Source organism: Apteryx rowi, unplaced genomic scaffold, assembly GCF_003343035.1.
Source record: "Apteryx rowi isolate R43461 unplaced genomic scaffold, aptRow1 scaffold_55, whole genome shotgun sequence".
Classification (NCBI taxonomy): domain Eukaryota; kingdom Metazoa; phylum Chordata; class Aves; order Apterygiformes; family Apterygidae; genus Apteryx; species Apteryx rowi.
The window spans coordinates 1129096-1273274 of NW_020450816.1; the positions used below are offsets into that span (position 1 = coordinate 1129096).

The 144179-nt window shown below is 37.9% G+C and overlaps 2 protein-coding genes across 3 annotated transcripts; both read right to left on the bottom strand.

Moving 5' to 3' along the window:
* Window positions 1-1572: 1572 nt before the first annotated feature.
* Window positions 1573-98150, bottom strand: PRDM5 (PR/SET domain 5). Of its 2 annotated transcripts, XM_026081435.1 has the most exons (16): window positions 98006-98150; window positions 92530-92613; window positions 80792-80914; window positions 68081-68258; window positions 65805-65979; window positions 64476-64568; window positions 64093-64214; window positions 60153-60232; window positions 53320-53404; window positions 51849-52006; window positions 45339-45432; window positions 40039-40199; window positions 35954-36047; window positions 21264-21349; window positions 7357-7461; window positions 1573-1801 (listed from the first exon to the last, which is right to left on the bottom strand). In XM_026081435.1, the coding sequence occupies exons 1-16, from the start codon at window positions 98096-98098 to the stop codon at window positions 1637-1639; spliced, it is 1896 nt and encodes a 631-aa protein (XP_025937220.1). In that variant the 5' UTR covers window positions 98099-98150; the 3' UTR covers window positions 1573-1636. The 2 variants fall into 2 exon arrangements, with proteins under 2 accessions (XP_025937220.1, XP_025937221.1); XM_026081436.1 differs by lacking the exon at window positions 64476-64568.
* A 30195-nt stretch (window positions 98151-128345) lies between these two features.
* NDNF (neuron derived neurotrophic factor) lies at window positions 128346-132113 on the bottom strand. The gene is made up of 3 exons (XM_026081443.1): window positions 131926-132113; window positions 130789-130913; window positions 128346-129739 (listed from the first exon to the last, which is right to left on the bottom strand). Exons 1-3 carry the CDS (start codon window positions 132111-132113, stop codon window positions 128346-128348), a joined length of 1707 nt encoding a protein of 568 aa, XP_025937228.1.
* Between the last annotated feature and the right edge of the window lie 12066 nt (window positions 132114-144179).

Below are 144179 nucleotides of genomic sequence, written 5' to 3' on the forward strand. Positions count from 1 at the left end.
GGAAAAATCCTCATGTAGACCCTCTGAAATAGACCCTGTATTTACAATTACCCTCATTAGTGATAGGCTTTCTTTGGGTTCTGAGAGAAGTATAAAACATCATCTGCTTATTTTCTGGAAAAGTAATGGGTTTGGAATGAATTACTGCTGGGATCCAGTGTTGGGTCTCAAAATTGAACACATAACGTGTAGATGCCCATGCAGTAGAATGGGATCCAAACTACTGGTAGTGAAAGAAGTATAGGTTAAACACCAAATGTATCAATTGCTAGCCTCAGTTCCTCTAGGACTGAAAGTCTACCATGTGATAAACACATCAGTAGAAAGTCTACCAAGAAATAAACAGTAAGAATTATGCTGCTCACTTCAATGCAACTGGGCCCCTGTAGCAGTGCAGAAAGAAGCTGAATTTTTTTCACGTGAAAACTAGCAGAAGCAAGATGTGCTGTTACAAGTTCATTTTAAAAAACACTGAATGGTCCAAAATGAATGTAACATTGCAGTAATGACAAAGCCTTAATACAAACTGCAGATAACTCAGGAATTTCACATGCAATCACCCTTTTAAGTTACACTTTTAGTGTCCTTTTAGATAAAAATCTCTTAGTCATCTAATTGTGATACAAAGAGGACCTGTGGGAACTCTTTTTAAGAACTGTAGTAAATAACTCTTAATATGATATCTGAAAGAATTTGACTGTTCCTTAGTTGTAAAGCAGTATTTTTCCCAGTGCTCATTAACAGGAATAAGAAAACAAGGCTAATTAATCAGGATGAAAAAAACTAGGACATCTGATTTGGCAGGAGGAAACACTCTGGAAACCAGCTGTTTACCAGGAAATCAAATACATGTTAACTAGACAACTGTAACTGCTCTGTAAGCCACTCTTAAAATTCCACTTGCCTTTCCAGTCACAATGACGAGTATGAATACAGTAGCTAAACTAAACTGCTCAAATTTTTCACTTCTGGCTTGTTTCATGTTACCAGAAGAAATTACATCCTTCTCAATGCTCATAGAGAAATTAAGGCAAAAGATTTCTGCAGCTTCTGTACCCATACCTTTTGGCATGCTGAGAACCAATTCAAGTCAAAAAGCTGTAAATAAAATGAGACAAAATTATGTTACAATAAAACATAGCATTAAGATCTGAATAAATACGCCTAGATGCAATCAGTAGTCAATCATAATGACAATAAATTCCGCACGGTTTCCAATTAAAGAATTTTTAATGGAGTCCTGAAGCTTAGATACAGAAATAGAGAGTTGCAGACAGCCAAGGGTTCAGTTGCAAAATGTCCAAACTTTCCAGGTAATGCCACCAATACCTATGTTTCTAAGGCTGCAAGTGAAGAGGTGAATTTTATTTAAACTTTTTTTTAATTAGGATAAAAGTGTCCCAAAGTTCTGTTATCTTCACCTTTTTATTTTCAAATTGATTTTTACTTCAGGTGATTTTTTTTTTTAATCCTCTAGTAGGATAAAAACAAAACAAAGCAGGAAAAATGATATGTGAATGCATTACAGTTGTTTCTCTTGACTGTGTTCACTAGTCAGGTGAGAAATCTGGAGTCTGTACATGTACAAATGGAGCACTTTGGAACACGAGAAATATTCTTCTTGCCCAAGCTGTAGTTAGCTGTCAGTTTCACCATGGACATTTTCCATGTGCACTTTGAGGTAATCGTTCCTTGTAAACTTCTTGTGGCAAAGCTGGCATTCTGCCATCGGGCGATTGGGGTTGTGAGTCAGCTTGTGTCGGATCAGCATTTTCTTCAGGCTGAAGGACAGATCACAAACCTAAGGCAGTTAAGACAAAAGAGCTTTTAAAACCTCAGTTGCATACAGTGCTAGTTATTTTACCTCACTGAGGCCACAGACACACATATTTGCAACACTTAATAAATGTATTAAGTCATTGGAAGAATAACTCCTTTACAGAATACTATGGATTATTAGTCTGTCTAGTATCTTTCAATGTCTTATGTTAAAAGTGGTACCACAGTCACAGGAAAAAAGAAAAAAAAAGAAAAAAAAGCTTCTTTCCTCAAAATATCAACACACTGAGGTGCCCTACTTGCATCAGCTTTTAAAAACACAGTATTCTATCTGGGATGCTGCAAAAATTATGACAAAACCACAAAACCTCTGCCAATTTGACCTCAAATGGAACGTTTCCTTCCTGACCTCCAGAAAGAGATCTGTGGGTGCCTAAAAAATCAGTTCACATTGCTCAGTTACGGGAGGGGAGGCGGGAGGGGAAGAGCAGCCATTTCTTCGGGGAAAAGAAGAGGAGTCACTTCTGAAGAGCAGACATTTCTTACACAAGTCCCTGTACCAAAGCCAAAGTGAAAAGTTAAGAATAGGTTCAGTCAAGAAACGTTAGAATGAAAAGTAAGAATGCAAATCTGTAGCCAAGATATCAAGTCATCTGAAATAGTGCAGTTACTGTCGCATTCAGCTTCCAGGTACATACTGTGTGCATGAATTTTCCTTTTATTTTCTTTTTCTTTTTTTTTTTTTTAAGAAAGCATGCTCTTGATTTGACAAATGAAATAAGCAGTGCTCAAATAATTAGATAAAGAGGAACATCAACAGGCTTTGGATCTTAGAAGTCCAAGTTAATTTTAGACAAAAACATCTTCCATACAGAGGAAACTCAGAATTCAGCAGAATTGTTCATTGTTCATTCAGGACAATGAAGTTTTAAATTCATATTAGTATCAAACTTGCAATGAAAATGCTTGGTGATTACTCTCTGACTCCTTTTAAGAGAAAGACGGATCAATAGAGCAGACTATCCAAATAGATAATCTTGACCTGTAGTATGTATACTTTATGCCAATTAAGGCAAAACTGTACAATGTCCATAAAGAAAGAGGAAACAGCCAGAGGCAAGTTTTGTCCCCCAAATAATTTTCCCCCGGACATGAACACTGTATGTGCTGTTGCAATGGAACACTTCTGAATTTATGAGATGATGCAACACTGAGGACTTCCATACAGCAACTATAACTCACTTTTCTCCGTAAACTTACACCTAATTACCTCTCTCAGCCCCAAGCAACATATAGGCACCCTTTTACTATGCTACAGTGAAAGTTACTTACAGCATCCACTAGCCTCATCTTAACACTGCTTTTGTAAAGCACCATTTTCTATTCCTCTTTCACAGGACTCGCACAGTAAACTCATAACCTTTATTCAATCACAAGCACCACACTTGCTCACAAATCTCAGCATTTAAAAGTATCATCTATTTGTAAACACAGCATGTTTCCAGGAAGCCCATCATGGATATATACATATATAAAACGTGTGTTCTGTACATCTTACATACACCTCATAATTGCAATAACCAACATGAATACTGTCACAAATAGTATTCAAGATGTCAAATTGAACTTCCACTAAGCTGATTTCCAATAAATACCAATTGTACAGCAATAACTGCATATTATCATTGCAAAAGAGAAGGATAAATTGCTTACAGAAATACTCAAGGGACAGAAAATAAAAAGAGTCCATAGCACACACATTAAAATGTAGAATAGGATGGAAATGTCACAACTTAAGTCCATGAAACAAAAAGAACCACTCTAAGAGCCACTCAGAGCAAGCAGTGGGGAACAAAAAAGGGATTAAGAAACAGGGCAAATACAGCCTGAACCTTTTTCTGATAAATCCCCCCAGCCTTGGCAAATCAGTACTTTAGAAATTTCCTCAGTTAGAAGTTAAAATTGGATAGCTTTGTTTAAGCAGTTTTGGTGAAACTATAGCCTATGAATGTGTCTGATCTCTTTTCCAACCCATTTATACTTTTGGCTTCCATATTATCCTGATTAATTGTATGTTGTATGAAAAAAGTACTCTCTCTTCCTTGTTTTGAATGTGATGCTTCACGATTCCATATTTGTATCTTGTTCAAACACAAGAGCAAATGAACAGCAACTGTTCTCATGCAGAAGCCATTTTGCATCTCCGATTGTCCTTGTCATCCTGGAAGTTTCATATCATTTTTTAAAGATGGGATGAATATCTGCACATAGTATTCAAAATGCAGAAGCATTACTGTCTTGCACAGCAACACAAGGATGATCTACCTTTGATCTCGATTCTTTTCCTAATAAAACCTAATATTCTGCATTTTCTGATCAAAACCGAACACTGAGCTGACTTTTTCAGACAGTAAGTTCACAGTAGTTCCATCATCTCTTTCTTTAATAGTAATAACCTTTTTGTAGCTCATTGCATTTAAGTCTGTTTAAGGCATATAAGGCACCTAGCAGTAAATATCATCTCACATTTTATCATCCCTATTAGTCAGCGTCACATGGTGCTATTGCTATCATTCATCATCAGTTTCAGGTAACCATACTGACTAACCAAACTTTGTCACCTTGCGATTCATTGCCCTTTCCACATCATTTACAAATGTTGAACAGCAAAGGCTCCAGCCAAAATCCCTGCACAATCCCCCTGTAACATCTTCTATTACAATATTCTTATCTTTTAACAGCTATTAACCCATAAGAAAATATTCCCATTTATCCCAAGACACTTTAGTTTCTTCAAGAGTTTTCAAAGACACTGTCAAAAACTTTCTGAAAAATCTAAACACACTATATCAATGAGATTACTTTTCCCCACATTTTCACTGACTCCTTCAAAGGGCACTAACAAGTTTGGTGAAGCATGACTTTTCTCTGCATAGGCCAGACTGATTCCCTTCTATTTCAAAATGTTTGCATATTTACTAAGTGTTTTACTAATTTTTTCTACCAATTTACTCAAAACAGAAGCCAAATGTATTGCTCCTCAGTACCATGCACTCCTCCTAGATCCCTTTTTAAAAATTCTTACCACATTTGCCAACTTGTTTTTGTAATAAGACCATCTCAGGCAAGTAGCCAGCCAGACACTTCCCAGGTGTTTCTAAATCAGGGCATGCAATTCCAAAGCAATTCCTCTATTTTTAAAGTAAATGGCTTATAACAGTCATAAGAAACTTTTCTTTCATTTATAATGTTCATATAACAACTGGATTTAGTACAATGTGTCCTGCTTTTGCTTCAAGGCTCTAAAACATTCTACTACCTACCTTCTTCAAAAAGAACAGGGAAAGCATAGGATCATTATTTAAATATATGATACATCTTGTGCTGTGCTCATGCATAACAGTACTTTTTTTTTTTTTTTTTTTTTAGGAGTTCACTTTGCATTTCAATTTTACAAGGCAGACTGACGTTTTATGGATTTACAACCATCCTTGCTTATGTGCACTTGAACTCTAATCACTCTCTTCAAAATGATCAAAGTTTTGATGAAGGAGAGAGGATGAAGATAACCAACATTTAAAGGTAAGTGTAGGGTCAACTAAAGGCACCATGCAGGGAACATACTGCATTGGAAATAAACCAGGATAGGCAGTACCTGACCTTTCTGCCCCCAAAGAATAATCTGTTGTCTCTGAATTGACGTAAACAGCCTGGTCTTCAAAGAACAGAACACTAATATACTAACAAAAACAGTTGCGTTTCTGTTGAATTCACTTTCCTACACAGGTGATATATACTAGAAGATTCATCTTCTGATGAATCATCTTCTGCTGAAACATCATCTGGTAACATGCAATGTGAGAGACAGCTCTGAAGGAATGGTTTGCTCTGCCTAACATTTCCTATGCCTCTGGCATCCTCCAGACTGGAATTCAGTTGAGATAAAGAGTAATTACTGAAGAGAAACTTTCTGTGCTGTCCAACTATGTGTTACACAGGAGACCATTATAGGCACTTGGGCAACTGAGTAGTGTATGAATGAACAGTAAAGGCCAACTGCTGTGTGTCCAAACCCTGAAAAGTAGCAATCTCTGCAGTGTGCAGCTGGCAAAAGACAAGTGCTGAAGAGTAATTTTGGTGAAACAGGACATTAATCTAAAGTATAAAAAAATCTCCAGTAAGAGAAGGTACCTAGGAATTCTTAGAGAAAATACAGTTCCGAATAATGAGGAAAAGATAAATAGTCAAGCAGGAAAGTGAATTTACATGCCTCTCCTATTTTAAATTAAAGGAGGAAAAAAAGACCAAATATAACAAAACCCCCAAATTGGTCTCACAAAGCATATAGCAAATCTAAGACCAGACTAGTGACGTTACCTAAAACAGTGTGAGAAAAATTGTACTTAACTGCAAGCTAGCCAACAGCTGATAAACAGTACAGCAATCTTAAAGCTAGAAAGTTACTGACTATGATTTGGAATCAGAAGAATCCTCAGGTACTACCTACAGCCAGGCTGAGATTATTGCAAAAGAATATTGCAAATCTCCTGACTTGTACTTTAATAAAATTGCTACTATTGTATCTGAAATTATTCCTGAAATGAATATATTTTATTTTCAAAGAAATGTCACCAGAGTACTTTGTAAAAGTCAGATCAATTAATAGAACCTTGCAACTTTCATGCCAAATGGTTATTCTACTTTTGCATCTAATTTTGGAAATTTATGAACAAATTTACAACTGTTCAGACTGAGCCATCTAGGATATAACTGAAAACTGGAGGTCTTCTCAGGACTAATTTATGAAGAGCTAGACTCACAAAACAAAGAACTATACCAATTCTTACAACTGATGCCCTTCACTAAACCCTTGACCAGCACCTTAAATTCTGGCAATTGATAATTCTGAATGACATTCTTTCCCAATAGTTTCTGCATATTTAGCCTTCCCACATACCCTTTAAAAGCTGTGAGATATACTGTATACAGGATGGGGCTTGCTAACTGCAAGGTACTTGGCAGTGATCTGTGAACTGTAATATGACATGCTGCATCTCACACTGCAAGCATATAAAGCATTAATGATTTCTTCACTGAACAATAAAAAACATATGAACAGATGCTGAAAAAAAACAGACCAGATTTCATTAAACAGAAACTGGAAATTCTGAATTCATATTTGAGTTACTCAACAGTAACAGAAGCATTCAGATTCCATGTAATGAATTAAATAACTTTTCCTGTATAGGCTAATCTCCAACCATTAACCTGTCATACAACTACAAGGGATCCCAATTGCCATGAATTCATACATTGCAACATCCAAATTGTATTAAGAATGGTGAAAATAACTCTTAAGGGATCTAAAACCATAAAATAAAAGTGTGTGCAATGCTCTTGGCAACTAAAAACGGTACATAAAATTCCCTGAATGGTCTTTCATTAGTTAGGCAATCAAAGACCGTAAGAGGTGCAACTTTATGCCACAGCCAAAAAGTGCAAGGACAATATTCTCATTGAAAATTAAGTCTTAATCCTGCACTGAAGTCAAGAAGACAAAGGGATAGATCAACTCACATCACACTGAAACGGCTTCTCTCCGGTGTGGGTTCGCATGTGCTCATCTAGGCCTCGCTTTTGACTGAAAGCCTTGTTGCACTCAGAACATTGGTACGGCTTTTCCTGTACGAAATGACAACAGTGAATGAAAGTGAGTGAAAGTGAGTCAACACAGAGCCCAAGTCATTAAGGGAGCGGAATTCCATGCTGGATGGTGCAAGTTTTATATTCTCTCTAAGGAATTACAGTCAGTGAAAACAACAGAAAATGAGTTTCAAATGATTAAGTGAAAGCTGGGAAAGCTGTGGCCTGACAGTTTCCACTTCAACACCACTTATGAATTAATTGTCTGTTCCAGTCTTTCAAACCCACCCATTTTGGGAGCCTGTTTCTCCATAACGTGAAAGGTACAAAAACATAACATTCCAATGCACTTTCCTTCATCCTCCATAAAAGCTTAAAGAAAAGTTAGATGTCTAAAAACCTCAGGCTTGTAAGCAGGTTTCCAAGCAGAGGGAGACGTGAGGGGAGGAAGTGGAGGGACAAGGAAAGCTTGTAGAAGAGAAAAACCTTACTTTGAAAAGTGGTGACAGAAGGTTAATCACATATTCATTGCAGAATCTCAAAAGTGGTGCAGATGGCAACCAAGCCATCTGTATTTTTATTAGAACTATTGGTTAGCAGCTACTGTAACACATGATGTTATAAGAGTTGCAAGCTCACTGACCTCAAATAAATAATTAGAGGTATGTATGGGGTAACCACTTATATAATGATTTTCTTCTTTTAAAGTTCTTCCTTAATATAGAAAGTTATACATAAGGTGTAATTCCTCCTTCATTCCACTAAAGTTATAAAAAACAACAGGGAAAAACACATTTAAACAGATTAATTAAATGTAAAATTTAATCTTACGGCATTGCACACTGTCTCCCTAAAGATTTTGATGCTCTAGAGGTACTGTTAAATTTTCAAAGTCAAATAACTATACTTCTTTCACACTACTTTTTTTCTGTGGTCTCTAATTCCATATTGCTTGAGTTCAAGAGATGTGTATTTTAGACAACAAAGTAAATAAGGTGGATTTTTTTTTACAAGATTAAATTAAAAGAAAGACTAAAAATCAATAGGCAATGAAAACGCTGCTTCCCTGAATTAACAAATAATAGGCATTATTCTTTATGATCTTTTGGGAGATACTGTGGGATCCAAGGATAAGTGGAAGTAAGAACTCGGGTTAGGTGTTGAAGCTATGAAGAAATTCTCTGGTTATCGTATGTCCCTATGGAGGGGACAACCAGGGCTCCATATATTGCTGAATCATGCCAGATACTCAGCATAAACCATACAAGTAATACAACGGACTCTTAATCAGTGCTGCACTGGGCTAAGTCCCAAGCTCTGTCTTTAGGGCAGCTCTTTGTAGTGTCCAGGGGTCTCAGCAGGAGTGAAGACTGGGCTCTGCATTTTGCAAGTCATTGTGGAGTGCCCTCGCAGGAGGTTTCCTAGAAAAGGCAGCATCATGGACACAAATGTCTCAACTTGTAGTGACAGGAATACTCTAGCCTGCCAGAACAAGGTCATAAGCTGTGCACATAGGGAAAAATATTTTTTCAGCAGTTTCAATTTTAGATGAGAGTAAGTTATGAGATAAAGTACATTTCAGTATGATGCAAGACAAATCTTTTTACTGACACAGGCTGAGTACACAGTGACCAGCTGTATATAATTAAAATGGTCTAAAGAGAAGCCAATAATGAGCTGTTCTGTGCAAGACTCTCCTTACTGAGCGTTTGTCTGCTTTGTGGCTTTTAATCATTATCTTAATTTTGTAATTTCCATGATCCTTCAATATAGAGGATAACAAAAATTTATTGTCAAACAATGATCTTTAAAAAATGATCACCTAAACTAAAAACTTTATGTCTAAGTGATTTTTGCTGGACTAAAAACTTCATAGAGCAGACCTGTAACTTTTAAGGAAATGTACGGACAACCCATATGAAAAGCAGGTTTCTGCAACACACCCTTAATTGGTTTTGCATTGTGGTTAACATAAGCCACATTTTCTATGAGTTCTCTGAAAACAATCTTTACTCTCTGTATAGGTTGTTCCACAGAAAGTGCAAAGTAAAGTGTGTGATCTGTACATCTTAAACACCTATGAAAACATTCAGTATTGCAAACTGCACCAGCTGTACTTGCTTCCTTTTTACTGTCTTGTTCTACAAGGAACCGAAGAGTTAACTCTATTATAATTATCTTATCCATTTCAGAGTTAAATGAATGCCTCAGAGAGTTAAATGAATTCAGAGTTCAGTAATGCCTCAATTCCACTTTAGAGAAAGAGCTATAATAATCTCCGGGAAGCTAAAGTCACAAACCTGGGCTGGAATACCTTTCCCGAGGTTATATTCGGGTATTTGGTTGCTGTTATTTGTATTATTCTCTGTTGCAAAAAGGGCATCTAACCATCCTCTTGGCATTTATATTCGAATTCACATATGTAGTGCATGAAACATATCCAAAGCTGTCTTTGATCTAATTTTAGATCTCTTTACATCTGTATATTCCACTGACTTCAGCAGACGCAATTTTGATTCACATCAGACCCTTCTCCTCTCTCTCCACTAAGTTGCCTTCGTTCACATTCATGTCCATTACAGTAAAATCAGCAGAGTTGTCGGGGAAAAAACTTGGTCCTGAGTTTCTCTCAAGAGCTACAGGCTTTTGTTGGTTTCAAAGAAGACATCAACCTCAAAGACCAATTTCTTCAAAACAGAACATTCTGTGCTTTTTCTTTCCTCTTTCCATCCCCTGTCCCCTTTCCCCTCAAACTTAGTTTCCATTGCATTATACTAGTACTTGGAGAAGGCTACATTTGAAACACGGAAAAGAAGATGCCGGCTTGGCATAAACACCACTCCTGTACAGAAAATACAAATAAAAAGCCATAGCAACAAGTCTGAAAGACTATTAATGCCACTATAAAAAGACAATAGGTACAKTGATGAGATTACAAGAAAGCTGGACAGATTTAAAACATGAAGCTAAGGAAAAAAACCTGCTAAATATCAACAAAACAGAAGGTCATTGGGAAGATCATGTATGTCTAACTTCAGAGGAGACTGCAACTGCTGGTACTATAAATCCATCCTCTGTTCAAAAAGCATCTGCCAGGCCATGGCTATGGTGACAGGAAAGCCAAAGGATTACATGTGTTTTCTTTTATTGATGATATAAGTGAGGAAGGGAGCAGGGAGAGTGAGAGAGACAGGATGTAGCTGATACTGAAGTGATTTAATATTATATTTTTAAGTAAATCAGTTATAAATAGAAATATGCAGATCGTGTTTTATAACCTTCTGGCCTCTAAGCTAAGAGCAGCCAACCCAGCTGGGACTCAGCACTCAGGAAGATGCTTGGCAATGGAACTGGCAGGCTAACTCCTAAGTTCCGGTCCTTGAAAAATTTTCGCTTCACTGTGTTAAAACATGAGAGGAATTCAACATTTTAACTGGTGTGACAAATAAAACGGTGCCTGCTCTCTAATACACACTTTCTCCTTGCCTTTGGATAGCTGAATCACAAACAACTACCTTGGATCCTACGCAAATAGTGCCTTGCATTAGAAAGCATCCAGAACAAGACCGATTCTCATGGACACTTAACGCCACCTTTAACAGATTGATAGACCATGTGTACAGGGTATGCTAACTATGGCAGATGGAAATACTTAAATGCAGAATATCTGAACTGCTAACTGCTGCTGCAGCTGCCTACATCTCCCCTAAGAAATATAAATACATTCCATGTATTAACTTAGGACTGGCATGCAGGGTTATTTGTGATAAACACGGTACAATTGATTACACAGGTCAAAACATGACTGATGTTGGTACAAGTATCTACAAATAGCCTTTTAAATATGAATTTGGAACTATTACACAGGCTCATCAGCAAAAGCAAAAAGAAAAACACCAGCTTGACACTACTGTCTCCAACAAACATAGTTCAAAATTCAAATAAATAAGAAAGAGTTAAGTTCTGGTAACTCATTCCAAGTTGGCAGGATCGAGTCAGCACTGGGTGAACCCATACTCAGGGGACCTTACTCTTTACTTTTTTGATTAAATTAATTTACTAAGTTGACTGCAGATTTACACTACTCAGAAAATAAGCTTGTTGACTACAGAAGCGTTATTCAATGATCCCTTTTGGCTTTAAGATTTTCATTGGCATACAGAGTAATTTAAAACCCCACAACTATCTAGGATCTAATCTTCTCTCTTATTATATTCATTTTTTAATTCCTACTGAATTCAGCAGATTTACTTCTGACTTATATCAGAGTTTCACATGGAATTGAGGGACAGTGGGGTAAGAAAGACAGCACAATACCTTCTAGAGTAAGGGCTGCTTATATAGATGATGTTTAAATTTACATTTCAGCCTTATAAAGACCATTAAGCTGATTAATATCAAGAAAACAATATCAGCAATATTTTCTGCTAGATAGCAACACACCCGCTGTTGAGAAGAGAGACCAATTTACTTAAGATCACAGATGGTGACAGTTAATGGAGTCCAGTTTTGTATTTAAGTGTGAAAAATATGAAAGAAGTAACAAGATGCTCTCTTAGTAATTGGAGGTTTTTTTGGAAGCTATGACAAGTGGCTCTCTCACAGACATAGGCCTACTTAAACGATCAGATTTGAATTAAATTATTGAAGTAATGTTGACGCAGAAAAACAAAAGTTGATGAAAATTTATAAGTCTACAGAAGTAGCAGGGTATTGAATCTTACAACAATTAAAATTCAATAAACAAGAGAAAGGCTGTTAATAAATCACTTTAGAAGTAAAAACTTTCAGACTTAAGAAGTAAAATATTTTTTAAAATATTTCCAGTGACTACAACAGGCACAAAAAGTTTCCTGCTGAAACAATTGTGAAAGGATTTTGGCAATTTTAAATAAAAATGACACTTTTGTTAAAAGTGTAAAAGTGTTTTTGTTAGAAAAGTTCACCATTATTTCAATTTGGGCTTTTCACTAGAAACCTGAAATTCTTATAAGAACATTTATAATGAATAAAGCATGAATCTTCACTGAAATGCCTGTCAGAAGAACTGCATTTCTTGAAAACTTCTAGGAAGTGCAGTAAATTGGACTTACTATACCAGTAACTTCCCATTTTCCACAGCAGTTCTGCCTATTTGCCACCAATAATTAATTGCAAAATTTTCTTTTTAACCATTGAAGTCATTTTTACCCCTAAGATTTAGTGAAGGAGGGTTATTTAATCAGCCATGATAAGAACTGAACACATGCTGATCTGTTCGTGAAAGAAGAACAATATCAATACAAAAAATGTTTTCCCTCTATCAGGGAAAGATGATCATCAGTCCACATTACATAAAAAAGAATGTGAAAAATATAGGTGCAGTGGGATTCAAACCTTCTATATTCTGTATACAAACAGAGATTTCACAAGCAAAGAAACCATACCACTGGCAAAATCATCATCTTCAGGTGGACAGATGTTTGGGAACTCACTTATGTCTCACCAATGGGGAAATATAGGGAGAATCTAATATTGAAAAAAAATTCAAAATTCAATCAACACCGCATATATTATTTCATAACAAACTGTCTTGTGCATAGAAGACCATATATTTTTATGGAGGGGGCAGGGAATGGCATGGTATGCTCTTTCTAGAACACATGATTTTTTTAAAGCTTTCTTAAACTCAAATAATCCCTAGGAAATACAGAACGAGGGAAATTATGACACAGTCTTCAATATTTTTCTTGCATTAAAGTTTTTTTTGTTCTTCTGGATTAAAAAATCCAGTTCCAAATGAGTGCTCTGAAGAGAGCTTTTCACTCAGGTCCAGGATGAGGACAGTTTGCTTCCCATACTATCCTGGCAAGCTAAAACACTGACTTGGAAGAAAAACCTTCGTAAAGGCTGTCTAGCTCCATGCTCATTCATTACTTATACTATTTCCAATGAATTCATTAATAAAAGTCCAAATTAACTCAGTCAGTTAACTCTTGCACATACTGCAGTCAGGCCTTGAGTCCTCAACTTCTAAGGATATCTTTACACCGAAGCCGCTCACGTGACTGTAGCCTGTGCAGACACTCAGTTGCTACTAAGAAACTAACTGTGGGATTAAGGAATTGAAGAGTAAGCTTCAAAATACACCCAATACTCAGGCCACTAGACCAGGCCAATCCTTGCATTATGGAGGCTGCACTGCTAAAGGTATCCAAGCTGCCTAGTTTAAAAGGAACTAGCAAGAATAAGAAGAAAAGCTTCTGAGACAGTATTGTGGGTATTGACAGCTTAAGTGTCCAGAAGCTACATAACATCAACAATCTATTAACCAGTTCCATGCAATATACATATATATAGGTAGCTATATAGGTAGATAGATATATCAATACTGGCCAAGCATTTCAAGTGTGGACAAATAAAGTTAGTTGCATAATTACAAAAATAGGTTTGGGGTTTGGGGAGAGGAAGGGGAGAGGGGAGTTGTTGTGGTGGGGTTTTTTTGTTTGTTTGTTTGTTTTTTTTAAATCAATGTATATCACTTGACCTGCTCTATTTCTTACAGAGTAGTCTCTGCACATTAGGCGTTTTTTAAGCATGCTTAAACAGTTGCCTTTCAACCAGCAGAACTCAGATTTTTTAAACAAGCTACAAAAATGACATCTATTACACCTTCTAAGTATGAATATGAAAAATTTAATTCAAGTGATAAAAAAGCACTTGTAATGGCTTCTACTCTTACTGTTTTCCATCACTGCTATGTATAATCTGAAACTTAATGTAATAAAACTACATTTTCAGATGTAATGAAAACATTGATTTAACATCACAATAATTCTGGGCACATATATATATATGATTACTTTTAAAAACATTAACAATTATATTACAGTAAAATACAATAATTTTTTCTCCATGTTTAAGCTCAGAATATATAATATGGCAGGTGCTGAATAAAGCCTTAGGAAAAGCTGAAGTTTACTTCACTGTGAAGGTTGGAAATGTACATATATCTCTTCAAAGTTTTCATGGTTTGTAAATACATTTCATCAATAACTTCCATAAGTTTCTCATTTATGTTTCATTGAGCTGTTATATTTCTTCCTCTTCAGGGAAAAAAAAAAATCAAGCCATCACATCTACTTTTATAGAAGCAAATCAGCACTCAGGTGACATTTTAATACTAGGTAGTTGGTATTTTCTTACATTGTAAGTAGGGGTTTTGGCTTACCTTCTCTGTTTACGCCAGTGTTAGAGCTGACACCTGTGGCCACCCAGGTTGCACTCAGTTTAGCAGCTGCCAGACCTAAATCAACTTTCTACAATGGTTTTTCGAGCAGTCTTCCCTGATCCACAGGATCAGGTTTGGCACTTAATCCCACTGGTAAAATATATGTAGATTTCATCTCTGCAATGACATTTTCCTTGTTGAATGTCATATTATTACGTTTAAGCTACTTCACAATTTTCTGACCAAAAGACTGGAATGTTTTTTCGAGATATCTACAAGAATGGCCCATGAGAAAGGGTGCTATGGAAATGTTTTTTTCCACATTGATAGGCTTAATTGATTCAAAAATACTTTCTGGATTTATACTCTATTCTTTGAATAATTATGTTGCAGCAGGCATGCAAGAATAAACTTCAAAATAAAATGTAAGCGCAGGAAAGAATAAAGAAAGGAAAAAAATACAACACATTGTATTTTCCCATTACATAGTAATACATAGTGCTAAATCTTAAAATATTCAACTCTTAGAGATGATGCAGCAGAATATAGGTCCTTTGATATTTTATAATGAATTCTGTGTGCTATCTTAAATGTGTATTAAACTAAATTCTGAACCTCCTGTGAGCCAGGTATTCCAAATTCGAGATTCTCAATGACCCAATCCTTGATTGCAGGAACTGGTATAGTCACAGAGTGCTGGATTCATTGAACGAAAGCATTGCAAATGCTTCGCATTATCATTACATTACACAGATTTCTTATGTGGGGAAAAATGGGATATTATTTCAGTTTTCTAAGCAGCTATCCACAAGCATATGAAATGAAAAAGAAGTTACATTTCTTGTGCTAGGGAAGCCAGGAAATGCTGTTAATTAAGGACACCTGTCAGCTTTTGAGGTTCTATTTTTCTACCAAACCTTAAACACAAGTGAAAACTAACCCTATTTAGCATTATTTTTCAGCACAGCATGTATTAGAATACTGTCTTTTTCCTGATTTTACCTGACAGCTATAAACTGCCCTTTTAAGGAGAGCTGTGCACAGTCTGTCCTTTTCAGATGCTTGAAAGGGAAGAAAATCCTACTTAGGGATCTTGGATTCCAGGTGCTTCTTAAGTAAACTCTGAAAGGATATCAATAAAGGCAAGAGATAACAACATGGCGAARCAACAAATCAGTCAGAATACCAAATATTACAGTTCATCATAATTTCAAGACTGAAAATTGCACAGTTTTCAAGAAGCTTCCATGCTTGTCTTACATTTGGCTAGTTTTGACCGGGAAGGAACCTGGATGGGCTGCGTTAGAACCAAAGGCAAGCTGAAACAGCACTAGAAACGGAAGGCCATCAAACCTTGATCCCTATCACAAACATCTTCAAGACCAGGAGCTTTCCTAAAAGCATCATTTCCACCTCTTTACATGTCACAATAGCCACAAACTGCCTCAGTACACATAGCAGACTCAAGATCTTGTGATCAAAGACCAGAAGCTCCCAAATGGCAATATATCTCCCAGCAAGAGAGTGGGAGTAATCAGGGCTTAGCCAAACTCTTGATCCCCTGCAAGCAGAAAGATGTCTTGATGATCCTTGGAAGTGGACAACTGGACAATATCCTACCATGACTCCCTTCTACAGAAGATGGAAGAGTCATTAACAATCTGGCATTTGGGGATTCTTCTTCTTGACTACAATGCTGGCAAACAGTTTAACCCTGGACATGTGGAATAAGACACAGTCAGGTCCAAAGAAGTCCACCTAATTTCCAGGACTGCTGGAAATAACAGTGGTAGCACACTCTAACAAACACCCTATTTCTAGTAGTGATTAGTATCAGAGGAATTTGACAAAAAAAGGAAAAAACAATACCCAATTTCCAGGAGATTCTGCTTGGCTCCTAAAAGTTGTTAGTACCTTCTCTGAATCATGAGATTAACTAATTCAGTAAAAAGTAAGGCTGGTGTAGCAATCACATGATAGGCAATACCCTTTCAATATTTTGTCCTGAAAAAACAGCAAATCAAACACCTGAAGAGAGAAATTGCTAGTCTGACTTTCTAGCTTTTCTTGTTCTTAGAACCAAGAGAAATATACACTGGCAAATGCACTACACTTTTATTACCCAGTCTTTATTTTAGTCTTTGTTTAAATGGCCTAGGATCACAAAACAAGCTATAGTGAATTAGTATCACACTTAAGAGTTTCAAGTTATTCCTGCACAGGTATAATCTTTCTTCACTGGAAAAGTTCTTGCATAGTACAGTTAGCATACATTTACATTAGTCTTTTCATTCAGATTAGGAGCGCACTTTTGAAGCAAATCTCCCAAAATGTCCCCTTTTACTGTGCTTCAGCACACCTTTCAAAAACATTTTGGACTGCACAATGTGGATTCCTTTCCGACAAAATTAAACCAGAAGGTGTGTTCCAGGGAGCACTATTGTGCATTCAGTCTATAGGACCAGGCTACAGGTAATCTGCAGTAAAATCCTTGAAACACATACAGTATGAACATCGGATCCTCAGCACCAACTGTTTCACTCTACATATACTCCTACATAATGTATTGCATTACTTGTTAACATAGACATAGCCACAGGTTTCCAGAATGAAGCATCAGACCATGACTACCCTGAGCACCAGAGAGGTACTACAATGTGACTGGGTGCACTCTCTGCAAAATAAGACTTACACATGAATAGATCAGAATTTTCGCCTCAGCTGCTATTTCTCTTGGTTGAAGATCTAACTGCTCAAAGTGAGCAATACAGGTAATCAGAATTACCTACATGTATGTGAGGCTACCAACCTTTTAAGGTAAACCACTTTAATCTCCTTAAGCCTTGATGACCTCTACAAAACTAGAGTAAGGGGAGAACCTGAACAAATGAGCAAGACTCCTGCTGAATCCTCCCCCTCCCCTGTAACAGCGTCCTCCAGTCGGTAGCATACGCCTGCTTGAGAAGAATGAAACAGAAGTTAGGAGGAAAAAGAGTGAATACTTCAGACAATGACTACAGACCTGCCTGTTCCTAAACTACATGGCAGTAATTGTCAAAAGTTCTGCATCTCAGACAGTGGCAGAATTTGAACATTGTTACTGTCCCTGTGTTCAGAGAACCCTCAAGGCAAGTGGTCTTGATATTACAAAGCTATTTTATAACCGACATTAAGCAGTTTATTGTACTTAAGTCTTTCTTGTTTCCTGTATAATGATTTTCTGGATTTTCTTTACTTTTTTCTCTCTCTACATGCTAAGTTCAAAAATCTCACATAAACAACACCACACATACAAGGATCAATTATTTAAGTTTTTCAGTGTCTCTTAGTGAGATCTTGAATGACGACAGCTACATTCCCGACAAGCATCAAGCTACTATAAATATTAAATGAATATTCATACTTTTGCCAAACACTCAAGTGCTCTTGTAAATAATTTTTTCAATTTTCAGTAGTTTCTTCCCCACTTCTTTTCCTTCTTATTTCCTCCAAATACATCCAAACTCCTTTCACCACTCTGTTCTCTTTTATTTATGTATGAAATACACCACCTTAAATACATATTTATTTCCCTGTATTTGCACTAATATTTAGTCATTAGAACAATTAAACTAGAACTTATTATCCTATGATACTGTATGGACAATTCTCTGCAGAAGAACAGACTCATCATAACCATTCCCTCTGTCTTTAGTATCTGTCGAAGTTCACATTAAGCCTTGCAGATGTTAATAACATTTGTTAATACTGGTTATTTTTTTCTCTTTTTCTCCTATTAAGATACTAATTTTTAGCTATCCAGTTCTAAATACGGTGTTGAAGTGTGCAGAAGAGGGAAATTTGGAAGAAGCAAAATTATTAGCAACAGGCTTAGGTTCTCAAAACACACTAATAATGTTTTGATTCTTATTACTGCAAAGTAAAAAATATTTATTTGGGGATAAATGAATATAAAATGCCACTGACATGTAAATGAGCTTCACTGCGAAGCTTTGGAATGAAGAGTAGCACATAAACAGCATGAGAGCAAAAAGAATCAAAACCCCAAGCCAAGATCTCAAAATCATGTTGTACCTGCGTATTTTATTCATCTACCACAACTGTAAAGATTTCCAGTGACCTGCTTAACATACTCTCACACAGGAGAGAAAAAAAAAAAAGTGAAATATGACCTGCTCATATCTAGATGATCACAGCACCTCAAGTACATGGAAAGCCTCATAATCACCTCTGGTGTGAACTAAGTTGTGTAGAAAATACCTCTTTTTTTTTTTTGTAAGGATGATATTTTGACTAAAGACTACAATAGCACATTATCTGAGACAATTTATATCAAATTTTATCATGTTCTTATCACTACAGAATGTCTCTCTAATTATAATGCTTAAATATATTAACAAGAAATCGTCATTCTGTAAAATGCAGTTTCCTAACTCTTCCCTTTGCTATTGGCTGAATAACAAATCTGTTTGATTGAAGTGTTGTCCTGTCATTCATAACAAGTGTTTGAATGATTTTCTTTTTCATCCCATTCTCACACCAGTATAAGTCTTCAGTTTTTCCTTCTTTCAGCTCAACTTTATAAAAGCATTTTAGAGCCAGCTGGCAAATTTCAAAGATACTGTTTTCTGTGTTTACATATAACAGTGACAAAATGGAATAACATATGGGAATACATGTAAGCAGCAAGTTACATAAAAGAGATAGTAGCAAGCTGCCCGACAACAACAGTAAAAGAGCAAATTCTCTGCTAAGGTGTGCAGTTATGTTTCAGTGCATAGCTGAGAGCAAGAAACATAGCAAGACACTCCACTAAAGAGCAACTCTTAAGTACTCTCTATTCATTGCAATTAAAATCTCTACTTTGAAATGACTTTAAGCACTCATAGATATGTTTGCCATCTAAAAAATAATTATCTGCACTATGTGGGTAATCAAGACTGACATATACACCTTCATTCTCAAGAAAAAAAACGTACAACCTTCTTCCACTGAAGTGTTGCATTTTGTAAGACTGTAGGATTTGCAGTCCTCCACTAAGTAAAGGCTATCAGTTAATTTGCTGCTGTTAAGCAATGAAGATAATGTTTGTAAAGTTCTCTAACCTCACTTACGAACATGCATTTTGGAACAAATTGTCACCTGGTGAAAAGCACTATAGTCAACAGAGATACATAAGCACAGGCACTGAAGGCCTGTTCTTACTGTTTTTCTCTCATTTTATCTACAGAGGATTTTTTGTACACTTATATTTTATGACAAATCCAGAAAAAATTAAACTTTACATTATTACAGACAGAGCTGATCCTCACTGATCACTCCTCCCACTCACAGCCATGTAGAACATATATGGTCATGAAATTTTTCCTGATGCAGCAACAGTAATGTGGGGCTACAGTAATAAAACAAAAGATTTTTTAGCACTTCTCGAAGTGATTTAACAGCTGGAAAGAGGGAGAAATAGCTAACATCATGGAACTAGCCATCTCCCAGTGAACCACCAGGAAGCATTACACAAACTACCAATTACTTCCAAACTAAAGTTTGGGGTATGATAGGTAACACTTTATCTATGACCCCCATAATACCCTGAAGACCTGGGTAGAATGGAAGAAACTTAAAGAACAGCTTTGAACTAAGTTTTTAATCTTTACTCAGTCAGCAGTAAGCTATTTCATGTGCATATTAGCATATGGAGACCACTAACTTCAATTCCACTTTCCCTATATCCTAACGGATAGGGAACATGATGGTGTGGCCTAAAGGCTGCCTTAACTTCTTCAAGCAGTTAAGAGCCCCCAAGGGATTACTGGTAGAGGCTATAATTTGCTTCTAACTTTTTCTTTTTTCCCCGATGGGGTGAATGGGGAAGCCAGAGGCAGGTAGGATAAAGAATGCTAGACTGGCTTTACTTTAGCTGGAGATTTCCCTTTACTAAGGGAATTCACAGCTGGCTGTTTAAAGGCAGCTTTCTGTCTCCTTGCTAGAAAGGAACAAGCAATAGTGGAGTAAGGCTGAGATCTCGCCTTTGTCCTCTAGTAAATGTACATACATGACAAGCCTTTTATTCTAAAATAAAGAACCTCTGTGATAACTGAGACTTGAAGTTCAAGAATCATCTTGGAGACATCTAAAACTTGCCTTTTATTTTGCCGTCACTTAATTCACCAAGTTGTTTTACAGCTTAATATTTGTCATCAGTTAATAAAGTACAGCCTCTACAAAAGCTCATGGTGACTGGATTTTAAGGAAACAGTAAAAAGCAAATCACTGGATATTCAGGTTTCAACAGTGAAGCCTTTATAGAATTGTTTTCTCACTGGAAGTTGCACACATTACTTATATCTATAGATAAACTTAGATTACAGGAAGAAATTAGTACTATTATTATTATTTTAACCTATAAGAAACTGAATAAATTAAAAATAGAAGGTCAGTAAGGGAGTCACAATTAGAATTTAACAGTTAATACCTAAAGTCTTTGCCTCTTGTTTTGAGGAGTATAACATATCTTGGTTGATGTAGCCTAATCTCTATATAAACAGCAGTTGTTTATTTTTCCCCACACACAATTCATAGACAAGTAACCATAAAAGCAAATAAACTACACTTACCCTTATGTAGGACTTACCCTTGTGTGAGTGCGAATATGCATCTTTAATCCATCATTCTTGCTGAAAGCTTTGTCACAGTAAGGACATTGGTAAGGACGCTCACCTGAAAGCAAGAAAAGTATCAGAATCTACTAATGCAGCCTTAGTACACAAAGGCCTCGCAGCATGTTATCTGTCAAACTGAGGTATATCTTTCTGACCTTGTCTTTATGCTCAGTTCAAATAAAAAGAAAGATCTGAGCACTAGTAAAATTACACAAAAATTCATGGCTGGATCAAAATATTACTCTTAGCTACTTGATTTTGTCCTAGCAAGGTATGAATACACACAGAGAGACATTAAAAAATACACTAACCTTTCCCTCCCACCCACAAACCACATTCTGTAGTGGCTTGCACATAGTCACTTTTATGGTTAGGCATTAACTGCTCCCAAATATTTCTCTTAATTCAAATCTGGTCATTATTAGAGCCCTCTGGGTATCCAGAATCCAATTTAAACATAAAATACACTCTTTTTTAACGTTGTGTCTGACCTAAGTGTGTTAAAAGCTAGTTAATATCTTTCTATGAAAGTTTCAGCAACTTTTGTGTCATAATTTATGATTGAAATGAAAGCAGAAGGCTCCCAGCATCTCCCTTGCAGCATCTCATATCTTAAAGTTAGTTTAATGCTCCATTAAACTGGTGTCATTTAGCATTGATTTTGCTGATCTAACCAAACCCACATTAGTGTAATGGGAATACTGAGCCACACACAACCATACAATGAAGAGTTTCTGAGCTAGTTCCATAATTTGTTAAAAGTTTTAAAGCTTTATAATTCCCCAAGGGCATTTTACTTTTGAACTTTTTAGGCAGTGTACCGGAATCTGACTCTAGTATCTACTCTTCCTGTATACAGAGCTTCAAGAACAAATATCAGATTGTTTCTATTTCAAAAACACAGTTCAACAAGTTAACATACAATAACTATTTTCCATGAACAAAATGGAATCTGTTCTACACAATCATACTGCTGAAGGGGTAACAAACCTTTATTTGAAAGTACAAGTTAAACAAAGCCCCTTCTACCAGTCAATGCTCAGAGTTCTGCCCATGAAAGAATCCTTGCATATATAGAGATATTTAGCATACTCTAAATGTCAGACAAACACTAATTAACACTGAAATTCAATCCTGGAAAATAGGTAAGCCAGTAAGATAATCTACATTTTACAGCTACGAAAACTTAAGACCTCTTTCACTGATAAGCCAAAGATCAGAGTGCAAGAGCGTCGCACTAACAGAGATCAGCATTTAAAGCTTCATGGTCCCTAATAACATGGACATTCATCTTGACTTGGAGAAAGGAAGCCTCATCCCTCTTCTCAGCTTTTCTTCAAATGAGGTGTTCCCTCCATGATTGTTCAGCGAACAGATACTGGATGTTTTGTTTCTTGGGAACAAAATGTCAAAGAATTGCAAAAAGTGGAGACTGCCTACAGAAACACTTCTTCAGAAGGACCCAATGTGAATTAAGTACAGCTGATACACTGGTAGTCACTGTCATACATAAAACTTCCATACAGTCACAGAGCATGCAGAGATTTGAGGGCAGTTGTCATTAGAGGATTACTCAAGCAGGGGATAAAAAACATTTTTTTTAGCAGAAGATTCTGCTCTTTTATTATTTAGATAAATCTGTTAATGACAGCAGCAAAAAAACTGCATAGTGAAGTACTTGTGAAATATGAATTTTTCCCTCTTGTACCCTGCCATCTCTCAGTAAGCAAAATTGTGTGAATTTGGCTTTTTTTGGACAATGACAATGATTACTGTGTCATAGTTGTGTTTTCAATGAGCCGCTTCACATCTGTTTGAAATGTGACATTATCTCTCATAACACTTGCTGTCTTTAAACCATGCCTGCATCCTTCAAATACTCCAACAGTTGTCAGTGCTCAAACATTTAATTAATTCAGCTGACATTTTTATGTTTTAGGGCTTTTGAATGCAGAAAGCAAAGTTTTCAGTAGCTTGTAAGCAGATGAATGTTGACAAGTAGAGGTTGTACCCCCTTCTCCTCTTCTCTCTCCCCCCATCCCCAAATCTCTTTAAAGACAAAGTCTTCTGCGTTCAAGTGAAGGTTTTGAGTCTGTCTGAAATCTATTAACAATGTCCTTCAGAAATTAATCATGGAGATTATGATACTTGATGAATAAGGCCTCAACAGGTTTTGGCAGGTGCCAGTAGAGGGCAACACTATGACTTCAGATCAATATGTTATACCTGACCAAGACTGGCTTTGAGTAGCTATTTTGTACCACAGATTTGCAAAATTTTCCATTGTTCCAGAATTCTGGTTTACAATGTAACATAGGCTGTGAGCTCTGAGCTGACATTGATACCTGGTAACTTTGTATTTTTCTAAATTATACAACCAACTTCTCATGCCCTTGTGTTATTAGTAATTGTCAGTAAAACAACTTAAGGATGATCCCAAATAATTTCACTCTTGCTCTTATTTTTGGTTATTCTCTTTCAGCTAAACTTGTAGCCTGTAGTTTCCATGCCCAAAATATATGTAAGTGCCCTTGCACTTACATAAGCAAGTGCTTCTTTTGTGCTGTGAATCTTTTTTAAACGTATAACTTATCTTTCACCTCAAAGAGTTTTAGGGTTTTGCAAGATTAACTGTGGGCCATATAAGACAAATGTGTGCTTGCAACAGCCAAGTTCCTAGGATAAATTTCTTAGCCTCTTTGTAACCAGTCCAAAGATGAATTTGCGTCACTGTGTATGAAATATATGGATATTTATACACTTTCTTTGAATAAAAAATTATTTGTATTTTAAGATGAGCAAGAGTGAGACTCTCCTCATTTGACCTCAGCCATTTAAAAATAAGATGTCTGGTCTAAACTAGTTGTTCTGAATCTCACTGAAATCAAGGATGAAAGAAAGTTAGGATGAATTGCTCTCTGGAAAGGGCCTAACTTATTTGCCTGTCATAGAATGGAATGAACTGTCTTCCGTCAATGTCTCTTTTTCTCTATTTATTGTAGAAGGAGACTAGGCATCTAGTTCAGATTAGATGCCTAAACTTTTGGACAGCAAATTTTGACAAGATTAATACTATCCTACATGCTAACTTCTGTATCGCTGGTCAAAATTAATTTCCATTCTTGCTTTGGGCTAAACTAAGCAAACATTATTCATGCTACTAGTCAGCTGCTCATAAGAAGGACCCCAATTATAGATTGTTCAGTGAGACTGCTTGGGAAGTAGGTGTTCCCCAATGGGAGTCTAACACAGTCTATCTCACTCTTAGTCCTACAAGATAAACATGAGCAGCAGTCCCTTTCTCTAATACTGCAATACGTAAACGGCATAAAACGACAAGAGAGAAAAACACAGACAGATTTGAAATAATGAATGTGAAATATATTCTTCCCACACATTTTCCATGGTTTGCTAAAGAGCAAAGTTTCATACAGGACTACTGCAATAGTCTAAAAATGAGAGGCTTTTGTACTATAAAGAAGAAGTGTCACTAAGAAAAACGGGAGAGCAAGTGCAATGTGATAAAAATTCTTAGGAAGGTAACATCACCCATCAGTGGTTTCACGTTTGTCTGCAATCAAGCAAAGACCATCAAAAATCAATTGTAAGCACTGGAATTCTAAACCAAGCTTCAGCTCAATTCACGCACAATATATACTCAGAGATTTCCAGATCTTCTCTGATCAGGAAAAGAATTGATCTGCTATGTTTGTGGAGAAGATTAAAAATAAGAATGACTAAGATGAGGAAATGACAGGGTGTTGCATTCTCTGATGACTGCTCAGGTCATGTATTTCTACCTATTTCTCTTGTCCCCACAAAAAGGAATTACTAAGCATCAAAAAAGAAAGCAAGCTATTTGCCCTATGACAAACTCAAATTTCTTCTAGATTTACTGATGGTCTCTATGCCTGATAACGTCATACTAAAGGAGGGAAGGCCTTGGGTAGACTCATTGATGCAAACAGGTACTGATTAACAGTTATGCTATTTGTACTCTGCACTTTCTGTTTGTTTGTTTGAAAGCAATAATAAATCCTTACCTGGGATATCATATTAAAGGGAATCAACTTATGGTCTTCTGAATATAATACCTTTTCTACTTCAGTCAATGGTAGGCTAAGTTTTCAAAAATGGTGTTATTTCACAAAGCAGTATTTTTTTAAATTTTGATTTATAACAAAGAAATATGGATACAGAGTGGGGGGTGAGGGGGAGAATCTTTTAACCTCCAAATACACTCCCAAGCCTTAATCCTGACACTTCACATTTGAAAAATATCTGAAAAAAGGTCTGACCTTCTTTGTTATTGCTTGCAACTCTGCCAGTAAACCACAGCTGAACAACAGGAACTGCACTCCTCGCTATGAACATTTCACCAGGCTTCCTACTTTAGTACAGTATCAACATCCAGTAGGCACATTAAGCACATCTTAATTTGACAGTCTGTCCAGTCAACACACCCAGAAGTAGTGTTGTGAATGCACCAAAAATAAGAACAATTTCTATCGTTAAAAATAGCAAAACATTCAAGTAACACAGTAGTAATAAATGCTATGATTATCCCCCAGTTACATCTGACTGTCACATCCCTGCTGTCCAAGAACAAATTGCTCAACACATTAATGGTCTTTCTGCACAAATATCTGCAAATAAGTAATCCTTAAATAAATTGCAGTGGATTTAATATAATTCAAAGTCTAGACATTCTACTTACAGATTTGATATGAATAAAAACAAAGCTTTTAACATAATAAAAATAAATTTAACCCTAATACAAGGATTAAAGCAATTCCATGATTGAAAACTATATGGGAACTTGATCTGAAAAGTAAGATGTCATGATAGAACTGATATTTCTTTTTTCAAGTGTTTACATATCTAGCTTGAGATTGTTCACAATACTTACTGGACCTTAATATAGCATAAAAAGTTAAATTTAAACACCAGATTCTTCCATTCCAGTTCAACTCAAAAAAACCCAACTTCCTCCAAGACACTTGCAATCAAAGGTGCAATAAGGCAATATTTACAGGGAGTTTGACATCTAGATTTCCCAAACTCCGATATCTCTGGGAGCAAAACAATTAAGAAACAAAATCAAATACTCATTATTAATTGCTCAAGATCTCCACTGCTATAGTCAGACATCTAAGAAAGAGGTGGAGACACAATAGTTCAAATTACTCATATGCGTTGCTATTTCCAAGATGTATTTTGCATTTCCTGTAGTCAATGACAGTTCTCAGTAGCTATTTAGCCACACACACACACAAAAAAAAAAAAAAAAAAAAATCACAAAATCAGGTGGAAACCTGATATAAACACCAATCACCAATGTGATTACTTTTTTACCAATTTACCAATGTCATTACTTTGGAACAATGACCTCAAGTAAGATCAATGAAATACATACTTTACAGGTCATTAATACATTCCCATCAAATGAGACTAGGTGATTGCATTTTATGAACATGTAACAGAAAAGTCCTAACCTGAAGAGACTGCAAGAAGAGTCTGAAGAGAGCAACAGAAAGGGAAGCGGGCACAGAGAGGAGAGTCAAAAGCATGCAAAAGTATGAATCTGACGAACTATTACATTCAGCATAGGAAGCAGTCTCACAGAACTCTTTCAAACTATATATTGGCATTACTTCTACTTCATTCTGTTAAATTTGGAGTTAAATTTACCATCTCCATTTCCATGTGTCTTCCATTGTCACAGGTATGAAATTCTCAGTTGTGTATGTTAGCATTCATTTATGAATTATACAGCTTTCTGCATCTTTGTTGGAACTAAACTGATGTATTAAAGAATAAAGAATTTGAACTATACAGTGAAACTATCTTTTTTTTTTAATTTGTCTGTCTCAAGTGCTGGGTCATTTGGGGATTTAGCACAACAGGTCTAGGTCAACACTCACTGATATCAAAAAGACTTATCACAAACTGCACTGAACATCAGATCATGAAAAGGAATTATTTTCTTTCGTTTTAAGAAATTAATGGATAATTATGGCATTGTGGTCCCTGAAAATCTTCTACAGACCATTTGGCATCTTAGAAGATGATTTATAAATAAAAAAACCTGAATACATTTTTTTTAAGTCAATTTTCAGAAGGTTATGCTAAAGTACAACCCTGTTTAAACATCTAACCTGAGAGCATCCCAATATTGGTTCGAGGGGGAGAGTTGAAGAAGGGGAAATCCACCACCACAAACTCTGGTGAAAGGAAGACAGTTCTCCTGGGGAGGAATTTGGAAGCAAAAGGGCCATCTGGATCACACATGCAACACTCCATACCAGGTGATCAACAAGGCAGGGAAAGGGAACTGCAAGAGCCCTTTTTAGTCAGAGATAATCTGGGGTGATGACAGCACTCAACAGCAAGTAAGGATGGGCAAAAGGTTAACGGATAGGACAAAATTATAATCTGTGACATATGCTTTAGAACGTTATCTGTTCATATAGAGCATTTGACAACTTTACACATTTATCTTCTGCTGCTGTTGCTCCATATATGGAGCTCCCATCAAAGTAAAAAGAAAGTTTGTGCCCTTTACCATATAGAGATTCAGTTAGTGTGTTATACAAATATTTGCACAGCATCAAAGAAACACAAGTAAAATAAGATAGGCAGAACTGAATTTCTTCCAAATGAAATGAACTTCATAAGGAATTGAAATGAAGTTAAATAGGAATTTAAGGAGTCAGATGACTTCAACAGAACGTAAATTGGAAAATGCTAAAAAATGGATTATTGAGTAAAGATTAAATATTTACATTAAAAAAAAAATTTGGTAAATTACACCACCTGTGTGCTGTACAGCATGTCAAATAGACTTAGAGGAGACAGACATTTCTCTTCTTCAGAATTAGAAATTTTCTCCCTTGTGGAAGTGTCAGGTTTTTAGATACAGAGTAACATTTTCAAAAGTGTTTAGTATCGTAGGTCTCTTAAGCACTTTTATAATTTTAACGAGGGATTCTAGTAAGGGTAAATCATGGGACAGTGATCAAGAAGTCTGGCCAACTGCAGCAGCAAAATGCTCTCTGTCCAAGCCCCACCATTAATCTGGACTAGACAATAAACAGAGCGTTCTGCCCTGCACACAGCTCCAGCCTGCGTGCCTCATTTTCAACCATTAAAGTTACCACTCCAAATTTAGCAGTTTAGAAGGCACAGAAGTACCCACACAGGAATAGCTCCCTCAAGGCAAGAACTAAATAATGTCATGACTTGAAAGATAAAATACTTCTGGACTTCAGCTAAGACAAGATCCAGAAACACCAAATACACACGTAATTATATACTCCTAGTCAGCCAAATAAAGAAGTGAGATTCCTTGACTGGTCTGAGGAGAGTGGTCCTGCACAGGCTGTAACTGTTGCATGAGAGAAACGGAGGAACAGTACTCAGGTATGGGCCAGTTAGAGACATTTCTTACGCATTCTTCATTTTAACTGACATTCAAACTGGCAGACTTAAGGCAAGACATTATTTCTGCATTTGTTTTTCTTCACTGATGATTAATAACAGTAAGCCTGTGTATTGTGAATGCTTTCTAACTGAGATACAACACTTGTGTATTTTCCAGACACACGGGAGAACTAGGATTGCTTTTATGTGATTCAACCAAATGCATTTCCCATCCACTCCCAAGGGTCACATTTACCAAGAAAAAAAACTGAGTGCTATTCTTTTCAAAAGAAAAGAAATACAGATTGCTTTCACAAATTTTTTTAACCTCCTTTCTTGTAAGTACTTAGACATGCCTTATTCTTTGAGGCATGGAAGTGAAACTTTCATAGTTCAGAAGGTCTGTTTACCAGGAAGTACCTATCTGGTTTGACCTATAATCAAAATGTTTGTCCCATCTAGCCCATCACAAGCTTCATGATACAATGGTTTTACTTGTCTCTTACTGAAGGAACCATAAAGACTAGCAAGAGTCCTGCAAAATATAAAAGGTTATCTGAATTCTTATAGTGAAGTATGCACTACCATAATTAATTAGTTAGCCTCCCATCAGTTCTATAGTAGTATTAAAAATTTTAGTCACAAATAAAAACCCCACATGCTAACTTTAAAGAACAAAAAGGTTGATTCTTTGCATCTATCGGTGGAATGAAATGATTTTGTTTCCCCATGAAAGGAGCATTAAAACCTGCTACTTCAGTGAACCCAATGCTGAAACAAATCTTTTAAGCTATATACATTAATCAGTCAGTTAAGTGGTATAATTAATTTGATCTAAAGACGTCACCAGCATTCAAATAATCTATCCCTTATAAGAACATTTCTTCGTCATTCATGGAAGCAGACAACAAGAAGCTGACAGCTGCATGAAACTTCACAGGTACTTTTAAAGATTTAACTGTTGTCTCAAGATAAATAGGACAATGATATATAAACTGAAAGGTTTAGAAACGCAGAATCCTTACCTTTGAGGCCTTCTGCAAGCTTTTTTTTTTTTTTAGTTCAGTAGATAAAAGAGAGAGATTGTCTATAAGTTATTGAATAGAAAGAACTTATCTGTAGACATTAGCAAGCTGTTCATTGACTAGATACAGACACACTTTTGCACATACTTCATTGTGCTATGAGAGGAAGCTCCTTCAAGATTCCCTTTTATCTTTTTTTTTTTTTAAGTAGGAGAATATAAATAACTTGCAATGCAATTTGCCAGAAGATTTGCTAGACTGAGGAGCCCTGGATGTACATCTTTTCTTATGTGTACCAATGCACAGCTGCCTGTTAAGCTATTAAAATTTTGGAGACATATTTTTATACAGCAATAAACAGGAGTTACACTGTATATCAAGTCATGACTTTCTTCAACTATTTTAGTCTTTTATATTTATAGAGATGACAGAACTACTGTTAATACTCAAAGATTTTGATTATAACTCCACAATTAATATGTGGTTATTCAGAAGTTTTGACATGAGAATGATAAATTTGGATCTTAATTTTTACACAGCTGGGCTTTAAATATACATAAATTCCAAGTTCATCAAATCTTAGAAATGTAACCAAAATGGCAAAGTTCAGGCTATAATATTAGGTAGGAAGAGAAACATCTCAAGAAGGCAATCATCACCTAAAGCTATGTGGGATGAATATGGCAAAATGTTTTCACAAGCATATCAAAAAATATTTAATTGTGGAAGTGGAAACTGTGGGAAAAAGTAAGCTTAACTATATTGACATAAAGGATATAGAAGTCAAAGGTTTGAAGGCTTTTTACTATTTTAATGCAATTTCTTAGTATTTCCTTTTATTCATGTATATGGAAGTGAATTTAAAAAGAACTTTCTCAACTTTTTCTTAAAAAATAAGGATTTTTTTTCCACATAGCAGAGAGTATAATATGAAAGAACACCACATTAGGTCATAGCTTAACTAAAAAGGACATTAAATAAAAACATCAATATTTTTGGAAAATATTTAAGACAGATGTAAAGTCATAGTCATCTTATTGGCTTTGTATCAGGACCTTAACTAAGTGTGGTGGAAAAAGCAAAATAAGGTTATGCTTTCTTGTGTTTTAACCTATTTTTGTATGTATAAGCATTTTCTGAAAGACTTCTGTGATCATCAGTTGTCCCTCACTGGTTCCTAAACTATGTAATAGAGTGGGTAAAAGATGGCACGGAAAGGACAGAATTAGTCAAAACAGACTCAATTCTCTTACTCAAAAAAATGAACCTACAAATACAAACTACCTCACATCAACTTCCATTGTTCTACAACTTGATGTGCTCTATGCCAAAGACAGAAGGCATTTAGATATAACTAATTAGGAAAGTAACAATACAAGTATCAGACAGATAAAATGCACTGTTAATATATATTACATAGACACACACAAATACATATACAAACACACACAAGACAGCAATTAACAGATTTAAATACCTATGTATAAGGCAACTGCTAGGAAAGCACAAACCACAGCCAGCAACTGTTAACACTGAAAGTTGCTTGAAACTTTAGGCAAGTAATTAACCTTTTGGCCCACAGTTTTCAAGCCCCCAAAGCAGTCCACAGAATTTCTTTTACAATTTATGAACAAGCCATGGAATTTATATCACCGTCAGAGGATTCTTTTGCTGAATTAACCCCAGCTCCCTCTGACCCTAAGAAGCCATAAACCAACAGGGTACAGCAGAGGGAGAATGTGCTATAGTGTTTCAGCTGACCTACAGAGTGCTGTCTCTGTCATTGCAAGGCTGGAAACCCAGATGATGAATTACAGAACAATATGCTAGGTTCAGATACAAACATCAACGCCTCCCTCTACACATGCACATGCAGACATGTTCGCTCACCCCAAACCAGCTCAGTTTCTGCAAAAGGCCAAGTACTGTTAGGGCTCATTTACAGAGTCTTACTCTGAGATAAAGGAGGGAGGAAAATTGCTTATTGAGGAAGCATGCATACATCTGTGAGTAACAACATTTAAGACCTGGTGCTGTGTATTAAATAACAGCCAGAAGAGCCCATTTACATTGAGTTTCTCTTTTTGTATATGGATTATTAAGCATATCAAAAATACGATTCTAAAGCAGAACAAGAAGGATTCCCAAGAACCTTGGTGACCAGCTTTGTAAATGAAATCAATATATAAAATGATAAAAATTGATACACAAGTCTTATAAAAGAACTCGCTCTGGCTTTATTTTATGAATACAGAACAAAGCCTCTTTTAAGTCCCAAAAGTCTAGCTGAACATGCACACAGAAAATGGGACAACTCAAAAGTCTGAACCAGGACTCAAACCCAATCAGCTGTAACCACTAAGACATGAAGGTCTTTCCAATATTTACACTTATGTGTACCGTTTAGTTGCTCCTAAAGCAGAAGGCTTATTCACAAAGATGAATCACCTCATGAAAACAGGCAGTGGTTGGTTGCTTCACTTCTAGCTCATAAAGAAAAGTGATACTCAGAGGTCTGACCAAAAATAAAGGAGGGCATAGTTTTGAATTGATTAATTCAAAACCACAGCATTTAATGGATACCAAGAGCATGAAGTATTCAACATAGAATCATTTAGAAACCAAACCTCCATCACTGAATAAAATAAGCTTGTCACTCCATTGTTTGATGAGTTGAAGATTTCTTACTGTTCAGAAAATCCCTGAAAAGTTGTCAAGGATTTTCATGATGCAGTGAACTTTATTACTAAAAGCCATCAAATGAACATTCAACTTTTTTTGCAGATGACACAGATTCCCTTCAACAGCTATCCTTATTTTCTGAAATGAAGCAAGCTATCTCTCAGAAAGGGTTGCCTCACTCTGACCCATTGAATACATTAGCAAGGCACAACTTTTCCACATTGAGCAGTAATTTCCTCCGGTGGATTTGTCTGTGTTTATTACGACCGTGAACAACTTGGCTTAGGTCTTTAGTTACAACACAAGTCAAAAACACCTCCTCAGAGTGCAATATAATAATATTTTTCCCCTCCATATTTCATCAGGATAACCAAAAAACGGTGAGGAATCATAAGAGAATGACATCGCAACCAACTGTGAAAATGTATTTAAGGTGATTCCCACAGTGAAGGATGTGAATTACAAAACTCTTCATTGAAAATGTGATCAACATCACAATAGTAACTGGACTGGAAGATGAAAGATTTGGACTTTATTTATCACAGGTCATTATAAATGAATTTAGCAAGCCATTATTCCTGAATGATAACTCTCTTTAAAAGGAGCATTTCTAGCTTTTAGATAAAGAGCTTTGAAAGTTTCCTTCCTTTTCTTCTCCAGTGCAACTCTTTCATAAACTGTTTTACAATATATATTCCATTAATTCCAACCTGTATCGTCCCTTTATCTTCTTCATCAGCTTCTCTCACCACATTTAATTCACAAGTGTACTTAAAATCCTGGTTGCCTTTCTACCTCAAATAAGTTCAAAATGCTTAGTTTACTGTTTCTGTTGTAATAATGGCTACAGACTTTGCAAGCCTTTATAGTCAATGCTAGAGGTCTTTAGCGTGCGATTTCATGAAACCCATCTTAGCCTAACTCCTAAATTTCAGAAAATCTGCCTAAGAACACTGAAACAGTAAATGTCACTGGTAGTGGCACATGTGTGAAAAGCATTTTCACTCAGACAGCTGTAACAACTTTTCCCCAAGAGCTATCTGCTCTATCAGCTTGAAAAACGAAGGCCTCTCTACTCTGTACAATGTAATGCCTAAAATCCATAACACACAGAAAGCATACCTCAAGTTTAAGAAAAAGATCTGTGAAATAAGAAAAAACAAAACCACTCCACTAGGAAAGGTAAAGAAGCAGACTCACATGCAACACACACTGCAATGTGAATCCAGAGATTCTAATGAAGAATTAGAGTAACATTCCGATATTCCTTTAGGCATTGGAAAATCTACAAGAAGTCCTAATTTTCATGAAAATCCAGTCTAGTATGTGAAAATACAGGAGAATTTAATGGCAACGTATTTCCTCATTGGATGGCAAAGTGAAGGTAAAGAAATATCCTTAATTAAAATAATAATATAACTTCAAAACCAAAGCTAATACAGTTTAGAAATTGAGATGGTCACATTCATAGAAGTGGACTGATGTGCTGAATGACCAACTAATAATGCTATCTAACTGCTTCCCTTTACTCCTGTCTACCTGATTCTTTGAAGCCAAGCCAAGGTGGGTAAGTGTCTGGTCCTTCTAAAGGACATAGCCCCCAAAGATTCTCCTAATCCTCATTCTACATGCTCTTCTATTTGTGCTCTTCTACACATCTTGTAGAAGTGATAGAAAAGACGACAGGGCAGAAGACTGAAGAGAAAGACACAGCAGGTGAGACTGTGCATGAAGGACTTGGAAAAGAGATGAGAAGGTGAAGTTGTAGAAGAAAGAGCAAGCAGAAAGAAGAGGAATGGACAGAAGAGAACTGCTGCATCGAGATTCTGTATCTTGCCAGCTTTGAACTTCAGTGCCTCTTGTGCCTATGATTATTGTATATAGTAACCATCTGAACAGAATCTCTATATACAGGCTTTTATGTATATATTTTTATACAGCTGCTCTGAGGGAAATATGCTCCAAACATGGAATTTAGCAAAGAACAAGAGCTGAAGACATAAATCAATTTTAGCCTTTTATCCTGACTGCAGGACCACTAAAATTGCTAGTGTCTGTGGCAGTCACATTCAAAATTGTCAAATATATAAAGCTAAAACAACTTTTAATCTTTACAGACTTTTGCTAAACAACGTAGAAAGCCAAATGATTAAAAACACCAATTCTGTCATCTCCCTGCAAACCAAATTTGTTTATGCAAAACTGAATGGAATATCATAGGAAGGCTATTTGTTAACTGATGCTTTGTCTGTCAAAACCAAATCTATACCCTTTTGCATCAGAGGCAAATTATCACAAAGCAGCCTCTTTCAGTTACGTGCCATTTATTTGAAATGAAAACATAAGCTCAGGTAAGTGAAACTGACCCACATGCCTAATTTATTTTCAGTGTGTTTACAGAAGTACATGATAGGGAAACAGTAGTACAATCTGGGTCATAACATAAAATAAGTTAAAAAACTCAGACCCAGGACTATTGCAACAGAAAACTAATTTTGAGTTAAAGTATACTTAAAGTAGAACATTCTAATCCGGGTAAGACACAGGCTGTGATAAAGTCAGAAGTTGCATCAATATGAAATTAGAGTTTCAAGACTTCGCAGAAGCCATACAGATGAATAAAGTCATAGCCAAAGATTCAAACTTATCTTCATTTCACCGACAACTGAAAAGGCCCAGATAAGAGCTTGTGATCTGGGTGGTGTTCTCATTTTTAGAGATTAATAAATAGGATCAGTGTTGCAAAACAGCACCTTATAATTTTGCAAACCCCTTCTCTAGTGGCTTAATAATGTTCAAATACTTCTTAAAAAAGCAAAAGTATCACTGTTAAAGTGGATCATCCCTTTATCTTCTGACAGGGCATCTATCATCTCTTTTTAACATTCTATAGGAATGAGAAATTACATGACCAATGAAGAAGCAGAACCAACGATGTCCTTACAGCAAAATTTTTCCTATGAACAGACAAAACATCAAACATCTTATTTCTGTTTTAACTGATATTTTTAGTTGAGAAATCACTGATACATATCTGTCAGCATACTTTTTTAAATACTTATTTTTATAGCATACTACAGTCAACATATGCACTATAGGGATTCCATCAATGTTTCAAGTCAATAAAGACAATTTCTATCTGCTTCATGTCACAGGAGCAGGTCTTCAGTGGGTAAAAATTGTCATGGCTCCACTGAAATCACTCAACCAAACAGAAACAGTTGGCAGGTTTTAGTTTTATGCAACCAAACACAAACCTAGCTTGATGCTTAGTAAGCAGTAAGTTCTCGTGAGCAAATAGAAGGATAACCTAACAGAATATTAACAAACTATCATTCATATATATTTATAGTCGAGAACAGAACATAGTTTTACACATAAAACACCTGAAAAAGATGGTGTATTAGGCCACTCTACCTTGTAAATTTGTATTTCTGCCTGTAGACAGATGAAGCAACTGTACACATACTTAGAGGTACCTTTCTATATATGCAGAAAAACATCTCTGCTTATCACAATAAATATCACTGTACCTGTATGGCTTCGAATATGAACTCTCAGTGTTCCATTGCTTGCAAACTTCTGTCCGCAATATGGGCAAATTTTCTCCTTTTCTCCTGTGTGAGTCTACATGGGGTGCAGAAAGACAGGAATGAAAGTTTCAGCATAGCTTTAAAGAAATGAAATACAGAACAGATTAACTATACTTGACTTTAGCCATTATTCTCTCCAACAACCGTTATGTATTTTATTCAATCACATCAGACAGAGATGCTAAGTAATTAACCATGGGTGTTCCTTCAATTCATTTCTAAAGTTTCTAAACTAATCTTCTTATTAACTGCGAAATAAACTGGCTTTTGAGCTCATCAGTTTACAGTTTCCTGAACAGTTACTATTACAAATGCCCAATTCATCTTTGTGTGTTTTCATAATTGCAAGAATAAGCCACCTATTTTCCAGTTTGATATCTGTTATAGCAGTTGCTAAACCAGTAAACAACAATTTCATTACCTAATAAAATTAACCTTAATAAATTAGACTATTATTTAAAAGCTTATAATTTTACAATTATAATTATAAATTTACAATTTATAATTTATTTCATTATTAAATGTAGTGGAAAGAGTTTTACACCATCTATTTTAACTTTTCCCATTGTAAAACAGGACCTTAACTGGAGCTTTAAAAGGTCTCTATGGAAATTTGTGCACATGATTTCTGAGACTGTCTCACAGGCATGAAACACAGCCATCCACTCATCTGATGTATGATAGACAGCAATCCTTCAGAGTGCAAATTTTCAGTCATTTCAGTCAATACAAATTGCATAATTGGATCCTGTCTGGTTTGCAATAAGTGCTAGAATCAGATTGCATATGCAGCATTGATAATGAGAAGCATACCAAATATTTGCAATTGTCACTAAGTCTAAATGATACACTGAATTTGTCTTCTGAAATTAAGTCTTTTAAGGCTAGAGTGACTTACTGTTATAAAAAGAATTATTTAAAAATGGAACAAAAACTGAATTTACCCATCCAACCTGTTCAGTCACTAGAAAGGTCACCTTGAAATAAAAGTTACATGTAGGGGTTCTCATCACTTTTCACACAGTACTTTAGACTCCCAATTCTGAAAAGAATTCACTGTGTTTTTAAGTGCATAATTGAAGGTAAGCGCTTACTTAATTTTTTCCCCTGTGAACATGGATACTTGCATTTAGAGGGGATATTAAGGTATACCTCAAATTAGCATACATAAGATTCTCTTCTTAGCGACAGTGATTACATATGAACAGATCGACAGTCACATTCAACAGTATCTAACCTCATAAAAAACTGAATTCGTACAAAAAACTGAATTACATACTGCGTAACTGCAATATATAAGGAAAAGGGAACTTGGTGTGTCTGGCCAGATTAATGTGTTTTTTGATAAAAGCAAAATAAGAACTATCATCTTAACTTATTTTCACTGTATTTGCATTTAACTTCTGTATTTGCCTACCCTAATTGACAAAAAAAAGTTTTACAAGAATATATTGTAATAAAACTATAAACAAATATAAGAAGACTTGAAAACTTTCAACAACTTCAAAGAACAAATTATCTTTCCATACGGAAAAGATGAACTTTCTAATACATTTATGCCAAATAACTAAAATGGGACTTCACTGCCCCCACAACAATTCCTATCTCCTGAATACCCTGAAACTCACTTTTCAGACTGAAGATTTATCAGCCTATTGAATAACTTGCCATTATGTCAGTGACTGCTTTTTTTAAGGTAAATTTTGGATTCTTTCATTCATGTTTGTTAACTTAATTAAAATGGGTAAGAAAAGTAATATTATTAAATGATATGTCCATCTGACAATTTGGGTTTCAAGCTTTCCATATGATTCTTTTCGGATAGGGAAATTTATTCTTATTTTTATGAATGACCTTGAACTGATATAGAATTCTTCATTCCATCATAAAAAAAACTCTTTTAACATGGTACATATTATGATGCAACTGAAGGAAAAATAATTGAGATACCATTTCAATATGTAAAGGACTTGCATAGTTTTCGCTCCCTGAGATTAGAGATGTTAATGTTAAATCCATCTTGATTACGATAGAGTTCTTTAAAAACCACTTATATATTTAACAGCAACACTGGGGGATACCAGACAGACAACTATTAATTTATTCCCAATAACCAAAAAACCCACAGGATTTCCAGGAGCAATACATTACTACTACAAGACTCACAAACATATAGCTAGTCCCAGTCTGACAGCAACACAAAGCAATAGTAATTACAATTAGGAAGGAATGTCAGAGAAAGAATAGGGATAAATGATAAATAGTAGCTGCTTCCCATTAAAATACATATACATGCTTGTATATTGACATTTTTAACTTTGCCTTTATTAATGCCCAATAGTAATTCATGCTAAATATTTAAAAAAGGATTCTGAGGAACAGAAGTTTAAAGATTTATGCAGAGCTTGTCAATAACTCAAAGAAACATTTATAATTTTTGGATCTTAGGATCCATCTTGGCAAGATTCCTCATAAAGAAAGTTAATCTGAAATCAATATATAAGTACTAAAGGCTGGGTCTGTCACTCAAGTGATTAACACAAGTAGACAGAGGTCAAAAGTTTCTGTGCCTGAAAAGCTGCCCATTTTTTTCCAAACAAATCAGTTGGTCTAACAAAAGATATTATCGCTTCCTCCGATTCTTGTTTCCCAAGAAAATAAAGAATCAGAAAAAAATCACCAGTTTATTTTGTGGACCCTTTATTTTTGAGTTCCTTAGACCAACATATCTGGGGCTAAAAGAGAAACATGCTTTAAAATTCCTTATTCTAAAAGTAACAGAAGAGAAGGGAGGAAGTGCGTCCCATAATGTGAAGTTCTCTAACTGTATTGCAGCAAAATTCAATTGATTTCACAGGCCAAAGAATAACTGATGAATCAGACTATTTGAATCTCAGTCATTTTACAGTACATGTAGTGAGGTCTACAAACAAGGTAACCCCATATCATTCTAGTTTGTCTAAGGTAAAGGTGGAATTCTTCCACCAGATCTACCTGGGAGGAAACACCTCTTCGTTACACAGCAATGTCACACAATCACAGGAAACTGTTCTCCAGCTACTGTAATTATTTAGTAACTTAATGCATATTAAACATGAGACAAGCTGCATTTATAACAAACAGAAGACAAAGATAAACAGCAAACACACTAACATACATTTAGTGAATGACTGAGACTTTTAAAGGACCACAGAAGAAACTGAAGCAACTTTTTTCCTAGTTGGTCCCATTGCTTTTTGCGATCTGTAATCATGTGTTAAAAGATCAAGCACACATTAAGGAGACAGCGCTGTCCATTAAACTAGAGAATTCAGTTGTCTGATATCTGCCAATAACTTGATCTAGGCTCCAAAGACGTGTTAGTTCCAACATCTATTAGACATGGTAAGGTTGGAGAGATGTTACAAGACTCTCTTATATTTTATCCTCAATTCCAAATACAGGTTTATATTATAATGCACAGTGCTTACCATAATCACGCACACAAAATATTGTACATAAGTACCACAGTTTGCACTCAGTTATTTTACAGGAATATATGAAGTACATGACCAAAAATACACGCATTATGTTTTTCGACAAACTCTCACATTCTGCATTTGGTGGCAACACCTGAGCTGATTTGTTCCTGATTCAGTTATTTTCCTTGCATTTCTCTCCTAGTAACATCTACTTAAATCTTACCTGTGAGCAGGCTGTTTCTTCTAAAGTTGACCCCAATGCCACTCTGGAGATTGGTATATAGGCATGTGGTAAGGGCAGCGCAGCAAGTCCCATCTGCTACCTGCCTGATGTTGAAGTACTTACATAGGACTTATACGTATTTATCCCCTACAAAATCTGGGTGCCATCAATAACCCTACTATAATATAACTCTGTAATAAGCATTTTAGGATGTTATGTACTATCGCAGTTTTCTAATGAAAAGCCAGAAATACAGAAGCATCCGGGGATTTTATGTTTAGTCACAATCTTACGGACATACAAGGAATGAAAATGAAAATGAAAGAACTGATTCTACTCACTTTCTTATGACTTTTCAGGACAGAGGGTGTCACAAAAGCTTTGTCACAGAGATCACACTTATATTTCTTATGACCATCATGTACAACTTGAATATGAACATTTAATGTGTCCTTTCTTTTGAAGGTAGCATCACAGTGATCACACTTGAAGGTCCTCTCACCTTATAAAAATAAAAATTGAGGTTTAAAGATACCAACTTTTTGTGGCAATCACGTTAATGCTATTTGTTTCAGAAAAATGAACAAATGTGGCAAAAGGAGACAAAGGAAGAGCTGGGTCCTGAGAACAGAAAGAGAAAGAATACCACATCAGGTAAAAAAAAGTCATTAGGGAATTAAGAAAGTGGAACATAGTCATGACAATAAAATAGTCACAAATGTGAGATTAAACTCTACAGCCAAAGATGAAATGGAATTTTAAATGGCTGCCAGTAGAAAGAAGCACATGTTTTTCCAGCACCTAGTCACAAAAAAAAAAAAAAAAGATGAAATAGTTTTCATCCTTTGAAACCTAAGTGATAAGAGGTATCTTCCTCAATTTAAAAGAAGGCTCAAAGCAAGAAATACTGACTTTGAGTAAACTATCTAATTCACTTCAGCAAAGGCAAACTCAGAGGAGGAAGATAAAATTCTAAGTGCTATACCAGTGCTATTGTTCAACCTATGGCAATGTGGTTGAAGGTTATGAAAGAGGCAAGATTAATATTATCAGTTGTTTTAAACTACAACAAAGTATGTAAGGGAAGGGAAGAAACATATTGTGCAAAGCTGCATAAATTTTTTCAGAGGGGAAAAAAAACCAAAGAACAAAAAAGTCAAGACAGATGATCCTGGAGAGAAATCATTACAGTGAACCTTCTCTTCACCACGATCATAAATGCAAAGAGCAGCTCTTCACTTTTAATTGTTAACTACTATATCAAGATTACAAGTTAAACATCTGTAAAATGGTAGTCATTCAGAAATCAAGGATGCTTAAGGTATCTCCAGAACCACACCCAGTATAAACTGGAAATCAGGTGCCCATATCCTAAAATACTTTCCAAACAATTGCATTACAAAGAAGGATCACCAAAATCTAAGGATTATCCTCCACCACTCATTTTTCAGGGCAGAGATCTGATCTATAGTCTCCTGATCCATACGAATAAGATAAAAGTTTCTATAAGTATAGGCTACTTTTTCCAGTAGAAAGGATACACACACAGAGCTAAACTCATGTTCTTGATACAACTCATTGGAGGATAAAACCGTCCTTGTCCTGGTGTTAGTCCAAAGGCCAATATGAATGAAATTGATTTCTGTAAGCTACATATTAAAGCTCATCTGATACTACATATTCAGGCACTGAAAAAAAATTTTTATTACATGTTATACATGCAATACATATAAGCGAAGCTTATGGTGCCCACAAAAAAACAATGGTGCCCAAATACACATGAACATTCTCAACCCTATGAAAAAAGAGTTTCTATCTCCTACAAATCAACCTTAAAAACACTTGAAATCTCTCATTTACTTTTGGTTTGGAAAAAAAAAAACAGTTTTGTCTTGGACAACACAAGAAGAATATGCTTTAAAGGTATTAGAGCGCAGGTTGCCTTATTCCCTCAATACTTCAGTCTATCTATTAGGAAGAAGAATTTTCAAGGTCAACAGGGATGCATTTTAATATGCTATTATGTGGCAGTTTAACACTGATACTGCTTCTAACTGCTTAGTGAATCTCTTCAGCCCTAGTCTTGGGAACATGTGACTACTGTGCTAGCTGGAAGTGAAGTCATTACTATTTTCCCTAAAGTAATGTGCAAGTTTCTACTGCTTCAACAAAGGAAAAAAAATTCCAGTCATTTCTTTTAAAAGTTACTTTTTATAAGAACTTCTATGCTTTACGAAACTTTTTATTTTAATTGACCTTTTTTTCCCCTCTCTTTTCTTTCTCTTACAGAAAATAATTAATCATAGAATACTGCAGGAAAAAATACAGCTCATGTAATATATTTCATGGTACCTCACTGCTGTGATAAACGACAGCCAGATTTCAGAGAATAAATGCAAGAACATGTCTGCTTCTTAGAATATGTCATTGCCAAGAAACAAGTTTTTTCTAGTGACTTTGGTGGTTAACAGTAACTGTGAAAGTTACCAAATAAATCTTTTATATCAATAAATAAGCAATGAAGAAAGTATTTCTCTATTTTCAGTCAACAGGTGTGCATTGCTCTAGATTAAGAGGTTTGTTACAAAATTGTTACCAAATACAGAGAATATATATGTATGTACATATATTTTATATATGTGTATACATACATACATGTATTTTATATATATATACACATATATGTGTGTATATACAGATGCACACACACATATATATGTTCTCTCCTCAGGCCTGGGCATTCTAGAGAATGGAAGTAAACAAGGAAGTGCATCGTCAACTTCAGTTCTTATCACACCAGGAAGGAGGGAAACTTTCTCGGAGTGCTTGACATGAAATATCTTCAAATCATTATATGCCTCCAAAGAGGGAAGCAGAGCACTGACATAATATACCCTGTAGTGCTCTCCTCCAGAAATACAAATCATAACGTGAATGTCTTTCCTGGGATTGGTTTTAACTATTTCATTGCTGTGCCTTCCTTATCACAAAAAACATAATGAAAAATAGGACTACTTGCGCTTCATTTGAAATGAGCAATCTCCAGTGCCCGCTTTTGCTGACCCTGTAAAAGGAACTAATTAATATTTCTCTTAATATCAAACATTCTGCTCGTAGATTTTTGCTCTGGAAAGCAAATACCCGAAAAGGTTGATGTCCTTCTCAGCAGACACAATCTTGTTCATGCATATCTCCACAATCCTACATAACTGAATGACCAAAGCAAAGCTGCTTAGGGCTTTTCATTCTTTTTGGCCTGGTTGCTTACAACCACATGAGCCAGTATTAGCCAAATTTGAGCTATCATACATTCCTTCCTAAACACCACTGCTGAGACTAAAGGGGCATTGCCGGTATTGCCAGTGGCATAATTAGAACATAGAACCTAATATTAGCAGCAGCAGCGTGGCTAACAGAAAAGGCTGGGCAGACTCTCAGAAGACAAGTTAAGTTTACACAGCTAGAACCTGGGGAAAAAAAGGGATTGGGGTGGTTTTGATTTCTCAATTAAGCATATTTGATCTTGAATTTTGAAAACTATATCCATGATGCCTTTTCCAATTTCAACAGCTGAAAAGTGAGCTTTATAAAATATACTGTTCTTTCCAGTAAATTAGGTTTGTAAAATAAATTTTAAGTTATTCTACATCATTCTGCAGCGTGCCTATTCCTAAAACAATGTTTTTGAAAGTTTGGGATGTCATTTTAAAGGAATACATGATGCAGACTGAATTTCAATTTTTCCTAGAGTTTTCAAGATTCACAAAATTTTTTCTTTCCCACAGCACAAAACTGTAAGCCAGCTAAACACATCTGGACATTGTTTTGTTTCTCTCCTTTCTATAAAACAACAAGTATATTTTAGTTCTATGAGAGGAACTATCATCCAGCTGTAGCACGACAATGCCTAAGATTCTGAGTTATTTCAAGTATGAGAAACTCATTATCATGGCAATACAACCTGTCAGTCTCAGAGTTAGGTCATGAGGGGAAAAGTTATGCATTTCTTCACCTGGAACACAAGCCCTTGGCAGACTACAGCAGAGCCCCTTGTTTTAATCACAGTCTTGACCTGAAAACTGTTTATTCTTCAGTTCATTCTCGTAATGACTTTCACTTTGCTATTGCTCTGTCAACACTTCTTTTATAAAAGGACTACACATAAGGAAAATGAGGGGCTGCAGTATGACCATATAAGCTTTTTGCTCCACATTCTGCTATATTATGGCCTACTGTCAAGTTGGTTTGTTTTTTTTCCCCAAAATAAGAATAAAAACTAGCTTTAAAAATCTGCCCTGTGGGAAGATTTGATTTAATAAAAATGCCAAATATTATTGTTTTAATGCTTTGACTCATTTTGGAGATATTTTTAGCTAAGATGGCAGAAGAAGAAATCACTTTCAAGCATCTACTCTGTACCTCAACAAAATGTCTGCTTCTGCACCAAGGAAGACTGAGAAGACAGAATGTCTGTGCCACTGCAGTTCACGGCCTGATATATTAATATTTGCTTAATCAGTGATCATTCAGAAACAGCTAAATCTGCCACAAGTCACAAGCCCTACTCAAAGCCCTCAAATTTCCTGAGCTTCCATCCTTCTGAAAAACAAGTCAAAACATATGTTTTTCGAGAGACCATTATCAAGGCCTACACTTCCGGGTATGCTTCTGGGTATGAGAAATTACTGGTTTTGGACATTCTGCAAATGAAAAAGTCCATCTATACATGCATGGTGCACTGAAATACACACACTGAACAGGATTTCAATATTTTTATTACATCATTGGATATAGATTTTACAAAATTCAGTATAAAATTCATGAAACTGCAGAACCAAACGCTCTGCTCTAATAATTTATCTATCAGAAATACTGACACACTGGACAAAAAAAGGAAAGTTTATTTTTTGAAATTGCACCAGTGTAAATATTCCCAAAATCAATGCACTGTCTTCACAGCTACAGGGATTTTAGATCATGAATAAGTTCTAAAATTTAAATGGCTGACATCCACATCATTGCATGGAAATTTAGGGCTCTTTTAATACTAAAGACAGAGTTCCACAGAAAATAAATCCTACTACCACCTAAAAGCAAGGAAAGAGCACATCTCCAAAACTTCTAAAGGAGAAAGAACCTTGAAACAGTGAATTAAGAAACAATATAGAGTGTCAGAAGCAAGTTACTCACGAGGAAAAAAGGGCACAGCATTTCTCTAGGCTGCTACTCCTATTCTATTGTCAGGAAGCACTATCTTATGGCTGAGCCTGGCTTAGGAGACATATTATCAGTTCCAAGCTGTAAAACAGATTACCTACAAAAGCTGAGTAAGCCACCTAGTTCTCTTTGCTTCCATTTCTCCTTCCTTAAAATTATGATAATACTATCAAGAAATCCTTTGTCAACAGACCTCAAACCATCACTAGATTTTCTAAAGTAAATTTGGATTTGCAGTTAAGTGTATTTAAAGACCAGGTTTGAATTTGGCTCTGAATTTTCTAACTCCCAGGGTTTAGAGATGAATTTTAATATTACTGTAACATAGCAAGTTGCATATTGGAGCAAGGTGCCATATGTCTACCTTTCTCAGTCAAATATGAGAACTCAGAAAGTTCTTTTTCCCCTCTGAGTTAGCACTTACTGTTATGAATTAGTAGATGTCTTTGTAGAGAGAATGGGGTTCGGAACAAAGCCTTGCATTCTTCACACTGGAATGGTCTCTCTTCAGAATGGGTCTGCAGATGAAAGACAACATGTCAGAGGAGAGGATCAAGGAAATCTATTAACTGTGGCTGTTACAGTAATTACAGCTAATTTTCCAAACTGGATTCAGGAGGGGATATCATAGCAATATGAAATATCAGGGGAGAAAGAATTAAAACAATCATCATTCTGTCTTTATCTGGAACCCTGAAACTCAACATAGCAGCTACTCAATACATATATCATCCAAGTCCTCAGAAGGGTTATATGGAGGGTGCATGTAAATAGAAACAAAAGTACAGAATAACTGGGAGGAAAACTGCATGCTCAGTTTTATTGCTTCATCAGTACTAATATTTGCCTTCACTACTTAGTAATACTAATAAATGCCTTAAAATTTAATGCATATACACAAAACCCCGTAATTTTTCTCAGCTGATTTTAAAGGTAAAACTGACCTGATTATCTCAAGGGAGCAATTTAAAATTCATCAAATACAATTTCTCAAATCATGAGACTAGTCTTACACATCCACATCTCAGCTTCATGCATTTAAAAAAAGGAAAGAAGAAAAAAAAAACCCAGAAGCATCAGAATTGGGATTTTTGTTTGCTGCAGTAAAAATTCACCATAGCCAACAAATAGCCTCATCAAAGCCATAAATAAGACAGAAAGCTAAGCTTGGATGAATCTTGCAAACACGCTGCACAGTTGCTGGAGCAGATTTCTGGAGCTTGTGAAAGATCCAACTTCTACTTCCATAAATTTCAAAGCACTTTCACTGTTTCACAGTGTTATTAAATATTATCCCACTATAGACAGTAAATTAATCTATACAATTTGTTATCTACCCAATTTCTACTCTTTTTCAAAGAAAAGCAAGTTTTTAAAGCATCAGTGTCTGAATACTGTATTAGCTTACAAGGACCTTAAGTAAAACCTGCAGCGTCAAGGGGAGAAGGGGAGGGACAGTGTATTTTACAGTATGTAAGGATTATGTTAATAACAAAATTATGTAAATTAGTTAATTTTGTAGCCTAAGGGTAATTATTAGCATTGTATACAAGTGTCTAATCTATTTCTGTTTAGGGTAGAAAAGTTCATAATACCGTAAGACACTTATAGCTGTCCCTTAAACTGGGGAGAAAAAAGGAGCAGTGGGAAGTCAGCATAATTACTTAGATGTAGACTCAGGATCTTGAACCCAGATTGATTTTAATCCAAATGTCCTCTCAAAACAATACCAAAACATTAGTGTACTTGCAATGGGATATAGAGGCTTTGGATTCAAAGTCAGTTCCTTGTCCCCAGCCAGAGTCACTTAGAGCAAAAAGACAACTGGACCACTGTCAAACATGTGGAGTATGTTACATGTCATATAAAATGTGCCAACTATTTCAGTCCAGCTCATAGAGGTTCACATTGCAGTTTGTGTTAGTTGACACCCTGCTTGGCAGTCTCAGCAGTCAGGCCAAGGATTGACAGGACATGAAGAGACTGAACTACCTTCTCACCTCAATAGGTGGTTCCTCCAGAACAGGGTTGAGACATATTGACGAGACACTGTGGGGAAGCTCGCAGTGCTGCTGTCTGTGCTGTACCTGTTCTGTGGATAAATAGAAGGGTTCAGTCTCTAGGGCTGTCAATCTGGCACCTTTCACGAGCGCAAAATTCATGTTGTTTATTTCAAAAACGCCCTGTTTTAGAACACTCACCACTTGAGTGACAGCTCTGAAGAGCACAGTGATTCATACCGAATTCATTCTTAGCATCCCCTTGTCAGTTCTTTTAATCTTTTGACCAAAATACAAGCATTCATCTGCATTCCTTAAGTTCATTAAAGAGACAAATGCCTAACTAGTTGTACCAACATTCAAGGGTACACAGATATCCCAAATCCTCTCCCACTTTTCTGAACGGTCCGGAACGAAGTTAGGTCTATTTCAAAAACCCATGTAAATCTTAAGGAGGAGCAATATCCCCCAAACAAACATATTAGTTCTCATACTGTGCTCTTTTGAACCACTTATAGGTTCCAGATCAGAGAGGGCTTCCAATTCAATCAGAGCAGGGGCTGAAAATTTCAGCTGTCAAGGCATGTCCCATCGGTAAAGCACTTTGAGATGCATGAATCAACACCACCATCACATCTTTTCACAATCCTACGTTCAGTTACACAAGCTAGGGATCAGCTATGAACAGCACGTTTATTCTACAGAAATCCAAATTGCAAACGTGAGCTAGTATATTTGCTGTGCTTAAATTAGATGTTAAGATTCAGCTAATCAGGTTACTAGAAACTACTAAAAGAGATGTTATGTTATACGGAATATTCAAGCAATCTGCTATATAACAGGGTATGTCCATATCTGACAGTGGGTACACAGTACACACACAAACTAGGTTTCGAGTTTTAAGCTACATATTTAATACACACACAGCAATATAAACAAAGCAATGGACTACTCTACACTTGTAAGATGATATGTCCAATTTCATTCTCCAATAAGTGCCCCACCAGCAACATGCCAAATGCAGTGGGCTGCTCTTAATTTGAATATGATAGAATAGATCGCAGTCACTCTCCTGTGAGGCACCCTCTAGAGTTGGCCTTCGCTCAAATAAGACAAAGCAGCCACTACAAAAGTTTGCAGCATCTAAATTCAAAAGGAAGGCAATCAAAAGTGAGCTGCACTCACTATTTTAGGGCCTGATTCAGAGAGGAATATAAGCAGTATGCAATGCCAACAGTGCAGTTAGTTTCAATAACTTGATGTTCTGCAGCTGAATAGAAGCTTTAGACATTTTTCTACACTATTCAAAGCTTTTTCTGTGAGTCAGTGCTGGGCTTAGCCTTGAACTATATTAAATGTTTGGATACAGTACTGAAATCTTTTGTAAGTGTAGTAGCAAGAGAAAGATTCTATCTACATCGAGAAAATATCATTACATTTTTTTTCTGTTATTGCTTCACCAGACATTTCCACCAGACTGGGACATGGAAAATAAAACACAAACTAAGAACGCATGTTTTTACTGCTGTCTCCTCTAGAGCAGGTCTATACTGTTGAATGAACTGTTTCACTGTTAAAATGCCAGTAAGGCCATAAACAACAGTAAAAACAAAAAATCCTTCTGGATATACACATTTCCCACTATTTATGTATTCACTAGGCAGAAAACCACAACTTATCAGTTCCATTCGTCTACAAAAACATAACCACATATCTTCTTTAAATTCTTTTTCTCTTAAAGATTTGAACACAGAGCAATTACTTTCTTTTTAATTTTCATGTTTTCTATCAGGCAACCACTGATTACGTCCACAGTATTTTGAAAGGTACAGAAATTCTAGACACTGGAGTAGGCTCATTTGGAAACAGTGCAGGCATTAGCATCAGGCATCAAAAACTCCATACAGAATGAAGTGTCATGCCACAAAGAACCTACACCTCTAACTCTTCAAGGTTTGCTGATGCCTAATTTTAGAAGGATTCAGTGCACTTTTTGAACAGTAGCATGAATAAAGCATCTGAGGATGCATCTAATGGCAGCCTTTCTTACCACAGCATTTCTGGAAGTTCAAATCCAACCTAAGGCTACTCATTCCCAGTAGAGAAGCTGAGGGAATGCAATTTTTACAATTCAGTATTCTCCCCAGGACCAAATAACCCTAGATTAACTGTAAACCCTTTAAAATCCTGTGTCTGCTGACCTACTTCTGCTCACCGGTCATACCATCATATTTTATTTTCTGAATGCATGCTATACACACAGCAACAAAGGAGCAGATGGAACAAAATCTCTCTTCTCTCCTGTACAGAAGTAATATGCATTAAATGGACAGAATATGCACTTTAATTCAGTCTAGCCTAGATGAAAGCTGACTAGTTTTATCTGTAGCACAATTCAATACTATGCATACCTCTTAATTTCAGATACTATTCTCTTCCCTTGACACACAAATGGAACTACATTTTTGGTCACTTAGTCGTTTAGTCCAAGCTTTTTCAAGATATCTGAGCTAGTTCCGCATTGCATAATAGTTTTCAGCGCTGACATCTCCAAGCGTGTGCCAGAGCAAGTTCATAGACGCACCCACACAGAGCAGCGCAGTACTCATATGCAGAAGCAGTGTATCAGAGTGGTAGCACAGCAGAACTAGTGCTTCCTGACTCTCAGGTCTGTAACTATAATGGCTTAGTCAGTGCTAGGTTACTGTTCCTGACACAATGCACCACTGAACACAGCAAAACTCACTGCCTATCTCCCAGTGAAAGCCAATGAAATGTGATGACCTAATCTCCTTCTGCCCCTTTGAAACGCCCCAACAACAGCCCACATCCAAGAGATGTTTAAAAATATGTGTTGTGGGAGCCAAGTTTCATTTTTACTCTGATACTTCCAACACAAAATCAGATTAAATATCCTCCCTAAAGGAATCACAGAAAAAAGAACAACAGGTTTCCCTCTACAACACAGAATAAAATTCAAAGTCATAAAACTTACACCCTGTTTCTTATTATTAATAAACTCACACTCTTCCACCCTAGTAATGGTATAGCCCTCTCAAAATCATGGCACTTAAAACTACTTTGGCATCCCAAACTATGACATCCTTAACTTATTCCTTATAATTGGTCTTGTGCATACAAATCCATATTCCATTCCAAAATCTACTACATCTCCTTGTTTTACCTTCATTAAAGGTACATTGCTGGATTGCAGATGAGAGAGCCAACAGTGTCAAACTCTGGCACGTAGTTATGCTAGGCAGTATCTTTGAAATCTCTCTATAATCAATGGAGAGATAGGTGTCTCCAAAAAGCAGTTCAGAAGATCTATCTTGGCCCCTTTCTCTTAGGCTCATCTCCTCATTCAGCCTGTGAAATTAGAAACCTAAATGCGGATGGGTGAATATTCCCTGCTGTTTTGGTAAACCTTACGTAAACACAGGAATAAGATTCTTTCATTACCAGACAGGGTTGATTTACAGCCAGTACTACATGCAAATAGATTCAGAAAAAAGGTATTCCAAAATGCTTTAAATTATTCTTTTGACAAAAATTAGATACTTGCTGAACCAGTCTAAATTTAATATTTCTCCCAGCAAGTAGAGTCTCTAATCCTTGTCAGATACTGCAAGGTTTTTTTCATGCAATCCTTGCTTATGCTAGTGGTACTGCTGCTTTGAACACAGAATTGGGTCAAAGTGTTTATTCATAATTCATACTTAATCCTGAAGTCCATTCTCAGCCAAAACTCCCTATCAGCCATCAATTGCAAATTAACATAAGGAAACATTACATTTATTCACTTAAGATATAGAAGCATCTTTCCAGATAATATTTTAGATATTTTCAATTAGCCTATACCGAATTGGCAAGATTCTGCCTCATGTTTTTAATAGTCTAATACATAAGATACAATCACAGCATATATGGGAGCTAGTCTCGTCTTTCAGTAGGCTTCTGCATGTTTTCTGTTTTAGGCAGTCATCACTGCTTCATCCTACAAGAGGTGTTATTACTACTCTCATATGAGTTATAGCTGAAAGTGCAAGAGATGGTGCAAAGGTCCTGTGCCAAATTCCCAGATGCCATATAACATGAGCCAGACTGTGTAAGACCTGTAAGTATGGCTATATCAGTTTCCTCAAAGAGGAGGGAAGGGGAAGAGAAAAAAAGAAAAAAAAACAAGAAGGAAGGGAAGAGAAGGGAAGGGAAGGGAAGGGAAGGGAAGGGAAGGGAAGGGAAGGGAAAAGAGTTCCAAATACTGCACAGGAAATCCGACAGATAATATTTTTGCAGTCTTGTAATTCTGAAACAGCAGTCATCTGTGCAGCCTTGCCATTGAAAATGTAACCCCTGGTTAAAAGTAATTGCAGGTATTACAGAAATTAGGCCAGGGAGACTTGAGCTTTAAATCAACAGAAGCAGAGCACCCCTTCATGAGCATATTTCTCAAGTAATGTGTCTTCTGACACTGTTGTAATGTGTTAACACTACCCAGTGCAAATCCAGTATTGTTTGAAAGCAGCTCCTGCTAAGTCCAACAGTTAGGAATGACTGCAACAGGACTATACTTAGTTTCATTCGAAGACAGTATTTTTTAAAGAACAAAAAATTTGAAGACATTTTAGATCTGTTAAAATTTAACTTGATAACCTAATATTAAAAAATTCATAAAAATTAAAATTGGGATTTATGTGATGCTTTTAGTGAAGAAACTGTGGTTTGCTTTTGCCTGTTTCACTTTTTTTAATAATAGAATTCATTTAGTATCTTGAGATTTTAATTATAACAAAGAACACTAGAAAATACATTTTCTAAAACTTTAATCCCATGTTTATAAGCATGCCAGAGCTTAATGATCAACCATTTAAAAGAAAAATAGCTGCAAATCTGAGGCTGGCAGACCTGTAAACAACAACAGCAGAGTGTTTTACCTTCTTGTGATTCTTGTAAACATTTCTGTGGGCAAATCCCTTTCCACAAAGCTTGCATTTATAAGGTTTATCTTCACTGTGTATTATTTTGTGTGCAGTCACTTGATCAAGTCGTTTGAAGGACTTATTGCAAACCTCGCAGGTGTAGGGGCGTTTTTCTGCAGAAAATGAGTGGGGGACATTTAATCTCCTGTTTATACAGGGGGAGAAGATGAAAGGCAGAGACAGTCATCTCCTCAGAGAGATTTCTGCAATTAAGTCAACCCAATTAAGATTAAACCAATTAGAAAGACATCTAATGCCCTTTATGTTAGACAGTTAAGTCACTTCACAAAAGATGAGCCATGGTGTATCTCAAGAAATTGGCACATTCTTTGCAATAATCATTGCTAAAACTAAATTCTGATTAATTAGCTTAAATCAAAAGAGAATGACTTCAAAGAAGAAAACCCTGTTTCCAGATTACAAATGTGAAAGAGGGCATGACAGTTTAAATGTTTTAAAACTTAATTAACAATATACATATTAGCTTCCAAAACCAAAAGTTGCTATGCAAAAAGCCTTTATGCTTCAGCTGGTGACTGCAACTTTACTCCATTAATGCTCATTCAAAAGTGTCAAAAGCAAGCTAACAGCCTCTGAGATAAAGCTTATGTCACGAGAAACAAGTTTTCAGTGTGGACTGATAACAAGAAAATACTTCAATTACAAGCCTGTGCAGCTGTAAAAACCTGCATTTTTTAAATGTTAACGTATTTGACAGAACAATGTTTGTGTTTCCACTGTGTTGGTTGATGTTTCTAATCACTGGTGCAAGTCAAAGAAATGCTAGATTCCAGTGATCACAAATTCTGGCCAAGCCAATTTGTGTCCTGCTGCCAAACCTGCAGACAGAGGTCACTCCTGCTCATGGTGACCTGTTCTAGCAGAGGACAGGCACGATGAAACATTTATGTGCGGCCTATGGAATAGTGAGGAATATGAGCTGCTTTTCTCTGACTGGAAGCTCTGTGCTTATGAGTCCACTAAAAAAAGAAAAAGTCTAAATGTTTCCCCCTTCATCACAGATCTCTGGCTGACACCTTACCCCAGCTCCCATTCTCTCCTCTTCAACATGAAATTTCACTCACTAGTCCTTCTCCTCCTCCATAAACCAAGCAGCAACCTTTTTCCCCATCCCCATAAAACTGACATATTCTGCACCAGCTAGCATGAAAGAATAGCTTGACAAAGCAGCAACGGGAAGAAGACTACAGCATTACATATGGATTTTCTAAAGGCTTAAAAATGATAGCTTAGATGGTTTCTCCTTGGAACCTGAGATTTGCTTGAATGGCCGAGGACAATGCAGAATACATCAAGCCTTCTATAAGAAAATAATTTGGGTAAAAATTCAGTATACATGAAATATATATACATATATACATGCACACATATACACAGGTTTGTCTGTGTTATTTTTGCATTTTACCTGAATGAGTTATCATATGGCGTTTTAGTTGATTAGCTGAGATAAATTTCTTGTCACATTCCTGACATTCAAAGATCTCATGAACCTGCAAAATGAGTGTTTAATGATAATTAAATACGTGTCCCAAACAAGATCACACTTCTTAAATACACAGAAATTCTCTAACAGACTCTAATTATTTCTTAGCCAGTAGCTATACTAATATTAATGGATATACTGTGATTTCTCCCCTACTACTCCCCTGCTGAACAACAGTATGTCTCAAAAAATAAATATTCATAATTCCAAACAAAAATATATCACTAAAGCATTATTCAGAAACAAAACTTGTGCAAATTCATAATATTAGATTAATTTAAAATATCATTAATATGGAAGCGTAAAACAGAAATACCTTTTGGGAACATTTTGTTCACGGAAATAAGATGATATAAGTAAAAACAATAACACAATAACTACCTCATAACAACTGTAATATTTTTAAAAACAAGCACTATCAAGTTCTATTAGAATTTACCTCTACTCATAAAATACAATCCAATTAATTACCATTGTGATTTTAAAACAAATTATACTCCATCAAACCACTTAGGGACACTTTTATTTTGAATTTAACAGGTCTTGATTTCATTTGGTTCAGTGCATTTCCACTTCCAGAAAAAACACATACACATAAAGCTTGCATGTGAATGCAACAAGCTGTATATATACCGGTGCAGCTGGCAACTATGTGCCCTTTACTGTGAGTTAGGAATATGGCAAAAATCACATTCCTAACAAAAGTCAAAGTCAGCATAACTACATCAGCAATAGCAATTATTTCACTGTTATCATTATTTAACCTGGGAAAGAGAGACAATTCATGCAGCAATGGAACTTTGTAGGATGTCAAACTCTTTCCAGAGTAAGACAAGACATCATTACAGGTCAATTACTGTTTCTTTTAGCTCAAAGGTTTTTGGAGGTAAGACACCAGAGGGGCAGCATTCTCTCTCAAACTGCAAACACAGTAAGAATGAGCAAGATTTTCAACATCACATTACAAAGTCATCAAGGACAAAATGTCTCCAATAGTTAGAAGCAGAGTTAAGAACTGCAACTTCTGATATCCAGTTGAAAAAAAAATCCTGTGTTATTTATTGTTCCCAAAAAAACAGAATTTACATACAGTGCTCAAGCACATATCCTGACTACCATCCACCTTCCCCTCCGTATTACATTCGCCTTCTGCAGCCTCAGCTCAGCCTAGTCACATTTCAGCCTTTTGGAACTGCAACCTTAGACCGCAAAACTACCAAGCAGAGATGATGTCTCATAAAGTGTTTGTGGAGAGTGCTACAGACTTTATATACAAGAGACTAGCAGCTAAAAAAAATTAATATCAAAGGTTCAACACAGTACACTAATGTAACACATATTTGGGGACACCACAATAAAAGCGTTCAACTAGAGACTTCCACCTAAACAACAACAAAAAACAAAACCCCAAAGAAATTCTCCATGAGAATTTTGTCTCACAACTTCTGCTTCACCATATTTTTGTGCTGCTCCTCCCAAACTAACTTTAAAGCAAATTACATGTTTTAACAAACTAGAGAGAGGTTATGGCACTTCCTAAAGCCTCTGCACACTTGTACACTTTTGACAGTCATGCTTAGCCAAATGCCTAACCAGAATCAGGTGGTAAACTCAAATTAAGATCATTCATTCTAAATATCATGTTTATGCAGCTTCATTTCAAATTAATTTCTTCTATATGTATAAACAAACTACCACTCTATCCCTTCCCAATGATCTTGATTTTGACTTAAATTTTTGACTGAAATTTATATAATTCAGCTACCAACTACTATCAGAATACCCCCTACCCCAATTATTTGAAGCAACTTTTCAAATATTCTTAAGTCTAATATTTAATGTATCAGAACACAGATTGTGCTTTAACTCTGTACATCCATCTGACTTCAACTTATGCATATTGTTTATGAAAAAGCCTCACTGGATTTACTTGCGTTCAGATACAGACTTGTGTGCATGTGCATTAGATAGAAACAGCTATCAAACATATATTCTATAACTGGCACTCTAATCAGTAATAAAAATATAGCAAATATTATGAATAAACATATTTGAAGGAATTTTCATTTTAAGGAAACTTGTCAAGTAACACATTTTATGAGTTAGTATTAGTACAGTATGCAAAGTCATTCAGTCTGGAGTATCAAAGACAAGTGCTTGCATAGTAATTTATTTCTATTACAAAATTATACCCATTAGGGGGCTGTAGCAGTTATCAACATAAACCTCAGTTACATGAAAGTTAAAACATAATTGTTGCATAGGGCTTTGAAGAGCTACAACTTCAGAATACAATTTGCTAAAGAACAAGAACCTGAAAAAGATCAACGTATGTTCAGATAAATATACTCCTTCACTTAAAGGGCTGACAATCTTACAATCTTCATGATGTCTATTAAAAAGCAAAAGGTCATTAAAAAAATTTGAGGGGTGAAACAGACCTAAAACTTCTAAGATACAAGACACTCATAATCAGCTTTTCCAATAAACTAGTTTGAACTTCACTTTTCCACTCCAAGAACTTGATCAGACCATGTGTGTTGGAAGGCAGTGCTTCAGGAGAGCAAGGGTATCAGAATATTGTATCCAACCAAAATTAATCTATGATTGTGACAATTTAAAAATGATATATTGAAATTTGCTTTCCCCTACATTTCTATGGCTGTCATACTGACCATGACAAATGAATATTACACAGTAATACAAAAAGCTGCCTAGTTGAACAAAAAGGGGCAGAAAAAATACCCAGGAACACATGGAACTGGCAGGTGAGCATAGGTGATGTTTAAAACTGGCTCATCTCACCACAGTTTACAGGAAGTCCCTCTTTATAACAAAGGGAGAACAGCAAATTGAGAAGGAATCAACAAACTTTCATAAACAAAATCTCTCAGCCTCTTGGACAAAATAACAAGTAGGATCCTTCTTGGTTCTGCCGTTTCCATGCTAGCAGACTGCTACAGCTTGCCCCTTAAAGGAGTATCTTACAGATTCATCTAAAAAATCCTCTTGTTCACAGATCCACTAGTGCAATAAAGCAACCAAGCCTTACTAGCAAAGTCCAATCCTATATTTTATACAGGTGTTTGTTTTACAACATTTTCCAAAGTCAAAAACTTCACTGTGCTCGAAACTGTCCTCAAACTTTTGTCTTGGCAGGAGGATTAGCTATACTACCATTGAAAAGACCAGTCTAGAGTAAAAGTTGGAATATTTCTCACCCTGTAGCTATACAGTCAGAAAAGAGACTCATCCCTGGTCTACCTACATGTGCTAAAAATGTAGCACTATCAATTCTGACTGCAGCATCATTCTGGGAAAGAAACCAGCAACATTGAGATTTGGGGCTTGTTCAGGGCTTTCTTCCCTTTCCACATACGGAACCACAGAGCCTCCATGGAGATCCGTGGCAGACTGTGTTATTCAAGCATATATCCTGACTTTTAAGTTTTAGCTTCTGTGAACAATTCAAGTTCAAAATATGAGAGACCTGTGTTCCAAGGTATGAAAGGAACCCTTTAGCAACCGTAAGTCTCAAGAAAGACAACACTGTCCTTGCTTGCTTGCACAGTTATTATTGTTGAATGATTGAGTTATACATTCTACTTAAACTTCAGAACCTAGCATCAGACAAGAATTTAGGTGGTGTTTTATTTGCTCTGGCAGGAGACAGCACAAACCAATAGAAAGGAGATTTTACAACAAACCTTTTCATTTTACTACCCAGTCTTCTGTAAGCTCCTGTACAGCATTTTCTGAACAGTGTCTGCTGGGGTTTTATATTATTTATACGTCCATATTACTTAGCAGCCCAAGTCATGGATTAGTATAACTATCGAATAAAAGGATGTCACTTTACAGTTGGAGAATAAGACAAAAGAGAACATATGGATATAGACAGAAAGATACTGCTCACCGTTACAAGCAATGATGCCAGTGGATTAGCATCATAATTGTTGTCAAATTTTTGCAGGCATCATGCAGAAGGAGGGTTGTATCAGCATAAATGGTTTTGGAAATCAACTAGAAAGTCAAAATGCAGATGACACTATGCTGGGTAGGGCTGTAATCACTAAGGAAGACAGGATCAGAATCCAAAATGATTTCTACACTCTGAATGAAGTTCAAAAACTCTCAACATTTAGGAAAGAAATCAAATACCACAAATACCACATGAAGAACAACAGCCTACATACAACCACTACAGAAAATAATAATGAATTTCAAAGGAAATATGAATAACTAGTGGTATGCTGCTGCTAAAAAAAGCCACTGACATTCTGAGATATATTAACAGATTTACCTTCTGTAAAACACAGGACAATCATTCCACTCTGCTTGGCACTACTGAGGGCTCAGTTAAGCAACGCTGCTCTGATTTAGGCAGCAGACTTCAAGAAGCACACAGATGAACTGGAGAGAATCCATAAGAGGAAAATGCTTACAAAAAGAAATAGTAGTTTGGAAAAAAAAAGATGCAGGAAGGAAGGTTGAGGTAATTGTGTTTGTACAGTCTAGGAAAGACAAAGGGAGTTCACAACAGTTTTGCAATATGCTAATGTGTTATAAAGAAGACAGCGATTACTTTTTTCCTCGACATTCTCTGTGATAGGACAAAGAGCAATTGACTCAATTTGCAGTAAAGAAGATTTAAGCCATCAGAAAAATACCCTAACAGTGGACTAAAAAGCACATTCAAAAAAATATCGTGGTACTAAACTTGAAAGTCAGAATTCAAAATGATACCTACAGAGGTAGTAGAATTTTCTTCAGTGGAACTTTTTACAAGATGAGACAGCATATATCTAGGATGATTTGGGTATATACTTACTCCCCTCTGTGAAACAGTATGGGCTAGAAAACCTCCTGAGGTCTCTCCAGCCCTACATTTATTTGAATTTATTGTGATAAAGAAAAAAACAGCAAGTGGTGCCAGCAAACATTCATGTGGTAAAAGCAACAGGTTAGAAAAGGATAAGACTAATAGACAGAGGATGATGACAGCAGAGTTAAATTGTGAATTGCTGAGAAAGGGCTTATATTTACAAACTTAAGGCAGAAGCAATCTACAAGACATAAAAAGCAAAAAATCTGTTTAAATCAAAGATGACATGAAGGTTCCAGGTCTGAATAATAAACTCACAGAGAAAGAAGGTAAACAGGGTGGCAACAGGAGGGATTAAGAGATGCGTTTACTCTCCGAAGGGACTGTCAGTTTTCCCTCTTTCTGTTTTCCTACTGCTCAGGCTTATTTTCTGTTATCTCATATACCTTACCTCCCTATTTCCTAGTTTTATTTCTTTACATTGACATTTTTGGCTTCTCTCTTTCCTTCATGTTTCATCTATTCCTTTCTCATTCTTTCTACTCCCAGTCTAAATATTTTTGGTGATGTTGGTGATTGCTTCCTGCCCCCCTATCCCCCAAAAGCACAACAGTTCAAATACCCAGAAAGCATGAGTCCTATATGCAACTCCCTTCACTATCTGATGTAGATTTGTGAATCTGGAACACCAATTTTCTGGATATTTTAAAGGAGGAAGCAAGCAAGAAGATATAAAGTTTTATGCATAAAATGTTCAAGGTGGCTCTTAATGTAAGTGCTCAAGCTACCTACCAATCAATGCCACCGGTACAGCCTGTTAATTTGTGTCCTAGTGTCTGCACAGAATGGCAACTCCTGACACAAAAAAAATTTTCATAAAATGGACACACTTAAAAACTATGATATTTTGCATTTTAAGGGTCACCGTAAGGTGCACTGATGTTTAAGAACTGTGATAAACTGTGGCAAGGCATACTATGACTTGGTCTGAGGATTAACAAAGCATAGGTCTGTTAGCCAAGAAATGCAGGGCATATTATTACAAGCAAGAAAAATAAAAAAAGAAAAAGGAGGGGCCCCACCATTCCCTTCGCAACAACGTGTTTTAATTGATAACATCTATATCCTCACTGGATTCAGATTATAACCAGGGCATTATTAAAGACTCACAGTTAATCTGATAAACAGTACAATGTAGGTTTTTGTAAAAACAGATCTCCCAGGTTTTAGTGATTTATCAAATTAATCTTGCAGGGACTTCCTTTGGGTATAATGGATTCAGAATTTCATACTCATAGTCTATCTGTATTTCTATATGAATCCCCTAATTTCCAATAGATGCTTTTCAAACTATTAACTCTTCCTATTCTAGTTATAAAAGATTATGTACAAAACAAGAAAGAAAGAAGACAATGAAACTTTCTTTTTTGGGAGCCAATTTCTATACTACTACATAACTAAATTGCAAATAACACCCTTACTGTTACATGCAAAGTATTAAGAAAGATTGACTGCATTTTGCACATAAATTGAAGGCTCATGAATCGTACATTGAATTTGTACATGAATTGAAGGCTATTTTACTGTCTGCATTATCATATGAGTATATAACATACTTTTATGTTTAGCTTACTGTTTAATGATGCAGGTAAAGAACAGCAGGCAACCTTGGCTTAGCCTGGGAATGCACAAATGATACAAAAACATTTTTATATTTGGTAAAAGATGCCCTAAAATTACAGGAAGATTTTTGGTTTAAAAAATTGTGATTACAAAAATAAATTCACATAGTAAAAGACACTGGTTTTGTAACCATGGAAAAGATTACCCAAAGTTTAGCATTACATGAACTTTCAAGTGACCTAGGCACCACAGTCTTACATCTTAGTGAAGTCAAAGCCTGCTGTGAGTTAGCCTTCATCTTACTGACCTTTCGATGCTCTTGGAGATTTGTTGCTGAGGAACATTTCTTATTGCACACTGAACACATCAGCTTCTTCCTAGAATTTCCTGAAACAGACACAAAATACCGGCAACATCTTAAAAAGGAAGTGCTAAGAAAGAATCTAAATATTTCCACTGAGTTCATGATTTTTCACAGGTCATTTGACTGACACAAGATTTTTACATTTGTACCCCATCTTCAAAGTATTGGGTATCAGGAGTTCTCTGTGGGTGTCCAACAAACCAGTTACTGATGGAATGTAAATCACAAAAAGTAGAGCAATAAAGAAAGCAAACCTTAAAACAGATATTATCACATGTTCACAATCAATTATGAAGAGCACAATACACTTCAACACTAAGAACAATTCACTTTAGAACTGAGTAGTTTATTTCATCCAGAAACCAATACATCTGTATCTTCAAAAACATCATGCTAGAGGTTTAACAGAATCATTCCTGACAGGAATTAGTGCAGCAATGACAAAAAAGATCCTATACTGAAGTCAAAACCACTGTTTCTCATTTTTCTTTATTTAGAAAGCATTAAGCATTCAACTGTATAAAATAATACATCATTAATGCTCTTTTAATTTAATAAGATAGGGAATTTGTATTAGCACCAGATGAAGAATTCGAATCTAGTCTATAATGTAAATTACAAACCAAACTGAAGGTCAGCTACCAGATGTATTTTCCTTCCTCTTCACAGTTGCTTTAAAAAGTGACAGAGCATTTAATTGGGTTTGTCTGTTATTTACCATGGTTTCAAATTCATTTTAGTGCCCCACAAAGCTATTTTATTAGAGGCAAAGACATCACTAACCTAATTCTTTGTTTATAACCACGTGTCCATGCAAGGTATTTCCTCGCTTTTGTAAAGGACATTCATATTACACTAAAAAGGGACATAGAGCCAAAAACGAGACAAGTATTGCTTAGTCAAAGCAAAAAGGAAGTATGGAACATAAAACTCATGAGATGGCTTCCAGCTCAATATTTCAGACTCAGAGCACCCTATATCGTTCCTGTTTTTGCTCTCCTAAAGAATTAATATTTATGTTGATTTTGATTATTTTGTTTTCCAATTTTTTTCTTGGGAGTAATTTTTTTCTCTCTGAAAAAGAGTCTGGCCTTATTTTGTCTTCCCTCAAAAATATTAAATTTAACTAAATAATGTTAATGACAATCCCTCTCTCCATTTATTTATTTTAGTACTAAAAAAAGGCTTGTAAGATCTCATGTGCTACTTTAGACTATAAATTACAACATATATATAGACAAAATAACCAAATAAAGATGGTTAACACGGCTGGTCTTGAGAGCTCTCAACCGAAGATGCCTCAGGAAAGCACACAGTGCACTCAAAATTTTGGTTCATGAAGTAGAAAAGAGACAAAGCCAACAAATGTGACTGCAACAAGTCAGTTTGTGTACTGAATTCTCACTCACAGACAATCAAAAGGAAATCACTGAGTGGCTCCTGAGACTGCAAAAGGAGAAGTCATCCAGGACCATCAGCAATTGTCCTGAACAAGGGGTCTGGTCTTCCTAGCCCCTTTACACATGCAACTACGTAGACCTGCTGACTCAGATCTCTGCTCATTTAAGAACACCAATGCTATGCTTTATTACATCTTGTTAGTTAGCACACAACGTGAGCAGATTAGTCACTTTATATTCCTTTGGTTTCTAACATAAAAGGTAAAAAAAAATAGGGGTTTTTGCCAATTCCAATTATACTACATGTCCTTCCAATTGGTGCTTTTTCCATTTATTGATGTCAAGAGAGCGTACACAAATGTTAGCACTGTAATTCCATAAAGAGCCTTTAATGTAAATGTAAACATTGCTGCTTTTGTAAAAGTAATTTCTTATGCAAAGACATTATCTTCCAAATGGCACTGGTAAGAAGACTTATTTAAATATATTATTTACCTTGTCAAAATAAAATTGTGTGTTAAAAGTTGTAGGAAAATATGTAACTACATTTTGCTAAAAGATGTTGAAATGACTTCTAATCTCAAATGACCCATAGAGGCCTGTAACTAAACACACAAACATTTCTTAGCCCTCAGGGACTACATTTAGCAAAACATGTCTTAATCTTCAGTGTTTCCATCTGCTGAAGATTGAGTAGGATAAAACTAAAGCAGCTAAGCTAGAAAATAAAGGCTACATATTTCATAGCGATACACCACAGCCTGTTGTTAATGGAGGAACTTGTATAGAATGTTATTACTTTCCAGATCATCTTAATAAGTCCACAGTTTTACTTCCAAATCAAGAATGGTATTTCCGATAAACATTTTCTACGAAGATATGAAAGAATCTAACAGCAGGCTCTAAGAACACATAGGATTTAAAAGACTTTGAATGTAAACTCAGTACACTCAGCTTAGGTCATACTGTCACAATGGATCGGAGGAGTGAAAAAATAATAATCTTGAGGAAAGCTGCCCATGTGCAGGGAGCAGACTGTGAAAGCAGTATACAAAATATTCTTCCTACTACAGCATATCCAGTCAATCAGTTCTTCAGTATTTAGATTTGTAGTAGGAAAAAGTACTTAACCTCACATCTGCATTTGCTGTTATAAAACTCATGATAAGCATCAGCATATAATTACATACATGTAAATACAGAAATACACTTAGTACTTTAATATACCAGAGGATTAATGAGAGCTTTTCAGAAGAGAGGGAGGTGACAGTGAATATTAAGTATGATGATCTTTCTATGCCTCTGTTCTTAGCTTTGTGTAACAGGCAACACAGGTGAGAATCCCCTTCACTTTCCCTTGCCAGGTAACACAGGGCATGAAGGAATTCTAGAGCTGTCCCTCAATTGCAGTAGGTTGTTTTCCTTCCTGCACTAATACCAGCTGTGATACGTATGACTTCCACGAGGCAAAATAAAAGCTCTGCTCACTGTGCAGGCAGGAAAAAAGATGTCCTTCATGTGTCTACTCCCAGCCATGCCTGAAGTGGTCATACAAGAGAGGAACTGCAGAAGTTTTACACCTCTACATAACCGACCAAAGTTGAGCCTAAACAAAACAATGCTCACAAATGAGAAAAAATGTTACTGATATTGGGAAAAAATAAATAAATAAATAAACGAGAGAGATAATCTCTTACAAGAATGGTTATGGAAGGATTTCTGCATGCTGTAAGAGTCTGGCAGAAGAAAAGCTTCATGTAACGAAAACTTTACAAAGCATCACAGTGCTCTCATCATTAACTAAAGACTGTTTTCTTTGCTCTCTGGTATTCTGCTGTCCCCACACATACTGATCTTCCATTGACACTGAGAGGGAACATGCAGAGAGAGCAGAATGCCAGAACTGAGATCTGCATTGTGGACCTGAGAGAAGCGTTTTGCCCTTTCATGAAAACAGAGTGAAGTTTGATTGAAAACTATTGATTCGCAGTGCAAAGATATAAAAACGCTAGGGTCTAAAGGGACTAGCGGATTGTCTGGTCTGGCTTCCTGCACAACAGAGGCTATAGAATTTCATGCAATACCCTCATCAAGCCTAATCGTTTGTGAAGCATGTCTTCCAGAAAGACATCCCATTGTGTCCTGAAAATATCAAAAGATCAAGAACTCACCACTTCCTGTGGCAGTCTGCGCCAATGGTTAATTTTCCTCACTGCTGAAATGTTGTGCTTTATCTATTATTTGCCTAGTTTAAACTTCCCTGGATTCCTATTACACCTTCTGCAGCAGACCAATGAGTCATCTGGTATACAGTAATTTCTCCCTGGGGGAGAAGGAATACTTACTCTTATAGGTAGTTACTTCTTAGTTTTCTTTTTGATACAAATGAATCCATTAAAAAGGAAATCAAAGACAATGTACGTATCAGGATGATTCTTTGTTTGTTTGTTCGGTTTTTGAAGAAACATTAAACTGTTTCTTACCACTGTGAACATTTTCCTTATGTTTTTTCAGGGCATCCTTACTCTTGAACCTCTTCCCGCAGCTATCTGCCTTGCATATGAATCTGGCATCCCCTCTGCACGCCTCCTTGTGCTGTTCATAACTATATGGGATAACCATCAAAGAAAAATAATACATGAAGCAATATCTACAGAAATCAAACACATAGCAAGCACTCTGAGCTTAACACATGCTACAATGCAGAGTTCCAAGGCCACCTCATGCATTACTTACAGCAAATAGGAATGAAAGCATTTGACTTCTTTCACTGTTAGGATTCACATAAACTAACAAGCTTGAAAGCTAACATGCAAAGGGAGGCCAGCAATGATATGACAGCAGTCCAGTAACTCAGACACAAAACCTCGATTCTGAGCTGAAGGAAGTATTGCAAACAGAGCACTGAAAACTTCTTGAAGAGTCTCCTGGGTTGATATTCTCTGTGCACTGAAGTACACTAAAAAAATAAAAAATAAAAAAATAAGGGAGACATTCTGCAATTTACACAAGATCGCAGTAGCTAAAAATGCAGATCCAGTTCTACAAATATTTAAGTAAATAAGCAATCTAATTAATGCTTGAAGTATCCTGGAATTTAGTGGGACTAATCACATGCATAAACAGCAAAAGTTGGGGCCATACTACTGTATTCTTCGTCAGATGAATTTTGCATGATGTAAAGATATATCTAATTAGCCATACAGCACAAATCCAAATCCTACCACAGACCAGAAGAAACAAACATATTTTCAACAGAAAATATTTAATTATCATCACCAAATACTTCTCTGCCAATATAATTTTATTTTATTTACTTCCATGAAAGAACAAAGAGCTTATAAAGAGCTAATAGTTTTAGGACTCATAACATTATTCAAATATAAGAAACAGATAAATTCATTACAGCAACAGTCTTAATTGCATTCTATGCAATATGAGTCTGTTCTTTCCTGATATGAGAGAATTAGATTAAATGGAGTACTATATATAATTAAATGTATAATAAAAAGTAATATATCCATTTAGTTACAAGCACAAAATATATAAACAACAAAAAACAAAATCAGTTATATTTGTCTATGAAAGTATAGTGCAAGGTATATGGCTTTAATGACAAAATTGCATTATTTACACTATCAGGGACAGAGTAAAAAAAAAAAGCTCTTAAATTTCCCATCTTTCATGTTTGTATCTTTTTTTGTTCTTCATCCAATATTTAATTAAGCCAATATGAAGCACAGTTTTTCTTTTCTTTGTTTTTTCATATTATCACCTTTTTCTTTCAAATCTTACTCAAATTCTGCAATGACACCCACAGCTAGAGTGCCATTTCCTAAATTATCAAATAGTCCACTAATACAGACCAATGGTTCTGCACCAAACAATAGCTCTGATCTGCTCTACAATGTATGATTTAAAAAGATAAAATATTTGTTGCATTTCTGTAATTCAAACTGAGGTCTCCAAGAAATACAGGAAGTCAACATATTAAAAAGATGAATGTAATGAACAAATTACAAGTGACTAATTCAAATAGTAAAGGTAGTGGAATCTATTGTACCTCTCAGCCTCATAAGTATTACGGAGTGGGTTCAAATACATAGGCAAAAAAAATTAAAGCTAAAATTGTGATTAAGCCAGGAGAAATTAATAATTTAAAGGATCACTGAAAAGCATTCTTGTTCCTACTCACTGTCTCTGCAGAGCTTGTTTAACAGGGAATTTCTTTCCACAGTTTCGGCACTTAAATTCCTTCTCTTCACTGGGTTTTTGGTGCAATGTCTGAAGATGTTCAGCTAGGATCTCCTGGCTGGCAAAACTGGATTCACAGTTTGGGCATGCATGGTCCTCTTTACAGCTGAGGGGATCTGCATGATTGGAGGAGAAGGAGAAAACAGTGAAGGAATAGTATCCATGGAATATATTGGTTACATTAAGAAATACTCTCTGCCAAAAACAGATTATGCAAAATGCATCATAAAATTCATGACAGACATTGCCTCTTAATGGATTATCCACACAAAATGCCAGCAGGTAAAGGATAAATATTTAACGCTAATACCTTAAGCAAACTGTGCTCTTTCTTACTTATGGCATCTCACCAACAATAAAGAGTTCTCGAGCACATTTCTGCCCACAGATATGCCTGTGCAATCTTACTCTCTTCAACAGAGGTTTCAAGACATCTTGATATACAATGAAGTTCTAACTCCAGTTGATTCTCCTGCTGTTATGCAGACTATTGCAATGGTAGCAGGAGTAGAAAGCAGCATCAGCATAGACTGTTTAGATACAACACAGAGATATTTGTCTGCATCAGTGATTTTAGACTTGCTTTGAACAGGGATGTAAAACAGAAGTACATTACAAGCAAATACTGTTATAAGCAGAGACAAAAGCTTCAGATAAACTACGTTTTCGTTCCAGGTAACTGCCTCACATTTCAAGTTAAGAGAAAAATAATTTTTGTAAAGTTATTGCTAAATAGATTTTATAAAAGAAGCAGCAAATATAGAATATAAACAAACATAGCTTAGCATGATCACTACCACTTCCCAGAATGGCACAATATTATGATTAAATCAAGGTTCCAAGTGAGGATGATTCAAAATATCAATGAGTACAGGTTTGCAAATCATCCAACTACTGCAAGACACTTGAAGCAACCCCTGAAGTTCATATAAGAAATAACTACTTTGTATTAGTTCTATATTCAGATATTAAAAGGAAAACTGACATTATGTAATACCTCTTAGCTACTGTTCCAGCTGAAAAAGCACCAGATTAACCAGTGAAGGACAATAGTGCCCATTCTGGTTTTAGGGTATGACACTGTGGCCTGATGCAGTGGGCAACAGATGTACCACACTTCCTCTAAACAAGCAAGTTCAGGGTCACCACGCACCACTAACTTCTCAGCCATATGATCTAGCCTGCATACACCCCTCTCTGTCAGAGAAGCCACTCTGTTGCAGGTACCCAGACCAGACCATTTACTATAGATTTACATCACCCAGGAAAAGTTTCTTCTTCCTAAAGGAAGATGCTTTGTTAACTGAAAATAATTATACATAATTACACATTATATATGCAAAAACTTGACTCATTTCCATTACCTTCATGCCTTGAACCAGTCTTTCTTACAGAAAGAAGTACACTTACAACCTTGCATATTTCTGAAATCACCTTTTCTCCTTTCTTACATACAAATACTAAACGTGTTACTCTCTGGTCAATACATACTACACAGGCCTTGACAGATTTTTCTTTTTAATCTTACTAGCCAATCTGCAGTATTATATTTTCGATTGTCTCACAGTTTTAATGTGGAGATCTTCTGCATTTCCATGCCCCTGTGTGCATCAGAACGAATTTTACTGCTGCCTCAGGAGGGGCAGCAGATGCTATTTCTTCTTTCCAAATAGCCTATCTTGCTGTGTTAATTACCACCAGTTTTATCAAAAATGGATGCAAAGTATTAAGATGGATGTGATTTAGGCTGGTAGTCTAAACTGATCATCCCGGCTGTAAATTCACCACAGTAATTCAGGTCACCTATTTTTTCTTAGACATCTTACCTTAGGATTGGCTGAACTACTTTATGGAGAGGTTTACTTCTCATCACTTATGACAGAGGGAACCTACCCCTCTCAGATCAAAAACCTAGCTTTCATAAGGCTATAGTCAGGTGAGATGAAATTCATCATTAGTTTAAAAATTAATGATAACTTGTCACAAAATGTAGGCTCACTTACTGACTCTCAGTAACTCACAGGAGTTGCTTCCCCATACTAGGCAAAAAGAACCTCAACCCAAAGCAAATCAATGAGGTACAAAGTCATACAAGAGCTCAAACTACACTTGAGGGCCCTTCCAATTCCCCTATAGTATAAAGTTGGTGTTCTCTTTCTTCATTACTACTTTTAAGCTCTCAATTTACCTTATTTTTCACATATTGCTCACCTGCACTTTTTTCACCAACTGACTGCACTTCTTTACTGTTGCTACTGTCTTCATCTTCCTGGATAACAGTGACTTCTTCCTCCTCCTCTTCCTCTTCTTCCATGTCACTGTCCAAGTAGCCGATCAGAAGTTCTGTGTCTGTTTCAATATCTTCCACAGCCAGATAGAAAATGTTTTCCCCTTCCTGTTGCAAAACACAGAATGACTGATTATGAGTATGAATGACTGAATGTATGACAAAATGACTGTATGAATGACTGACTGAGTATGAATGAATGACTATATCAGAAAATGTAAAATCTAGAGCTAAATTTGGAACCCTGAACTAATACTAGCTCTCAACTATGGAAGGGCTGGCTCTATTTCTCAGGGAGCACAAAGTTGGAATAGCCCTTCTGAGACTTCTTTCCTAGTGTGGCTGCACAGATAAAGTGCCCTTGTATTCTGGTGTTCTGGAAATATGCCCTCTGCCTCACCTGTGAGGCTTTTACAATTTGTGCTGTAGCCTAGACCAAGGACGAAGTGGTGTTAAGGTACTCCCCTCATGGCACTCCCTGCCTGACAAGAACTTCAGAGCTGGAAAATGAAACATTCAAGTATTAGAAAAATAACAAAACTTAAGTAACCAATACAGCCTTAGCTCTGTCCCCTACTGGCTGTGTGGCTTACATATTGTCGGGGGGGGGGGGGTCTGTTTGGTTCGTTGGGTTTTGGGGTTTTTTTTCCTTAGAAGATTCACAGACTTCTTCTTGAACAGACTTTCAACCCTCGTCAGCACCTTCACTACCAAGTTGACAGGCACCTCTCTATAACACATATTCAAATGTCAAAACCCTCTGCAGGTTTAAATCAGTGCAGAGATGCAGATCCATAGAAGGTAGAGGATACAGCCCAGATCCTGCATGAGAGGACAGAGTAGGGAACAATAAGGCCCAAAACCTTCTCCACAATGAATAAATAAGCTTCCAAATAGATACATAAGCTAACAACTTTGTCTTTGAAAATGTTTAAAGTTACTGGGGGGAGGGAAGGAAGCTAATTTAACAAAAGCAGCTGTCTCCTAAACTGATATATAGAGCTGCTTTTTTTGCCATATGTGAACCAAGTGGTTTGGGTACTACCCAAAGCACCAAAAGCAGACTCATGCTTACATAATGAAGACTTCCAAGTACTGTCATAAATCTTAAAGCTCATCTGATTAACATCCAGGAAAGTTAACTGAAGCTTCTTTACAGTACATCTAGCCATATATTTTGTAACAAGCTTCATAGCACAAGGACAAGATAATGATTTTTAATTTTTGTAAAATACTAAGATTAATTTAAAACTGTCAACAAGGATGTAGTATTCCTCATGCTTTGGAAGGTCTGTAATGTATTACACAAGTTACTGTCACACAACAGTGAAACCTATTTAATTCAACAGACTCGGCAGCAGCTGCAGCCTTCAAGGACCCACCGCTTTTCTGTCCTTATCTCAATGACAGCGTTTGAAAACAAAACTAATTATGCATTTTCTTCAAGATATACTCTGCAGTCCAGATAACTATCAGCATGCCATCCTAACTTTTGCTTACATCTAAGAGTTGCTGTTTTTCATATGCCTCTCTCAAGAGTTTCAGAGAACTTTAATTTACTACAGTCTAAATTCAAACCAAATCATCTGCAACTCTAATCTGAGAAAAGGTAAAAGGTCTTCCTACATTCATTCTCCACTTAGGCTAAAACCACTGGGGGAAACCTCCTATATATCACCATACAGGACCAACAACCTTACTCTAAAAGCCTGGCAACCTTATGTTAGCATGTAGAAGCAAATAGCTATTATGGGTTTGAAACAAGAAAAAAATTGAGTATACCATGTGAAAATAAAGTCTCAAACTTACTAATTAAAGAACCAATTAGTGCACCTTTCAATTAGTTTACACATGACGTATCTTACACTGCACAGTAAATCTGGGGGAATAGCAACCCATTCAGGTTATTCCCTGAAGGTTCACCTAGACCAAGTATGTGTATCCCAACAGCCAAGCTCTTATCAATACTACTGCATCTTCACCATCTCTGCACTTCTCCAAGTATATTCAGGGCATATCTCACAGCTCTTTGTGCTAAAAGGTGTCCTGGTTCTTTCCCATTTGTGTACTTTTGGTTCATAATAAGATTAACGGAAAAAGTACTACATGGCCCTCAATGCTTCACCAATCTTAGCTGCACTTTCATTGAAAAGGATTTACTTTGGGTTCCAATCCAAACTAAAACAGTTCAAGTACACTCCTCCTCCATGGCTAATTCGTTTGGCTTTTTCAGCTATGCTAATTGTCAGGTATTCAAAGCACTAATTAGTTCAGATACACACCCACTGCCACAGCTCCGCAGGCAGCCTTTTCAGTGAAACAAATGGAAGTGATCCAGAAACCACAAATAAAGGAATTTAAATCTTCCCCTCCACCTATGGCCAGCAGCACCTGCATGAAGTGCATTTATCTACATGCCTGAAGACACAGACACAGTGAATATAGTAAAAAATCTTTCAGATAATCTAATAACCCTCCCATTCACTAAGAACACACCTGCAGCTGTTCTGTCTGCCCATCTAGTTAGGCCATACTGGTCAATTTGTTAACAATGTTCATCCGCTGTAGGCCACAATGGTCCTTGGGGGGAAATTCATAGTGTTGGCTGGCATTAGGACCTCCCTTCCACCTTCCCTTGCCCTATTCCTCGTTTGCTATTCCACGTTGTTTCTCTCACCCCCTTCCTTGATTGTCTCCCTTTATACTGTGGGTCATTGACCCTCCCAGCAAATGCAGTTTTCTTGTTCAAATAACTCTTGCTGTTCCATTTTTGCTCAGCTACAAGTACTTCTCCCATTCAGAGTCTTGCCTTTTCCATACAGCTACACACCTTCATGTGTGTGCTTTGGAAGACAGGAAGTTGGCAGGGAACATGGGCCAAGGAGTGTCAACAGCCCACCACAAGGTTGGAAGGGCACCATCACTCTCCGAATACACTGTTTCATCCAAAAACTTAAGACAGATAGGTGACTTCTGAAAGCTGAAAAGAAGAGGAGGATGAGGCAGATAGCCTTGTCTTACTTGAGAAAGCAGAGGGCTTTTCCATCCTCCAGGACTTAGCTGGCTGCAACCAGGCCTTCCTAATCCTTACCAAGTTTCCTCCTGCAGTAACAACCTCTGCTCTTAAAGCCCTCATCTGGCTTCCCTTCACACGTGGTTTCCCGGCAGCAAGCAAACTCTTCAGCCTACCTGTTCTCCTGCCAGCTCTCCTTTGCTTGCTCTCCAAGCAAGCATACTATTCCCCTTCCTCACTGAGCTTTGCCTGCAGCTCCAAGGTGCCATGTTCAAGTCCTGTAAGGGTAGAAACTGCTATCCACGAAATTTATGGGGATATCTTAGGAACTGTGGCAGGAGAAGTCAAAGCCACCAGCTCTGGCACAGGAAATGTCAAAAAGGGCATGCAGTGCCAGGAAAGACATCATCAGAATAAAGATGTCTTCTCAACAGTGAAAGCAGATCAGGTGCCGCTGGGCATGAGCGGGTGAAGCAAGCTAGCCTTAGAGATGTGCAGCTGGGGACCAAGCAACTCCTGCTTCTCCAAGCAAGTAAGGAGAAACAGAGGACAAAAAAACTGGGGGAAGCTTTTCTGTTTTCACAATAGTTATGTACATTGAGAAGGGCACCACTGTTTAAGCACATCTCCCTGTCCCACTCAACCTGTCCCTGGGTGTTGCAGCATGTTTGTAGCTCTCATCGGCCAGGAAGCAGAGGGATCCTGGAAAGACTTCTCTTCAAAAACTGGAACACACGTGTATAGTGGAGACATTCAGCCCAGGGGCCCAGGCTAAATCTAAACTGCAGTATAACACCCACATACAAAGTAGACAAAAGGACCCTCAGCTCTGATCAACTAATCTACTGCTATCTTGCTGTATATTGCTTGTTATGGTAAAAAACTTTGAGATGTGAACCTGAATTAAACAGAATACTAGGTTAAATTAGTATGGTAATTCCAACATTCTCCTCACATCTTTATGCTATATCACAGTTTTTAGTGATAGCTTCTGGGGAAAGTTAGAATACTTTTCCAGCTGAACATTCAGTACTGTGATAGATTTCTTTCTTCTTTGGTTACAATTATTATCTTACATTACATCGGAAGCCATCTCTTTCAGTCTTCCATCTGCAGCAGAATGTATTTTACCACAGTAATAATGCTACATACCCAATCATGCAGTAAAACTCCTTGGGAATTTGAATGATGTGTACAATAGCCATACAAACGAGAGCTGCTGAATTCTCTTCTGTCAAAAATGGTTCCCCATATCCCTCACTGTACAGTTTAAGTTTAGGACACATTTTCCAATCTTTCAGCTCAAAAATTAAATAGTTTTGGTTTCTTTCATCCTTATTTTGTGCCCCTGCTCCCTTTATTTTCCGGCTAGTGAAAAAGAGAAACAAGAAGCAAAAAAAGAAGAAACATTAATAAAAAATATATGTATAGAACTTATTTTTAAAATGGTATCTTCTCACAGATCTTAATCTTAAAGCCCAAAAAAAAAAATTCCTTACTGAAGATGCATGTTTTTTACCTTACAAAAAATCAGCATCATGCAAAAAGACTGAAGATGAAATCCATATACAGGAACAGGTTCTACTTTTGACATGGAAGTTCAGACAACCAGGCCTGAAAAATTTTTTAGTTTCTTTCTTGTCAGTACTATGTACAAGCCATCTGACAGGAATATGGTACACCTCTTGTGGACTCATTACAGCCACTTCCCATTTGTCAGATCACTTTTGCATGCCACCATCCATTTTCTAAATATACCACTCTTTTAGAAATATCTTGCAGGCATTTTAACATACTGCCACAACTGCATGTACCGCCATGACTGCATGGCTTCTGACAGAAAATCTGGATCATGCAAGAAAGTGGGAGCGCAAAAAATGTAATTCCAGCGAGATCACCATTCTGATGTCTCCATGGAGAAGCACTAAAACTTTTGATTCTTCTTCTTGATGAAAGCTTTTGTTGTGAAAAGTGAAACCCATTTTCTTCCTCCTTCCCAGGGGAGGTTGGTGTCAGCAGCATTGTAATGGCATGTGTTCTGTACATGCCCAGTATGGCACTCTTTCCATAGAAGTTAATAAATCTATAATATCCTGAACTGAGACAGTGCAACTTAGGCACTAGAGATCCTCTTGGAAAATCTGTGGATCCTCATTCAGAGGCTCTGTGGAACACGCAAAGCATCAATTAAAAAAAGTTTATTTTCATTTGCTTAGATTTGAATAATTTGTTAACATCCTCTTTTTCTTATCTATAAGATTCCTCACTTAAGTTACAACTTCTTCTTTGATACATGCTCTCTTGAACTATTCTGCTACATCCTAGTACACTGTCTCCCATAACATCCTCGTAGACAAACTCAGGAAGTGTGGGTTAGATGAGTGGACAGTGAGGTGGATTGAGAACTGGCTGAATGGCAGAGCTCAGAGAGTTGTGATCAGTGGCACAGAGTCTAGTTGGAGGCCTGTAGCTAGCGGTGTCCCCCAGGGGTCAGTCCTGGGTCCAGTCTTGTTCAACTTCTTCATCAATGACCTGGATGAAGGCACAGAGTGCACCCTCAGCAAGTTTGCTGACGATACAAAACTGGGAGGAGTGGCGGATACGCCAGAGGGCTGTGCTGCCATTCAGAGAGACCTGGACAAGCTGGAGAGGGGGGCAGAGAGGAACCTCATGAAGTTCAACAAAGGCAAGTGCAGGGTCCTGCACCTGGGGAGGAATAACCCCATGCACCAGTACAGGTTGGGGGTTGACCTGCTGGAAAGCAGCTCTGCCGAGAAGGACCTGGGAGTGCTGGTGGACACCAAGTTAACCATGAGGCAGCAATGTGTCCTTGTGGCCAAGAAGGCCAATGGTATCCTGGGCTGCATCAGGAAGAGTGTTGCCAGCAGGTCGAGGGAGGTGATTCTCCCCCTCTCCTCAGCCCTGGTGAGGCCACATCTGGAGTACTGTGTCCACTTCTGGGATCCCCAGTACAAGAGGGATGTGGCACTACTGCAGCAAGTCCAGCGAAGGGCTACAAAGATGATTAGGGGACTGGAGCATCTCTCTTATGAGGAAAGACTGAGAGAGCTGGGCCTGTTTAGCCTGGAGAAGAGAAGGCTGAGAGGAGATCTTATCAACGTGTACAAGTATCTGAAGGGAGGGTGTCGAGAGAATGGGACCAGACTCTTTTCAGTGGTGCCCAGCGACAGGACGCGAGGCAACGGGCACAAACTGAAACACAGACGCTTCCATCTGAACATGAGGAAAAACTTTTTCACTGTGAGGGTGACAGAGCACTGGAACAGGTTGCCCAGAGAGGTTGTGGAGTCTCCTTCTCTGGAGATATTCAAAACGCGCCGGGATGCAATCCTGTGCAATGTGCTCTAAGTGACCCTGCTTGAGCAGGGGGGTTGGACTAGATGATCTCCAGAGGTCCCTTCCAACCTCAGCGATTCTGTGATTCTGTAGTTAGAGAATACTGCTTTCAGTATACATCTGTTTCAAAGGGTGTTGATCATTCTAGCAGTAATAACGATTCTCATTCCATTCTTTATTTCTAAAATGTGGCAGGAGCGAGCCTGCATTCTTTTCTGCTTTTTGAGAAGACGTAGTTTTCAATTTCTTTCCCTTTTTCAAATCAAACAAGGAGGAAGCCAACACCACAGGGATTAGCTTCTGCTTCGGATCTAAATCCCAATTTTCCCCAAAGTTTAGGGATGTCTGAATTTAGCATTCCATTCCAAATCTATCTTTAATTAAAATATCATTTTACTGATTTAAGAAACGCTGGCTTATTAAAACCTAAAAGCATATAAAACATGCACAGAAGTTCAGACCTGTGACTTTTGCTGCCAAAACCAACCATCAAAGTCAACAACTGAACAAGCTTTCAACAGCAGTGAACCAACCTGCATGGCACCATACCCTCCAGGAGAGGCCAAGCATCCTCTCCTCTGTTGACTTGCAAGTCTACACACATGTGGTTGCTCAACACCTCCACGAACTGCTTAGCATGTTTGCAACTAAGCAACTTAACCAGATCCATAGCCTATCAAATGCATTGAAAAGACTTCCACTGATATCAGCAATGACATCATTCCCCATACAGAACTGGAATATTTGAAGCTACACATGGGGGTAGCATGAGAAGGATCTAGTCACCACTCTTTACATCAGCTTAGTGTAAGAGAGCCTAAAATCAGGTATGAGATGCATTTAAATTCAAGAAAAACATTTTTCCTGTAATCTCAGTGCTGAAAAGAGCTTTGAAGGATTTCACTCACAGTTCCTAGATATTACTAAGGTTCCTATTGCAAAAATTGAAAGTGCAGCAGGTATAGTTTAAGAAACCTCATGGAGAAAATATGTATTTTATTCTTCAGAATTGAATTCTTCAGTAAGAGAGTATCTGAACAGCACTAGTATGTACTCAACAACAGATAAATGTGCATCACCTGGAATTAAATCATTCTTTTTCCTACAAAAAAATTGAAGAATCAAGCAGATGTTCTCATTCTCTCCTCTGAGCATACAGGGTGCTAACAACTATGATGGTTTAACTATGTACATTGCATAACAAGTTAATCTTTCCTTTGTAGTGAGCAAGCCACCAGTAAATTTCACAAACTCACAAAACTATCTTGTAATATGTAAATTTAATAAACAGCTTAACACAGTTTGTCCTTGCTTTCCCTGTGTCTTCTCCCCTTACTCTTGCCTGCTAGGTGGAGATAGCCCAGTTTTGCTATATTTATTATAGTGCTGTCTCTCACATACTAATCTTCTTCCATTACATTTGCGAAGTATGATTTTAAATCACTCCACCACTTCACAGTAAATATCCTCTTTCACATTAACTTTTGCTATTCCATTATTCTAACTCACGGTATTCTGACTTACACCAGACCATCTTGATGTCTGCTTACGAATGAAAGAGCATTTGAATTTAAAGCTCTAGCTGGCTGCGATTCTGTTTATAAAACAGTTTGGATCTTAACCACAACAGGATCTTTGTTGCATAGTAATCTCCAGCAAAGAGTGTTTAATAAAATTACAACTGACAAACAGATAAACATATGCATTCAGGATTAAAGAATATTGAAAATATAATACTCTAAAAACTGAAAAACAACTCCTGCAGGATTTTTTGATAGGAGCCATTTCCTTTTGATTATGACAAATACAATACATTTTTGCTACATATCAGGAATCATATTTATAAGCAAATTGTTAGGAATGGCCCAGGGCAAAAGAGATTACAATTCATACAGTCTCTGTTAATGCAGGAGTTGTAATTTTACAGCTACATGAAATATAATAGAGGATTAACTCATTCAATTGCCACTGGAAATAAGTTAGATGAGCCTCCAGCAATTCAGCTGTGCAAAATATTCAGAAAAACAATCAGTACATATGCAGGCACCCTCCAACATTTCAGTGCATTTCTAGTGGTCACATACCAATATTAATTACAGAACAGCTGTTAAAAACACTTTCCATGTGTTGTAAGTGAAAGAATACCCAAACATCACAACTCCACGCTAGAACTGTGACATAATTCAGAGTCCAGAACACTCACCACAACAACAGCAACAGCCTTCACCTGAACTAGCCTTTATTAAATATGTAACATCACAGCAAAATGCTTCTTAAAAAAAAACAAAACAAACAAAAAAAACACTCATGCGCTACAAGTTTTCTTTTCACCACCGGAAGCATTTTGTACAGGACTTAAGTATGATCTTTGGATACAATTAACCTAAGATGAACTATTCATATTTTCCAGCCAATCCCAGGATGCGGTTTACTTTATTTATGTACATGCATTTACATCCACTTCATCTTCTTTTTAACTGAATGCCACACACTAGGTAGCAAACAGTGAACTGATGACCAATCACTTTATTTTGGATACAAGATTATGATGTTTATCACTACTGCAGTAACACAGTCAGGTTTGGAGGTGTTCTCAGAGTAGACCAAAATGCTCCCATTGCAGTGTTTGGAGACTGGAAAGAAAATTAGTGGGAAAGAGGATTAGTCAAATTAGTACTAGTGAGAAGGAAGGAGGGAGTCATTTAGCTTCTATTCACATTTTTGTATACATAAAGTCTCATAGAAAATTTCAGAAGGGCAGCTGTTAAGCACACAACCAGGGTTAAGTTCTTAAGCATTCTTTGAACAGACTTAGGACAACCAGGGGATCCCTTTGTTCTACAGCTGTGGTTTATTTTATTTTGGTTGGTTTGCTAAAAGAATAGCAGAGCTTTAGGATTTACATCTCAATCTATTAACATGGGATCAAACCCTGCAAAGACATATGGGCATATTTATCTTTACTGAACACAAGTAGAACCTATTCATGTTATGTGTAATTAAATACGTGTGTGTGTGTGTGTGTGTGTGTGTATAGCATCAAGATTACTCCCATAGATCACTCACAATTTGGTAAGTGATTATTGATCATATTAAAAGAGAGAGAGAGAATTTAGTAAATCCTTGTTTGTTTTCTGAAGTTTGCCTTTCCTATACCTTTCATTATTTTGTATATGTCGATCATGTTTACTCTATTTTTCCTTTTAACTTATTCAGTCTTTTTTTCTATGGAAGCTTTAATAGGGCTCTAACATTCTTGCCGTTTTTTTAAACCATCCTGTAACTCCACTTTGATCCTTTAAAAAGCATGCAAAAAGCACTAAGCACATTCTAAGTAAGGAATAATATTATGCAGTGTAGCTATATTAAGAGTTTAATATATTAATCTTTTCATTTCTTTATTTAAATAATTATTTTCATTATCTGGAAGAAAAAAGAAAACCTGGCACACACTGGATATTCCATTAAGACTTCTATGCAGAAGTTCAGGTCATTTTACTGTTTTTATTTAAAATGCAATAATGAACATGAATTGTTCACACTGCTGCCTCTTGTGAACCTTACTTTGCATTTGCTAACACTGATTGTAATTTGCTATCACACTACCTATTCACTGATAACAATATGCATTTGACAATGCCAAGGACTCCTAATCATGTACCAGGTCTTTGCATATTTGGTACTGTAAGAAGGACAAAACATTTCTCCACAGAACTTACTAGGTAAGCCTTGATATAACAGAGAGATAAAGACACAAGGAAAAACACACAGAAATAATTGCATAGGCAGCAGTCACACTAAATTAACCATTGACTTGTCATAGACATCCTGGAAAAGCATAATGAAGCAGTCATTCATTCAGTGTTGACAAGAGTTTTTGCTACATGGATGAACAGTGAACACTCTTTCTTATTTGTTATTCAAAATTCATATGTAACCAGATGTGAAGACCTAAAGAGTCTGAATCAAAGATAAGATCCTAGAATACAGGCCCAAAGGATAAGTCGATGCTGCTGCTGTCCATAATGATCTGAAACAGGGGCCAACAACAGTAACAGGGGTCAAAGAAAGTATTAGTGGCTACACTGCAGTCATGTTCAGCCAGTAATCTGTGATGGGATGTCAGAAATAGGCCAAGGTTTTAATTTGGAAGCAGACAGATTTGTCTGGAAGAAAGAAGTAGTTCTCAGGTTTCTACAGAGATCATTCTTGAATTTTTATTTGTGCATCAGATCACCTGGAGAAAAGCTGGAGACATGCACCACAAACTGACATTCAATAGAACTGGAACTTTGGAAAGCAGGAGAGGCAAATCAAGCAAGGGTTGGCAGCTAACCAGTCAAATTTCTTAATGCAGTACCATAACTATTGGTAGCAGTCACTACTCTGACAAAGGAAGAAACACCACGGAGAAGAGATGTGGTAGGAAATAAATCAGTGGAATGGAAATCACAGCAAGGTTCACAACTGGAACATGGAGAGGGAGGCCAATATGAGGTCAGAGGGGGAACCAGCAAGAGTAAACTTACTGGGCAGTGCTTGCTTAAAATCCAAATAAGCAAACAGTCCCTTTGGTGAACAGGAGGTTTAAGGAGTTGGACAGGTCATCAACACAAAAATTGAATTTACCAGTGCTGAGTGTAATAAATTATGAACTGAGGAGAAGGAGAGGGGAGCAGGAGTAATCCATCAGAAGAGAACTACATGCTGAAGCTTTACAAATATATTTTTTCTATATAATATTTTTAAATAAAGATTTTGTTCTGTTTTATTTCATCTGAAAAGAACTTTCTTTTCTTGGCAAAGCAAAAATCTAAATATACTGTTTGACCCCCCAAAACATAAGTTTCTTTTAATTCTTTTGTCAAAGATTTGCAGGTAAATCTTGGAAAAAGTCATCTCAAAATGAAAAAGCAGAATAATAATTTTAAGACATGCTGATAAATATTTCCCCTTTTCTCAATTTTCCCCTTTTTAATGGAAAAAAATGCCAAAAAAATAGTTTCAATTTGCTAAGTATGCATTTGGAGCAAAAAATGTAACATAGCTATGCGACTGTGAAACTGAGCTGTTGAGAATAAATATGCAGACAGCTCATTTCTTTCATAAGCTCTGAAAGCGCAATACTTAACTAAAAAAGTATCACAGTCTTTGTTACTGTTCTGGGAAGTCACAGAATGCTTACAGAAAATGAGAGATTAAACAGACTAAGACTCTTCAGCTTGAAAAAAGAGCTGTCTAATAAGATGGAAAGGATATAATAGGGTTCTGTAAAAATCAAGGCCAGCATAGAAATATGAACACGAAGTAACTATTCACTGTCATACAAGGATTAAGGGGAATCAAGTGAAATTAAGAGGTTGATAAAAGAAAAACAGAAACATTTTTCAAGTAATGTGTAATCAAAACAGTGGAAGTCATTACCATTGAATGCCATTTTTACATTACCATGTAAAAATAAACTGTCTGGATAAATTCATATCTGTAGCTAAGACTAGAAAAAAAATTTTTTAATTAACTTATTCTCAAGCACTGCCTGATCAATCTAACAGATAATTAAATCCTTCAATTCTCTCCTGTTTTCTACTAGAATATTTTATTTTAAGCATCATGGTTGTTTTCAAACTTGTTACACTTTTATAATAAATTTTAAACTAATTATAAAGCAGAGACATGGTTCTGCTTTCCTCACACCTAAATTCATATTTGAGTTTGACAAGGAACACAACTAGCCTTCTAAATGCTTCACTAGTCCTGATTCAACTAAGTGCATAGCTATATTTTTAATTTCCACCAAGAAAATAACCCAACTGGATTCAGGCAGACGTTTAACAACCTGGCTGAATCAGGCTGTAGTGAGAAAATTAAACTGTTGTTGCAGTATGAACAAAGTATTCTGTAAATGATTTTTTTTAATACAAACTGTTCATTTTACTATAAACCAGCAGACATAGTAGTGAATTAGGAATTCCATACATGAAATTAAGTGATTCAGTGTAATTCCGTAACAGTGGATTAATGCAAACGTTTCAAAGATAATCAAATTCTAAATAAGGACCTCTTCAGTCCTTCATCTTATTAATGTCTTATTTTTGGTATCACATTTAAGCACAAGAGTTCATTTTCAATAAGAAAGGTGGGGAAGGGAAAGCAGCTTGGTTGCTGCGGTTCTCATATTCTGCAATTTTACTGCAAGAAATAAAGACTAAATAGGAGAACAAATTATTAAATTAGTAACACGAAGCAGATGGTAGGAATCCACCAAAATTACCTGGATGGCCGCCAGGTTCTTTTGTTCCTGTGACGGAGCCTCATGGACAAACCGCAGCCAATTAGAATGGCGTGGATTGCTTGCATCCAAGATATAAAGGACTTCACCTTTACTCCCACGAACCTGAAACATTAACAAGAATAGGCAAAATTAAAACTGTTTACAGTACCCACCAAACGCAAGTATTTGCAGACACACACAAACACATAAAACATTAAGACATGTTGGTGCTCAGCAGGTGAATCTTGAATTCAACAGGTACTCCCAGCTATGGTGCCCATTCGCCTTTTTCTATAAGCACATTTACCTCAGAATAGGCAGGCAACTCATAAATCCAGCAACTGGTGTCAGTTTCCTTTATTGAAGTCACTCTTTTCTTAGTCTTTTCCTTATTAATTATTTATGTCTGCTTTATGACTGACTCCTGGATCTCCCCAATCCATTTGTATGATTATTAGTGCTCATGTTCTTTCCTCCCCCTTTTTCCTTCAAATCCTCCTTTCCATATGATCTTGCCAGAAACTGATAAAATCTGAGGTCCTTTTCCCTTCCAAACCTATCATCCCTCTTTCAGTTTTCCTGAGTTCTCCTCCTTCACATGTTTTGATGCCAGCATTTTACTCCTACAGTCTACCTAGTTCTTTCTCCTCATGCCCTCTTGTCTGTTATCATTCAGTCTGTCTCTCATTCCTTCCCAAGTTTGAAGGTCACCTGCTTCCAATTCCTTTTCCCTTCCTCACAACTCACTATGATTGTCCCATCTTCCTTCTCCAAAATACTGTCCAAGAGTGGACCATTTTCTTCTGTAACGTACATGCGTTCTCCAAGTTGCTCATCAACTTACTGTGCCGTGTTTCTCTTCTACTGACACTTCAGACAATACCAGCAATTACTTTCTGCTAAATATAAGGGATAGGACTTTCTCTGATCTCATACTATTTCAACCACCATTTATTTCCAAGACCAATGAGTTCAGGCTCTTCCTCCTGAGTTTCCATATTCCTGCAATCACCCATTTCCATGTTTGCATCTTTGCAAACAAGATCTTTGACTTGATAATTCTTCATCCTTTACTTTCTTTTTCAGACTTTGTATTCTTCCAGAATAGCTTGTCCTTTGCCCATTATATTCTCTCTCCAAAGAACCCTATTCCCCTCTACTGCCAATTCCCAAATCTAGCTATTTCTATAAAGTTTCACCACCTCCAGAAGCATCTCAGCTTTAACCAACAACCATTACAAACAGCATATGTCCAAATCTGAACTCATCTTTTCCACTATCTTTGTTTGCAGCTTCCCTCTTCTGTAATTATACCAATTTCTCAACCAGCTTCCAAGCCCAACACGAATTAACAGCTCTCTGCCTCTATTGCTATCCCATTACTCTGTCAGTAAAACCTGTTTTTTTCTTCTTTATCACCAAATAGATCTTTTCTTCTTCATCCAAATTCCAAATCCAGTAAATATGCTTTCATTGCTGTTACCTCTTACTGCTCCAGTGACAACCTTATCCTTCCCAGAAACTTATAAACCACTCTTTGAAAACTACATTCCTCATTTCTATTTCAAGTCTTCTATGGTTTTCTGGTCCTTTAGCACTTCATCAGATTCTTTAGATCCAGGACCAATATAATTGTATTTACCTATTCTATATCTCCTATTTTACTGCTCATTAAGACATCTTTCATATATACATCTTCAAAGGGAGTTTAAATATGTAGCCCCAATGAATACCAGTCACTCTTAAACTATGCGTGGCTGAAATTTTACCAGAATATGAGATGATTTCAGCAACAGGAAATTAGCATACTATGTAGGTGAAGGGCTGTAAATTATTTAGCATGGGAAACAAACATATTTGGGTTTTGTCCACTAAGTGAAGAAACCACTTTAAAAAACCACCCTGTAGAACTGAAAAAAGCTGTAAGCATCACAAACTTAACTAATAAGTGAGGCATTCCACACTTTACACTCCAGAACACCAATGGCAGTAGAACCTACCTTTCCAAAGAATATTGACTAATAGTTGTACCACCAGCTGAAGCAAATTGTCCAATATTTCTCTGCTAGCCACTATTTTGAAGAAAGAATTCCACAAACAAGAGATATTATCCTCATATGAGGAACTTCTGGATATCATTACAGATCCACAGCATTTTTAGGACTGTGCCCAAATTTCAGCTTACATAGACAAAATGCAAATACTAGAAATAGAAACTTAGTTTTAACCAAGTCTTTCTTCTCTCTCAAAACACAAAGAAATACCACTGACAAAACATAGCTGCCACTTTTGCCACATAAAAAATGTTTTTTTGTAATAGTATATCTGTTAAATCTCCTCTGAGATAGAGGATACAAAGCTATGAAAGAAGATCACATTGCAGCACTATTATTCCCTATGATTCATTTATATAAGGAACATATTTTCTTTATTTGTCAACAAGAAGTGTCCACTGTAGGTATTTTCTAAGAACTAGGGATTTCCCCTATGAAAGACCAAAATTAGATTGTCATCATGGCTTTGCATTTAAGTTGCTCACATTCTTGCTGTATTTGTTTCTAATAGATGCACTATCACGTTTTCTGTATGACTGCTTAAATTACCTAAACTTTTAAGATACTGATAGAAGGAAAAACTGTATTCCATTACAATAATATCTGATGACAGCATGTTGTTCTCAGATTAAAACAAAAAACTTACCGTAATTCTGCAAATAAAATTCTTCAAAATTTATTACTGTCCTTCCAAGGAAGATGTTCTATCTTAAGAGGGACACATCATGAAAAGCTGCCAATAATTTAAACTTTAAAAGTTTACTTTCAAACACCCGGATTAACCATATACCACAGTGAACAGTGTCAAACCTATATATTTAAATGTAAGTTTTGATCTGGAAATAATATTATCTTACACTATTCCATTTGGAAATAATGCCAAGTCATTACTGGAACTGTTAGTTCCCCTAGGAATACGAGCAAAATGAATGCAATCAAACCATAAAAGAAAGCTCCAAATTCACATAGAAATGCATGCTAATGGTATATTTACCCCCTGAAAAGGCCCATCAAGTATTACAGATGTGCTGCATTGATTATACTGTAATAATCATCTAGTTCTAAATATGCAACCTGCCCAGCAGAACATCACTTTTGGTGATAATGGTTAACAGTGCAGATTAACATCTTTGAGTAACTGAAGTCAAGCTAATGGCTTTGTGATTCAGCAACACCTACCCAAAGCATAGGTTAGAGAGACCCACCATGCAGGTCCTGCAAAGGTTTTCATCAGTTCTTGACTTAGGTTGCAAAGGGAAACAATCAAGATCCTATTATAAAACTGTATGTTCCACAACCTTTCTTTTCATCTATTCTTCTTCATTTGCTTAACCCTGAAGTTTTATCAGAAGAATTTATATTCATCTCAATGCTACACAGTCATCTCAGTTGTGCCTTCTCAGTATCTGCCTACCCATTAAGAGGTATCAATATACAGCAAAGACTTAACACATAAGGAAACTATTGACAAAAAGATACAATAAATCCCTTGAAGACGTGTTATATTTTCTATTGCTTTTTTCACCTCGTAAAGAAATAATGCTACATTAAATACACAGATGTGAAGAATGAAAAGTCACAAAAAATATAGTTAAAAACACTGTACTTAACCTAGACTAGATTGGCAACATTTACCCACTTATTTTCTCACTGGCTGGCTGAATAGGCTTCTGTGAGTTCCCTAAATGCACAGCTGATCTTTGAGCATCATGGTAATGATTCTCAAACTCTAGCAATAAAAAAAAATTTTAAACAAACAAAAAGACCATTTGCTTTGCAAATATATTTCTCAAACTGAAAGCCAGTACAAGGTAATAATGGTGGTTAAATAAGGCTGGGCTGTACATTTTCAGTTTAAAATAAGTGTATCTAAATATCATCCATATCAAATTATTACTACATTGAAATGAAATTTGGAGTATGTCCCAAAGGATGCTCTCTCCAATAACAGTCCACTAGAATCCTTAATCATCTCCTTGCCTTACGGTGTGATCATGTAACAAGAGAATCAGTTCAGTTAGGAAATACATCAACAAATACAAGCTAAAATGCTTAAGCCTGGCTCTGCTTGTAAATCTGTTCAGATATCCAGGGAGACAGGATCAAAGATTTTGTCACTCAGACAGATGTTGGACTGCAGGCACCCACAATTCTGCTAGCCACAGCAACAAGAAATTTTCCCTCTCACATTCATCATCACTGACACTGGAAAACATGAGAAACGTACTCTGTAGCCTCAATATCTCCTCCCAACCATGGCAGTTGCACCAGCTATAAAGCAAGGAAGAATACAAGATTAATGCGTAAGATACTGCAACTTACCTCTCTACCCCACAGAGCTAGGATGCAGCAAGTAGGTTTCTGGAGCAGCACAGCCAATTCTACATCTTAAATCAGCTAAGGTTTCCTGGCTTTTTTGTTTCAGAAAATCTTCTTTTACAAGGATGCACGTTACCACTTACCCCACACAAGGCCTGGAGAACTAAGCAAGAGTCATTCTGCAAGAAAACTTCCAGTCCTCTCCCAAGGGACTCCTTTCCAATCGCTCAACTGCTCCATCAGGAATCTTCAGGACAACCTGCCCACCACAACTATTGCTGGCAGGAAATTGTAGAAAACGAAGAATACTTTTGTGTATCACACCCTAAAGTAAAAAACCTTTAAGGAAGCTTTTCTTAAAGCATCTGCAAGCCAATTATTGCATTTTCCCCAAATATCAATCTGAATTGTTATAAATTTTTATAAATAGCTTTAAAATACTTAAAGACAGAAGATTTTTACAGGATTGAAGTTCCCTGATAACTTTGTGAAGTGGGATCAATTTTATAATGCTAGTGAACATATTTCTATTTAAAAACTGTGAAATTTGAACATCCCACCTGTCTACATGACTAATTCAAAGCTTGAATGTTATTTTCCCATTTTCTATACAGTTGTTATTGCCTAAACTCAGAAAAATCATTCAGCTGGCTTGAGGTGCATTTTTTTAAAACAAGCAAGCTACAGTGATTAATCCAGAAAGGATTTTTTAAGTTATTTCAACAATGCCTGAACTCAGCACAGAACTATTTCAAATTGGTTTTCTAAGACAAAACTAGAAATGCTCTTAAGTCTCATGAGACCCCTGCTAAATATTTAATGATTTAATTATCCACATAAATAAACCAAGACCTAGAAGGATTGTATGATGGTCTATGGTTAACATGGGAAATAAATGAAAGAGCTAGAAATGGAGCTCAAAGTCTACCCACAACTAGATCATATCATAGCACAAGATTTTAGGTTTCTTTAAACCAGGAGACAGGACCTCATCCCTATTTCTCTAAATAAAAGGGCAAATCCACAAAAGTTGAGGCTGTCTGTTGCCATTCAGCAGAAAGCACATACTATACTAGTCTAGTCCCAAGGCCCTTTGGATCATCGTGGCAGAGATACTTCTGTAGCTTCAGTAATCAAGGGGGATGAGTTGGAGTGTTTGCAGCCAGGGACTGATGTGACTAGAAATGCACTGTCACCTTTGATTTCCCAGGCCAAATAATTAAGTAGCAATTCACTTCAGATTTAAGTATAGGCAGCCTTTGGCATGAACCTAGAACAAGGCTCAAATCCATGCCTGAGAATCCATAGCAAGACATTTCCAGTATTTGGTCAACCACTACAATTCAACAGCTAAAATGCATACAGATATCCAAAGCATGCACCAGAACACCTCAAATTGAGTGCACCTTAGAGTTATCTTACTGAGACTTAACACAAAAGGTATTCTGGGACTGTTCAGCCTGGAGAAGAGAAGGCTCAGGGTGGATCTTATCAATGTTTACAAATATCTTATGGGAGGGTGTAAAGAGGATGGAGCCAAGCTCTTCTTCAGTGGTGTCCAGTAACAGGACGAGACACAATGGACTCAAATTGAAACGCAGGAAATTCCATCTGGACATCAGAAAACACTTCTTCACTGTGAGGGTGGTTGAACTCTGTAACAGGTTGCCCAGAGAGGTTGTGGAGTCTCCATCCTTGGAGATGCTCAAAAACCAACTGGACACGGTCCTGGGCAACCTACTGTAGCTGACCCTGCTTGAACAGGGGGTTGGACCAGATGATCTCCAGAGGTCCCTGCCAACCCCAACTATTATGTGATTCTGTGGTGTTACTGACTTAACTTAGCCAAATATCTATACAGTAAGATAAAACACCTGACATTCACTGTTATCTCCCCGCAAAGGAAGTTTTGCCTCAAGATCAACCAGGATATCACTGAATTATGCCACACTTTAACAAATGCCATATCACTGTAATAGGGGAAAAAAAGAGCCCCTAGCCACTGTATAAGCTACCAGATGAAACTCTACAGAGGTCTAAATAATGCATAATGCAATACCCATCAACAGCATGCATTACTTCATTTACTAGCCTTTTACCCTGCAATAAAATTGTCTCCAGATTTTCAAAATACCTCCAAAGCTGTCATGTATTTTGGTATGCTACTTAAAAATGCTCGTGAGTGCAATTGCAAACACTCTGCCATGCACACCTGGCAAGAGAAGAAGAAAGAAAAAAAAGCTTCACTGAAAATGAGCAGATGGTTATCTTTGCTGAAGGCAGTAAACACACTGCTTGCTCTCTGGAATCCATTTTCTAAACATTTATAAATCTAAATAATAATGTTCATTCAAACAACCATGTAAAGAAAAGCACTGTTTTCTGCATTCCAATTTTTTTGATTAGCTGAAAACATCATTTTTATTGTTAATACTATAAAACAACTAGATGCAATATTTCCGCATCCTGAATTTCACAGACCTCCCTCAGAGTTCACTGCAGAACATTTTAATATTGCTGCAGAAGATATTAAAATAACACTTGAAAAATGAGACAGAGAGGACAACTTCCACTTTTCTTCAGCTAAAATACAGAGCAACAGTTATTTGTATTAATGAAGCTAACTAGTACATGACGGTATTTGACCCTTTTAGAGACAGAATCGTTCAGAAAGCTCATTCTTAAAACTCGTGCAAATATTTTGTAGAGCTTTCACAAGAAGGATTGACCTCCACATTCACTGTGAAAGATACCCATATCTCCATAAACAAATTGTGTTTGATCTTCTATAACAAGTTCAAATTAGAATACTAGCACCTCAACCTATCAGCACGCACTTTTTAATATCTTGAAGAAACCACATAACCGAAGATGTGAGGCTAACATTCTCCATCACCTTCAGAAGTAATTTCTTTCAAGTCCTAAAGATATCATCAGGACCAAAAGATCATTGTTGTGTTCCTTTCAATGGCCTGTTCCAAAAGTCACTAAAGCTAACACAAAATCATAGGCTTAACATGAATAAAGATGACTAAATCAAGCTTTAAAATAGTTCATCAGTAGAACTTAGCTACATAAACTGTGATGAGAAATATTAATTACTACTCTGGACACCCATACATTCCCACTGGGAGGTACTTTAACTAGGAAGCAAACTTGCAACTGAGACAGGGGAAAGCCACTGGAAATTCCACCATCAATATCTAAGTGTATGTTTGCCAAAGTTGTTTTAAAAGCAACTTGCTTTCAAATGCATCCAGATGCACTCGTCTGAGAAATGAGAAAAAATTTTTGAAAATTAAACAAAGATCTACACAAAAGTATTAAAAACAAACAATTTTAAATGTAAATATAACCTAAAGGGTAAGGACCGCTAAGCTAATCTTCATTTAGAAAAAATAAAGACTACTTTGCTAATGTAATATCAGAAATTTGGTGCTTAATCTTCAGAATAAACACATAAAATTCTTCAAATTAACATTTTCTTTATCATGAAATATAGGACATACTTCAGCTCAATGTCTTGTATGTAAAAGCCTTCCTATACCAGAACCACATATTTTACTAGCAAGGTCCCCTCCAAAAAACCCCAGCAACAACACAAAAACTCCATTAATGTAAAATGCTTGACTTCTCATACCCCAATCTTACATGTAAGGGCTCTGATCTAAAGCTGGCCGAAGCCAACACTAGGCTTTCCACCGACTTCGCTGGTTTTCAGGGAGGTTTGTATAACTGAAAACAATTGTCACTGCAAAAATATTGAGCATTAAGTAGTAGAAACATAACTTCATTTCATTTTCTAATATAAATAAACGCGAGCATTATCTTCCATAGAAAGACTGATTTCTAGCATGTTTCTGTTCTTCTCATATTTAATTTATAGCAATGAAGAAAACACAACCTTGGCAGATAGACAGAAACCACACCTGAAATATGCAACATTCAGTGTTACACAGCGTAGCGTGTGCCATCTTATCCTGGCCAACATTTCTTCGTGGTATAACAAGGTATTTGAACAAGGACCAAGTCTTTCCAGTCCTCCTCATTTTAACATTTGCCAAAGTCATCACTAGAAGTATATGCTTGCTGCAATCCAATAGTATTGAAATTAATGCCACTTTCTTGGTTTGGGACAATAAAGAAAAATTCAACACATATCTTCCCTTCACAGCCTGAAGAAAACAATAAATCTTAGCAGCCTCCAGAGGCAAAAACTTCTGTGAAATTTAATGCCTAAGGAATATTCTGTTCTTGCCTCAAAGCACTTGCTCTTCCTTCAAATACACATAAATTTAAAATTGCTAGCCCAAGTATAATACTAATACAGATTAACAAGGCAGTATTTAGTCGAGGTACTTGTGGGACACTAAAAATCAAGAACAAACTCTCAAATCATCACCAGAACTAGCTGCACGCTTAACATTAAACACCCAATTCAGTCCATCAGATAACAGTGACAAAAAAAAGAGAGAAACCCAAAGTCAGTCGGACATTTTGCTGGCTTTTTAAATTATTATTCCTGATTATATTGTAACCGAAGTTTTTTTCATTCACATCACTTGCAAATATAAAATTTAAGCAGGTAACTCTTTACAAAGACAACAGCAAGATCAAGGATGCTTTTGTTTCAATCCTCTAGAGTCTCTTGAATTAGCAAGTGTAAACCTTTGATGCCTTCAAAACTATGCAAGTTATAAGCAGACTAATGGCATTCTGCTACATTTAATTTAATCACAAACTCTAACGTTCTCAGAACTTTATTTAACAAAATCACTGGACACAAATAAACCTCGTAAAACTGCTTCTAAGTTACATGTTTTCCACAAGACCAAAAAAATCGTAATGGATACAATTCTGTCTCAGGATAACCTCTTAAAGATGCCAGCTCACAGTGCTGGTCTCAGAGAAAAAGGAATAGTTTGATAACAAAAGACCACATCACAGACCACTAGCTACTCTGTACAACTAGAAATGCATGTGGCAAATTTCCTTACAGAAGACTGTTCCAAAAAATTGAAGCTGAGATCGTAGGCATCACATGCCAAGAATATATTGTTCCATCAATGTTCATTCTTACTTGACCCATAAAAATGTAAAACCTCTACTTCTTAGCCTTCTTTCTAAAGGTGTCCTCTCTGAAAATGAACATTTTTGACTGCCATCAGACAGTGAGATCAGGCTTTACTGTACCTTCATCCAATAGTCATCAAAATAGTTATTTTTAATATATTTGGTACAGCTGAATACGCACAAACTTGGCTAGTTGCTATGACTGCCTCCCACAGTCTCTGGAATAATCACTCACTTGGACTGTTCAACTTCTTTTTACCTCCTGCATTCCTGGTCTCGATTTTCAACCTAAGACTACTCTCAGCATGATTTAAATTACATTATAAAGACTGTGTTCAGATCAACTTCAGTAAACATGAAGAAGTTGGGTTCAAACATTCAGGAAGTTGTAAAATTTGGTATGCAGGAATCTTTTCAAGGCTCTCAAAACTAGGTTACAATAAGATATTATGAAAAGGTCTTAGAACAGCTCATAAAAAAATAATTTTCTGGTTTGCTGTTGATGGGGTCACATTAGTGTCAACAGTAAATACGTGTATTTGACTTTTATTTTCTGCCGTATAAAGAACAGACAAATTCCATTTAATCATCAGCAATGAGGCATTTGGAAAATCATATGGCTTTCCTAGCAACATAAATTAAAAGACCTTCTCAGTGCTATAATCCACCCACCACCCATCCTAAAATCCTTGTTCTAATATTTTATTATTAACTATCCTAGTTCAAATATTTTATTGATTTAAAATAACCTGCAGAAGCCTCATGAAAAGGAAAGTGAGCCAGGGCATACTAACATGTACTGTATTCTGCAAACATTCATAAAAAAAGCACATTGTATCATTTTGTTTTCAGCTGAGAACAAAGACAATGAAACAAGTTTCTCTGAGTATGTAACTAAAGTAGACAGCGAAAGGACAAGTCCGCACCTCCTTTGTGGGAGTGGACATTTTGGGCACACCCCTCAGATTAGAAAGAAAAAAAGGCAAAATGAAAAAGGAGCGATTGATTCAAAGGGAAGGGGGGAAAAAAAGGAGCAAAGATTCATAGACTTGAGTAAACAATCATCTAGGAATATTCTGTACACCATTACTGGATTTAAATTGAGTTTGGGTTTAATGACATGGGCTTTTAACATTCTTTCACAAATCGTTCCACTATGTAGAATCTATTTTTAGCTGTGCTAAGACCATGTCAATATTGTGCTCTCTTTATAAGCAGTTCAGTGATGTTAATGCTAGAGGTTTTTTCAAATAAACATTTCTCTTGTAATAAAGATACAGATAGTGCTTTAAGAAAGAAGTAAAATACAAGCCTTTTTGCACAGTGCCACACAACTTACATTTCAGTCACCTTTTCACCTCTAACCTCAGAAAGTGGAAGGAGTGGGAATTGAGTCTCCTGCTCTCAGTAAAAAACAGGAGTAAATATGCTTTTGATGGAAACTGTCTGAAAAAAGAATAAACGCTACAGGGAATTCTGTTCACAGAACTACAGCAGAAAAGAAAGGTTGGAAAGACAGAATAGAAGCACTAAAAATCAGGTGTTTAGAAGAAGTTGCAAAGTTTTCTTATTGCAAGTATTTTTCAGTCAGGACGTCATCTCTTCAACTGGTAAATGCAGACAGAATTTTGCTATAGGTAAACACGGCTATGACAGAGAAATTGGCATGGGTTAAGGTCCTGATTACAAGGTCTAGCACATGAACTGCTGTTTCCGTCCAACACATATGAGAGTTTTAGAACAGTCCTGAAATTCCCTATGCCTTCATCTGCTCAGAGCACCAGCTTTTTATTCTGCTAAAGAATCTTACACCTATTCACTGCATTATGAATGTTATAAGAATGTAAAAATTTCGCTTATACAACTGTTAAACCCTTGCACAAGTGTCACAGCAGGGAATGTTCTATTTTATAGTTGGGGGAACCTATGATCTGACATCTGTCAGTCACCATAAATGAGTATCTCAGTAACATCAATAATTATCTTTCTGTATTAAAATTTTAATCATTTTAACTATTTTCATATGTTCACTATCTTTTCATAACGTTAGTATATTTTTTTATTTTTCTCAACTTGATGTTTTTCACACTTCATTGCTTAGAAACTATCATTTGTTATTTCTTTACCCTTTTAAAGAAGTCAGTTTACCCTCAAAAAAACATACTCTGAAATGACCAATAAGTACAAAATCTAGCTACAGTTCCTTTAGCTATGAAAAAAGGATTTATTATAGTAATGACTTAATTCTGGGAAAACTTTTTACTAGGTGTGATGTCACTTTGGACTACTCACCTCCCACATGAGCCTGCAGTCTGTTTTCTCATCCAGTTCCTGAGGCATTCGCTTCTCCCCTGCAAAGGGGCCAAATTTTTCACCCTATGGAATGATTAGAAAAGAGAATAAATTGAATGATTATAAAATAGAATGAGCTAGTGAAGAAGGCAAGTGATATACCAAACTACAGCAAAGGTATCAATTTTAGCTTCAAATGGAAAAGAACAATTTTCTTGTCTTACTCCTGTCTTCCAAAAAGGTGCACACCCTTGAGGATTCAACTTCAAGTTCAGGCACCACTTTTCAAATTTGTTTACTTTTTGACCTATAAACAGTTATAGGCAGCAGTATATAGCAACATGATTTTCGTAAGGCTTTCCAATTCTTTTCATAGCTTTGCGCATCTCTTAGAATCGCACCGTTCTGCTACATATTTATTTTCCTTGTGGCAAACAGCATTTTTCTTTATTTTAAATAAGGCTGAAATTTACAAATCAAATTTCTTGGGTCTTCTTGCAAGTTTTTCAGGAGGCATTTTGCAATAGCCATCCTACTAAAATGTAAAGTATTTGGCAACCACAAAGTTTACATTAGATTTACTTGAAAGATTCTTTGCAACACTATTTTTTGAAGTGCCACAAATCAAAACACTGAATAGCTTCGAGGTTTTGAACATACTGAGAGATTCATTTAAAAAAGCAGGGAGTATGCACGTGTCTATGAATTAATCAAACCTTCATAAACAAAATTAAAATGTTATACCACCTGCTAGTCATAACACATGCTGTGAAAGCATCCATTGATATGGTCTTCCAAAAGCTTGGTTTTCTGGGGGTGTTTCCTTCACAGACATCACATTAGCAGCAGGCTGAATTAATTAATTAGGACTTTCTTCTTACATAGGCCTAACTTTTTTCTCTCTGTGTCTTTACCTGCAGTGACAAACCCTACAAACTGAAATGCAGAATGCTATTTTCCTTTAGGCAGCAATCAGATTGAAAAACTCTACGCACTTGACGGCATTACAGATTATAACTATATGATAAAAATTAGGGTTTTTCTTTCCAAATATAGTATTTTGGCTAATAAAAATATCGACCTTGTCTACATGTCCATTCCCCCAGGCACACTCCATATCCCAGAAGCAGCCTGCTATACAGTCTCCCAGCTCCCTAGTGTTAACAAATTGCCTCTTGGTAGAGGAGAGAGGAAGAAGGGGAATGGAAAACTTCCAGGATGATTCCTCTTAGAGACAATTAAGCAAATAAAAAATCCTGGTATTTAAAACTAAACCTGAAGTATGCAAGAGGTAATAAACAAAAGAAAAGAAAATTGGAATTGTACAAGGAGGTAAAAACTCAGGACCAACTTTTTTAAATGTGCACAAGGAATACTGCATTGAAAAGACCAGCAAAAAAGAAGGCAGAAAGACAAGAACAGCAGAAGACAACAACTGGAGCCTGGAGTAGCAATGGAGATGCAAAAGTAGGCAAACAGCAACAGTGAAACCTGGCACTGTGGGGCTTCATGTCCCTCACTTCTCACTGATCTCCATACCAAATTTCATCATTTTGCTAATCAAATGAGACAAAGTTTTCTCTCCTGCCAGCTCCACAAAGCCTGGGATTTGATATCCAAACTGAAATTTCCTCCTTCTTTCATCTCATTGATAACAAAGGTGAAACTAGGCCAACGCAATTAAGTGTTTGCAGCTCTCAGTGTTCTCAGCTTATACTGAGAACCAGCAAACACACTGCTATCTAATAGGGGCCACGCAGACATTACATTGGAGACGATTTGTCACACAGTTTGCTTAGGTTAAGGTTGAGGAGTAGACGAGGTGGTGGCACAGAAGTTCTCCCCTGGAAATGAATGGCCCTATCTAGCTGCAGTAAAGGGTAGGTATGCCAGTTCCCAAAGAGCTCTTCTCCCCCTTCTGGGGAAGGGGAGACAGCAAAGACACCTCCTGCCAGGCTGAACTGGCTTCTTCCATTCACTTGAAAAGCACAAAGTAGTTTTGGTGCAACAAGGAAAGCAGCTCACTGCAACTGCTGAGCTCTAAGGGAGGGTGTAATTACATCTGCAGAACCTCTCATTACTCACAGCAATTACCAAGAAGAAAAGAAACTTGTTTCACTATAATCTAGATTAGCTCTGTAGAAAGAAAAAAACTCTATGAAGTTAATACAGAAATCATTTGAAGACATAATGAATAAGGAACCTGAAAAAGCTAGTCTCCCATAGTTGCTTTTTTAACAGCAGAACAACACTTTTTCAGTGGGTACAAAGAGGTGAATTATCTTCCTGAAGTACTTCGAAGGTTTCCACAATCCTCACCTCAGTAATACTTTCATCCTTACAATCCAAAGGATCCCCAGATACCTTACAAAGCATCTACAAGATTAACTTTACCCATCACTGAAGCACATATCACCTCTGAGCAAAACACAACAACAGCTTAATAGTGCATACTGACTCAAAACAAGAAATACCATGTTATTCCTACCCTGACTGCTCCAAACCAATAAATTTCTACTGCAATATGTTTAAGACCCTCTAGAAGTTCAAAACAATGGCAAAAGCAAATGGCAAGACATCCACCTCCAATGAGAAGTGATTGTAACACCAAGAGTAGGTGATTCAGACTTGCAAACATTTTTTAAAGCTTGTCAAATTTGAATAGAAAACAGAAATTAGAGACCACTAAACCTCATGTCTTGCAACACAAAGGTCCACGGTGATAGGTGTATAAGTCTATTCATTTAGCCTTTCAGAGGACTTTCTTCAGATCTACATATGCATTTACTAGTCCTAGTTAATAGACACGCTGTCATACACCAACACATATTGATCAAACCACACTAAGACTTCACTTTTCTCTAAAATCAATAAAACTGAGGTATGCAACCTAGTCTAGAGTCAACAACAAAAATTATTCAAGATACAAAGGACACATCACTCAAACGTCAAAAAAGCTGCTTTCAAGAGCTGCTTTCAAGAAAGCAGCAGTGACTAATCTTGTTCCAGTCCCAGCAAACATGGAAGAATGTAGTAGCTCTCTCTGATAATTATACCAGGAGTCTTATGATACTGGTGCTGTAACCAAAGGCCAGCTGTTAAAGAAAAGAAATTACACAAGAATCACAGCTTTTGTTAAGGTAACAAAACAGAGAAGTTTCCACCTTTTATGATTACAGACAAAAGCTTGAAAACATGGCATAATGCCTGAAGGCACAAAAGCAGATGGCAGACAACAGCAGTTCAAAACATATGATTAACAAAACTTTGCTAATATCGTAATCTTCAGAGGCCTACTTCATGATTCCTTAACGTTTGGAGAGTTGTTACTGCAATTCCTGATTATAAGATTATCTGAAATCTTTTACTTTCAATAAAGACAATTGCAGTTGTGTGTTAACAATAGAGAGAAAATGGTGCAGTATTTGCTACTCAGGAACATAGATCTTATTTCACAATTAGTGTCATATTCAACATCTTCTCCCAACCCAAGCTCCAAGGAATTATTTAACAGTGTAGTAGTGCTGCTTCACTACTGGACAGGAGGAAATGGTGAGAGCACTTCAGATTTGATTTTAATTTTCACAGGAAAGAGCAGCACAGAGTCTATTTATAACCAATGTGTCAACTGTGTTATTTACACATCCATCATTCTTTGAACAGCTGTGGTCCCATACAATGCTTATGCCTCCAAGTGTTTTCAGGAAAACCTGTTCCAACCAGGGCCCAGTTCCCCCACAGCAATGCAAGAACTGGTTCCTCATCCTACTGAGAGTAAAGTCTGCCTGTCGGTCACATACTTCTGACCAGGGCGCTGTATAACGAAATTGTCTGCGCTACCAGGACAGAGGATTCACTCCCAAACAAAAGCCAAGTCCATAACAGACACTGTCACTACATACTCCTAATAGGGACAAACCTCATAATTACAACTGCCTCTGCCTTTCCCTTCTATGTCCCAAATGCATTCCAGGTTATACTTGCAACATCACAGTTTTACTGGGATATCCTGTATGAGGAGCTCACAGGTAGATTTCTTCTCTCACATCCTTGACCAAAGAGCTATGCTGGCCAAAGCTGACAGCATATACCTTGCCCATACATAAATATAGTTCAAAAGCATCATTAGGTGACATCTGCAGCACAGAAGAACTCAGGCAAGAATAAATAGGCTCTATTTTTCCTCGTGCACAGCTCTAAAAGTTCAATTTACAACAATATAAAGGAAGGGAGACTCAGATTCTGAAATCTGCATTGACATTCAGAATTGATATTAGTATGCAGGTGACGATTCCAGTGAGCTTTACTCTGTTTTGGAGAGCCCGGGAATTAACGCATGCTAGTAGTCTAAAATCATCTCCGATGTGTGAACTCCCAAAGTTTTCAAATAAAAGTTCTGAACCTCAGTGGAGGAAATTTAAGCCAACTGATAATAAGCCTGGCTTTCTCCTCTCCCATTAACTCCCAGGCTCCTTAAAGGTGAGATGCCCCAAACGCAAGGTATCTTAGCCTTGTGGATGAAACGACATCACAATTACAAGGCAGCCCTCTGAAACCAGTCAGAGCCAAAAGTGGGACAAGGATGCAAAGCAAAATATATAAAACAACTAGAGGTTTATATTAATGCAGAAGAATTTAAGGTATGCCTTTAGCTGTTTGAGTAAGCTGCTCAAACAAGCTGCCTGAATAATTATAAGTAACTGGAATTTTAGATAATCAAGAGATTTTCAATTCAATTAGGAAGTGTCAAGGGACATAACTTGTTTGGAGCAAGAGAGATTTACAGATAATTGCAGTTCAGCGGCATCACCTCTTTCACAGGCCCGGTTTTACTATCCGGAAACGATGAATTAAATCGCCCACCCTGTCACGCTCTAGGAGCGGCCAAGTGACAGCAGCCTGCGAGGGACAGACGGGTAACTGCACCGCAGAGGTGCATTTTGGTCTGCAGCACGGCGAGAATCAGGAAGGCAGCCCTACCCAGAGGAGCTTTTCCCCCTCAAAACAAAGCAAGAAACACGGATAAAACTAAAAATGAAAGAACGGGGGGGAGGGGGGGAGCCCCAGAGACACAATCTCCGCCCGCCCCACGGGGCGCTGGGCGGCGCGGCCGGGCCTGCGGGCGGTGGCGCAGCGGCCCGCTGCCCCCCCACCGCCCCCATGCCCCTTCGCCGCCCCGGCCCGACGCCGGGAGGCTCCGTTTGATCCGGGAAGGGTGGCGGGCGGTGCCTCCCCCGAGGAGAGGGAGACCGGCCGGGCGGACGGAAGCGGAGGCAGCGCCGACAAAGCGGGGCTGAAGAGAAGTTTGAGCGCGGCCGCCGGCGAGGGGCGAAGGAGCCGCCCCACTCTCCTGTGATACGTGGCAGCGGCTCCCCGCCGCGCAGCGCCGGGCCGGGCCGGGCCGGGCGGCCCTGGCCCCGCTCGCCCAACGGCCGAGCGCGCGGCGCGGCGGCGGGGGAGGGGGGCGGTCACCCACCTTTTTCACTCTCCGGGCCGTATAGAGCCCCATCCCGTCCTGCACTTTTGACGACTTCAGGGAAAACCTGTCCGGCACGTACATGCCCAGCATTTTCCACTGACTCGGGGCCGCTGCCTGCTACCGGGAAGAAAGATTACTGGGGACTTCCATTGCACCGGGAGCGAGCGAGGCAGGGGGGAGGCAGGAAGAGGGGCTGGCTGCGGGGCTTTCCCTGCTCCTGAGGAGGAGGGGAGGAGCCAGGCAGCCTGCGAGGTGCCCGCCACGGCCGGCGGTGGGGGGCTGCGCCGCCCAGGGCGGGCGGCCGGGCCGGGGCGGCTGCAGGGGGCGCTCGAGCCCCGCGGGGCAGCGACCGTTAGCGGCGGTTGCAAGGGGGGGGAAGGGCAGAGCGGGGCTGAGCGTTCGAGGGGCACGCGAGCCCCGCGGGGCAGCGACCGTTAGCGGCGGTTGCAGTGGGGGCGGGGCGGGGCTGAGCGTTCGAGGGCCGCGCGCCCGAGGGCGGTTGGGCGGCCGTTTCGTGCGACGCTGGGTTTAAACTGCTGCGGGCGATGTTGCTGTGAGCATCGTGAGTAAAATAGAAGCCCTTTAAGGCGTCCGCTGCCGAGGGTGTTGAGGTCTGGTGCTGAAGACGAACCACGGGTACTAGAAGGGGCGGCCTCTCGTTGTGTCTATTGCCACTGAACTAAGAAGCAGTGCACTGTGGAGAGGGGAGAAGAGGAGCAGGAGAGTGCTTTCCTCACCCATAAATTAGATTACATTTCCAGAGTAATTAGCTCTTCCTCACCTGCCCGGGGCCTTGTGACACAGTATTGTTTTGATGATCAGCCTTTATCAGCATCTGGGCTTTTTAGTCTGGTTTCTGCACTGCTGTAACATACAGGCAGGTGTGAAAGGAGAGAGGTAAGCTGACAGTGGTAGGGCTCAGACTTGAACCATGGAGTTGATCGTGAAGCCTGGCAGATGCACCTGGGCTTCACTCGGGCACAGAAATCATAAATCGTGATTATTGTTTCAGATCAATTACATTCTAATCCAGTATCCTGTTGGCAATAGCTGAAATTTCCTAGCCATAGGCAGACATCTTGGGAAGAGTAAAAAAGTGGCTAATCATGTAGAAAATTCCCTTTGTCTACTTTCCAGTGTCCTTATTCATTGTGCACAGTATTGCCATTTTGTGGTTAATACCTGCAGAGTCATGCTGTAGATATCATATGGCTTTTAAAAGATTTAACGGAGGTAATATATAGGTATAAATGTGTGGTGGTGGGGTATGTGTATACTGCTGCATGATGTCGTTCAATACATGAGTGATAGCAGCAGTAAGTTAGACATTGCCCCCCCTTTGACAAGAAAAGTGGAAGAAAGGCTGAATCAAACAATTATGGTTGGAAGAATAACTTTGGGAATAAAAACAGACACACAAGTTTTAAGCCTAGATTGACAGCCCAGACAGTTTCATTAAAAAGTTCTCAAAAATGAGTATCTATGTAAATCAATAAGAATTCTAACAACTCTAACAATTTTAAAAATTCTAACAATTTAAATGTAATAAATTTAAATAAATCGAATTTTAAATTCTAACAATTTTAAAAACCTACATTGCACAGAAAGGAGTTAAGTTACCTGGGCCTACGGTTTCAGTTTTAAGAGTAATAGCAAAATTTAACTATTCTGTTAATTAGGATCCAGCCCCAAAGCTCCCAGATGCATAACTGAGCATACTTAAATATTTTTCTAGACTAGAATGCTTTCTTGCATTGCAGCCAATGTGTTTTAATAAATATAAGAATGTCACAATCACTTTCCCTTGCTTTGACCTTTTCCAACAGCTATATTTTAAAATTAATTTCCACTTTACAATGGCCTAAGTATTTCTTTCTTAAAAAAAAAAAGTTGGCTTTTTTTTTTTAAACTTAAAATACTGGGGCTAGTGAGAACAGTAAAGATCAGATCAGACTTGAAACAGTGCTTCATTTGCACCTTATAAGACTACATTTAACTTCACAGAACAGAAATAGTACAGCATAATTTGCAATGCATTTACATGTTTGTTTTTAAGTCCTTGAGGTAGGTATGATTAAATTATTTCCATTTATAAACTTCATCCGTTAGTATTTCAACACGAAGTGCAGTTAGATGTATCTCATTCAGGTAAAGCAAAATAGGAAAGATGCTAGTGTTGGACAAAACACAGAAGCCAGTCTCTCCATTTTTGGTGTAACAGGTGTTGTCACATTAATAGGACATTTACAACTGCCTGGTCACCTGTACCAGGATTTTTTGGGGAGTTAATTAGTCAGCCATTGACCATAAGGTGTTATAAATTAGCTTCAGGTGTTGTTGGTACTTGTCCTTTCTGATTCATAAAATGGCCACTGGGGAGGATAAACTCAGCTTTATTGAGCATAAAGTTGACAACTGCTGTTAGAGCAGACATTTATGTTACAGAGCTGTTCCATTTTGTCATATCTGCAGTTGCAAGGAAGTTGAGGCCTCAGAGATCCAAATTAAATTTATTGGACAGAAAAAGATGAAAGACATTGTATCACACTAGATGTATGCTGATCACCAGTGAAGGACAAGAGTGGAGCACTGTAAGTTTCAACATAACTCTCAGTTTTGTATTTGGTACATAACATGGGTGTGTATAGCCTGCTGTGGTCTTCTGTCATGAAGATACTTGATTTCAGAAGATGCCTATGCCAGCAAAGTCTTCAGCTGAGGATGCAGCATACACCAGCAAAAGATGCTACCTTGCTGGTATTGCTAAGTCATCTCCAAAATGACCAACTGACCCAGTGAATACATAGTTTGTTACCATAGCTGCACCTACACCAGGGTTTGCTGCATAGCTGGCAGCAACCTGGGAGCATGAAGTCATGCCATGCAACAACTATGCTGACAGAACAACTCATTGCTGACCCAGTCTCAGACTCACAGACCATAAAAATCCTAGTACCCAGGCATAAAGAAATACAAACAGCTGTCAGATAACATGGAACAGCTCAATAGCTTTATATTCCTCAATACAAGCTCCATTGAACAAATTAAGGGAGAACAGTTTGTCAGCCCATTTCCAGAGTAGCATGCCTTTGTGTGCACCCTCCAAAACCACTCTTATCAAGAAGTTTTTAGCCTCTGTATTACGATTCACATTGTCCCATTGATTTATTTTCAGAAAGTCACTGCCAAGCATGAAAATATCTTTGCACTAAATATCTCAGTAGGTAGTGTCTATCTTGTACAGTTAAATCACCAACCTTCCCCATGCCTAATGGCCTTCTTTCTTCAACTTCCCTGCTAAGCAACAGAAACACCTGCCAACATCATTTTCTTTGCTCTGTTTTCAAGTATTGTTTTCTTGGCACATGTACTAAAACAGGTGCAATCGAGGGGAGGGAGAACCAGCCCAGGAATGTTTGCATTCACAGAACAACCAGCTTCATCGCCAAGAGGTAGAGCATTCAGTGTGGCTTAACTAAACTGACGGGTGGCAGCCATGCTCTAAAACAACATCTGAAAAACTGGTTTGTGTGCACAACTCAGACAAAACATCACATGCAGAAGCCACAGTCACCCAGAGAAAACCTAAATGACTGGTCTGAGTCTCTTTAGCCCCAATTAATGAGAACAGAGTTTCTATAGTGTTATTCAGGGGAGCTGATCTACCACAGCTGGGCTGAACAGCAGTAGATGATGTTCCATGAACAGGAGGAAAGTAGCTTTGATACCTACACAAAATAAGGTTATTAGTTCATATAATTAAGAATAGGCATACCAAGTAAGGTCCTGCAAGAATTTCAAAGATCAATTGTCTCTGTGGGCATAGCCCTGAGAAAATGGACTGTAATAGAATCCAGTTTTGAATGGAGTCTGAACATGAAAACACACACATTTTACTTAGTGTTTTAAACTGAAATTAATCCAGAGTATTGAAACAAAACACAGTTGAAATGCCAGGATGAAATACACAGAAAAGGGAAAAATATTAGTTTCATTGTGAAATCTTTAAATAAAAAAAACAAACAAAAAAAACAACCACACACAGATTTGCCTGAAAACTCCATAAACGCTTCCTTCTTCCTGAGGGAACACAGAGTTTGTAAGGAAATGTGAAAGTGGATGAATTTCACATGTTCAGTTTCACTGCACAGTGACATTACATATGGCATGTACATGAGCATATTCACTATTTTAGATACACAAAATACATTGCAATTAACCCAACCTGGTCCTTTAAAGACTTCTTAAACTTACTGCCAGCCACTGAACAGGTCTCAGATAGAGAGGTCATTTTCCTTTCCTTTTTTTCCCCCTTTCCTTTTTAAGATAAAGGAAAAGTTGCTTGCACCAGGCCAGCACAGGACTTGTGGAAAAGTCTTAGAGAAAAGTTCCATCAGTGTTTTCCCAGTTGCTACTATGATTTTGCAGGGGTTGCTAGTTCATTAGAGTTTTAATTATTTCATGTACATAATTGTACTGCATTTTGTTTCCTAGTGTTATTTGGGTAACATCACTTTTGTATTTTTAACTAGCTCTGCATATGTCAGTTGCTATTTACAAAATATAACTGCAGAAATATGGAAAGAAATACAAGCATCATGGGGACAGCTGGATTGGGTTTTCATTGGCAAATTCTTTAAGTAAAAATGCTTTGATAGTTTTAGCACTGGTTCCAATTGAATCAGTCAGATGAATCGTTGGGGACCAAAAAAAAATTTGGGAAACATACCTCACTAGAACAAGACATTCAGAATTAATATATTAGAGAGAGAAAAGAAACAAAGAAACGAGCAAACAAGCATTTTTTGTGGTAACCTTAGCCAGATAACACAGTATGTAAAGAAAGAATAATGCAGCACAAGTAACAAAGAAAGGCATAATGTACAGTTTGAACTATTATAAACTTAACACAAAGAAATCCTAATCCTTGTGAGTTTGATACTTGTAATTCCTAAGATTCATTAACTTGTTGCCAGAGTCTTTGGAGAGGTCCCTTCTTCCATTTTCTTACCTCTAAAATAAAGGTACCTTTATATTTATATGGTAGATGCATATTCATCTTATTTTGCAGCCAAACTACTCCAAACTAACCTAACAGAGAATAACCCTCATATCTGGCTTTCTTGTTACTCTGCTTTCTTTTTCCTAAGTGGTTTGGTCATACAGCGAGTTAATTTTGCCTCGGTTACTGTAGTGCCATAAAGCTTTCTGTGACTTATCTTAGAGTATACCAACAGTCTGCACAATGCCAAACAGTTGAGAAAGCTCACACCCCTCAAAGAACAAACATTCTGAGGTATAACTCCTTTGTAATCTAGCACAGAGAGAAACTGGACATGTAAGGCCACTGTTTTTATGTTGCTCTGTAGCTAGTTGTTTATAACTACATGAAACATTAAGGAGAAACACAAGGGCATCAAGCAACCTTCAAATTTAAAGTCTAATAGACAGTGTCAGAAACCACTTATATAACATCCTTGGAAAGAGAAAAGTCACTTTGGAGGTATTTTCAGGAGAAAACTCTCATGCAGTCATGGAAGCTGCTACATCCCAAATGAAATTCCATGGAAGGAAGCCATGTGTAGTGACAAGCAAAATTACAGGAATTATTTGTCTGGAGTTCTAATGCTTGTTGCAACATCATACCAGAAGCACGATATGGTTCTCCCTCCATCCCAGGAACATTTAATTAAGGGTCATACTTAATAAGTTAGCATGTCAAAATATAACTAGAAACAGAAAGACTTAAGGCAGAATCAGTGGCTGGCCTGTTTACTTCTGGAATCTTGAAGATGAAGTATCCCACAGCTTAGAAATAAAATCTGTTCTCCAGAAGAAGGGATAGCTTTTCATAGCTAATCCATTGTTTAGATGGCATAGTATCATCCTTAAAAGTTTTCAGGGACTTCACATTTCTTTCTTCCCCTCCCCCTGCCCCTCAAGGCAGCTGGAATGAAATCAGAGGCAAATGCTCTTTTATCCTTTTAATTGTTCCTTGCAGCCTTCAATATTAGAGTATTAGTTGTTGCTGCAACTATAGCGATCCCAGAATTTGGTTCTGACATCCAACTGAAATCCCAGAAGGGATGTTGTTCATGATAACGGTTTCCCCCCCCACATCCCCAGCCTACATTTATAAGATTAATAAAGTTTGCAGCTATGTTTTGAAAACTTCTCTCCTGTATCTGTGTACCTCCTTTCCAATCTCATCCGCTTCCTTCTAATCTGGTAAGAACAGGACCAGCACTTTAAACACAATCCTTGGCTAACCTGGTATATACCCCATTTGCAAGACACTTCAAATATTGTCAGCCTACCTCCTTACACGTGTGTATCTGCACTTTTCCAGTGTGCAAATAATGTTTAGCTTTGGCAGGTATTCAAGGGTTTCAGTCAGATAGCTCCCTGGAATTTGACAAGCCAGTTTCTCTGACTGGGTACAAGGTCATTAACTTTGTATGGGATCATTGTTGTTTTTCATGGCAGACTATTTTCCAAACCTTCTACACTGCAGTGTATCTGTCTGGAGCAAGACGGAAAAAAGGCTTTGCACTATCCCACTTTGCATTTGAGCTTTCAGGAAGCCAGCATTTTAGCTTGTGTAATGATAGAACTGGAGGGGAAGATGGGAAGAGGAATATGGGCCTCAATTTTTTGTTCTTTTCTCAGTTATACAGAGTTCAGCCTAAAAATATTTGAGTTTTTCTTGACTCCTTCCCTCAAAGAAACAGGCAAATATATATGGGAAGAATCCTCCTCTTCTTTAAAGCCAATAGCAGCAGCTTTGGTAGACAACACTGACAAGCTGAATATGATATCATATTGCTATAACCAAAACAGCATGCCAGTGCATGCAGACATACTGGTTCTTCAATTGTTCCTGAAAAACAATCCAAGTATAATACCCTTAAATGAAATATTTAGAAACAGAAACATCAAATTAATTAGCAGAGTTTTGTAAGAGCTATGTATGCCTTTAGAGTCTGCCCTGCTTTGAGGACAATGGCAACCTTGCTATTAGTAATTACCAGGCACAGTGGCTGTATTTTGAGATTCAGCATCTTATTGCTTGATAAACTTCTGAAGGCACACTAAGGTGTTAGAGGGACCCACCAAAATGTAATAAGGGATCCTAGCAAAGTAGTAGTCCTCACAAAAACTCAGCTTGTCTGCCAATACATGTCTTCCTAATCAAGATCTGCTAGACTTAATTGACCATTTCACATGAATGGTTCATGTGAAAAGTTCTCCAATCAACTGAGCTGCCATTTGAAGCAGAGCTGTCATGAGAAAGCCAGCAGCTGAGAGATACTGCAAATACCTTCATATTCTCAATATCATTTTACATTAATATGGCGAAAAACATCTTCAGTTAGCATGAACCAGCATAGTAGCAGTGCCTATTGGCAGCTGAACCTCCTTAAGCCAGCTTAGATGCAACTCAGACTTAAAAATGTCAATGAAAAAAGACAATCCTTCTCTCCATTGAACACAGTAATTCAGCAACCCATCCTCCCCTAGCAATACACAAAATAGGCACCTTCTGAAAACTGACACAAGATGAATGGAAGAGCTGTGATCAAGAAAATCCTGTAAACTAGGGATATGAGAAAGATATTTTTCCATCATGTTTGTTGCAGTCTTGTCTAAGAACTAATAATTTTTCTAGGTGGCACATTTTCTTGCCCCACCAGAGAGCTCACAGTCTAAACAGCAGATACCAGTCAGGGAAGGGAATAGGGTTAACAGTGCAATAGCAGTAAATGTCACACCAGCTCAAGTGCTTTGAGAAGGGGAAGGGAGGTTATTCACAGAGGGATAAACTCAGTGGGTAGGAAGCACTCATTCAGAGGACAGAATGAAGCTGGGACTGGGGAGAGGTGTCAAGAAGGGAGATAAGGGCAGCAGGTGTAGATTAAAGCGTAGGGAAAGAAAGAACAAGGGAGGGAAAGAACTGGAGCAAGGAATCCATTAGCTCTGTTCCCAGAGGTTCACTTATAACATTTTCAAGTTTTCTAACTTTCCTAGGTCTTTGCTGTGGCTGTTTCTTCAGCTGTTTCTACTGGATGAAGCCTTTCACTGATTCTTTTTGTGAAACCTTACTTCCCATGGCAGCATGTGCGTAGAGTGGGCACTGTTAACACAGCCCCAGCATTGCTGCAGAGAAATTACACAGTTCTGGCCCCCAGAAGAGCACTCGTGGAGATGTTTCTCCAGCTGCTATGTGACAGCCTGCTCCATCTACTATTGTGGTTGCTACCACTTCCAATAACTTAATTACAGTGGCTGTTTTTCCCCAGCTATGCCATCTAGGTAGTCTTTGCAAAGTCAGTTAAATTTTTGCTTTAGGTGTCATTAAACAACCTTATATATTAAAAGTGCACTTAAGCTGTAAGCATGGAATCAGCTACTAAAATAAGTGTATTTGCAAGGGAAAAAGTAAAACTTGAGGGTTTTTTTTCCCCCCCAGTTCTCTCTCAAAGATATTTAGGTCAAAAACCAGGACAGCATGCTAAACTGATAGGCTAGCATCCTACAGGCATCTTCCAAGTTCCAAATAAATGTAACAATTACTCAGTTCTTTTGTCTCCTGTTACTACTTTTTTTCCTGAGTTGGGTTCCTTCTGTCCTTACAGTACAAGCAAGTATTTAAAAAAAAAGTGCGATCATTTCAGGCGACAAGCAGAGAAGGTCACACAAAGGGCCTTTTGCATCTCCCACATATCTTTAGGCAACATTTTGTCCCAAGGAGACTTGATTACTTTTCTCTGTCTGGTGATGATAGAACAGGACAGTTATACACAGAGAACCTGGAACAGATTGCGTTGACATGGACTCAACCTAAACCATATGTTACACTACTGATTAGAAACCTCAGTCTCAGATTGAAGACAATCTACTTTCCTAAACAATTAAACAAGCCTTTTGTAAATATGACAGCAAGCCCCTTCTACTCAGTGTCTCAGGTTTTTTCCAGTTCTAACAGTGTTTATTTTGTCTGTGTTTTCTGGTGATCTGAAAAACCTAAAGTTATTCTTTCCCTAATGTACTTTGATTTGCTTGGGAAAATTCCTTCTGAAGCTATTTTTAAGGACTGCTTTCTTTTTTTTGTGGCTTGTTTTTTTTTTTCTAAACCAATTATTTCAAAGCTTTTTGAATTCAGTAAGCATTTCAGCCTAAAAGTTATTTCCCCACTAAAGCTTTCTTCCAATCAACGCATAGTTGAATTTTTTTGGCTTTTCTGTAAACCAATACAGATTTCTTGTGTTGTCATACTCAAGGTCATGCAAGGCAGTATATGGTAGGGTTAGTGTTTAACTTATGTCTCTTTGTTTACATACAGAGTAGTTACTGTCAGTTTTCTTCTCAGATATTTGAAGTCCTGGGAGTTAGCCTCTAGGATCCCAAGGTTAAGACGATTCTCCTTCCCCTTTAAAAATATTAAAATCCATTTATGTTTGCCTTTCCATTCTCAAGCTGACTGCATATTATTTTTTCACTCCTGTTGTTTCACAGGTTCTTAAACTAGGGTTTGAAAAAGCTTACGACAGAATTTAAGTGAATTAGTACTAGATTTAGCTAGTAACTCAGGTTTCATAGTTCTATTTTAAGTAATGATCATTTAATTAATCCATGTCACACAGACCTGAAGGAAGCATAGTATGACTGTAGTAAGTTTTTTGCCACTGTCTCATGTGACAATTTCATGTAAACAATATAGAGAAGAAGCCTAAAGAGCTAGTAGAAAACGATTAAAAATCTTAAGTACTCTGAGTAGCAGTAACTCAAAATAGGAGGATACTACTTGGGTCTGACCTGAGCCCTGTAGTATTTATATTTTAATCCTGACAAATTGGAGACGTGATCTGAAAAAAACAGGTTGCAGTTCAATAATGAAGAGCTCTTATAGCTGAAATGCATCAGCAACAGGAATAGAAAACAACGCAATTGCTTAAGTAGCACCTCTTTAAAAAGATTTGGAAGCTGTAGTAGGTCATAAACTGGAGTCAAAGTTATTTTGCTGTTGTGAAAATGTCAAATATGCTCTTGTTTATACATCCCAGCACAAAAGACTGCAAGATAAAATCTTCAGTATTAGTTAAGCCTCAGCTGGAGAACTAGATTAATTTTGAGGCATCATGTTTCTAGAAAGAAGTGGGACAGCTGCCAAATAATTGCCAGCATGTCTTTGTCAACAACAAATCACATCAAGTATATCTAATTTCTTTTATGGCAGTTACAGGCCTTATGGACAAAGTAGAAGTAAAGCCTGGATGACAGCAGTAGACATTGATCATAAGTCTAATAAACATGGTCTCAAAAGAAAGATTGAAGATACTCAAGTGTTTAGTCCAGAGAAAGGAAGACTTCAAATGCATTAGAACTTAAATAAAACCAGGAAAAACTTTAAATGCCCACTATGGATATGACTAGAATGAACACAAACTGAAGCAAGTCAGAATTCAGACATTGCAAATATTTTCTAAGTGTCTCGCACACACTGCCCAGGGAGGTCACAGAGCTTTCATCAACAGAGGTCTTTAAGAATAGCTTAGGCAAGAGTATGAAGTGACATAGGTATAGCTCATGTTTGACAAAGTCCTACACCAGTTGATTTCCTGAGGTCTTTTCCAGCCATTTCTTGTGATTCTATAAATTTAGAGAGAGATGCATGAAAAGTGATGGTATGCTAAGAGATAAAGTATTGGAACAGAGATAACAAGTTCAAGGTAGTTTTCCCTGATGCTTTTGAAGCATTGAGCTCAAGTGAATTACATAGTTTATGTAAAATCACAGGCCGCGATTAGAGCCCTTTATTGGCTGAGCCTGTAGTATTTCAGAGAGTCTGTGGAAACAGTTTCACCTCATTAACTCAGTGCTGTCATATGTAGAGCATTCTAAGCCAGGCAGAAAACAGGAATTTTTCTAGGTACATAAACTTTACAGTTTACTTACTACTTACACTCTTCTGTGGAACACATCTGTGCCTAAGACTCCCTATTGCATAATAGAAAACAAGTATTTTCTTGTTACACCCTTAGCTTCAAAGGCCATTCACAGTCACAGGCCTACATGCTAGGCCTGGGAGTGTCAGAGACTGGTGTCCATGCCACCCAACAGGGACATTAGAGAGGGACCTCAGACCCCAGCTGTCCACCTACTCTGATTTGACTTTGTTTCTTTTTCTAACCCCCTGTTGTTGGTGTCAGTTGATCAGCTTTAACTGGAAAGAAGAAAAAGAATTTTTAGCCCTCATAACTCTAGCAGTTTGCATAGGTTCAAACGGCTACTCTACTCACTGATGTAAACAGAGTCTGTTGAAGGTTATTACATTCATAGAAGCTGTATCTGGCTAAGAAAGTTTCCATGTCTGAAATACTTGGAGGCTAGACAAGTACCCAAGGCAACACTGTGCACACCTGCCCCAGCCTTAAAATTTCCTGCTTTTGGACACAGCCATGGAGTGACTCCTGGTATAGTCGCATGCTATGCCCTGATGTAAAGGAACCCATAAAAACATGAATATGGAGGACCTTGGAAACTCAGAAATTAGAGCACAAAAAATTAATATTTTTAAACATTCTGTGTAAGCCATCTCCATTATTTTCTTCAGTGGCAGGAACTGGCATAATCACTTTATACTGTAGCAAAAGAACTTCTGGTCCCTATTCTTAAGAATCCTAACAGTGTGTTCCACCACTCAGTGATATCCTGTTTCTGCTTGAGTGCTATTTCCTATACTGATCTCGCCCACCCTGTTTTTTCTGTCAGCCCCTTCAGGATCAACCCTCCCTTTTTTCTTCATTAATGGAAAGTGACTTTCCAGATCCACCTTCTCCCTGGAGAGCTACTTCCTTCAATCCTAACCATTTACATACATGCCCCATCACATAAAGGTCATACCTTCTCAAGCCCCATTTCCCATTAGACTTTGCATTGAGTTGATCACATGCTCCTTCTGGGAACAATAAGTCTTAAATTTACCTACTTCCTCTCCTACTTGCAGCTTAAGATTGAGAGGGATCTTCACACAACACAAGCTTTGTCACCAGGCTGATTCCTAGTCTGCACAACTATTGATATTTGTTGAAAAACACATAGAAATTAAGCTCCCTTTCAGTACCTGCTGTAGGCCCATCATTTAACTCACCACATTTGGCAATCCAACCACACAATAAATTCTTTATAAAACCTTGAAAGAGCTTTAATGCTGTGAAGTATTTTTCCACTGTTTCTGAACAGGACAGGGAAGCTGGAACACTGTTTTGGGTTTTCCTGTAGCAGGAAGACAGCTGACTATACTGTACTATGAACTTACAGTGGTTTTGTTAATATTATAGCAGATGGATGATGACTTTCATTACTGACCTCTACCTTTCATGTCTGCCATGTGGTGTTGGATATTTAGACTTTCAACCCCTTTTACTTCTCCATGAAGCTTGAACATTCCGCTATGTAGGGTATCGTAAAACTGCCGCGCAGAATATTTTTAACTCCTTGGAGAATGGCTATATACACAGAAAATTTTTCAGAACTGCCAGCTATGGAAATTTCATGTTGGCACAGTAAGCACATTTTCAAAATCTGTCCTGTCCATTGCTCAGAGATTGTCTCAGGACATCTTTCACTTAATTGTTATACCCTTTGGCCTCACCCTCTTCCTTTCGTTCTCAGAAAACCAGCACTAGCGTTACCTTCTTTTCAACAGCGTGAACATTCGCTACCTTCTACCTATCTGTGCTATGTTTAGCTGTGTCTGTAGCACCAGTCCGGGATTTAAATCCCCTAATTATCCACATTATGTACGGGTTAGTTTCTTCCTGGGCTTTGGAGCTGGAGCAATTTAATTCTCTTTGTCAGGGGACCTTGTCACAGAACAGGGAACAGTTTGCTCTAAGGCCTGTAGTAAACACGTAAGTCTACATCACTTACTGGAGGAACTAAGGCTAACCCTGTGGTCCCCCTAAGATATTTATATACCCTTAGTCATCTTAGATCAGATCCCATGTTCAAATATTGTCTTACTGCACTGCAGCCTACATACCCACTACTCTCCTGTCTGACCCCTTTCCATCCTCCGTACTCACAACTTGTTTTCATTCCTGCCTCATTTTTCTAGTACTCCTTTCTGCTAAAGAGGAGGGAAACAAAAAACAAACAAAAAATCACTTTCAACCAAATGCTTTTTTTTTCCTTCTTTCAAAAGATTTAAAATCCATTTTTTCCATAAATCTTCCTCACTGCACCACAGGTCTCACCATCAGCATCACCTCAGTCTATCTTGCGGACTTTGAATTCAAAGAGATCACATGTTGCAAGGATAGGCACATGGCTCCAGTGCTTCCAGACCTTTATTTCTTTTTTTTTCCTTTTATGAAGTGTTGAATTCATAGCTATCAATGGTATTTGACCTGAGGTGTTAAACAAAAACCCAGGTGGCCAAATTATTAGGGGTGGGGGGAAATAGATATGAACTGTAAGGTGAATTCTCATTGACTTCAAGGGTCCAGTATCTTGGAGTGTGATTGAGGATGCTGTTGGTTTGTATGTTTGTTTAGAACAGCTGAAATCAAGACACTGAATGATAAAAGGTATATTTCTTAAGAGACAGTAGAACAGTCAGCCCCATAAATGGAATGTTGTTTCTTTTGTTTTTGAGTCCCGTGCACAATACAGGAGGACTATGTCCTATCGCTATTTTTGTATTGAGCTCTGCTTACAATGAAAGCTTACACTGAAAACATTCCCATACCATTCCCTTGTTTTTCTGTAAACTTTATTTAAAATCATGTTGGACTTGCATTATTTCTGGGCCATCTATAGAATTCAAGGTCATAAGAGATTTGGGAAAGCTGTATCTATTGGCAAAGAGTTGACCTCCTAGTCAATTTTAAGAATATGACTTTTCCTTGACAAACAGAAGGTGGGGTCTTTTGAAATCCAAATAAAAGTATTAAGTACTAAACCTTTTTGGAAATATTATGTGAACTCTTCAAAGACTTTTAACATTGATATCATCTTATTTACCAGCTTCCAACTTTAAGTTTTGTAGCAATTTGGTTTTATAAAGTCTTCTTTTCTGTCATAACTGAGACTGTACAGTTTTTCCTGCATATAATTCAAAATTTTAAATGGGGATGATATTCAGGAGTTGAGACACAAAAATTACTTAGAGAAGTGAGTAAAAAAATTACTCAATGTTTAAGAAATCAAGAATCAGTTTGGCTTTTCAACCGCAGCCAATCTATAGATACTATAGTTAGGAATACTTTACTATTCCTTAGGGCACACACCCAAGTGACTGCTATTAACTTATGGATTGACAGTTACTCTCCTGAAAAAATGGGAATTCTTCACTGGAGTTTCCTAAACTCATCTTAGTCCTTTCATTGTTCTTTAGTCTGTCTCCTACCTGCCTGTCCTCCACGAAAGTCACCTTCTCAGTTGATAACATACTCTCCCAGGAAATACTTACTGCTCACTTCTGTAACAAATTCTCCCAGGAGAGTGGGAAATTCTTATTCCTTTAAACACAGGCCTAGAAGACAGAGGTTTGACTTCTCACTTCTAATCCTCATTATATTCCATTTAACACCATGTTTACTTAGCAATTCTGCCCCAAACATTCAGAATTTAGAGTTAAGTCAGCTGAAAACAAAGGATCAGCAGCAAACAGTGCTGCAAGCCACCTATTGTTCTGTACACTATATTCTTGGGAAAAAAAATACAGTCAAAGAGCTTTACACCAAACCATGCTCACTGAAATTAACAGTATTTCATTTCTTTGCATGTATACCACATTTAGGTACATGCCTTCAATCCCACCTTCAGTAGTTGTATCATTCTAGGTTTTTGTTTGTATGTGCGCTTTTTTTTTTTTAAAGAAAAAACATACATCCACCCATATGGCCTATAGTTTTACAGAACACCAAACTGAGTAGAAAAATCATACGAAGAACTAGACTCTGTCTTGGCAATTTTTAAAAAACAAGTTTCATAACATTCTGAGGAGCTTACTTCAATAACAATAAGTCTGATTTATGGCCACCCACTGAATAGCATGAATTTCTGTTAATTTAAGTTGTGCCCCTCTCAGATCTTCTATTAATCTGTGTAAAAAGTGCTTATTTTTAGATTGCAACTATCTAAATTGAATTTCACTATCCATCAAATAGAAATATTTTTCAATACCATAGTGTGCAAATTTCTGGCTATGGCACTTTTGGGGGCACTGTATTCTTGTTAGCGTTATTTGATTGAGATACCATGAGGTAGATATGTAATTGTGAAAGGCACTGTTTTGGAAGTTATATTTGTGTGCAAGACTCAAGAGACTGCCTAATTTTTTCCCCCTTTGGGTACAGTCACAGTATCAACTAAAAAAAACTAGACATGGACTCTTATTAAAAGTTGCACAAGATAATCTTTCATAATACTTACTAGGATAATTTGCTTCACCATGCAAATTACTGACTCTCCTTTCCAAGTCCATCTTATACAAGATGTCAGACTAGACCTTCAGTACAATCCTTTCTGGCTCAAAAACATGTAACAAGCAGCAATTACCAAGTATAGAACTCTGGCTCCAGTGACTTTCAGATATCATTGCCAAGGTCTATAATGTACATTAGAAAAATAAACAAATATTTCCTTAACTTTTCCTTATGTTTAAAAGATCATAAATTGTATTATTACAACTATTTTATGTGACTTAACTTTGCTTAGTGAAATTGCACAGTCTCAAAAGCACTAGAAAGATTAGAAAGCTATTTTTCTTTTGATCCCCTTCATCATTTTTATATTTGCCAAACTGAGAAACAAATAAGAAATATGGCTATTCCTTTTAAGCAGTGATAGAATGATTCCAACAACTTAACTCATCTAGACAAAGTCTCCTAACTAAACTTTACAGATCCACTTGACTTCATAAAGCAGAGAAGAGGTCTGGAGATACTGAAATAACTGGGGGAAAGGATCTTATGCTGCGCCCTCTCAGGAACTGCTTTCTCTGTTCAAAGAGGCTAACAAAAGCTTGATACAACCCTGTAAACCCACACTTTGGGGCAAAAGTTGATTCTAAGAACAGAAGAAAAACTCCTTGCTGGCTTTAATAGCTCTGTAACTCCCTGAATTTGATAGAGAAGAGGAATCAAAGAGAAAAAGGGGTGTGTGTGCATGCACATGTGTACACAAATTAATCTAATGAATAAGACAACAAGTGTTCTTTGAATAAGTGCAGAAAAGAAATAGCTATAGAAGTTTGAGAGATACTTGCCACTGAATATTGTTTCCTTTCTGAATTGTTCATCCTTGGTTAACAAGATCAACAAATCCTACAGCTCAGTCTAAAGCTCTAGCTGGTTCTGTTTTACCATGTGCGAAGTTTGCCTTTATAAATGCTTTCTCTTAGCTCAAGTGTGTTCTCCTTCCTGACATTTCAGAGAAAACAATAGCACCCCTCTGGGCCAGGCTGCAGAGAGTTTGGATTTGATATTGTTTGTGAGATGCTGTTCTGTTTATCACACAATGGGGTTTCTGTTTCTCCATCAGTCCTATTGTGTTAAGTCACACTGCTTTTTTTAAAGCTATGTTTTAAGTTATAGCCTGTCAGGCACCCTAAGGCATCTAGACACTGGGTGTCCCATAAATTTAAAATTATTACTGCTCAGTATTGCCGTAAATGAGTTAGTCATCTTTTCTTATAAAGCAGCAAGGGAATGGACTGAAAATACAATGCAGCTGCATCTTATTTAAAAGTGCGTCTTTCAAGAGGTATAAGACATTAACATGCCCTTTCTGAAACTATACGAAAGTCTATCCAAACTATAATAATTCAGAACAGAACGGCTGAATGAAGGCCTGCCTGCACTTGAGAAGCAGCTGTAGTGGTACAACACGGCTGTGGCCAACCTACATGCTGACCATGCTACTTTGTTCTGTGTATATGGACAAAAACAGTGTTAACCTGCATAGTTTCACAGGCAAACGACTAACATGGTTTTGCCTGATCTGCATCTAAATGGGGTTATTCTTACAGCAGGAAGAGAGCTTAAGTGAGAAGTGGGAGAGAAGGAAGCACACTGGATGCAGGGCACTCAATATTCAGCTACTGCTATGGTCATGTTCAACCAGTGGATTTTTTAGCCCTTTGCTCCTCACGGCTCATCATGTAAGCATAGGCACACATCTATACACACAGAGCCACTGAAGTACAACAGCAAGAGTCTGTCTCTTTTCTCATGCTTTGTTAGAAAGACACTATCTTTTTTTCCATTTTGAGTTATTGGGTTTTGTCCTTTGTACAATAGAGTTCCTGGAACTGTGTTACTTCCATTTAGTTTAAAACTGCAGTAAAAGTTACCGGGTGTACATGGGACATTAATTCTGATAAAACACTATCAAATCAGAGTGGCAATAGTTTATTCTTATCTGAACTCATGTGTTTCATATCTTCACAGACTCACAGGCATTAGGCAAAATTCATTATTTCTAATGAAATTTTGAAGGCTGGAGACTGTTTCTGATAACTAACATTGAACCATGACAACAGTTATTGGAAAAAATAGAACAATCACACACACAGAATGGTGGGGAGCATAACATTAAATAGACATAGGTGAAACATTTGTCCATCGCAGAAATTTCCACTCTTAATAGCCTACCCTTGGTTGAATGCAATTAATCTTTAAGTAAAGCTCTCAAGTTGGGTTTTGCAAATGTTATTAGCAGATATTATGACAGATTAGAGTCACATAATAACCCTGTGATGCAAGAGCCAGATGGTTGTTTGACCTGATAGATGTCATCAATGAAAGCTGTTAGCAAGAAGTGAGAATTAAAAAGGTTTCAATAAACTAATAAAAATAAGTCTGAAGTATTTTCTTCATAAAAATCTACTCCTTTGTAGAAAGTCTAGGAAGGAACACCTGCCAATTTCTGTATCATCCCACATGGCTACTGTCCCCCGTTTTCAATATTTGCCTTGGGGAACAAAGCAACAAAAATTCTAGGCATGATAAATAAGACATCTATCAATTTCTAATACAGTATGACTGTGGTGAGTGCTACAACAGCCAGTGTCAGCAGGAACTTGAGGTAGCTTGAACCAAATTCAGAGGCAAGGCATTCTCAGCAGACTCAGCATATGTTTTAGAATATAGCATTTACTAACAATTTTGTTCCCTCTCTTCTCCCCAGTCCCACTTCCCTCCCATAAAAAACAGGACAAAGACAAATAAAACATTGAATGAATGAAATTCATATTCAAATGGAGAGAATAGTAGGGGACATGGATTCCCTCTGGTTGTTGCGACTGGCCTGAGTAACCTGCAAACTTTCACTCGTTCACTTAAACAGCTGTTACAGAGCAGATACCCACAGGCCCCGTCCAAGAGACGGACATTTGGACTGCATTAAGCTTCCAGGGGGTATGTGTGCAAAAATCCAGAATAAAACCTCTATGAAAAAGGCTGCACACTTGGTACTTCTGTGGTTTGTCAGAAAGGTCATTGTTTAAGATGGTTTCATTTAATGAAAATGCATCTCTATTCTTGTTATTGTTGTTTGGTTGTTTCTTTCATGCATGTTCCTCCTCCTCAGTATCATTGTTTGTCATCATATTTTAAAGTATCTTGCTGTTCCTCTAGTTGTCACGTAACTGGCTAGATGTTATATATTTAACTTTTCATTACACTAGTGGTAAATTTGGGCATGTTTCTGCCATAAGTTCTCTGAAATCATTATGTAGTTTTGGACTAGAGTAGGATAAAAGCAACCAAATTCATTGTGCAGAATAGTGCAAGAGCTGCATTACTTTTAGTAGAAGACTATTTGTTACATTTCTCAGTTCCTCCTTTTCCTCTTAATCTGATCCAAGTACCTCATTGAGCAGAGCTTTGTTCATACAGGAGGTCTGTTAAGACAGTGCCAAAGGTGAGCAGAATGATTCATGGCATGCAGAAAATAACCAAATATTGAACCTCTTTTCCACATTACAAACATCATGTCTGCTGAACTAGCAGAAATGGGCAGTCCAGACCATGAAAACAGTAATTAGGGACTCCACAGAATAAACCCAAATTCCAATGGAGGTACAAGGCAGTCTTCAGAGAGACCCTAGATTAACCATTGCACAACCTGGAGATGTGAATAACTGCCAGAGGACTAGCTTTTTTGTATGTTTTTCTAACATTCTTTTCCGTCTCAAAAAAAAAAAAAAAAAAAAGGAGGGGGGGAGGCTTTTACAAGTTGCCATATAACGAAGACGACATACAAAGCAGCATACAAACAGTTTTAGATGATAGCCAGAAAGCATTAACAGATGAGTTAACAGCTAGCTAAATATTTATATTGCACATTTCACATTTATCACAACATACCCTTTTTCCAGAAAAAAGTCTCTGTTATGGACTGAGAGAAACAGTATCTAATTTATTTCCCTTTGTATATTATATTCCTTTAAAGAGAGCAACTGAGCCAAGTGAGCCCCTCTGCAGGGAAAAGGACGTGGCACCTTCATTTGAGAGCTACTGCATACACTCATGGCAGGGGAGAAGCAAACAGCAAGGAGACAGGAGCACACAGTTCAGGCTCAGGAGATGGCCGAGAGCAGCAGGAGAAGCTAGAATGAAGCCCCAGTGGCAATGGAAAAAAAACCCTCACTAGGCACCAGAGTGAACTTGCAGTCTGCTTCAACCCCAAAAGTCGCAGAGTTGACTGAAACCAAGACTAGGAGCAAGGACAAAGTAAGCAGCAGGAGGGTTGTTTATAAACTGGTCCCCATGTCTCATCTGTCTTGTCTCTCATTTGTCTCTATTAAGAGGCTTGTCTGATGTAGGCTGTTTAAAGAGAACCTGAGGTTTGAGTTTAAAAGCTCTTTGGGGGAAGAGGTCTGGACAGACCTACCTCAAAGCTCTGGTCAGCCCAGAGTAAGCTTTTGTTTTGTTTTAGAGGTGTTTTGATGTTTCACTTAATCATGATGACAAAATATCCAGCTGCTATGTGCAGCATGTTAGTAGTGCCTTCATCAACCATTACCTCTTAAGGAAGGGTGCTTCAAACATCACATGCTATGCACAAGGACATTGTCTGAGCTCAGAGACAGTGATGATCACAGAAGCAATTCCTTCACACTTGGGTGTAAAGTCAGCATGAGGCTCTTGTGAAGAGTATTTCATAACCTTCCTGTCTTTCCCCATATCTTCTATCTTTCATCCCAACTGGGAACTGCTGATCAGCATCTCCATGCACAACCTCATGCAATGCATGCTATGCATGCTAGACTGAGTTATTTTATGATTTCCTGTAATGCCACATGAGGAAGGGTAGAGAAAAGTGATCAAACATCTCCAAAACAGGATGGAAAAAGAAGCTTTCATTATCAATACAGACAAGGAACCCAGGACTAAACAGGATCCAGAAACAGTAATAACTTGCTTTAACCTGCTATTCAAATACTTCAGAGCCAAAGTAGCAAACACTGCATTCTCTCCATGTCATTCATGGTCTGCTCCATCCTCTCTGAAGAAGGTGTGAGCCAAGTTACCCAGCACTCAGCAGTCACCAGTTACAGAGGAAACAGACCCACTGTACTGTATGTCCATACACTATGATGCATCATCTGCCCACAAACTGTGTTGCACCAGTCATTGTCACTTTGCTGTCCCCCCCGGCAGCTGGCTACACAGTCTGAACAAGGGAGGGTTAAAGAACACAAGGAAGCCATTAAGGGTTAGGAGCAGTTGCCCAACATTACTCAAAAAAAAGGGATCTGAGGAAACATAGTGGAACCATGCATGAGCAACTTTCCTTCCTGTCAACATCTGCAGGCAGTCTGCAGCCACTCCTGCTTTCAAGGCAGACTATACCAGTCCTCCAGGACAGCAGAGTATATGCATTAACTTACAGCACTTTCGCATTAGTTTAAGCATGCCAACCACTTTAAAAGTCTATGAAAGGATGGCTACTAAGATGGAATATACAGTACTCAGAAAAACCAAGAACAGCAATGCCTTACTATCTAATGATCAAGGGGAACAGTTGTCTCCAGCCTCTAATTATAGTGCTATGCAAAGCAACTTGAAGTAAATGTATTTGTGGTTATTTTCCATTCAGCTTCCCAGATGTTTGTGATGGGCAATTGAGGAGAATAAACACAATAATAATGGGGCCAGATTACAGCTGGTATATGCATGGGTGTGCAGGAGGAAAAATAGCAAGAGTGCCCACAGCCCGTGTGCAGGCCCTGCCTACGCTCAGCAGGGTCTTCATCCTTGTGTCCTGAAAGAATTAATTAATTCCCCAGGATAAAGAGGATGAGTAAGTTCTGATTCCACCAAAGAGCAAATTAAGTACCATGCTTAACTGTCTAAAAGGAAATGCCCTTCCACCAACATCTGCCTTCCCCAGTGATAAGTTAGCTGGCTTTGAGATGTAATATCCCTTTTTAATAGGCATATTATTTTGTGTCTATAAACAGTGACTATTCAAGTAATAGCATTCCCACCTGTTCTTTCTCAGCATTTTTTCCTCATAGTAGATAGAATCAGTAATGAAAGTCTTCAGAGGGGAGTATGTCTTTTTGAAGTAAATGATAAACGTTTATCTAGTAGTACATCAAAAGCTGCCTTAACTCTACACATTTCAGCAGGCAGAAATCAAGTTGTAGATCAGTAGACTTTCAAGGTACACAGTGGCTGCAAGATCAGAAGGCCAACTATATGTTTATTATTCAGTCATGCCTGTTAGATAGATAAGTCCCTTTTTTTGTTAAACAGGGAGACCTACCATTAAAGAGCAGGTTGTGCTGGAAAGTAATAACTAGCTGCATTCAAGAACTATTAGTGTTATCAGTTCACTTTAAAGAAGAATGTTTTTAAACATAAGTTAAAAGAAATTGCTTAAAAGAAAAGAAAAATGGAGTATGTCTTACACACCCTGAGGTCAGCAGTGGTTGACCATGCAAGCTGAGGATTGTGATTGCTATATCCAATTATGTGGACTTCAGAGAAGTGATAAAAATAGTCTTCCAAAAGTAGAATTTAGAACCATTGAACACCTGAAATGAAGCAAGAACTTGCATCTCCAACAAGATTAATCCCACAAGTTTGTAAACCAGTCTAGACACTTGAAGACTAAACCATCTCTGAATTGTACCAGTTGCTATCATAGCCTTTCACAGCTTCACTTAAACTCTAAGCAGACTGCAAAATCCATACAGTACTTAAAAATAACAAATGAAAGGCTCTCCTCAATGACATGGAACTACTGTGGAAAAAAAGTTTAAGAAAGTGATGTGAAAACCCAGCTCCTCCTGAACATACAAGTTTAAATTACACAGACAGAAACAGCTGCTGCAGCTCAGCAAGAAAATGCAACATATGCAAAACAGAAGTTGCAGGGGCAAGAGGGTGGGAAAGCAAAGCAGAAATGCGTGCTGTAAACACTAACATTTACAGAAACTGCAAGAAAGTTAAATCTAAAAATAAGTACTGATGAAACATTTTTGTCTCAACCTTTGTTCTGTATCCCTCAGTTTCGCCTGAAACACCATGCGATCCAAGGTTTAAGAGCAGCACAGGTATCAAAATAGATATGAATCAGGAACTAAGTTAAATCAGTAAGCACTAGACTTCAGATCTTTTTCTAATCCATGTTCTGTGATCTCTTATCCCATCCAGAAAGCCCCTACTTATTTTTAAAGAACAAGCACAATAAATTCTTTTATTGTTTCCACTTCTAGAAGCTAAGCAAGCTAATGTAATCTTTCCCATTTGTGATTTAACACAGAAACAGTCCTATTCCAGCAGCTCCAGAGTCACTATCTTGTGATCAGATTCACATAGTCAGGTCCTTCCCTGAAGGGCTCGTTAAACTGAGAAAAAGAAATTTTGACATAATTCACATAAGAATTCAAGTTCTTTGGGAAAGTACATAAAAGTTTGGTAGTTAATAATCCTGTCAACATTTATTTAAACTAAGCTGTTTGAGCAGAAATTTACAGTTATTTCAGTTGCCTGTTGCCACAAATACAGATTTCACTTGAAGTGAAATAACTAGGCACATGCCTAGTAACTTCTAACAGGTGTTGTACTAGATATTACTAAAATCTAGTAAGAGTCTCATATGCAGCATAAGAAACAAATAGTGTTTAACCTCTCCTGTCAAAACCACCCTGTGAAATTCTGCATCTGCCATCTCTTGCTTGGCATCCAGAGTACCTAGTGCAGGTTCTTCAAAAATGTTCAGTGACGGCTGGACTCTCCTATCGACAGAATTATTAGGTGCAAGTTTGACAAGAAATGATGCTTTCTGGAAAAGTCTCCCCTAGAACTAGTCTGCCCATACCAAACCATTTGCCATAGTAGAAAGATGTGTTAGCATCTGCTGAATCTAGGATATGGCCTTTTTAGCGTTGCCTGCACTGAAGCCATTTACACAGATATGAGTTGATGAAGTCAAGAATGAAATTCATTGACTTCAAGGGGTGACAATTTCACTTTAGCTCCTCCGAAGCAAGAAATTGTTTCCCAGTAATGCTTACATGCTGTAATAACATTAGGAAAAACGCTCATGCCTCTGACACAGCAAAAGCTGAGACAGATTTTTTTTTTTTTTTTAAGGAGAATTTACTTTATACTTTTATATCAGATTTCAAGCACTAAGCATATATCTAGCATTTTTGGTCACCATGATTGTATTAAACAAAATAAACAATCAGAATGAGTAGTTGCACACAAATCATAAACACATTTAGCTCAGTTCCTATTAAGATCAGTAGGAATTAAGCCTCTGAATACCTGTAGCTCTAAGCAGCCTACAGCATATCCTTACTACCATGTCAGAATAACCTGACCTATTTGAGCCCAGTATCAAGCTACAGGCAAAGCAGAGGTGTACAAAACAGGCAGTGAGAATCAGCATAGTAAAGCCCACCTAATTGTGCATGCATAGCAATCCAGCATTATTACCCCCCCCCCCAAAAAGAGCAAAATGGATTATTTCCTCCATACTAGCCCTTTAGCAGTTTTGCCATTACATTAGCAAGGTGGTTATGACAAAGTACTTATTCATTGCTCACACAAAAAGCAGAGCAAAAGCACCAGAAAAAAGTTGTGTTAAAAAAAAAAAAGTGTATCATTGCCTGTATGAGACCTTCTAAGTATGAAGTTAACTAGCCCAGGAAAACTGATGCAGGTAAGAATTATAAGTGCTTTTCAGACAAAAGGAAGGAAGAATAAGGAAATGTCTTTTTAACAGTAACTTAGAAGTTACTCTCAAACAACTGGCTGAAATTCCAGTATCACAATCAGAAACATTCTCCCTAACAGAGCTAAAAACCAAAAACAAACCCCTGCAGATCTAAAAACACCCCTTTTACTTGAACAGCAAAAACAAACCAAACAAAAAACAAAGACAAAAAACCACTCACCTACCCATAACAACTCACTCTTATCTTTCTTCCTTCTGAGACGGGACAGGCATCTTTTATAGTTCATGTTAAAAGGCTTGTTAAAGGAAGCAGGGTCACTTGGCCCCAGTGGTGGGGCTGGTAATGAAGCCCAGCTGCATCCTCCCAGGCTCGGCGGAGCTGAGGGGAGCCACAGCTCTCAAGAGCAGGCTGACACTTCCCTGTGCAACTGGCTTCCCCTTTGTGCAGGCACTCAAAGCAGTGCAAGTTAGGTTAAAGCACTTGGAAAAAGTCATCATCTTTCGTGTGGTTTTATTTTGTACCCATCTCACCATAAAAAGTCAATGCAAGAGGGAAGGTCAACAAAGAAGGATTTTTTTACATGTCCTCAGGTTTCCACAGCCTCAATAGGTGGCTGTGGTGGCATGCCATAGCCCCACGCTTTTCCAGATTATTGCTACTTGACTCCCACTGGAGGAAGTGAAATTGCTCTGAGTTTGTTTATTGTGCAGAACTGTGCATCTTATTCTGATGCATCTTCTAAGCAGATGTGTTTGAGTGAAAACCAGAGGCAAGAAGTAATAGGCAAGAAAATAAAAGGTGTATAATAGGCCAGAAGAAACATTCACATTCCTCTTGCCCTCTTCTATCATCACTGGAATGCCAGGAGATCTTTTAAGTAATAGCAAGCACTATGAAATGGAGCAGGACATAAAAGAAAATGTTAATACCTCAGGACTACTCTTGTCCTTCTTAAGTTTCCGCACTAAGGCAAGAGCCTCTTGTATAGTTTGGCATCCAAAAATCTTATCAAATATGTTCCTTGCATGGTTCAAGACTTTAATCTGTTCATTGGACCTGTAGGAATGCTTGCACAGTAAAACTGGAAGACGGTAAGAGAGTGGGAATATACAATTCACTAAATAAATAGCACACTTAATTCCACTGTAGGCAAATATTTTGTGGTTATAAAGAATACAGTTTACTACTTGGGGAAAAAAAAAAGCCAAACAACCTGCCTCTCCCTAAGAGTCAAATATATTCTTGGCCAGAGGAACAGTTTAAATTAACCCACGCAAATTATTTGTCAAATGCTGTCAATTCACATGGTCCTTATACTTTCTTGAGGGCCTCATATTTTAAAGTACAAATCCTGAAATGAGACTGGCTTAGAGAAAACCCTACCCCTACGCAGATGTCCAACCACAGCAGGTCCCTATGTGGACACAGAGCCTCACATTACGAGATAGGGACTCAACTGATTAATTGCACCAGGTAGCTATAAATCAAGTTGATGCACAAACCAAGGAAGACTGCTAGACATACTGCTTGGAGAATAAGCCCCTGGACCAAAAACCAGTATACAGTGCTGTCAGCGAAGTACCTCTCCCCAGTATATTTTCTTTGTTTGCTAATTTCATTCGTTATGCCAAGAGCGAGTGTGCTAGACTTCTGTGGGAAATGGGCTTGCACTTCTGAAGCAGACAAAAGCACTGTGAGCAGACACAACACTTCTGAAACATGAATTATGTTACTGGTGCTGGACAAGTGGGAAGGTATAGTATGCATTCATCTCTAAATTTGGGTTTGGGTTCTCTTATCTGAGACATAAAATGAAGGTCTCCTTGAAGTAATTCTTTAATTTGAAGTGCTCATTGAAAGTGGCCTTAAAAGCTGGGAAGAGTCCTGACCAGATTAGCATAACTACATAACAATTTGAATTTGGAACTAAACATTGCACTCACAAGTACAAGCCCTGTTGTTGTTATTAGTAGCAGTACATTTTTTACAAGATAAGATAAAAATGAGTACCACTTGTGGAAAACATAAAAGCTGGCTTTTCTAACATAGCCAAACAGAGGTAGGTGATAGTTGAAAACTGGCTTTTTGTATGTCAAAGACCAAGAGCTTACTAATACGTTAATAACATTTAACAACTGCTAGCCCTTTAACCTACAGTAAAAGCTTTTCATAGTGTATACCAGCCTTCAGGCTAAAGGTCCCTACTCAGTACAAGCAAATGTAAATGATTTGCTTTATTGAAATGTGTCTTTACTTCTTAAATGGAGAGTGCTCTGAAGTTACATTAATTTGAATTCAAACATGTAGTACTGAGATCCCAAATTACTGGCTGTGCTATGCAGAGCTGAGAGAATCTGTGTGGTCAGTTGGTGTAAAGATGTGTTTGTTGCCACAAAACTTGAGCTGCTCTGTGCTCTCTTCTATCACAAAGGTTTATGGATAGGTTTCCAAGCAGAGAGGGACAGAAAGAAGAGTCCAGTGTTCCTGGTACACAGTTGCTCATCGCTGTGTATATACTGAATTAAATAATATGAATTTTTATATCCCATTTAGCTGAATACATTAAAATATGATGACTGCAAAGCTAAATATTCAAAGGACTTCGAGCATCCACAACTATTGTGGGTTTTTTTGCCAAGTGCTAAGGTAAGAACACATTTGCTGTTCTGAATCAGGATTTTTTTCCCCCCGGTATGCTCTATGTCTTAAAATTGCTGCTCAGAACCCAAACAAATATGGCTCTGCTTATGCTTTTACAACTGGAGGTCTTGAAATGAAAATATACGTCTGTGTATATCAGTACAAATGCTGAACTCCATTTAACTTTCTATTTGCAAGCTCATGTTTCTATTACCTTGCAAACCCTGTGCTTAAAAAAAAATCCACAGAAGTTTTTATTTGATATATTTTTGTATAGCTATTTAATATACCTTCTTTTTTCATTGTATCACAGATCTCCATCCATGTTATCCTTTAATAAGTTATTGATATCTGTGCTGATGTGAAACTAGGGATACAGATGTGACAGTGGGTTAATAACAGGATCCAAATTGATGACTGCCTCAGGTCCAATGTAGGGCAGCAGCTCAAAGTTACTGTCATTCTGTGGCCCATGTGAAATGAGTCTGTAGGTTCAGTGGACAAAAGGCTGTAAGCCAGTGACGTGGTAAGCCAGAGACTGGGGCAACATAAAATCTGAACTGCATTCACATCCAGACTGAGTGGCAATGATGGGGCACAGTAAGAGGAAAGCTCTTCAGTCGCCCACGGTAGTACTCCTTATGTAGGCATCGTGCTTTACAAAAGCTCAGTCTAGAGCTTTTCTGATAGATACCTACTTTACTTTAAAATCCAATTCAGTCACCTCCCACTTAAGTAAGGGTAACTGTTATATTTTCCTTACAAACATTGGTCTCCTTATTTTTACTTCATCCTTCGAAATAAATCTGCCTCTCAGACCCACTTGACTCCATTAAGACCTAATTAATAAAAGGATGACTAACAGATGTAATACTAGTATGGTCACAGTTTTATCCAGAAGAAAAAATAAAGCTAGTTTACTTGGGAAAAAAAGCACCACATTTCGTGACATTTTTCTTTGAAAATGTAGTGCTCAGGTAGAGTAGAGATGCACGCATTTTGAGGAATTCTTTCATTTTGTGACCTACTGCAAAAATAAGTAGCTGACAGGAAGAAAAGCCAAGTGAATGCAAGCCCAAACAGAGAAAGCTGACTAAAGGGAACCCATTGAGCTGGAATGGTCATAAAAACATATGTTCTCAAGTAAACACTGGAATTATGCCACTAGAAGTGGCATGATTCCCAACAGAAATGGCACCAATGAACAGAGAAATGCTCAAAAAATTGAAGTCTTGATTTCTAACTGAAGGAGTCAGTGGATTTTTGGACAGTGAAATGTAGGGAAAGTATCTCCCTGGCAAACAGTGATTTAACACTAGTATCATAGTCCTGTTCTTATGGGATTCCCAGCTGTAATGATCTGCTGCTTACCTACATCCTGTCATGGTAACCCAGCAAGCACTGTTTTAGTGAAGCCATTAGCTTTAAGAAATTACGAAGATGTTTTCAAATGAGGAGAGGTGATCATCTACAGAGAAATATTCAATAATTAGATTTATTACATAATCACATGAAACACAGCAAGCATTTTCTGTTAAGTCTTCATAGAGTATTTGTGTCTTTCTTAGAGAGAATCATAACAACAAACTCTACATACAAAAGTAAGCAGGAGCTTGTGCAGCCACAAAACCCTGTTGATGATCCCCCCAGTCTACACTGTGCTGAGGGGCAGCAGAACGGAAATCCTGAAGAGCTCAGCCGTGGGAGATCACCTCCACAGGGATGGAGAGTTCTTGTCTCTCCTATGAGCAGCCTAAGAGGAATCCGCTTTCCACCTTATGTGAGTTTTGGTCCCCTTCCCTCATTCCCCAGTTTCTCCACATGTGTTGTCAGAGCCCAAGGGGGCTGTAAGTGCCACAGTCACAGCAGTGAGAGTCCAAACACATTTTGTGGAAAGGCATCTAAGGAAGAGACAGCAACTGCATTCAAATAAGCCCTGACATCTACTGCCTAAAAGTGCTGCACCCAGCAGTTTGGACTAATACATATGATGAGACCATGAAAAGTAAGTCTCGGTGATCTGTTTTGAGGCTCTGAACCATATTATAATATTGGGACTGATGATGTATGTATCCTCCTCTTAGCCATTTCAAATGGTGCTGTTCTAGTTGCTTCTCAGAAGTGTGTTTTCTATTAAGCAGTTCTATACAAGTTTTTGAGTCAATGAAGGTGACACTTAAAAAAACAAATAAGAAAATTCAGGAAGATGAGATGCAGACATTTAATGTTTTCAAGAAATCTACGCAATGGAAATGCAATTTGAATGAAAGTACGCTTTTTTTTAAGCGCTACCATTCTTGTCAATAGAAAAAAAAATCCTCTCAGCTTATTATTATAGTGGTAGAAACTAACGGAATCCAGAATGCAAATGATTTCAATGATAATCTACCAAAAAATAACAACTAGTCCGCTGCTGTGTTACGTGTTTGAATGGCAGGGTCTGCGCAAACCAGGCTGAGAGCTCCTGAGCAGCGCCAAGTGCTGGCAGCACTCGCAACCACAATGAAACAGGCTCTATCCTCACCCAGGACAACTACAGGTCTTTTGCGCTGTCCTATTCCTTTAGCATTTGTATCACAGCAGTCCCAATGTATGCCTGAAATACCTCTCGTTCAATGTCCTGTGCTCTCTTGCAGAATTTTAACCACTGACTCTGTAACATCAGTAATTCTTCCAGACTTCAGTCACCTTGTCCCAAAACACTAAGAACAACAACAACAAAGAGGCATGTCCTAGCTGAATTCAGTTTAAGTTTCAGGATGCCTGTTTTGTTCCCAAGTCTATTTCCCCCCTTAGAATGTCAAGAAAAAAGAAACTGTATAATCTAATATTTTTAATTTTATGTACAGGAATATAATGTTATGGCAACTTTGTACATGAAATACATACAGTATTTAAACATGAAAATGAACTAGGTAAGAATTTACATTAGCAGTGAAACTGATTCATGTGCAGCCCAGTTAATACTTAGTTTAGATGTGTATTTTAAGGGAGAGAGATTTTAATAGTTTACAGTCATAGAAACATAAACATTTAAAACAAGACTCTATAAAATAATTTACAGAAACCCTACCATCTACACTGGGAGAAAGGGTGTGTGGCTGTGTGTTTTGTGTGTGAATAACAAGGTAGATGACTGATTTATCTCAGGCTTTTAAGTAATAAAATAATTTAGAAGCAGTTCATGCAATATGGAAGCAAAGGCGCCCCAGTTCCTTCAAGGTTTCCTGCTATCTTGGACATCTATTGAGCATCACATGTGGGTCACCGGACACATGATAATACAACTGCCAGATGCTACCAGAGAGCACCAACCTCAGTTCCTCCAAACAATTACTTATGTAAACATAAATATACAAGTTGATATCTTTTCTACACAGTACAAATAAAGGTCACAACTCCTCAGCTGTGCAAGTAGTCAATCTGTATACTTAAAGTAGGATAATGTTCAGATTAGAGTTCCATATATTTCTAGGTACAGGGGCACTAACAGAACTTCCTTGTTTTCACCAATTTGCTCTGATATTTAACAGAGTGCCCTCCATGCCCTATGACGTAAACGTCCAGCAGGTAGGATTTGCCAGGCTGCAGGCCTCGAATTGTCTCTGTGGTAACTGCTTTCTGTATATTCTGGCTGTGAAAGTATTTACAGAGAACCTTTTCTGTTTTCTTCCTTGTATCTGGACCCAAGCATTGATTCTGTTCTCTTTTCTTCTGTTCCTCATTATAATTATCATCCACTTCCTTTTTGTAGATGCAGAATTTGTTTCTCTCTTGTGTCCCTAGCCATGCCACTGTGACAGAAGAACATGTGCGAAGTTTGTCGAAGGCTTTGATTCTCATATCTTCAGGAAGAGAAGGAAATGACTGCTTATTAGGCCTTGTTGTAGCCAAAATCTTCAACATGGAAGCACCTTTTTTGCTTCCTTTCAGCCTAATTAGATATTTAGCTTTTGCTTTTCCTCGAAGCTGAAACTGCCGTACACCCTCAACATTTTGAGACAAGAGAAGTTTTCCATCTCTTCTAACTTGGATCTGAACAGCATCCAGGCACGAATGAACAGAGAAGGTGACTTTTTGGTGAGATGAAACAGGAGCAAACCGTAGAAATTTCGCTCCCTTTCTCTTGATAAATACATCTGTTACTTTGCCATCCTTCAGTTCAACTGTCTTCTGTTTAGCCTCCTCTTTCGTTCTGGCAAAGGTGCCAACATATGCGGTGCTCATGTTAGTGTTAGTATTTACTGCAAACATGTCAAAGTAGTACTGCATATCAGGTTTCAGATCAGACACTGTGAAGATGTTCTTGTTCCCAATGCAAATCTTATGCAGATCAACTCTTGGCTTTGAAGACATTTGGCGCCCAAACTTTGACGATGATTTTAGGAAACCACGTTCTTTGCCCGAGTTGGTGTCTGAAGGGAAGCCAAAATGGGCAAAGTCAAATGGACTGAAGTCCAGACCGGGTTTTGGAGCCATCATAAAGGCATCATCAGAACTGAGTTTGGCTTCAACAGCACAAAGGCTTTTGAAATTGTGTTCTTTATTGATGACTATGCAATACTGAATTGGCTGTTTCAGTAATGAGGCGGTGGGACTTGGTTTCCATGCTAGCGTCACTGTTGTACGTCCCAGAGAAGTGACATCAATTCTGGGATCATAAGGTAATTCAGGATAAGGTTGGTCTGATTCTGGAGTAGTGGTTGCATAAACTTTAAAATGTGTATCCTTCTCTGTTGACAGCAGATCTAGTTGGTACAAACCAGATGGGGAGCTAGAGGACACAAAATACTCAACATCGTTGCCTTTGTAAGAGAACAGCTCTGTGCCTTCTTCATTAGTAATCTGCTGTTTCTGCTGCTCAAGAGGTTCTGGTTCACCTAGATTGTAAGCAAAGAAAGACATTTATACAGACATGCAAAGATCTGCAAATATGAGAAAATAAAACTCTAAAAGACTCTTCTGTGTAAAATACAAAATGAGATAAAAAGGAAGGTTGTATCTTCTGAGGAATATATAATCATTACTTCTGTCACATCAGACAGGTAAGCTGGTTTGGCACCCAGGTTAAAAAAAATGCAATAGAAATCACATCTGACCAGTATTAATGAAGCCTCATAGATGGTGATTAATACCCTCCATTAGGCTACTTCAAGCACCCATCTTGGAAGTGCCCTACAGTTCCCCAGGAGGCACCAGCTCCACCATCCGTCTCTGGGCTTGGGCCCTTAACTTTGGTCCTTTGAGCCACTCTAAACCCATATGCCTAAGTACGGTGAGGGCAGAGGGTGGCTATCCCGATACAGTCTGGTGTGTATGGCACTTAGCACTTGCATAAGAGGTTCTGGAAGCCAATGACATTTTCTCTCCCAAGTAGGAATTATATTACTACCTTCAAATAAGCTTTAAGTGTGCCTACAAATGAGTCCTCAAAGGAGCAAGTTCAGCCTTGCTGGAATGCAAATCCCCTTCTCTTCAGTTCTTGTGTACGCAGCCCCCAGCAAAGCCCCCAGTGAAACTGAGTTAGGCTGGGCAAATGGTTTGTTTGTGGCAGCATCCAGTGCAGTCTATAATCATACCCTCAGCTTTTACATTTCATGTTACTGCTGTACCAGATAGAGCTCCCACAGGTCTTTTCATTAATGCACTTCTTAGTTTTTCAACTTTTATTTTCTGACCTATGTATGCTTAGTTCACCAGAAACTGATTTAACTCAAGCACAGCTCTTCTCATGTTGCTAACTGCTGCCAGTTTTCTGCACAAAGTCAGGACTGGGGCTGAAGATCCAAACAGTGGGAGATCACAAACACAGGCCTGCTGTGAAACTGTCAGCATCACACTGAGACTGATCTGAGAGCCTTTGAATCCTCTGAATCCAGGAGAAAAGCAGGTCTCTGAGGTGCAAGGGAAGTCTTTGATGGTTTGTTACCTGAACCTTCTCCACTGGCTTCCTCTGGGAGCTCTTGCACACTCAGTTTCCACTCCAGAGGGGCATCGCATGGTGTCACTGTCACTGCTAAGGGAGTGTTGTCCTCTTCAACCACAAAGAAATACCTAGGGGAAGGTTAACAGACCCATAACATTAATAAACCCTGATAGCAGTCAACCATCAGGGGCTGACTTTACATTATCAAGGTCCATCTTGGTGGGGCAACAGAGACAAAAGTGTTGCTTACAGGCAAGAGCATGCATATATGGGGGGGTGCATGGAAAGGATGGTGGGCAAGAGCTAAAGAGATGGGGGCTGAAGTCCCCCCACTAAGATGGTGCTGCAGATTTCACACTCACTTGTCAAATCATGGCAGAGGGGTTTCTCGCTTCCTGCCCTCCCCTCCACCAGCTCCACTTCTTACCCCTGCCTTAACTATATAAGATATCAGTGGTCACAAAGGTATAAATGAGGGAAACGGGATCTTTCCTGAAGCTTAGGGGTATGCTCTTCAGCACAGGTGAGGCTTTTTACGATATATCTGGGTAAGGACCCTAGAAGCATATATAGATTCAGCTGTCTCCCTTTTCCTCTCCTCCCCAAAGCACTATATGGCATTTATTATAAAATGTTTCTCATCTGTGAAAGCTTAGGGAGGCGTGTGATATGAGGAGGGAAGTGGCAATGTTGGTCTTCCCTGAATTCTTTGGAGCCTCAGTTTCTTCTCCAGTCTAACCACAGTATTTTCTAGCCCAAAAGGGTGAGGCTGGGAAAGGGGAGTTCAGTCTGGACCGGCTTATGCTGCTTCTTTAAAACACAAAATTAAATAATAAAGAGGGACAAGTGTTGCGGGGCAACCCTGTAGTTTCTGATTTCCTTCTCCCTCCCTTTGCCCTCAGACATGGTTAGTGGCCCCACTTTAGGAAACATCTATGGTCTGTGGAATCTCTGGGCTTATGCTGCAAATCAAATAAATTGGATAGAATCGCCGTCAGGGAGGCTGAACTGGGAAGAAAACTTGCACAGTTACTTTACCAGACAGGACACTAACATCTGTATTTTTATTTGAATCCAAATTTTGGATCCAAACTACTAACTCCAAAATACAACTCTGTCATTTAAACTGGACCAAAATACCTTTTAGGTGTGTCTCGGAAGAGATAGCTGCTAATTTCAGCTCCATCTGGGATTACTGATGAATCATGAAAAAACGCTTTGTCCCGGATCTGCATTTGGAAGAGCTCCTCATCTCTGGTAGGCAACTTCTGTGTCCTTGAGCTGAGTGGCAGCAGCAGCAAAAGCAGAGCACAGTGAAGCAGGAGCATCCTACAGCGACAGAAGGGATTCCCACCTGATGATCACTGAACGAGACATGCAGCAGACGCTGCCTCCAGCTTGACTCATTCTGGTGAGTGCGACTGCAGTAACGCAGTGGGTTTAGGCATGACTCACAGTCACAGACTTGACTAGCCGCAAACCAGTGTAGATCCTATGGGTTGATTTAGTGCCGCCAAAGAGCTTACAACAGTCTTCAGCAAATCATACGTAAACTAATGGTAGCAACCAAACCTTTATGGTAAAATGATATGGTAAAACCAAACTTAGATGTGTTTCAAGGCTGTAGAATGCAGGGTGGGGGGAGGGGGCTTAAAAAGGGGTATGGGCTTGAAAGGCCTATTCCACCGCTGAAATGCAGACCTACCTATAACAATGTGCCCTCCAGGCACTTCACAGCTTGCAGGAATCTTTAACACCTACTGCCATACAAGCACTGGGAATATATATCATAAAGCTTGCATTGTAAGAAGGGTTAGATAAAAGTACGTAAATAAGATTTTTGCATCTCAAACTGTAATTGAAAGCAAGCCCACACACTGGTTTCAAATTGGTATCTCCCTCTCCTTAACAAAGAGCAAGAACCTTGCACATATTTGGAAGAGCTACAGTTCAGGGTTTTGCCACAGCACAGAGCAGATGCAGGGTACATTGACTTCACTTTCCTTAGGAGATTTTGGTTGGGCTTCCAACAATCCTTTTGAAAAGTAAATATTTCCAGTGAAATTGCTCTTTATAAAAATAGTGAATTAGGAAAGTATGTGCTATAATCCCCCGCATATTCAAAGCACATTGGTATTAGCATGCAATTCAGCAGGGCTTAATCCTCAGGTCTGATGGGAATTCCAAAACACAAAAGCAGAGAATCCCTTACAAATTAGGCATAATAATTCATAATCTCAGCCTTTCATTATTATGTCTACAACTAGGTCAGTAATGACTACCCTAAGATATACAGTGGGATACACCATCTCCTTTCACTAAAGTAGATGATCTCATACATAATGGCTTTGGTATGGGGAGGAGGGAAGCAAAGCCTGTATTTTGCCATGAGTAAAGTGAGTTTAAATTGCTAAATGATAACATTTTTTTAAAATAGAAAAAAGAGTTCTAAGCTATTACCTAAATTATATTAGCCACTGGATTAAGAGAAAAGCATGATAAAAACTGAGCTGGCAAGAACATTTTTTTCTTACTTTTATTGCTGTTACTTGGCTGAATGTGTGGGCATGCACCAGTCCTTATACTACAGTGTAAGCTGATTATGGTTTTATAACAAACTTTATTTTTTTTTAAGATCAGATCTAATATTGAGCTGGGTTTTTTTCTTCCACTTGACCTTTCTCTAATCTCTTATGCAAAAATAGCAAATACAAGACTCCTTGAGAAGTGGCATGAGGTAGTTTGAACCACAATAAAATTGTTCTTCCCTTTCAAGCTCTTTATGAAAATATAAATACATGCCCCTGAGGGAAGCCCCAGCAGCTGCCTCCTTCCCCCTCCTGGAGTTACCTTCTGAAAACCTGAAAAAAGTTGCCGCAGCCTGCAGGAGGCTGTGTGTGGTGTCAGCCTGGGACCCTCCCCACTGTCCCATCCCACCCCTCTCTTGGCTGTTGGGAGCCTTCAGCAAGACCCGTTCACCTATGGCCTCAGAAGTTCCCACCGCCCCTTCCCACACTCTTTCATGGAGGCAAATGATCAACAGCCCATCAGCTTCCACCCACCCCTCCTTTCGCCACCAGATCCGTGGTGAAACTCGCCGTGGGCCACGGGCTTCCAAACGCGGGAATACGCAGCACCCAGCACAGGACATCTTCTTTTCCACCTGCAGATCGCCCCTTAGCTCCCGACAAAATCTTCTGAAGTTCCCCTTCTGCAGTGCAAAGGCGAGAGATTGCTGCATCTCTCTGTCCCGCAGTCAGTCCTACTCCCAGCAAGTATAAACACAGCCGTTCGAATTCAGGAAAGTAGGTCTCCTGACACCAAAAGGGCCTGCAAAGGGCTATTTTCACCCTCATACTGCTTCCTCTGCCTATAACATCATTGTTATTTAATTGGTCCTTTCATAAACAGTGCTGGTTCCCCATGCTGTACTTTACTTCCTTCCTCTCTGCTTTCCCTTGCCCTTTTATCTCAACTTCATTCCAACCTTGCTTTCTAAAGTTTTCTTCCATTCTTGCTGTCCAGCTCGATCCCTTTCCTTAACCTACTTTCCCACTCACACAAAAAAGACTTGTGAGGCAAGAGGTACAAAGGAAAATATGTAACAAACCCCAAATAATCATAACTCACAAGTAAAACTTACTGAAAGCTCACTCACCAGCATGCAATTTTATCCTCACCTCCTTTCACTCTTGCCTCCCCTGACAACTAAGCCTGCTATTCTTTCCAGAGTTTTCTCCCCCACCTGCATATTACTGTATTTATAGCCAGATCTTCCCCTTCCTGAGCAAAAACCATGTGAAAGGGGAAAGAAAATGCTTGAGGTTCACGTGGCAGAGTTTCTTCCATGCTCTTCTTTCAGGTAGGCAGCGTCACCATGGAGGACCCCATGCCCTCTGAGAACAGGCAGCAAACGTGTCAGGTAGCTCTGCAGTGAGCTCAATAATCTATATATTATGCTCAACCACTCTGTTTCTCAGGAAAGCCATGAACGTGTTGAGGCTACTGTAAGTCATTTTTCAGTTGGCATCAGCTGCACCCTTATTTATTCTGTGATAACCTCATGACAGCAACACATGGCCACATGGCAGTGAGGCTCCATTACCATCATTCCCTATTAGCAGTAGCAGGGCTTATAACACTTCATCACTATCACTAACAGGTTTTTAATTGTATATTTTATTATTAGTTTTAATATTTTTTAATGATAGGTCACTGCACTGCTCTGTCCTAAGGAAGAGAAAGAACAGGTGGCTTTATGGAAGATATGTAATTGCTACTTATAGTTAAATCATGATTTGGCCTCCCCAGTATTTGTCAACATTTATCCTAAGTAGCTCCTTACTTAGCTTTTGATAACAACGGACATATTTTCTTGAATTCAGACTGAAGTGTTTATACTTATCAGCAAAGTTAATGACATTTGACCTTTTGGAGCAAAGATCATAAGTCAAAATACTTGCTGACTTGAGTCACCAAAGTCAGCAGAAATCTCCTCTCATACAAAGTAGGATGAGTTCTGTGTGCTCTAACCCATTGTTTATTGATTTTTCAAGTATTATCCTTGGCCAACAGGGAAGAAATTCTTTCTAACTTAATCACAACAGTTAAAACAGATTATTTGGTTAGGTAAGAAACACTGATACTTTCTGAAGACAGCATCCTCCACATGAACCTCTTGAAATTGCAATATTGTATATTCTCATAGTCAGTACCAGTGCAGTGTAACCTTTATTAAAATAAACTATTTTTGATTATAGGACTACTCAGGCTAAGCTTCACTTCTTAAATAATTTCACTAGCTAATCCACTTTAAAAGCTCTTGCGGACAGTATCTCTGTCCCCATTAACAACTGTGGTGGAGAGAAAAGCAAAAGATTTGTCTCTATTTATTTTCTGTATCTAATTATTAAAGCATTTCAGCTTAACAATAGCCACAAAAGATACAGCAGGTTTAGTTCTGTGGTCTTTACCAGGCTACAAAAGCAGCACTGGCCCATTCAAAATGTGAAATGGTTTACGAAATTGTTATTGTAAATGAAAAATGGAAGTTTTATAATCTTGTACCCTTTACAAGTGAATAGGGTTTTGAGTGCCTTCATTTTCACATATCCAACCTGAGAGGCTTAAAAGGGACCCAATTTTCATGCACCACACTTCCAAAAGTGGGACACCAAAATAGCAAAGAGGCATCCAAAAATCACTTAACAGGTTTTGAAAAACATGCTATTAGTGTTATACCATCCTTTCACACAAGTTAATAAAGTTTTTTTTTTTTTTACAGTGCATTGATTATAATCTGGCATGGTTTTAAGCTAGATCCTGTACAGTTTACTCACACAAAACACCATGAAGAAAGCAAAAATAATGTATTCCTTCTATGTTTATTTCTGGACAAGCTCACCATTGGACAATGGCTTTCATGGAGTCTCTCAGAAAATCCAGTTACTAGCTGTAAGTGCATAAATTAATGCTCTGCCACCCAGGAAACTTGGAAACTTTCAACAAATGTTTTTATTTGTTCCGTGTGATGAGGCCTGAGCCCGCTTTATTTTTAGAACACACGTACAAGATGAGGCCTAAACACTGCACTGTAAAGCAATACAAATTATGTGAAATATGTTGTGTGACTTTTTGTTCTCCAGACTGTGCCACCTCCTAAATGTCTTTTATTCCCTCTTCTACAAGTTTGTCTTGTTTTCTTTTCCTTTAAACTCAGAGTCAATATTTTATTGATATATTCCTGCTGACTGGAGGGATTTGCCTGCTGTTTATCACTGAATTTAAGAGAGAGCCAAGGTAAACAGTCCTAAGTGAAATAATAAGCACCGTTTTCCTTCTCCAGGATCGCAAAAGTGCCCTCTAATGGCCTGTCTTTACCTCTCACTTTTTCCCCAGACTCTCTCTAAATACTCTTAAACCCAAATGCCAGTGTAAACCTCCTGCCTCGTCAGCCTGTGCAAGTCTGACTGCTAGATTTTGGGTAATTAGAACTGGAAAAATGGAGATTATTGGACAAAGCTCGTATTGCTGATCCCTAGAAGGTCAAATGCTGACACGGTGTTTCCTGCTAACTTCAAAAAAGAAAAGGGACCACTTGTCTGCCTTACAGTGCCCGAATGCCAACCCTTAATTTGCTACAGAAGGAAGAAAGTTACTGCAGAGCAACCACATGCAGGTCACTAAAGGAGAGGCAAAAACTCTTCACAGTTTGGAAAAGACAGAGCAACAGCACTTGCAGAGGCCAGCAGGCTCTGGACCAGTAATACAAACAACATTGAAAAATATTGCCCTGGAAAGAGCAGTACAGCCTTGTATTTCCCTTCATTAATAAAAAAGGAAAAAAAAAAAGAAAAGGGGGGAAAAAAAGAGATACCCTTTCTTTCTTTCTTTCTTTTTTTTTTTCTTTTTCTTTTTCCCACTTCTTGCCTTCTTCGGGAAGCCAGGCTGTGAGCAGCAAGCGTCCCGGGGGGCCACATCTCCTCCCAGGTAGGGCTGCTACCCCGGGCTGGTTTCCAGACGGAGGGCCCCACTTTTGCCAGCCACCCCCAGAGGCGCTGGGCGTGCACAGCGGGTGCCGCACTGCTGCAGCAGTGGTTGTCCCAGGTGGCTGGGGTTTTACTTCAGCTCCCAGTCACAGGAGCACCTCACGCCCATGAGAAATGACTTTGTGTGGGAAACAGCCTCGTCCACCTTCCAAGCGGAGCAGGCTGTTTTACGCTTAGTGCCTGTGATTGTTCTTATAGGGAGTTAGAGTAGAGTAATGAAGGCAATATAAGTTCATACCATACCCTGTTACATCTTCGTTCCCCTATATAAACATGCCCTTAGTAACAGTCGCACTGTGGAATGGGTTTACTTAATGAACGTATACGTATTTATCTAAATAGTTCAACAGATCAAAAATGCATGCTGTAAATTTGAAGTGGGATATAAATTACTTTAAACACTTTACCATTTACTACCTTATAAATGAGAGGTGGGTTTTCCTTCAGAAAGTATAAATAAATAAAAGGAACAGTCTAACCATTTTATAAATGTGAACAATAAACACATACATGAAAATTATACAGTTAAACCTGATCACAGATTTTATGATTACAATTTCTTTCTTTCTTCTGAATTATACTCCAACAGCAAAATTTTCCCAAACTTTCCAAAATTCCATTTTCACAAATACTCTGTCCAGCCTTCAGAGATTTGTATAACTAACTTCATCTATATGAAAGACCTACAAATGTCTAGGTAAACTGTAATTATAAGCAGAAATAGAAAGGATAAGAGGATTTGGAATTGGCTTAAGTTTCAAGTTTGGGGACAAATTAGATTTAGCTCTGACAGTGCCTCACAGGGTATTCCCGCAAGTGGCTGAGCCAAAGGGCGGGATCAGCAGGTTGGGCTAATTCTGAATCAAAGCTAGAAAGCCAAGGCCTCAGGGACAGCAGTTTTCAGTACATGCAGTCTCCCATCAAGATGCAGGGGCACAGGTGTCTCAGCGTTTAGTTCCCTTTTAAAATAGTGCACATAGAGGCTTCAATTGGACCTGATTAGCACTAAATATATAAATAGATGAGAGCTTTGTTGCACTTTTCTGTTTGTGATAACATTGCCCCATTTTTGATTTCACCAGTAAAGTCTGTATTTTCTGTCTACCCTAAACAAGCTACTTTTTGAAATAAACTATAATTCACTGAGGACAATAAACTCATTGGAATTAAGTGACCTTTCACAGGTTGCATGGGGTGTACTTCAAGGTATTGTGGCCTGAGTGTTTAGATCTATTCACAGAAATCCCACATATCAAGTTGAGAATCCATTTTGTTTTGCTGTTTGTGATCAAAGCAGTTGTGAACTCCTATTTAAACTTCATCGTGCATCTATTTCATACCCCCCCCCAAAGGTTCAGTGCAGCTGAATATACCTACACACGGTAAAAAGCAAGCTGCAATACTAGACTGACCACTTGCAATGCCAGTATTATTCACAAGTCATCTTCAAGTGTCTTGATCTATGGAAAACATTTGTTTTACTTCTCAACTGTCTGCAGGTCACAGAGAACTGTAAAGGATTTACAGTAACAAAAAAGAGATCTGGGTTTACTTGAAGCGAATGCATCTGGAATAAATAAAACCTAATGTTTAATTACAGAGAGTGGAAAGTGCATGACTGTAATTTAGTGAGGATAATTTCAAGGCATTGCCTGCCACAGTGTTTTTGTGTTGTATTTCTTCTCTTTCTGTTGTATGGATGGTTAACTTTTTTTCCTCCTTACGTCCTATTTTTAAACACTGGGGTACTGGGTTTGTTGTTTACATTACCCATGATGCATCTCATAATAAGTCTTTGGATTTATTGACTTGATTTAAGTCTAGCTTTGGAAATAAAAGGGCATTGTGTGACGACTTTGACTTATTATAGGAACACTGCAAGTTAAGAGTCTGTGAGCTTTTCCATTATAAACTTTATTTCCAGAGAAATATAACACAAATATATGCACCTCCGCATACAAAATTATCACCTCAGCAAAGAGTAATTTAAAATGTGCCTACCAGTTCTGATTGTAATGCAATTAGTTGCTTTTAATGTGTAAGGAAGAAAAAAAAGAAAACATACTTCTGAATTTTTAATTCTTTACTGAGAGCTAGTTTGTTTGTTCGGGGGGAGACCAGAGGGGAAAAGCAAAGGCATGGTATTTATTACTTATTATTCCCCAAAGGATCAGGAAAACATGTTAGGGATGCTTGTAAATTGTTTTTTTTTTTTAAAGAGTGCACTGAAAACTTACTGTCCAGTCCTGCCTCATGGCCTTCTGTACTGATTACATACCATGCCATAAACTTCACAAGGAACATGATCCGAGTATCTGAATTAAGCCCCTTAGTGGTACATACACAGTAGTCTGGTACCCTTTTCATACTGAAGGAAAGAAGAAAGAGGGACACAGATGCAATAGGAAGGCACAGGTTTATAGTTTTCTCAGTAAATTTTTAAGACAAATATTTTTGTGTTGCACTGTGCCCAGTTTGATGTGCCCACTTCCATTGGCATGACAGACTGCAAATGGGAGGGAAATAGCATTTATGCACCACTGTACCTATAATCCACGGATTAAAGCTCTCTAAGGACACACTGACTCGATGGACTATAATGGTTCCTTTGAAGCTTTTGGGGTCCACCATGTCAATAATCTGGGGATTAACAGACTTTCTCTTGCAATTCCAATTCAGTCCATGTTTTTCCTTTGCTGGAAGTATTGTTTTAGCAAAGTAAATCACTGTAGCATGGGAAAAAATCCAACTGTGTGTGTGTGTGTGTGTATATATATACACATATATATACACACTATATTTCATAGAAATATAACCTTATTTCTACATATATATGTATATGAAGAAATAAGGTTATATTTCTATCAAATCTTAACGCACAATAGTGGCAATGAACAACAACTTCTGGGAGAGGTTAACTGAAGGGGTATTATTGTGAAATGTGGAGCTGTCTCAAATTAGACATGTTGAAAAACAAACATACTCAGGGAGATATGGTATCAAAAATCAAATTTTACATGGACTATTTTGTTTCTAAACTGAGCCTTATTTTTCCACTTTATTGGAAACAGATTCAACTCTGATTACACTGGAACCACCATCCTGGAGCTAGTGATTTGTCCCACTAGATGGATGCTTCAGAAAACAGATGAACCAACAGATTCTGGTTAGGACATTTGAGGAAATGCCTATTAATTTTTCTTTTTTTAATCGCAGACCACACACTCAGTTTTTCGCTCCTTCACAGCCATTTCTGCTCATGCAATTCAGTAGTGAGCATCAAAAACAAAGAGTTTCCAGTGACCTCTGTCACAATGCTCAATTGTAACCTCTTTTTGTGAAGGGGTTGTAATGGCACACAAAGAAATTTAAACTATTATTGGAAGTCAAACGCTCTAAGACTTACTGCAGAATTTGAGTGGAAAACCTGCTCACCGCCAGTCTCCCATGCAACGCTCAACTTAACTCTGCAAGTTTAGCACAAGTTGGTTCAGCGTTACCATCGTATCTGTTCATCCTTCCAAACCCTTATAAAATTCCTGACCCTCCTAGTAACGTCATTCATGGAAATCACAAGTGTCATTGGCTTCTCTGGCAGGTGACTGGTGTCAACGCCTCTACAGGGAACACTGATCTCAGACACTTCATTCAAAGCTTATTTCAAAGAAGGGATCTTTCCGCAGCCTCAGCAGGGTTTGAGCCCTGGTAGAAGAAATTAGATACGACACAGATATTGTTCGAAGAGATCAGAGAAGTTGTTTGCAAAACTCTGGCCTGTTTAACAAGGTAATCAACTCTGAATGCCATGTAGCTCTACAACAATCTTTCATCAGAAGATCCAGAGATGTTTTATAATGGAGAGCAATTATTAGTCCCTTGTTACAAGTAACAAAAGTTGGGCAGCAAATTTCCTTGTTCAAGGAAATCACAATATAATCCTTTTCTTTAATCATAGAACAATAGCTACTTTCCTAGGCCAAGTCATTCTGCCTTTAGTGCAGCTCTACGAGTGTATGTTACTGTCTCTCTATAATGAATTTCAGCAAGAGGATTAACGGGTAGAAATACATACAAACAATCACAAATTACAACCAACACAAGTATGTTGGTATTTGGTACCAAGTTTCCCACTGTTTCTCTATAATAGTTCTGAATGACATTATAAGCAACTGCCCTTGCCAAAACCCATAAGGCACAAGGATGACTAAAGTTTCAGGGTAGAAAAAAAGCGCTGAATTGTGGAATAGGAGCAGAATCAGGGTCTAAACATCTTGCTGTCGCATTATCAAACTGCTGGGGCTTGTGGTTGGAGGTCAGAAAGACCTCTGGAAAGCTCTAAAAAATAAAAATGAACTAATTAACCCTATTAACTACAAGAGGAGTTAAAATTACTTGAGCCATTTTTAGGGTCTGGGGAATACCTATCTCCTGGCAGCTGCCTGCAGCTAATAAGGTTTTTGTTAAAGGGGAGAAAATAAAAGGCTTGAGCCCAGCAGGGAGCCGTGGAAGAGGCACTGACACACAAGTGACTGTGGGTCAATGCTGTGATTTATAGGGCAGGAGCCAGGCACAGAGCGAGGAGCAGCCAGGGCAGCCCGGAGGGGAGCTGCTGCCTCCTCTCGCTTGGGGGAAGCTGAGTCGGCAACAGCACTAGCAACTACTGCTTTGTGGAAACCTGTGGTCTGAATACACTGCAATTCCTTATTCTCTTTTTTTCTATTTTTTTTTTAATGGATTATAAAAAAAGGGGGAGGGGATTTTTCACTATTTTGAATTATATATTTTTAAATCTGCTAAGCACACAGAGGCCATTTCCCTCAGCTTCCATCAGAAACACAGTTTTGTTCAGCATCAGGAGTAACAATACACATACATACACGTGATTGCAAGCCACAGTCAGCACAAATACATTAGTGTTCACGCCAGCTTTCCTACCTCTACAAAAACAGTTTTCCTGGAACAATTGCTCAGAAATTTTCATTTGCAGTTTTATAGTATCTTTTTTACTGATTGTGGTTTCTCAGCGGTTCCAAGCTAAACACTAATGACTGCAACTGCTAATATCTGGGATATCAAGTAGACTAACAGCAGCAGCTCTCCAGAAAATCCTCTTGGAGCTGCAAGAGCAAAGCGGGAGAGCTGCTTCAGTAACAACCCGGATGACAGCGCTCACGTCCAGCAGGCGATTCCCTGAGTCGACGGTAAATGACTGAACGCTGCACTGCCAGCACGACAGTGTCCCGCAGTGACAGCAGGGTTACAGTCCCCCAGGGCGTCTCACAGCAAAGACACGGCAGCGGGGCCGCTCACAGGAACTGCAGCAGGCATTTGCCACCAAATGCACTTACTAGGCTGGAATCCTATTTTTTTCAATCCAGGAACACTCAGTAGTTAACTAGTTACAGGATAAGGAGGAAACATGATTTATCTGAAGAGGGGAAAAAAGTTATTTCTGTTGTATTCTGTTCTTCCCTATATTTTTTCAATCTTATCCTTATTTCCCCTGCATTATTTTTAGTTGTACCTGCGTCATATAAACCAGGTCCTCAGCTGACCTCAGAGGAACTATGCTTTTTCTACATGAATTGAGAATCTGGCTTGTATTTCTCATGAATACAGCAATGTAGATTAGCTGACAGATGACCAAAAAATTTCCAATTCTGTAATTATCATCAGAATCCAAATTTTCTGATTGGATTTATTGTCCAAAATTGGATTGTGTTTTTACATTATGTGCCTTCGGCTTTAAAGGCGGGTAAGGGAAATCTTAGGCCTTACTAACCCATAATGAATCAGAAAGGTGCTCTCTCATAATGATTTGTCACTTATTGCAGAAAGCCACAGATCCTATGTGTGTAATTTTCCCTAGTTGAAAAGGGTTGCTGAAAGCAAGTGTTTGAAAATGGAACATATTAAATGCAATGCAAAAGATGATGATATTTAAGCATTTCTGCCAGCACTTTCAGCATTAGAGTTGGCRGACCTTATCCATAGTTACATCTGCAAAGACTTTCCAAGACCCAGCAGGGATATTATTCCCCATGCTCATCTCTACCATCCCTAAAACATAGCACACACAATTTCTTACTCACAAAATTAGCTTTGCTGCCTTCCTCAGAGGCTGATGTGGACAAGAGCACTGGATGGCTCATCACAAATAAACGGTATCACAGGCGAGACTGCCAGCCCTTCCATTTCTTCTAGGTGTCACTGAGAAAGTTGTTTCTTTTGAACCCCCGCTTTTACGTGGGTCAGGAGCAGAAAGAGCAGGAATCCTCATGCTGGCTGAATTTTGGCTACTGACATTAATTTCCTTAGAATCCTGCTATAAAAAAAGGAAAGATACGGATTCCTATAGAGAACAACTCAGTAAATCAGAGAAGGTAATTAGCGAAGACTCACTCAGCCTGGCTACCTGCAGTCACCCGGTGGTGCCTGTCACTCACTATTGACGTTAGAGAAAATGCCGACTTCCGCTTCACCAGGAAGCCGGAGCTTTACGTAACTACAGTCCGGGGAGGCGAATTCTGCCTGTGCCCCCACACACGGGTTCCCCCCCTCGTTTTCCAGTTTTCCCACTAGTCATGGAGACAAATGAAGCAAGCAAGATGCGCATGACGTTTGCGAGAAGACGGGGGCCCTGGCACAAGGAGGGCACCCAGGCTGTGCGCGAGACTACTCCCAAGGTTACTCAAGGCTGCTGCAGCTGCCAAAAAGCGGGTGACAGATTCAGGACACGCGTGGCCACATGCTGGAGGAGCCGCAGACCCCGCCAACCTCCCCACCTGCTCCGAGCCTGCTTACCCGGCAGTGCAGGGTAGCTGCCAGTAGTTGAGCTCAGCCAGC

What these genes read in the sequence shown, in the direction of transcription:
- PRDM5 (XM_026081435.1), bottom strand. Translation starts at nt 98,098, where the DNA reads ATGCTGGGCATGTACGTGCCGGACAGGTTTTCCCTGAAGTCGTCAAAA. An exon ending in TAAGGAAAATGTTCACAGTG is followed by an intron (nt 60,233 to 64,092) that starts GTAAGAAACAGT and finishes TGTCTGTTTCAG; the next exon opens with GAAATTCTAGGAAGAAGCTG. An exon ending in AGAAGCCGTTTCAGTGTGAT is followed by an intron (nt 1,802 to 7,356) that starts GTGAGTTGATCT and finishes TAACTGCCTTAG; the next exon opens with GTTTGTGATCTGTCCTTCAG.
- NDNF (XM_026081443.1), bottom strand. Translation starts at nt 132,113, where the DNA reads ATGCTCCTGCTTCACTGTGCTCTGCTTTTGCTGCTGCTGCCACTCAGC. An exon ending in TTCCGAGACACACCTAAAAG is followed by an intron (nt 130,914 to 131,925) that starts GTATTTTGGTCC and finishes ACCTTCCCCTAG; the next exon opens with GTATTTCTTTGTGGTTGAAG. An exon ending in AGCCAGTGGAGAAGGTTCAG is followed by an intron (nt 129,740 to 130,788) that starts GTAACAAACCAT and finishes CTTACAATCTAG; the next exon opens with GTGAACCAGAACCTCTTGAG.